Source organism: Leucoraja erinacea, chromosome 1 (genome assembly GCF_028641065.1).
Source record: "Leucoraja erinacea ecotype New England chromosome 1, Leri_hhj_1, whole genome shotgun sequence".
Lineage (NCBI taxonomy): Eukaryota > Metazoa > Chordata > Chondrichthyes > Rajiformes > Rajidae > Leucoraja > Leucoraja erinaceus.
Genome location: NC_073377.1, coordinates 74,117,498 through 74,261,676, shown reverse-complemented (window position 1 = coordinate 74,261,676; position 144,179 = coordinate 74,117,498). Strand labels below are relative to the sequence as shown.

The window sequence follows — 144,179 nt, the reverse complement described above, 5'->3', positions numbered from 1 at the left end:
GTTGATGCGGCCCAGTATAGATGTAACCTTCCTTTTATCCACTGTGATTGATGAACTGCTGGTGAGGGTCCAGTCATTCTGGGGGTGTGTCCTGTCAAACCTGCTGTAATAGATGTTGAGTTGCTCAGCAAAGGTGGCAGGGTCAGAGCATTGGATCAGGGCCGGTTTCTGGGCTCTGCCCATCATGGTGTTAAGTCCCTGCCATGCCTCCCTTGCATTGCCAGTGGTGAATTTTTCCTCCACTTTGTTTTTGTAGTGGAGTTTGGCCAGCCTGGTCTTCCTTCTCAGCTCACTATTATACTGTTTTACTCTGTGTTCGTCTCCCTGTAGGAATGCCACTTTTTTGTTGTTAAGACACTGCTTCAGGTCCTTGGTAACCCATTTTATGGTGCCTTTAATTTGGTCAATATTAACAGGGGAATCAAGAACTAGAGAGCATAAGTTTTAGATGAGATGGGAAACATTTAATCGAAACCTGATGGGACAAATTCCTCATATAGAGGATGGTGGACAAATGAAACGAGCTGCCAGATAAAATAGATGAGGTAGGAAGAATAACAACATTTAAAAGATATTTGGTCAAGTACATGGATATGAAAGATTTACGGGGATATGGGCCAGGCTTGAGCAATTGGTACCAGCTTTGATGGGGCATCTTGGAAGGCATGGACAAGTGGGTTGACGGGCCTGTTTCCATGCTATATGACTCTGAGCAGGTGAAAGGGAATGAGTAACTGCTGATTTGAACCTTACCTTTCAAAAGGTGGCACTTTTCTGGATAGAGACGACTCAATAAATCAAATTAGTACAGATCTACAAGGACAAGGACGAACAGACTAAAAAACAGTTTTTACCCCACTGCTATAAAAGCACTAAATGTAGCCGCCAAGTAAAAGAGGGGCCAGACATACTAAGGGAATGTGGTACACTGTGAAATCGACAGAAGGATGGAGGGTTGGGTGTTTATGCGTGCTATTTTCGTGATATTTATTTTAGTTGTTTATCTTTTAATATTTTATCTTGTATGTATCGTTAGCTTTTAGAAATGTTTGAATGGTGCACTGACTGGCTGACATTTTTAAATTTCGTTGTACATGGTTCGTGTTACAATGACAATAAAGAAACTATTCTATTCTATTCTATTCTAGTGTTCATCACTTTTGGAATAATTACAAGCAGTGGACCTGAAATAATTAAATGAATCTGACAGTAAACTTTCATTTATCGCCTTAATTTTATTCTACGTCTCAAAACTATGTATCCTCAACCAAAATATTACCTTTGAATAGGGTAATTAAACTAATCAACATTCATTGTTTACAATACCAATCGTAAACTTATCAAGGTTTATCACATGCTTTGACATAATGAATGCAATTTATAACAGATAACAGCAGATGATATCTGAGAAATGGAATTTGAACTCTTTAAATACTAATGGCAGAACCTTTATCTTTACCACTTACATAGAATTGATAATCAAGTTATTGTGCCAATTACATATTTCCCTACAAGTGTTTAAGAGTATTGTATTGCCATGAAACTATGTGCTAAAATGGAATGATTCATTTTTCTGGTGATCGCTGTGAAATATTAACAGTTTCCCTCATGTCAGATGTTGCCTGGTCTGCTGCTATCTCTAAGCAGGTATCCCAGGAGCAGACTATGTAGTCCTTTGTGGTGCTCTGCAATTTGCCCTATCATGTTTGATCACCTCAGCTCTATTTTCTTACTCTAATTCTAACTTGATTCTCTTAATATGCAACTTCCTTTTTCCACCTTTTTAAAATTTCAGCCAAATGCTGTGGACTCTCTGTTAGTGATTAAACTGCATGATGCAACCAATAGGTACTTATTCTGAGAGGTACTTATACAGGCTTATTTCATAGTGATTTACTCTGTAGTATAGTTTCACTTAGTTTAGTTTAGATATACAGCATGGAAACCAGTCCTTCAGCCCACCGAGTCCATGCTGACCATCAGTTACTCGTACACCAGTTCCTATGTTATCCCAGTTTCGTATCCTACACACTAGAGCACTTTACGGAAGCCAATTAACCTACAAACCTGCACATCTTTGAAATGTGGGAGGAAACTGGGGCACCCATAGAAAAGCCACACGGTCACAAGTAGAATGTCCAAACTCTGTACAGAAAGCACTCACAGTCAGGATTCAACGCAGGTCTCTGGCACTGTAAGGCAGCAGCTCTACCATAGCAGCACAGTGCCACTGTGCCAGTAATTTTAAATTACTGAGTTCAACTCTTGATATTTTTCTAATTTCTAAAATACGTATATGCCCTTAAATCCACATTAATTTCTAAACTTTGCTGACAGGGTGCAAAGATTCTCCTCTCAAATTTGCCAATATTAAGCCCTAAATAACATGCACCAGGCGTCATCATATTTATCAGGAAATTCTAAATCTGGTGGCTATTTATAATGAATCATTAAGATTTTAGAGAGCATGGCACACAAATATAGGAAAATGTAAACATTTGTTTCAAGTGCGCTGTTTTGCTGCATTTGACAAATAAGAAACTAAATGGAAGCTCCGCTTTCATCAAAGAAGCAAACAATTTCTTATAATTTACAGTAAAAACAAAGAAAGCTAGAAATACTCAACACGTCAAGCAGCATTCTTGAAGTGAAAAACTGTTTCAGATCAATGATGTTTCATCAGAACTGGAAAATGGTAGAAATTGAATATGTTTTAGTCTGTAGCCGAAGGGTTGGGGAGCATAAAAGGAAAGTGATGGGGTAATGACGAAGAAAGATTGTATGACACAGGTGATGTTGGTGAGTGCTAGCAAATTATTTTTTTAATTTCAGATTTCTGATACACGGTTTTCTTTCTCATTTCTCCTGAGCTGTACTGTTCTATGTTTTATTTTCTTTGGCATCTCTGCTCAGGGTAAAATCAGCTAGGTGTAACCTTGTACACCTTTATTACTGTTTATACTTCACTTATATAAACATTAGATCCATTATGTAGAATGGAACTACTGTGGATAATGCTTGGCAACTTGTTATCTATGAAAAATGTTTGCACCTGGTTTATACAGTCATTGCTAAACTCATTTGAAGTATTTCTGTAGACACAGGGAACTGCAGATCTTGAGGAGAACACAAAATGCTGGAAGAATTCAGGAGGTTTGGCGTCGTGTGGATAAATGTGAGGTTATCCATTTTGGTGGCAAAAACAGGAAAGCAGACTATTATCTAAATGGTGGCAGACTAGGAAAAGGGGAGATGCAGCGAGACCTGGGTGTCATGGTACACCAGTCATTGAAAGTAGGCATGCAGGTGCAGCAGGCAGTGAAGAAAACGAATGGTATGTTAGCTTTCATAGCAAAAGGATTTGAGTATAGGAGCAGGGAGGTTCTACTGCAGTTGTACAGGGTCTTGGTGAGACCACACCTGGAGTATTGCGTACAGTTTTGGTCTCCAAATCTGAGGAAGGACATTATTGCCATAGAGGGAGTGCAGAGAAGTTTCACCAGACTGATTCCTGGGATGTCAGGACTGTCTTATGAAGAAAGACTGGATAGACTTGGTTTATACTCTCTAGAATTTAGGAGATTGAGAGGGGATCTTATAGAAACTTACAAAATTCTTAAGGGTTTGGACAGGCTAGATGCAGGAAGATTGTTCCCAATGTTGGGGAAGTCCAGGACAAGGGGTCACAGCTTAAGGATAAGGGGGAAATCCTTTAAAACCGAGATGAGAAGAACTTTTTTCACACAGAGAGTGGTGAATCTCTGGAACTCTCTGCCGCAGAGGGTAGTCGAGGCCAGTTCATTGGCTATATTTAAGAGGGAGTAAGATGTGGCCCTTGTGGCTAAGGGGATCAGAGGGTATGGAGAGAAGGCAGGTATAGGATACTGAGTTGGATGATCAGCCATGATCATATTGAATGGCGGTGCAGGCTCGAAGGGCCGAATGGCCTACTCCTGCACCTAATTTCTATGTTTCTATGTTTGTTAAAGGAATGGACAGACAACGTTTCACATTGGGACCCTTCTTCAGTCTGATTATTGTAGGGGGGAGAACTAGAACAGAGATGTTGGAGCAGGACAAAGCATGCATGTGATGGATGTTGCAAGTGATATAATTGTGGGAGCTTGATTGCCAGGTGGGTGGAGTAAGCGACAAAGGCTTGAGGTGAAAATGTGTCTGACCCTTTGTGTCAGGTAAGAAGAGAAAATGAGTGATAATGTATAGCCTGAGGGAGAGTAATAGGTAAATTAAGGTCCTTGGATGGAGGCGAGGGAGGAGATGCAGGGATAGGTGTTATTTCTCCTGCAGTTGCAGAGGAAGGTATCTGGAGAATGGGATGTTTGGGTGGAAAGGGATGTGAACCAAGCAGTTTCAACGGCAGTGGTCTCAGTGGAAAATGGAAAGGGGTGTGAATGGGATGGTGACTGGTGTTTGCATCATGTTGAAGGTGGCGGAAATGTCGGGGAAAGATGTGTTGGATGCGGAGACAGGTGGGGTGAAAGGTGGGGACAAGTCTCTATCACTGTTCTATTAGAGGGAGTGGGTACAAAAGTAAAACTGAGGACACAGAGCAGGTGCAGGTGAACAATCCATCCACAGCAGTAGTGTGCAAGTCACGTTTACTGAAGAAAAAGGACATCGCCTATACCCTGGAGTGCAAAGTCTCATCTTGGGACCTGATGCCGAGGAGATAAAGAAATTGAGAGGAAGGTTTGGCAAACTTGCAAATAGTTATAGGTACGATGACATTCTAAATATGCAACATATTTGTGTGTTTATTTAACATAAAGATTTACCATTATTTATCATTGTTCATATGATTATGTTATACTAGCTATAGTTGGTAACAACATAAAGTTTCCAACATGCTTTGCAATGTTGATGCAGGAGCATCATTTAATTATTATTTTTCTTCATAGAAAGTCCCTCAAGTTTATTTTAGTCAAGCTGAGTCTAGTTTAGTTTAGTTTAGTGTAGTTTAGTTTAGTTTAGTGTAGTTTAGTTTAGTTTAGTTTAGTTTAGTTTAGTTTAGTTTAGTTTAGTTTAGTTTAGTTTAGTTTAGTTTAGTTTAGTTTAGTTTATTTTAGAGATGCAGCATGATAACAAGCACTTTGGCTCACCGAGTCCACGCTGACCATCACCTTTACATTAGATTTATGTTATCCCACTTTTGCAATCCACACACTAGGGGAAATTTACCAAAGCTAATTAACCTACAAACCTCCATGTCTTTGGGGTGTGGGAGGAAACTGGAGCAACCGGAGAAAACCCAAGTGGTCACTGGGAGAACGTACAAAATCCACACAGACAGCGGCCGTAGTCAGGATTGAACCCAGGTCTCTGATGCTGTGAGGTAGCAGTTCTATTACTGCACCACTCTGCCGCACTAAGCTAGAATAGCTTATTTCCACCCCCGTTTCATGGTGTCTGTCTGCAGAGGCTGATGAGGCCAATGTGGGAGCCGTGGATTCGTCCACAGATGGGGCAGTGTGTATCTGATGGGGGAGAGGTGAGTGCTGAGTGAGATGGTGCAATTTTCAGCCACTTGCTCTGGCTTTCTTTGTGCTCCTAGTGCACCACTTGAAGTTAATACCCTCCCAAAATATTCCAACTGCACTTTGAAATATTCCCTGGATTTCCAGGAAAGCTAGACAATTTAGAAAGACCGGCCAAGCCCAATGATTCCAAGCTCCTTTTGTGCAAGGGAGGAGAAAAATATTACCCGAGTGAAACCTGATCTCCCATTCATTCCAACAAACAAAGCCAATTATCCTGTAACAATTTTTCAAAAAATTTCCATTAAGTAGAATTAAGTGGAATTACATGGAATTGTACCACACAACACTAGGGAATCCAACCCAACAGGTTTGTGCTAAATGAAACTGCTTCCAGTTACTTCATTGCATCCTATAAACATAACTTTCTATTCAGCTCTTTTATGTCCCGTCCTTCAATGCCTCTCTGAGTAAAATTTTACCCCAGTTCCTCTATTGGATTTATCTGTTACTCTCTTATGGCTCCATGCCCATCACACCTTTTCGACCTTTATCAGGACATGGATTGTACCTGCACCTCATCATACCAGTGCATACGACAATGAACACAACTTGACTTCGGGAGGGAAATGGAGTGCAGGGGAGAGACAAGAACTTTGCCTTCCATCACAGTGAGGAGGAGAGCCACTGTGATGGATGTTTATGTGAATAGTGTTGGTGTGTGTTTTGGTTCTGGTTCTTTTATTGTATTGTATGGCTGCAGAAACTACATTTCGTTTGAACCTCATGTGAGGTTCAAATGACAAATAAAGGTATTGTATTGTATTGTATTGTATTGTATTGTATTGTATTGACTATATGAACTGTGTAAGACCCTGGAGTCAAAATAAAACTCTGAATTCCTCCAAATGTTTAGTTAAATTTAATTTACTAAGACCTAAGTGTGACTGTACTAGTCCTGATCACATAAATGTCACAGATATTGATGGGGGGTTTTTGCATTTACAAATTGGGGTAATTTTCAATGGAATAGCAGAGGTTCAAGATTCAAGATTCAAGATTCAAGATAGATTTAATTGTCACGTGTGCCTGATGGCACAGTGAAATGAATTTCCATACAGCCATACATTAAAAATCAACAGGACACAACACACTATAGGGTTTGACACAAAACATCCCCACACAGCAGAATCAAAGTTTCCCACTGTGTGGGAAGGCACCAAAGTCAGTCTTCTTCCTCCACTATTCCCCGTGGTCAGGGCCTCCCCAAGCCCTCCTCAGTTACCGCTACAGGCGGCCCGATGTTCAGGACCGCACGCCGGGATGTTGTTAGTCCGACGTCGGGGCTGCGGGACGTCCTCAGCGGCGTGAACACAGAGTCGGCCCGCTCCTACCGGAGTCTGCGGCTTCCAAAGTCCGCAGGCCGCGCCGGGTGGAGACTGCTGCTGGAGACCCTCTGCAAGGCGCCCCAGGACTCCACGATGCCGTTCAGCGCCGCCCGCGTTGGAAGCTCTCCACACCAGAGTTAAAGGGGAATCAAAGATATGACAGAACGTGACAGGATAAACAGCAAATTATATAACCACCGGTTTGGTTCATTGAGAACCAATTATGAACTGAGGAATAATCTAAAATAAAAAGGGATTTGTTTCCACCCATGGGGCTATTAGTGGAAGAAACCACGGGCAGCTGTTGAAACACATCCTGTAACAATATTTATTACTTAACTGAATTAATATTTGAAAAGGAAGACTACAAAAGGAATTGGGAATGGGTAGGCAGCTCCAGGTGAAGACCAAACATTGTCACAGTAGTGATGACCATGTAGTCTCCAATAAGGCAACGTATTACACTTGCCTATAAAATAAGTCTTTGCTTGGACTGTGTGCAAAAACGTTTTTCACTCAGAGGGTGATGGGTATATGGAACAAGCTGCCAGAGGAGATGGTTGCTGCAAGTACTATAACAACATTTGAAAGGCACTTGGACAAGTACATGGATAGGAAAGATTTGTAGGGATACAGGCTAACTGCAAGCAAATGGTACTAACTTAGATGGGGGCATCTTGGTTGGGATGAGTTGGGCTGAAGGGCCTGTTTCCATGCTGCTTCCATTGCTCTATGACTCTAAAACAGCCATTCTAATTTCCCTGTGTTCCAGTGGCGGTTAAAGCATCTAATGCAATAAAATGTAAAATTATTATGAATGCAAGAGTCAGGATTCTTCTTACCAGAGGCTTGCCTCCAATATTACCTGTTTATTTCATGTATATGTATATGTGGTATATACAAGTTAGTTCCTCACACAATGAATTTGGTGCAAGGTTGAGGTCTTAATGTGATGGCACATTGAAGGTGGTGGTGAATCTTGTCATAGATGCCTCAACATTTGGGTTGCCACATAGTATCTAAGCTCAACAACAGACTAGCAAAGCAGGTTCTCTGTTCCAAGCTCTGCCAAAGGAAGAGATGATCAGGCAGGCAGAGGATGCATTCAAAGCCTTCTTGTAGAATGTAGCATCACTGCATCCTAGGATTCTCGGACCTGAGATGGTTGAAAATGGAGAAAAAGCATTCCGGGCAGCATTAAGAACCTGGAAGCCAAGCTTCCAAGCAGTCAGGAGACCTCCGTAAACAGCAGAAGGAGAGCACCGCCTCACAAACTAACTGCCCACTCACCACCCAGCACCAGAAAAACTGTGGAAGAATCTGCAGAGGATTTAGCCTCAGAACCCAAAATCAGAAATCAGTAAGTTATCTCCAATCCCAAGGGATTGTCAAAGAGAAATAAGGTAATTTCCCCACGCCTCGAGTTTGTACGTTCTCCCTATCATCAAGTGGGTTTCCTACAGGCGTTCCAGTTTTCTCCCACCTCCCAAAGACGTGCAGGTTTACAGGTTAATTGGCCTTTATGAATTGCCCCCTAGTGTGTAAGTAGTGGATGAGGAAGTGGGATAACATAGAACTAATATGAATGGTTGATCAGTGGTCGGCATGGACTCAGTGGGCTGAAGGGTCTGTTTCCGTACTGTATCTCTAAACTAAACTAAACTAATCAGGGTACGATACAGGTTTGTCAGGAGTGGATGCTTATTAGCCATCTGCTGTCCACTGAGAACCCTTCAGTCACTTTAAGGGCATCTCTCTTTAAACTGAAGAGTCCACTAAATTACTGTCCCAACTGTATGACTGTTAGAACTGGGATCTTGACATTGCCAGAAATGATAAGTATCTGAATCATATTTTTTAACAATCGCATTTTGCACATGGATGTGAAATCCCTGCTAGTTTTCTGTTGGTCACACATTAGATTTTGAACAGAACTGGAGAGAAATGCATCTGATCTCCTGATCTCCACATATTTAATGAACACTGATTTAACCTTCTGTCCAGACTTTGCAAGTACACGCACACTTTTCAACTATTGCACCTAGACCAGGAAGCAAAAAAAGGTTGCTGATCTGAAGGTGATAGGTGCACAATGGAATTAATTTAAATTCCTTTGTATATTCCAAGAAACCAGGCTGCGTGACATGGTGCCAACTGAATAGAAACATAGATAAGGCCAATGAAGTTTCCTTCCAGGTTGTATTTTTATTATCATCATATCTTTAGTTCCACAATGCAGCTCATTCTCCAACGAACAAGATACTAAATTCACTCAGGTAGACAAAAGAGAACATATTTAATTCCTACAGGGTAAACCTTGCAAAGTTTTAACACTTTGTAAAAGAAAGTAACAGCTTTTCTGAACTGTAAACTTTGCACTTTGAAATGCCGTAGCAAGTTTCAACTCAGCTGGGACAGTTTAGCTAGAGGGTGTTATCGTAGTTAAACATTGTTAAGAGCAGGTGCAGTGCAGAGGGTGGAGGGCAGGGCATGGGGGAGTGTAAAGCAGAAAATAAGTATCCAACAGAAAGTAACAGACGCTGCTAATCAAAACTAGAACAGGGAAAAATCATAGATCAAATTATGACTGGTTTTCTGAAATAAATGCCAATAAACAGCACAGTGGTAGAGTTGCTGCCAAAGTCCTGGGTCTGATCCTGACTACTGTACGAGGTGCTGTCTGTGTGGAGTTTGTACGCTCTTCCCATGACCTGCATGGGTGTTCTCCGGGAAGCTCCGGTTTCCTCCCACATTCCAGACGTAGAGGTTTGTAGGTTAATTGGCTTAATATAAATGGAAATTTTCCCCAATGACCTGCATGGGGATGCTGGTTGGCGTCTCGGTGGGCTCCGGTTCCGTTCTGTCCTTTAAACACTCCAGGACGCTTTTCCCACTGAGAGTTTTCAAACAAGTAGGTTAATGAAGTTTAGGCTAACATGAGGGGGAACTTCTTTACTGGAAGTGGTTTTGAGCCCAGTGAATTCGTTTATCATTTAAAAATATAGTGTTAATGTACGGGGATCGCTGGTTGGCGTGGACTCGGTGGGCTGAAAAGCCTGTTTCCGTTCTGTATCTTTAAACTAAATTAAATTAAGCAGAATCTGCCTTACACCATTGAACAGCAAAACATAAGCGCATTTACCATTTCTATTCATTCTGTAATAGTCACTAGGTGAGTTTACAACTGATTTAATACAGACAAAATCAATCTAAAACATCAATTTATGTGCAAACATGTAGATTTACAAAAGAGGTTAAAACCAGGGTTGGGTATATTTAGTACTGAGTGCCCCATGTTGCAATTGGTATTATACTGCCAAATACTATAATTACTGATATGCACAATTATTTCTGAAATGCATCTGCACTCCAGATATTATCCAAAACAAACAGGGCATTATTAGAATGGGGAATTGGCTGAAATTATTGTCAAAATAATACATTGAACTTCAATTTGCATAACTAGATAATAATTTAAGTCAGATTGAACACTAGAACCTGGGTTGGGCATTTGAGGTAAGTTTCATGTTGGTGAAGTGTTTGCTTTTATTCAGCTATCATGCAAATTAGCAAGCTAAAGAAAGAGGATTTGCAGAAGAAGATGAGATTAAAAGCTCTCAAAGGATACACTATCCACTATGCTCTGGATTCTCTTCTTAAACGATTTCACCTCACCATCTCATCATCAGGGCTTTCTAAAGCCCTTGCTTGTTTACCCTGATGGAGGTAACCTATCACCTCTCCAAACTCAAGTTCTGTTCCAGTTATTCATTGCCAGAAAGGACTCACCCACAACTGTACTTCGCTCCTTGGAAACCAAAAGCTACACAAGGCTCAACTCTATAGTAACCTGCCTCCTTGTCACTGCTACCTTCCACTCCCACCAAATGTGAATGGATCAAAACTTTCAGCATGACTATGATTGAGAAGATTGGGGGAATTTACAGTTGCCAATTAACCTTTAGATTCATATGTCTTTGGAATATGGGAAGAAATGTAAGCACTTGGAGGAAACCTACATAACAAAAAGAAAAACGTGAAAACTCCACATTGTCAGCGTTGGAGGTCAAGTAGAATCCAGGTTTCTGGAGCGGTGAAGCAGTGGCATCACTTACCTCTGCCACTGTGCTGTGGCTGCCATCTCCCCAACCTCCCTCATACACTCCAAGAAATAAAAGCTGTCATAGGGTCCTAGGGCATGGAAACAGGGCCTTCGGCTCAATTGGCCCAATGCCAATCAAGATGCCCACCTACACTAGTCCCACCTGCCCACATTTGGCCCATACCTCTCTAAACCTTTCCTATCCATATACCTGTCCAAATATTCTGCACTCATGTTATTTTTCTCTTTGCATTATGTGTTTCATGTGTGCATGGCTTGGTTGTACTCATATCTGGCATGATTTGACTGGACAGCATGCAGAACATAGTTTTTCAAAGGTTTAAAGGTGCTTTTATTGTCACATGTGCAAACGCAAAGTGAAATTATTTTCTGACATACAGTCCATAACGTATTGCAATACCTAAGCACATCACCAATTAGCGAAGTGCACAGAAATAGTCTTCTGAGCCGCAGGCAAGAGACGCTAGGTTTTGGCTCCATTTGCAAAGTCCAGACCGTGCTCTAGGTCTGATATAACCATATAACCATATAACCATATAACCATATAACAATTACAGCACGGAAACAGGCCATCTCGGCCCTACAAGTCCATGCCGAACAAATTTTTTTCCCCTTAGTCCCAACTGCCTGCACTCATACCATAACGCTCCATTCCCTTCTCATCCATATGCCTATCCATCTGATCAGCTGACCTAACATCTGATCAGCGTTGACCGGTCCAGGCAATCTCCAGGCTGCTGCGGCCCACCAGCCATCGCCTTCCTTGGACATGCGGATCGACCAGCAAACCATCCCTGCATCGCATTGCATGTGACAATAATAAAGAACCACCAATACATCTGATTCTCTACTTTCAATTGTGAGGTATCATAACATCACTTTTGTATTAGAGGCACCACATCAGTGTTCTGGACAAGGAGGATTTTTGTCCCCGAGATACTGTTTGAAGTTTGCACTTTATGCAACATCCACTGTGCCACAATATCTGTGTCACAGACATCACCTGTTTCAGGTGGAGGAGTGCACACCTGTCCCAGAATCCCATTTGCCAGTCGGTGAGGCAAAAAAAGAGACCTGGTCGACCCTGACCTCATCTGTGTGGAGTTTGCATCTTTTCCCTATGACAATGTGCGTTTCCTCATGGTGCTCCATTTTCCTCCCACATCCCAAAGACTTTTGGATTTGTAAGTTAATTGATCTCTATAAATTACCCCTAGTGTGTCGGGAGTGGATGAGAAAGTGAGGGATAGCACTTATAACTAATGTGAAGGGGTATCAGTGGTGTCAACTCGATGGGGCAAAGGGCCTGTTTCCATGATGTATCTACAAAAAAAAACATCCGTAGACCACTTCCATATCCATAATCTCAGTTACTGAGAACACAACTGTAACCCTATGCCAGCTAACTGAACACAGAATGTGGGACCTTTATGGCTTGTATAATAAACTTAGAAACATAGAAACATAGAAACATAGGTGCAGGAGGAGGCCATTCGGCCCTTCGAGCCTGCACCGCAATTCAATATCATCATGGCTGATCATCCAACTCAGTATCCTGTACCTGCTTTCTCTCCATACCCCCTGATCCCTTTAGCCACAAGGGCCACATCTAACTCCCTCTTAAATATAGCCAATGAACTGGCCTCAACTACATTCTGTGGCAGAGAATTCCAGAGATTCACCACTCTCTGTGTAAAAAATGTTTTTCTCATCTCAGTCCTAAAAGATTTCCCCTTTATCCTTAAACTGGGACCCCTTGTTCTGGACTTCCCCAACATTGGGAACAATCTTCCTGCATCTAGCCTGTCCAACCCCTTAAGAATTTTGTAAGTTTCTATAAGATCCCCCCTCAAGTTTCTATAAGACCCTCAATGTCCATGGCAAACATTGTTAAACTGCAAGTGATTCGTACCTCTCCATTCCCAGCATGTGCTTTTCAAAAAGTTGTCTTAAATGGCACTCTAGTATCGGCTTCCACCACCCCCCCTGGCAATACATTTCAATTGTATGCACATCAATATCTCATCAGTGACAAAAGGTTGTGGGATCAAGTCCTGTGCCAGGATTCTTAAGCATTAAAGTCTAAGCTAAAGTTTGAGTGTTTTATGGATGGAGATTGACCTTTAAGAGGTGCTGTTTCAGAGGTACCAGTTGACATGCTGACTTTGCATGAGACATTGCGTGGAGGCCCCAATTATTTCATTAAAATGCTCGCATGGCATCAGTCGGGGAAGACCTACTCCTGGTGTCCTAGCCAATTCCTGTTCTTAATCACTATCATAAAAGCAGACCAATTTCACATTGCTGGATAAGTGAGCTTGCTGCACAGATATTGGCTTCAAAATTTCCTTCTGTACAAAAACAAATTAACTTTGAAATGTCCTAAATGATTGCACAAAAACAAAACACTCTTAAATGCTGGATATCTGAAATAACAATAGAAGGCGCCAAAATACTCAGCAGGTCAGACTGCTCCTGTGGAGAGGGGAACTGATGTTAGGTTTAATTGGCCGTAAATCAATTTTGCAAGCAATAACAACGAGCATCTCAAGCCCGTGAAAGGAAGTTCAGGCTTCAGCTTGGTTTGATGCATACAATTAGAAATATAGTTAAAGATGAACAGGTGAATTTGTACGTTAAACGATGGGGTTTTTTCATGCAAGGCGTGGAGTAGAACCTAGCTCTGATCTTTCAACGGCTGCAAAAGTCCAAACCGATTAGAGTTGGGACAACCTGAATTCAGTTTCCACGTGGGAATGTATTCATAGCAATTTTCAGGTGCAGTCTCAAGTTGTTCAGTTGGAATTGATGGAGAAATTAAAACAATAGTATATAAGTTTGAGTCTGAAGAAGGGTTCACATCAGAAACGTCACCCATTCTTTTCCCCCAGTGATGCTACCTGACCCGCTGAGATACTTCAGCATTTGTGTCTATCCTCATTATTAACCAGCATCTGCAGTTCCTTCCTACACAGTATATATGTTTAGTCATGCTTACAGCATTAGAAAATGGCAGGGAAAATCCCGTGGCATAGAGATTTGTCAGCAGGAGCTGGGAAGTGGAGACCCTCAGCACATTAATAATAAAGCCTTATGATATTCTTCTTCTTTTTTCTGGTTGCTGGCAAACTCTCACAGAGCCCTATTGTATGCATAGTTGGGGACTCAGATCAATAAGAGGTGAGAGGAAGGAGAGAGCAAGAGTTCAGAGTTTAGATGGGGTATGAGGTGGAGGACAGCATATGTGATTGCCAGTGGATAAGAGGCTTCCTCAAGGCCTGGGCCAAGGGAGATCACTGCTGCTCTTTTTTTGCTAACAGGAGTGTTGCAAAGGGCATTAGCCTTCCTGAGCTAACAGTTCTTACCTCTGCATTGCTGCAAGTTTTTGAAGCCTGGCCCATGGTGGTGGGGGCATTCGGTTTTGAGGATGATTGCAGGGCTGGTACCTGATCTGGAAATTCTGGGTCTGTCTGAAGAAAGTTCCCGACCCAAAGCTTCACCCATCCCTTTTCTCCAGAGATGCTGCCTGACCAGCTGAGTTACTCCAGCACTGTGTGTCTTTCTTCTGGAAATTCTTACGTCGGATGCTTGAAATGGTTAATGTATTTATATTCCATGTTTACATACCAGAGGCGACATTCTTTGGAAGAATTAGGACCAACATGACAAAAAAAGTTATCAAACGTGAGCTGATCAAGCCCATTCTCAGCAAGGTGTGGCTGGGAAAATCTGTCTCACCCAGAGCCACCTTTGGGCAAAATGGAAAGAGACTGGAAATGTAGAAATTTCCAAATCCAATAGTAGTTCAGTAAATTTAGATTTAGTTCAGTAAATTACTGTCTACAGTATGAGATTAAGAACAGGGCAGGGCCAAAGCACGAATGGAAATTGGGTAAGTAAAATAATGACTCACATAGGACTCATGCAGGGACTAGGGGAAATATAAATGGAGCAATCGTTCAATTATGAAATAGAAACCTTTTCATATGTCATCAACAATATTTTGATTTTCTGCAAAAGCTGCCAATGAAGGTGACATTGATTCTTTATAATACTCAGATTATAGATTGTCACAGAACAATCTTGTGCATTGCTTTGTTTGCACTACACCAAGGTTTTAATAATATCCACAGGACTTTGGAATTAATTTGATTAATTCCCCATAATGTATAAAATTTTGCAATGCCCATTCAATTCAATGATCGTGGCACAATAAATCTAAGGTGTCTCTCACTATATACACTGTGATATTGAACTCTTACAGATCAGCAGAGACCCAATTTTATGAGTTTATTTTTACTTTAGAGATACAGCACAGAAACAGGCCCTTCGGCCCACTAAGCCCCCGCCGACCAGCGATTACCCCTTACACTTAAAGACACCCTGTTGCCCCTTAGGCAGAAGATGAGCAGTAATTGCAACTAAAGGTGAACTGGTAGACAATTAATAATGGTTTGGAATAGGAAACAGCAGAATCTACAATCATTGCAACTGAAGGTATTAGTGCAGAAGGTGGCGATGAGAACTCAACACAAACTCATATATACGCACATCCACATACACACATGCTCACATACATGCATACACACACATATGCATTCATGGACACACGCACGGATGCGACATGTGCATGCATACACACGCGCGCACACGCACACGCACACACACATAGTGAACGTAAATTGCAGGAATCAAGGTTTAGTTTAGTTTAGACACGAGTTACTTCAGCTTTTTGTGTCTATCTTCAGTTTAAACCAGCATCTGCAGTTCGTCCTTACACATTTAGTTTAGTTGAGTTTATTGTCACATGTACCAAGGTACAGTGAAAAGCTTTTGTTGTGTGCTAACCAGTCAGCGGAAAGACTATACATGATTACGTATTGCTCATTGCAGCAGAGACAATTGAATGCAACTCTATCCTAATTCCATATCTCAATCACGCAACATTCCATCCTTTCCTATTCTGATGGAGAGAGATTGTGGGCGAGGGTGGGGAGATGGGGTGACCATGGATGAGGCAACAGACAGAGGAATGACAATGACAATTAAAATTGAATCTGAATCTGAACAGTGCAAAGCTGAACTAGGGAAGAATATCATAGAGCGATCAATGGGATTTTGATTGGCATCAGGCTAAAGGCCAAAATTCAGGTTTGCATTGATGTGTGGAGATGAGGTCAAGGTGTGTGAGAGGGGCTTGTGCTCTGGGTCAGGGTTACACTGCACCTTGCTAACGTGGCAACGTACCTCAGTGGGAATCACAGCAACATAACAGATTTGCAATCAGATGGCATTTACCTGCAGATGGTTCCACTCCCAGCACCAGACTCCTCAAGCTGAGGCTTGCTCAGGCAAGTCCCCTTCAAGCAGAAGCAAGCACATCACATTGCTTTAGCACCGAGGGCAACACAGTCAACACTAACCTCACCCATAACGCCTCCCCTTGTTTGCACCAGATGAGCACAGAGGGCTCGCAAGTAATTTAACAGGCTTTAAAATACAGTGAGTACCCAATTACATTCAGCCATTGAATAAAATTTAACCAAACAGCACATACATGTTGCAATATGTAGTAGCATTGTCACTCAATTTAGTATTCACCGGTGACATCAGTTTAGTTTAGTTTAGTTTTGTTTTGTTTAGTTTAGTTTAGTTTAGTTTAGTTTAGAGACACAGTTAAACAGTTTAGTTAATTGTCACACGTATCGATGTACGGTGAAAAGCTTTTGTTGCGTCTATCTAGTCAGCAGATACAACACATGATTACAATCGAGCCATTTACAGCTTATAGATACATGACAAGGGAATAACATTTAGTGCAAGGTAAAGCCAGCAAAGTCCAATCAAGAATAGTCCGAGGGGGGCAGAGTGTGGAAACAGACCATTCGGCCCACCGAGTCTGCGCCGACCAATGATCACCCCATACACTAGTTCTATCCTAGATATCCACACGTGACAATTTACAAAAGCCAATAAACCTACAAATCTGCATGTCTTTAGAATGTGGGAGTAAACCGGAGCACCCAGAGAAAACCCATGCAGTCACGGGGAGAATGTACAAACTCTGTACAGACAGCACATAGAAAAATATAGGAACATAGAAAATAGGTACAGGAGTACGCCATTCAATATGATCATGACTGATCATCCTAAATCAGTACCCCATTCTGGCTTTCCCCCCCCATATCCCTTGATTCCCTTAGCTAGTTTGTGGCAGAGAATTCCACTGATTCGCAACTCTCTGGGTGAAAACCAGTCCTAAATGGCCTACCCCTTATTCTTAAACTGTGACCCCTGGTTCTGGACTCCACCAACATTGGGAACATTTTTCCTGCATCTACCCTATCCAATCCTAAGAATTTTATATGTTTATATGTTATATAATTTTATATGTTATAGTCAGGATCAAACCCCGGGTCTCTGGTGCTGTAAGGCAGCAACTCTACTCCTGTGCCATTGTGCCACACAGTGATACAGCCCAGACTGTAAATAAATAGCATGGGCCAGGATGAAGCAATTCACTGTGTACAGAGCCGAGGGAAGGGCAGCTTGTTCTAAGCTTCCCCAGTCTAGTTTCAGTCAATAAAATACTGAGTCACGCACTCGCACATCTAAACTTTATTTTGGACAAACACAATAACAGTTCCTCTAACTATACCTAACCACCGCGGGTTTGATCCTTGCATCTGCCTGGCCAAGCCCTTCTAGCCTCGTGCAAGCAGAGACACTCCAAACGGCCACGCAGTCCCAAGCGTTCTTCCAGAAGATCGACACAGGACCTCGTGGGAGCTACATTTTATAGGTCCCTGAACCTTGAGGGGTCGAACCATATGGGTCTCTATACAGTCCAATAACAGATATCGATTAACACAGTACATGATAGACATTTCCTTAACCCAATAATACAGTAACTAATACATTCTATTCAAAAGGAGGTTCTGGAAGTAAGCAAACATAGCAACATTTTCCCAGATATTCAAAAAACCCAGACAAAGCTCAACACTTAACCCAATCAACATCTAGCAAAGTAAAGCTTTGCAATGTTATATACAATGTGTATGTCTGGTTTGCATCCACCTAATCCATTTCATGCAATTTACACCTAATTGTAAGAAACTGCAGATGTCCCATCTTTTCCCTGCAACTCTTATCTGGGCTCCAGACAAGCTGGCACCATTCTGCAGCGTGTCCCATTTCTGCAGAAGGCACATTTAAATTGATCAAATGGCCCAGCAGCCCAGAAGCCTTTACTCAGTGTCCTGGCCTCTACAATTTGACCAGAATTAACATTCCTTCCTTTTATCATATATGATAAACCATCATTTATGATAACCAAGTAATCAGACAATCAGATAACCAGATATACATATTCCGTTTGGGGAGTCCGCATCCTGGGGGTATGAACATCGAATTCTCCCAATTTTGTTAGTCCTTGCTGTCTCCTCCCCTTCCTCAGTCCCCCTGCTGTCTCCTCCCATCCCCCAGCCTTCGGGCTCCTCCTCCTTTTTCCTTTCTTGTCCCCGTCCACCCCCGCCCCCGATCAGTCTGAAGAAGGGTTTCGGCCCGAAACGTTGCCTATTTCCTTCGCTCCATAGATGTTGCTGCACCCGCTGAGTTTCTCCAGCTTTTTTGTGTAACCAGATATACATATGTGTGTTTATTACATTCTCCATCTATTAACAACAACGAGACAATGACGTTTCTTCCCAGAATCTTATAAAGCTTCCCGAGTTTTCGTGGGCGCGAATTCCCTCCATCCATGTTGTTGACCATTCTTCCATCCCTTTCCATAGTCGAACCTATAACCTATAATTACTGAAAAACTTGGGACAAAGCAAGTTGCCATTCATGTACTAATGCTTTCCCATACATTCAATGTAATTCTGTTGTCAATACTATCCCTTTTCCATTTCACCATAACTCAAGATTCAAGATAGATTTAATTGTCACGTGTGCCTGATGGCACAGTGAAATGAATTTCCATACAGCCATACAATAAAAATCAACAGGACACAACACACTATAGGGTTTGACATAAAACATCCCCACACAGCAGAATCAAAGTCCCCCACTGTGTGGGAAGGCACCAAAGTCAGTCTCTTCCTCCACTATTCCCCGTGGTCAGGGCCTCGCCAAGCCCTCCGCAGTTGCCTCTATGGGCGGCCCGATGTTCAGGACCGCACGCCGGGGTGTTAAAAGTCCGACGTCGGGGCTGCGGGACGTCCTCAGCGGCGTGGACACAGAGTCGGCCCCCTCCTACCGGAGTCTGCGGCTCCCAAAGTCCGCAGGCCGCGCCGGATGGAGACTGCTGCTGGGGACCCTCTGCAAGGCGCCCCAGGACTCCACGATGTCGTTCAGCGCCGCCCGTGTTGGAAGCTCTCCACACCAGAGCTCCACGATGTTGGAGCAACGGCTCAACACTCCGGAGCTCCAATGGCGACCCAGGTAGGTATCGCCCGCTCCGTGGTGACTCCAGCGCTGCGCCGCCGCTTTAGCAGCCCCGGTCCAGTTCCCGGTCCCCGGCAGGAAAGGTCCAGCTGGTAGGCCGCGAGGTGGGGGGCGAGGACGCGACTCGGAGAAATAGTCACGTCCCCGCCAAGAAGAGACTGGGAGACGGTTTCCCCCTTACCCTGCCCCCCTCCCCCACATAGAAAAGTTAAAGTTTTCCCCAACACAAGACTTTGGACTAACTAAAAACAATTTTAAAAAAAGACAGAAATAACAGACAGGCTGTAGGCAGAGGCTGCTGCCAGTGCAGCGCCCCAGCACCACTATTCTACTCTATCACTGTTTGCTATCCTAGGATCAACACTTATCAGCCCTCTCTGTATTCACACTATGTTCCTTAATGTATATTCAGTTGGGTTCAGTCCAGAATTCCCTACAGGCGTGACTCTTATTTAAAGCAAACCATGAAGAATGTTTCAATTCAACCAAATTCAGTCTCAGCCTTCACTTTAATATTTTAAGTTTCAGGGTCCGTTTCACTCTTCCCATTCCAGCTTGTGGTCGATAACACAATTCCATCCAATTCCTGTGCAATTCCCTTCTGTTCAAATTTAATCATTCAAGTTCTATATGCTGCCAATTTTATCATAGCCAATCAAGAATTCCAAATCTAAGGACAATTTCTTTCCATCTTGATAACAGAAGCCGCTTTACTATCAAGGATTAAATAATTTAGATCCACCGGTCAAATACATCGACTCTGATATCTCATCGGGTCGATGGTTGAAAGGGTCAAGAGCTTCAAATTCCTGGGCGAGCACATCTCTGAAGATCTTTCCTGGTCCAAGAACACTGATGCAATTATCAAGAAAGCACATCAGCGCCTCTACTTTCTGAGAAGATTACGGAGAGTCGGTTTGTCAAGGAGGACTCTCTCTAACTTCTACAGGTGCACAGTAGAGACCATGCTGACCGGTTGCATCGTGGCTTGGTTTGGCAACTTGAGCGCCCTGGAGAGAAAGAGACTATAAAAAGTAGTAAACACTGCCCAGTCCATCATCGGCTCTGACCTTCCTTCCATCGAGGGGATTTATCGAAGTCGCTGCCTCAAAAAGGCTGACAGCATCATCAAAGACCCACACCATCCTGGCCACACACTCATCTCCCTGCTACCTTCAGTAGAAGGTACAGGAGCCTGAAGACTGCAACGACCAGTTCAGGAATAGCTACTTCCCCACAACCATCAGGCTATTAAACCTGGCTCGGACAAAACTCTGAACATTAATAACCCATTATCTGTTATTTGCACTTTATCAGTTTATTTATTCATGTGTTTTGTAGTCAATGCCTACTATGTTCTGTTGTGCTGAAGGAAAGCAAGAATTTCATTGTCCTGTCTGGGACACATGACAATAAACTCAATTGAACTTGACCTCATCACTCATTTCCTTATTCCTAATTCTATAAACCTCTCCTCCAGTGCTTCTTCCTTAGTATGTTGGCTCGGCTCTCAGTCCATAACAGGTTCTTCCTCATAACTAATTTCCTTTTACCTCTAAGTAACTCTTTCTGGATGGTTAGTATTGACATTCCGAGGGGATCTCATTATCTAAATTTTCAGTCTACCTCATCATTTTATACTACCACCTTATGTTTCCAGGGTATGTCTTAATTCCTGATATCCGCTAGGGTCTGTCCCTTTCTTGATAGCAACTAAATAGTCCCGTCTCATCTTCGATTATCCTCCTATAGGTGAGACAAGAGAAGAATGCCAAGTCAGCAATCAATTCTCAAATAATTTTTTAAGACTATATCCCATAAGCCCTTTCTCAAATCAATTTATTTTTATAACTAAATTTAAGCGCAAAGTGAGTATTTTGCCCCAAACCACAGAGGAGTGTCTATTTTCAAATTCAAATTCAATTCTTCAAATTAGAACTTTCTTTAGAAAATGTTAGATGTTGTTATTTTCCTTTTCCCTCCACTGGTGTCAAAAGCTAGATGATGTTAAAGTTGAGCACTGGGGTAGGTATCTTCTTCTTCCTTGATGTTAATTTCAAAGGAGTAGGCATACTGAGGCGCAGCCTTCTCTATTTGCTAGCCTTCCCAGATGTCTTAAAGGGCCAGGACAGTATCATTTCTTCCTTGCTGTTGGTCTTTGTTTCAGGGGAGCTATCTTACCTGAGCTGTGTCTTCTGCCCATTCTCAAGGGTCCACATACTCTTTACCTCACTCCCCAGATAGTAGTGTGTTGTAGATTATACTGTCCTGCAGGCACAATAACTTAGTAACAAGTTAGTGCAATAGCTCCTTTCCCTACTCCCATACCTCCTGCACAATAAGTTTGTTTCTTCTCTCCCTAGTGACAGTTTAGTTTTCTTTAGTTCTTATTTTTTCTGACACTAGCTACTGGGTTCCTTTTCTTACTTTCTTTATTGCCCCTTGATTTCTCTTCTGTTCTGCTATATTCTGTCTTCTCATTGGGCACTCCTTACCTAATTGTGTACAGTTGTAACAAGTTCCTTGATTTACAATGTTCTTTGCTCTAAGGGTTTTTTTGGGTAGGTATAAGATTGTTTACAATTTTCTTTTATGTGATCTTCAGTTTTTACTACGATAGTACATCCAATTAGTTTATTCAGGTAAATTTCTTGAGGGGGTTCTAGAGTAGGGGTCATGTCTCCATGTCCACAATTCCTTGACGGGTTGGTAAATCCGGACTGAGAGAATGGGTTTGAGTGAACGGTGTGTGAGTTCTTGGTTCCTGACATTCGGGGCCAGCTCTCTCTCTGTTCTCTCGGGTCCCAGTAGTCTCTTGAATTGAAGGACCTCCTATAATTCCTGGGATCTCAGATATTTCTATATCCTCTAGGATCTCTAATTTCTTCATAATCCTGGAAATCCTTTCTTTGACCCCTCTCTCTCACTCGCTCCCTTGTTGGACAGGCTCGACTCCAGTGTCCCATTCCCCCACAAGTGTAATATTGATTAGGTAGTATAGTTGGCTTTGTTTTACCCCTTGGTTCCATTGGAATGGGTTCTAGATTGGGAATATAATTGTAATAATAATCTGAGTAGTCCGGAACTCTAATTTTTCCCATTCCGTTCCTCGCTAACATTTGGGGACTGCATGGTCCTGAGCTTGGTTCTTCCTTCTTGTCTGTACGTTCAGCTTCTCTTCCAGTTACAGGATAATTTTCCTGTTTCCTACCATCCATCCAATAGTGCCTCACAGCTCTGGCCATTTGACTGGTGCGGTTCTCAGACCAGTCCCTGTTATCAGTCTTAATTGAGTCCACTACGTTAGTGGGGAGACAATTCAATAAGATAGCACAATACTGTGGGGAACTTGCTCCATTCTGATAGTCTAAGTCACCTGATTGGTCCGTATATAATTTTGAAAATCGATCTAAAAATTCACCTGCTCCTTCACCCTTTTCTGGTTTTATTTCCAGAATTCGTGTTAAATCACTTGGCTTTTGAAACAAGGGCCATTAAAACAGCCTCCTCTCTTGCACTGTCATCCACTAATATGCTTGCTAAGGCTTCATATGTTGGGTTTCCTAGGGCTACTATTTGGTATTTTCAGCTGTTGTAATTATCTGTTGTATGGTATCCCATAAATCCCGGGAATCTGCATGATATACATGCATTGTGGTTCTCAAATAATCTATAAAAGCAGCAGGTGACTTCTTTCTACCAGGGATTCTGTTTAGTACAGCCATTATTTCATGGGGCTTCCACAGGGTATGGACGCCTGTGGCACGGGGATTATTCATACTTACTGCGCTGGTCGAATCAACTGTACCCAGCCCTTCCCTCACTGGGAATTGCCTGTGGGAAATCTGTTCAATTTGTAAACTTTCTGTTACATCAAAATTTATCTCGGTATCTTCAATCACTGTCTCACCCTCAGATTAATCTTCCCGTTTGCTAGGGGGTTCCCGATACTGTCCAAATAAATCGTTCCTCTTTCTCACTACTCGTATAATCCATTTAGGTTGTGGCTCACATTGTGTACCTTCGATTTTCCGGCATCTGCAGTTCCTTCCTAAACACGGCTCACAGAAATACTCTGGCTGTTGCACCATATTTATCATACCTTCCTTTTCTTTAAGCACCGGAGCTAACCTTTTCGTTCTACTCCGGGTGCGATAAGCTACTGGAAGATCTGTTAATGGTGGAGTGGATAGGATCGAAGAATCTGGCACCCCAGTATCTGCTATTGGTAGAATCTGTTCAGATGTAGAATCTGCAGGAGTTGTTAAAGATTCTGCAGACCTAAAATATTTATTACGGACACGTCATACAAGGTGCGCGTGAAGCCTGGGAAACGCAAGAGGAACATGGTGGGAGCTGCAAACTACTAACATTAACATTTGTCCATTTTTCCAAATATTCATCTCCTTCCCCCTCGAAGTCAGCACTAACCATCGGATCCCTAAACTTTAAATATACAGGGTCTAGTTTCCTTCCAGGAGATCTGCCTTTTCCCTGTTCCATGTGTTTTTCTTCATCTCCCTTCCTGTCCTTCCTACTGCCTGGAGGTCGATCTACTTCACCATCTCTCAGTTCTATTTTAGCGATCGCTTTTTCCCAACTACCCATCCCTTTAACCTCTTTATTCGCCTTCTGTTCCTCATAATATTTTCCCCATATTAATTCCTATTACACTCTCATTACCCTATTACCCTATTAATTCTTTTGCACTCTCATTATTACAATGCTGCCAAATAATTTGTTCTATGTATTTTATCTGTTTTACTGTTCTAATGCCCCACAGCAACCATAGCTTGTTTCCTAATTTCTTATTTAACGCTCCTGACAAATCCCTTAATTTCTCTGTCTTGTGAGGGAACTCATTACACATTACTTGCAATGGGCTCCTTTCTTCTTCTGTCATATCACGATCTATGATGTTCCCCATGCCTCCGAACAGCCAAAACAGAATTCCTAAGTCCTTCACTCTTTCCTTTTCATCCCTAAATTTATTAGGCTCGCTCTTGAACAATGACTAATGGCCCCCAAGCATCCACAGCCTCGCACTTCTTTACTCCTGAGCTCCACCAATTCTAATCTCTTATTCAAATTCTTCTCCTATTTCCCACAAGTCCACACATTCTTTCAACCTTACAATTTCCACAATCCTCAGTCATTCAGAGATCAGAATACTCCAGGGAACAATCAAACACATTCGAGCACAATCAAACACCTTCTCGTAGCTCGTTTAACCCTCAATCTAAACACATGAAAATGAACTCCAAACACGCAAGTAACATTGTACACAGACAATAAACCACACCGTTTATTATTATCAGGCACAACCACAGTCCTACATAAATCACATTCATTCATTTATTATGAATCATAGTTTAATAAATCCTCCTCGTGGCGTACACGGTCAACGGAACGACTCCTCCCCCGACACAGCGATTGAAAGAATACGAACCCTGATTGAACCACCCCAAAATCTGATTCGAACAATGCTACAATCCCGATTTAAACAAATACAAATATTCAAATCAAATGCACTTTTACTTCAATTATCTAACACCCAAAAATCTTTAAGCACTCACACAGACAATGCAAGTAGCGGTCCGCGATCTTAACACACTCTAAATCTTAACACACTCTTAACACACTCTAAATCTTTTACTCTATACACAAAGTATTTTACAATTCGGATCCGATAAAGACGCTAAAAAAGACGATGCTGGATTTTTACAATTTACAATAATAATTGAACATGCTAGCGCGCAGTGTACAAACACTCAATCTCAATGCCACGTCGCGCTGTTATCAATCAGTGAACCACTTCCTCTGATACAGAAGATTTTCCCCTTCCTAGGGTGTTCTTTGCTGAGGGGTACTATTTCTTAAATTGACTACTTTTCCTCCTAAATGTTACTTTCCCCTGCTAAGTGGACTTCTATAGGGGGACCTCTATCCCTCCTCTCTAAGTTCTAGAGAATTAGGGGTCCCTCTCACATCCGGGTACTTTTCACCAAGTAAACCAGGTTCCCGTCTCTCAGTTACTACTAATCAACAATCGATCACAAGGTTACTATTCACTATTGAAACATTAAAAACACGCATTGGGACATACTAAAAAAAACAAAAAACTAGAAAAAACGAACATGTTGCTGGCAGGGCAGCCGGCTCGCAGCGCCTCAATATTATCCCACGTTCTCATCCATTCAATTTTAGGGCAATTTTACAGAGGTTAAATAGCCTAAAAGCCCGCACATCTTTAATAGACACAAGTGCAGGAGCACCTCAACGGGTCAGGCAGCATCTCTGGAGAAAAGAATAGGTCATGTTTCAGGTCGGAACCATTCTTGAGACTGGGGTTCTATCAGACTTCTATCTTCGGTATAAACCAGCATCTGCAGTTCCTTCCTCCACACATCTTTGAGATGTGGGAGGAAACCGAAGTTCCCATAGGAAACCTATGCAATTATAGGGAAAAGGTACAGACTCCGCACAGACAGTATTCAAGGTCAGGATCGATGCCGGATCCCCGGCACAGTGAAGCAGCAGCTCCACCAGCTGCACCACTGTGTCGCCTTTATTGTACTCCTCTTGTCCTACGCTCATTCTCGTCGTATCGTATCCATACATTTGCACGATCATACGTTTCATCAATCTAATTATTTTTCATTGCATCGGATTGAAAGTTCCCTGTTTCCTCTCTCACCTATTTTCTCGAACAACAGTGTAATGTCTTGTACCTTCCAATTCACTTGGATTATTCCAGAATATCATGAATTCTGGTAAGTTAACTATTGATGAATCCAGTATCTCTACACCCACCTAGTCATAGAACCGGTATTTCAGACCCACTCATCCATGCCCAACAAAATGCCCCAATTAATCCAGTCACATTTGCTCACGTTTGGCCATTTCCCGCAACACCTTCCTTATTCGTGTATCTGTCCAAGTGTTTTTTTACTGTTATTATTACATCTGTCTCAATGACCTTCAGTGACAGCTCATTCCATATACCTATCATCTCCTGAGAAAAATGTTGCCCCTGAGCTTCCTATGAAATCTTTCCCCTCTCACCTTAAACCTACAGTATGTCCTCTAATTCTTGATTTTGTGAGCTTGGGTTAAAGACTCTGTGCATTCATCCGATCAATTCCTCTCATGATAAGATCACCTTTTAGTTTCCTGTTCTTCTGGTCCTAGCTTGCTCAATCTCTCCTCCTTAGGCACGCAAGTCCTGACAACATCCTCGTAAATCTTATCAGCACAATTTGCAGCTTAATGACATCCTTCCTATAGCCAGGTGCCCAAAACTGAACACAATACTATAAATGTGGTCTCACCAACATGTTGTGCAACTGTAACGTAATGACCCAAGCTCTACTCAATACCCTGACTGATAAAGGCCAATATACCAAAATCCTTCTTCACCACCCTATCTATGTACCTGTGATGCCACTTTCAGGGAACTATGTACCTCTACCCCTAGATCCCTCTGCTCTGCAACACTCTGCAGGTTCCCACATTTCACTTTGAAGTTCCTGCCCAGGATAGAAATCCCAAAATGCAACAAGGTTCAAGGTTCACATTTCAAGGTTGAAGGTTCATATTTATTTGTCACATGCCCGAGGGGAACCAATATCCTGGCGGGGAGATTTGCAAACGCTACTGGGGAGACTTTAAACTAGAACGGTTGGGGGGAGGGACTCAAATAGAGAAAACTAGTAGACAGCAAAGATCTTAGAGCAGAGCAAGATGGGTTACTCTCACACAAACGTGTGGTACGCTCATGGGCGGATTCATGGGTGATTATAGGACCCATTTTAGCGACCAGTCCCCGCCATCTTGTTCCGCCATCTTGTTCCGCCATCTTGCTTCCGGCCAAAGATTGGATCTTTGTTTCCGCAGCGAGGAGAGGGGGTGCATGGCCTGGGGCAGCGGGGAGAGGGGGTGCGCAGCCCGGGGAGAGGGAGTGAGTGGCCCGGAGCAGCGGGGAGAGGGAGCGTGGGGCCCGGGGAGAGGGAGTGTGCGGCCCGGGGCAGCGGTGAGAGGGGCATAGGAGGGGGGGGGGGACATTGTAGTGTGGGGGGCAGGCAAGGGGGTGCCGGGGGGGGGGGGGGGGGGGGGGGGGGGGGGAGTTGATGGGGTGGGGATAAGGCCGAGTGTGTGAAGTTGCGGGGAGGTTTACAATGTTTCTTATTTAATGTCCCTTGTCTAGTCTGAAATAAAGTTCATCATTTGATCAGAAGAAATATAATTGTGTGTGTTATATGATTATATACATTTATATCACATTCATGTATGTTTGTTTATAAACATTTTATTCTTTAACAAGAATTAACAGAATTATGAACTAACAGAATGATGAATCTAACCCTATATCACACACAAAAACTTCCCCCGCAATGTCAATTACCCTGCGAGTCGGGTCGGTTCCGGTTACTACAAAATCAACTCAAACACTGCTTGTGAGCCATTTAAAAAGAAATGATTTAAAAAACATTAAAAAAGACAATTACCAGAGTCATATTTTTATTCTTGACAAGAAGTATGAACTGACAGAATTATGAATCTAACCCTAAATCACACACACAAACTGTTGCCCCGCAACATTGATTACACTGCGAGTCGGGTCGGGTCAGGTAGGCTCTGGTTACTAAAATGGGCGGGGAAAAATGCCCAGGATCCCCTCCGTAGCATACTACACGTCAGCCCATTGTATTTCACATGAGTAGGCCATCTTGCTCTGCTCTAAGATCTTTGGTAGACAGTGTGTGAGGCAGGAGGCAGGAGGCAGAGAAGGGAAGCACTCAGACCCAACATGTAGGGGATAAAGAAGAAAAAAATAATAAACAGAGAATAAGAGGTGGTGGGTTTCTTAAATGTGTATATTTTAACGCTAGGAGCATTGTAAGAAAGGTGGATGAGCTTAGAGCCTGGATTGACACCTGGAAGTATGATGTAGTGGCGATCAGTGAAACATGGTTGCAGGATGGTTGTGATTGGAAATTAAATATTCCAGGATTTCGTTGCTTCAGGTGTGATAGAATTGGAGGGGCAAGTGGTGGAGGTGTTGCATTGCTTGTCTGGGAAGATATTACAGCAGTGCTTTGGAAGGATAGATTAGACTCTAGTCTAGATTCCCAACCTGGGGCCACATGGCAAATTTCAGGGGGGGCACAGAAAAATGTGGGGATTTAGGTTCAATGAAGGGTGCCACCTTTTTTCCGCTAATAATGTCAGGGGGGGGGCACAAAAAAATTAAAGAGCCCAAGGGGGCCATGTGCTAAAAAAGGTTGGGAACCACTGGAGAGGGCTCGTCTAGGGAGGCTATTTTGGGTGGAACTGAGAGATGGGAAAGATGTAGCAACACTTATAGGGGTTTATTATAGACCGTCTAATGGGGAGCAAGAATTAGAAGAGCAAATATGTAAGGAGGTAGCAGATATTAGTAGTAAGCACAAGGTAGTGATTGTGGGAGATTTCAATTTTCCACACATAGACTGGGAAACACATTCTGTAAATGGGCTGGATGGTTTGGAGTGTGTAAAATGTGTGCAGGATAGTTTTTTGCAGCAATACATAGAGGTACCCACTAGAGAAGGGACAGTGCTGGACCTCCTGTTAGGAAATGAGACAGGTCAGTTGACGGAGGTATGTATCGAGGAACAGTTCGGGTCCAGTGATCACAATACCATTAGTTTCGATATAATTATGGAGAAGGTCAGAACTGGACCAAGGGTTGAGATTTTTGATTGGAGAAAGGCTAACTTTGAGGAGATGGGAAAGGAAATAAAAGGAGTGAATTGGGACATTTTGTTTTATGGGAAGAATGTAGTAGAGAAATGGAGGACATTTAAAGGTGACATTTTAATAGTACAGAATCTTTATGTCCCTCTTCGGTTGAAAGGAAAGGGAAATAATTGGAAAGAGACATGGTTTTCAAGGGAAATTGGACACGGTTCGGAAAGAGAGAGAAATCTACAATAATTATAGGCAGCATGGAATAAATGAGGTGCTTGAGGAGTATAAAGAATGTAAAAATAATCTTAAGAAAGAAATGAGAAAAGCTAAAAGAAGATGAGGTTGCTTTGACAAGTAAGGTGAAAGTAAATCCAAAGGGTTTCTACAGCTATATTAATAGCAAAAGGATAACGAGGGATAAAATTGGTCCATTAGAGAGTCAGATTGGACAGCTATCTGCAAAGCCAAAAGAGATGGGGGAAGATAATGAACAATTTATTTTCTTCGATATTCACCAAGGAGAAGGATATTGAATTATGTGAGGTAAGGGAAACAAGTAGAGTAGCTATGGAAACCATGAGGATCAAAGAAGAGGAAGTACTGACACTTTTGAAAAATATAAAAATATAAAAGTGGATAAGTCTCCAGGTCCTGACAGGATATTCCCTAGGACATTGAGGGAAGTTAGTGTAGAAATAGCAGGGGCTATGACAGAAATATTTCAAATGTCATTAGAAACGGGAATGGTGCCGGAGGATTGGCGTCCTGCGCATGTTGTTCCATTGTTTAAAAAGGGTTCTAAGAGTAAACCTAGCAATTATAGACCTGTTAGTTTGACGTCAGTGGTGGGCAAATTAATGGAATGGATACTTAGAGATAATATATATAATCATCTGGATAAACAGGGTCTGATTAGGAACAGTCAACATGGATTTGAGCTTGGAAGGTCATGTTTGACTAATCTTCTTGAATTTTTTGAAGAGGTTACTAGGAAAATTGATGAGGGTAAAGCGGTGGATGTTGTCTATATGGACTTCAGTAAGGCTTTTGACAAGGTTCCACATGGAAGGTTGGTTAAGAAGGTTCAATTGTTGGCTATTAATAGTGGAGTAGCAAGATGGATTCAACAGTGGTTGAATGGGAGATAACAGAGAGTAATGGTGGATGGCTGTTTGTCAGGTTGGAGGCCAGTGACTAGTGGGGTGCCACAGGGATCTGTGTTGGGTCCACTGTTGTTTGTCATATACATCAATGATCTGGATGATGGTGTGGTAAATTGGATTAGTAAATGTGCAGATGATACTAAGATAGGTGATGCTGTGGAAAATGAAATAGGTTTTCAAAGTCTACAGAGAGATTTAGGCCATGTGGAAGAATTCGAATTTGAATTTGAATTTGATTCCTTTATTGTCATTCAGACCTTTCGGTCTGAACAAAATTACGTTGCCTGCAGTCATACACAGTAACAATAAATAACAAAACATACAATAAACACAAATTAACATCCACCACAGTGAGTTCACCAAGCACTTCCTCACTGTGATGGAGGCAAAAGTCTTAGTCTCTGTCTCTTCCCTCCTTGTTCTCCCTCTGCGCTGAGGCGATCGATCCAGGCCGAAGATGCCGCTCTCCAGTCCAGCGGACCTCCGTGGTGATATCGCCGCTGCCGAAAGCCGGAACGCCGTCTCCGCTCCGAGTCGGCCCACCACAGCCTCAGCTCCGAGTCCCGCTGCCTCAGCTCCGAGTCCCGCTGCATCAGCTCCGGGTCCCGCAGCCACAGCTCCAAGTCCCGCAGCCTCAGCTCCGAGTCCCGCTGCAACAGCCTCCCCGCAGCCTCAGCTCCGAGCCCCGCTGCATCAGCTCCGAGTCCCGCTGCATCTGCTCCGAGTCCCACTGCATCAGCTCCGAGTCCCGCTGCCCCAGCTCCGAGTCCCGCAGCCCAAGCTCCGGGCCGCTGCATCAGCTCCGAGTCCCACTGCAACAGCTCCGAGTCCTGCAGTCTCAGCTCCGGGCCGCTGCCGAAAGCTGGAACACCGCATCAGCAAGTCGGGCCACTGCTGCCTCGGCCCCGAAGAAGGCCAGCCTCGCGTTGGTAAGTCCTCGCTGGCTCTGTCTCAGGAGCCTCGAGGTCGGTCGCAGGTTGGAGGCCGCCAGCTCCTCAATTAGGCCTCAGCGCAGACGGAGGCAGAGAAGTGGTATACGACAAAAAAAGTTGCATTCCCCCGAAGGGAGACAAAAAAACATGTTTCACCCCCCCCCCCCCCCCTTAACACAACCTTATAAACTAAAACTTAGCCAAAACAAGACAAAAAAAAATTCAACAAAATAGAAAAGACAGACGGACTGCAGGCGAGCCGCAGCTGTTAACAGCGCCACCACTTCCAATGGGCTGAAAGATGGCAGATGGAGTTTAATGCTGATAAGTGTGAGGTGCTACATCTTGGCAGGCCAAATCAAAATAGGACGTACATGGTAAATGGTAGCGAATTGTGGAATGCAGTTGAACAGACGGATCCAGGAATAACTGTGCACAGTTCCCTGAAGGTGGAATCTCATGTGGATAGGGTGGTAAAGAAAGCTTTTGGGGTGCTGGCCTTTATAAATCAGAGCATTGAGTATAGAAGTTGGGATGTAATGTTAAAATTGTACAAGGCATTGGTGAGGCCAATTCTGGAGTATGGTGTACAATTCTGGTTGCCAAATTATAGGAAATATGTCAACAAAATAGAGAGAGTACAGAGGAGATTTACTAGAATGTTGCCTGGGTTTCAGCACCTAAGTTACAGAGAAAGGTTGAACAAGATAAGGTCTCTATTCTTTGGAGCACAGAAGGTTAAGGGGGGACTTGATAGAGGTATTGGAGAGGGATAGACAGAGTTGACGTGGTTAAGCTTTTTCCATTGAGAGTAGGGAAGATTCAAACAAGAGGACATGATTTGAGAATTGAGGGACAAAAGTTTAGGGGCAACATGAGGGGAAACTTCTTTACTCAGAGAGTGGTAGCTGTATGGAATGAGCTTCCATTGGAAGTGGTGAAGAGGTTTGTTTTTATCATCTAAAAATAAATTGGATAGTTATATGGACGGGAAAGGAATGGAGGGTAATGGTCTGAGTGCAGGTAGATGGGAATAGGTGAGAGTAAGTGTTCGACCTGTTTCCGTGCTGTAATTGTTATATGGTTATATGGTTATATGCCCCAATTAGTAGTCCCCTCTCGGTCATGACTGACCATGGGCGATGCATCCTGGTCGGATGCAAGCCTGGGCGATGTTATATGGAGGACAGGCTGTTGCCCATGCAGCACGTCCCCCCTCTCCACGTCGCTGATCGATCCAAAGGAACAACAGGGCCGTTACAATTAATCACCAGCGCCATCTCAGGAGCTGCCAGAGCGAGGTTGTAGACAACGACAAACTGCCTTAGGGGCTCCGACTCCGGATTTTCTTGAGGTTTACTCCTGGAGCCATTTCCATGACTGGATATGGCCACAAGGCAGTGGAGGTTTTAAATCAGAGTTTCCCTCTCCTGGATGGACTGCCTTCCCAGGCTGGCGAGCCCCATCTGCCCAAGACTCGTGGGGGCGGGAGCGTCTCCCTTCACATGCAGGTCTATAGCACCTGCCCATGCACTAATTAAGGTATAGTGAAATGAGTTACCATGCAGCCATATAATTAAAAAGAACGCAACACACAATAGAATTTAACATAAACATCCACCATAGCATTCTTCACTGTGATGGAAGGCAATAAACACCTCTCCCTTATCTGCAATAAACATCATAGATAAACACAAATGCTGGAGTAACTCTACAGATCAGGCACCTGGTGAAAAGGTGACATTTCAGGTCAGAGCCTTTCGCTTCATGGCGTCATAGCCTTTCTTTAGCCCGCCTGCCCAGCTCAACAATATGCAGCTGTAAGTTTTGAGAACATCTCCCAGAGCTGAGCTTTGATCAAACCAACTGTACAAATGTGCGTGTCATTCCCTGGTGTTTGCTTCTTTTGCAACCAGGAATCCAGAGAGACATTGGGTGAAGTGAACTCAGTATTTGGGGCTCAGCGGCAGACGTTCGTTTTCAATAAATATTTTATTTAATCGGTGGAATGCGACTGAATGTTAAATTGAAATTCAAGTGGAAAGTGTGTTGGTGAAGCACAGCCCTACATTACCTCTGCATGACCATCCAAGCATTACATTGCAAAGTGACACTTTAGTTTGGAGGTCCTGCCTGATTTCATGCTGGCAGCAACCCAGATTGCTGCCCCAAGCAGCCCAACTGAAAATTCCTGACAACCAAACTGACGTGTTTAAGAAGGAACTGCAGATGCTGGAAAATCGAAGATAGACAAAAGTGCTGGAGAAACTCTGCGGGTGCAACAAAAGTGCTGGAGAAGGGTTTCGGCCCGAAACGTTGCCTGTTTCCTTCGCTCCATAGATGCTGCTGCACCCGCTGAGTTTCTCCAGCACTTTTGTCAACCAAACTGAGGTAGCAAGAGCCTGCCTCTCAAACCAAGTGGGACTTTTATTCCTCTCATTATGGGCCAGGGAACTGGAATGCTTACAGAGAAAGCATCGTCCAGCCCTCAACCACACTCGGCTCTCCCCTCCTCCTGCAACACTCCTCCCAACCTTAGTCCCCATTTCCATCATCGCCACCCCGCTCCCCCTGCCCCACAGGCCTCTTGAAATGGCAGGCAAGTATGAGTCAACGCCAACTACTGATCGCCCATTCACACTCGTTCCATGTAATTCAACTATTGCATGAACTTCCTACACACTGGGGGCAGGTTTTGCAGAGGCCAATTAACCAACAAACCCGCACATCTTTGGGATGTGTGAGTAAACCACATGGTCGCTGGGAGAATCAACAAATTACACACACACAAGTATTCAGCCAGAAATGCACTGCCACCATTAACCTACAAACCTGTACGTCTTGGGAGTGTGGGAGGAAACGGGAGGACCCGGAGAAAACCCATATGGTCATAGGGAGGACATATAGCCGCCTGTCCGGGTGTCTGGTGCTGTAAGGCAGCAGCTCTACCACTACACCACCATGCCACCATGTTTCACAACAACCAATCCTACCACGATGATTCGGCCCACCTGCACCTCTGCCTTGGTCCATCTATTAATGCAACTCTTATTTACGATTCTATCAAGATTATTCCATCAATTCCTGGATGATTTCCTTCCTTTAACTTAACATGCAATGCTCTTCTGCTAGAACCTGGCTGGAATTAAATGCTGCTTTTGCATTACCCCTGGCTTCCGTTGGTTCCCAACCTTCCAATGCTTCTAGATTAATAGCATAAGTAGATCCCATGGCCCCTCCAGCTGGCCCTGCCATTCAATACAATCATGGCTGATCTGCCTCAGGCACTAACTCCTCCTCTGGGCCAGTTCCCTGATCATTCAGAAATGCGAAAACACGAGAATAGATTTCAAGTCTGACATTTCTGGATGGTGTACCCACACCTGCCCAGTCTTGCGAGTCTGATGTCTAGTAGGATGACCCTTTTAAAATCAGCCCATGCCTTTCCTTGTCATCACAGCTTCAGGTTGGGACAAATAGCAAAGGCATCCCCTCATAAATCATCCATCAGGCTTCACGTGACAGAGGGAAATGTGGGTCAAAACACAGCAACAAGACCTGAAAGATGAAAATATTAGAACCCATTACATTCCTCCTTGAATTATTAAATTCATTGTTTGCCTTTTCTATATTTTAATCCTTGAAACGCTCCCTGCTTCCAGCCTTTGCATTTTGAAGGGATTATGTATAAACACTGCTGTAATTTCTACATGGTGAAACCCAAATGTATAAAAATCGCCTTTATTAAAATCTGACAAAGTACACTTTAACCACATGTGATTTTTTTCTATTACAAATCTCAAATTGTGGAGTACAGAGGCAAATAAATAAATGATGGGTCTTTGACCCAAATATTATGGATGGCACTGTATGTCAGTCCCGCCATCCTGGGAATTAACCTGGTGAGCCTACGCTACACTCTCTCAATAGCAATAATGTCCTTCCTCAAATTAGTAGACCAAAATTGCACACAATACTTCAGATGTGGTCTCACCAGGGCCCTGTACAACTGCAGTAGGACTTCCTTGCTCCTAAACTGAAATCCTCTTGCAGGAAGGCCAACACGCCATTAGCTTTCTTCACTGCCTGCTGGACCTGCATGCTTAATTTCAGTGACTGATGTACAAGCACACACAGGCATCGTTGCACCTCTCCTTTTCCTAATTTGACACTATTCAGATAATAATCTGCCTTCCTGGTCTTGCCAGCAAAGTGGATAACCTCATATTTATCCACATTATACTGCATCTGTCATGCTTCTGCCTACTCACCCAACCTATCCGAGTCACCCAGCAGCCTCATAGCATCCTCCTCGCAGCTCACACTGCCACCCAACTTTGTGTCATCTGTAAACTTAGAGATGTTACATTTAATCCTCTCGTCTAAATCGTTAATATATATCGTTAATATATATACTGGGGTCCCAATACCGGGCCTTGCGGCACCCCACTAATCACTATCCTTCACTTCCCTTGCCAACCACGGTTGAGCCGCATTCCCAGTTTTATTTTTTCACCAGACAGGGATGAACAATTTCTGGATTTCATCCACATGATCTTCAAAATCTTTGCCATTGCATCTATACTGTCAACCCTTTAAGCATAACTAGACTAAGTGGGACCCGTTGGGTCCCATGTTCACACGTGAGGGCTGGTCCCCCGACGCAATATTCCACCTCTCCACCAATTCCAATATTGGTGGCCAGTGGGGGGGCTTTCTGGAGCGCTGGTATGGGTTCCATTTCAAGCAGGGTGCAAGGCCACCAAATTCAAGTGCAGTTTCCAACCACTTCAAGCAGGATGCAAAGTCACCGAATTCAAGTGCAGTTTCATACCACTTCAAGCAGGGTGTAAGGCCACCAAATTCAAGTGCAGCTTCATACAATTTCAAGCAGGGTGCTTGCCTTCATGGCGTGATTGACAGGTGAGAGATTCTCAACATTTTTTAAACACTAATAACACTTTTATTTTTCATTGATGGGAAGAATCCTCTGCACCTGCTGAGTAAGATGGCCAAAAATCACAGCCGTAAGTGGTAGCATTTTATCTAAAATCAATATATAGAGTGCAAACAGGAAGTTACCCAAAGCACCCAAACCACCATTTGCAGTAGTGCCTTTTAACTTCAAGCCAAAGTACCCAAACCACCATTTGCAGTAGTGCCTTTTAACTTCAAGCCAAAGAACCGAAACCACCATTTGCAGTAGTGCCTTCCGGGTTTTATAGTCCCTCCCCTCTCCCACCAGCAGGGGCAGCAGAGAGAATGGCAAATTTAAAAAAAACATTAATATCTCTCTGATTTTTCATCGATGGGAAAAATCCCCCGGTCCCGGAAGGCAGAGGGGGGCTCTGCGCGAGGTGGCCAAAAATGACGGCCGTAGGTGGCGGCATTCTCTCGGAAATTACAGCACAGTGAGCCAAAAGCGGTCAAGATCAGACTTTTAGAAATATAGATTTGCAAGTCTATCCTTGCCAATTCCCGTCTCATACCTTCAAACTCTCCTTTATTCAAGTTCAGGACCCTAGTCCCTGAATTAACCGTGTCGCTCTCCATCCTAATGCAGAATTTCACCATACAGGTGCACAACCTTTTATCCGGTGTTCCAGAAACCGAAAAGCTCCGAAAACCGGCCATTTTTTCCAGATGTCGTCTGCGCACCAAAGCTCGCGTTTGGCGCCAAACTTGACCCAAAACGACCCACGGTCAACCCAGGTCTGTACTACTGTAGCGGCTGCCTCCTCCCTGGAGACCGGGAGACGCTTAAACATCTGTAAATCATTGCTTAAATGTTAGTCAGTTAGTTTGGAGGGCTTTTATGTGAAGGGGGTGAAGGGGTAAACTTTAATTCTTAGTCCCCTACCTGGTCGGAGAGGCGGGGAGCGGTCAATGCCTTACCGGGTCGCTGTGCAGTAAGCTCCGCAGCGCTGTGGCCGGTGGGGCAGCGGGCGACGCCCGTTGTAGCTCCGACCCCGGCAACTCTACCCCTGGCTGCGTGGCGCTCCAAATCCAGCGCGGCCCGCGGCCCGCGGCCGGACGCCCCAGCTCCGCGAATGTCGGGAGTCGGCGGCGTCGCGCTGGGATACCAGCGGGGTGCGGGCAATGCCTTACCGGGTCGCCGTGCGGCAAGCTCCGGAGCGCTGTGGCCGCCGACACACAACATCGCGGAGCGTCGCTGGATTTGGAGCCGCGCAGTCAGGGGTAGAGTTGCCGGGGTTGGAGCTCCAACCGGCGCCGCCCGCGGCCGGACGGAGCCCCCAACTCCGCGGCTCCAAATCAAGCGACGCTCCGCGATGTTGTGTGTCGGCGGCCACAGCGCTCCAGAGCTTGCCGCAATCCCAGCGCTGCGACGCCGCCGACTCCCGACATTCCCGGAGCTGGGACGTCCGACCGCGGGCCGCGCTGGATTTGGAGCGCCGCGCAGCCAGGGGTAGAGTTGCCGGGGTCGGAGCTACAACCGGCGCCGCCCGCGGCCGGACGGAGCCCCCAGCTCCGCGAGGTTGGGAGTCGCCGACCAGGTAGGGGACTAAGAATTAAAGTTTCCCCCTTCACCCCGACTCCACCACCACCACATAAAATCCCTCCAAACTAACTGACTAACATTTATGCAATGATTCTCCCGGTCACCGGGGAGGAGGCAGCAGCTCCAGACTTTTCAAGCCGCCCGCGCTACCTACCTAATCTACGCTGAAAATCTTCCATTCTGAAATCCGAAAATGTCCGAAATCCGACAAGTGTCTGGTCCCAAGGCTTTCGGATAAAAGGTTGTGCACCTGTATTATGGTCACTGTTGCCCAAAGGGCCTTGCACAACAAGATCGATAACTAATCCTTCCTCATTACACAATACCCAGTCTAGGATGCCTCTATATCAGTTCCTCTATATTTTGGTTTAAAAACCCATCCTGTATACATTCCAGGAAATCCTCCTCCCCAACATCGTTACCAATTTGGTTGGCCCAGTCTATATGTAGACGTTTGCTGCACACATCCCTAACTTCCTGCTTGATGCTATCCCCAACCTCCCTGCTTTGATTCAGGATGGGAGTTCTAACTCTGCCATGCCTTCTCACTTCTGGGGGATCACTGGGCTGTAGCCATTTCTGATGGAGCCACTCTGTATGGAATATCTTTGGCAGGCTCTTGGACATGCTGAGTAGCCCAGGCCACTGAACTCTTACTACTCTGAACTGGGAGTTGCTTGTCGTAGACTTGGGTGTCCCAGCTTCTATTATTGTCTTCAAGTAGCAATGTTACAAGATTTTGAGATTTTAAAAATCTCAGTCTGTAATTTATCCCATCCGGTAAAGCAAACAAAGAAGTTTAATTTGATGCCTAATTCATTTTCATATCTTCAGTATTAAAAAAGTTATGGCCATTTTCATACTCGGAAATAAGCATCTTGTTCCCTGTTGCTTTTTCATTGACTGAATACAAAAGCTGTGATCGAGGACAGTCAAAAGCCTATAACTTTATTAAAAATTAAGAGAACTGAAATAAATTTTCAATTATTATAGATTGAAGCATTCTGAAACAAATATGAAACAATCTTACTTAGATGACTTGACATTAAAGCATATAATTAGTAAGTTACCTAATTGTAGCTAATTACAAAATTCAATTACTAGATCTAAACATCTATAAATTGGCCAAATAACATTGACACAAGAATTCACAATATTACATGTTTTTTAAATGTAATTGTCATGGATTTATAGGCCAAATGGAAGGAATTTAATGTTTAATACCTGTAAATTAATGGCCATTTAAATCAATGCGAGTGGGTTTTACTGGAACGGGACCATTTGGAATGTTGAGGTTGTGGTGATTTATACCCCCATATCGGCATGCCGGTTCGTGTGGGGACTAAATCGCCATTTCGCAACATAAAATGTGAACTAAAGGCATCATAAGAAGCACTTTTATACATAAAAATAAACAACTTTCTTTTACCTGTCACCTACATGAAATCCGTCCCTGTTGTCAGCGTTTACGGCTTCAGAAGCTGATTTTAAAATGACCAGCATTGAAATTGTCGGGCGATTTAAAGAAAAAAGATACAGAACGGCCGTCGGAACGATTCTTCAGCAAACGCTTGGACTCCGTAAGAGAAAATCACGTTTCCCCGACCACCCCTCAAACGCGCCAAAATTGCGCACACAGCCAGTGGCAGAACTGCAGTGCTGCTGAAGGTAAGTATTGTAACATACCTACTTCAAGGTCAGGAGAGCTCCCTGCTCGGCACAGCTCATCGTCCTATTGATGGATGTTCACAGCAGCAACTGGTGTGGCAGCTTTAATCTATGACATGGTCTCCAGAGAGAACAATCCATCCTATGAACATTGAATTCTCCAATTTTATGTAACAACCCTCTGTCCCCCCCCCATTTCGTCCCCCCCCCCCCCCCCCTACCCTATGACTCATTTGGATTTGCACCTATTTCTCCCCCCGCCTATATTCCTTCCTCAGTCCACTGTTTCAGCCCCAACCTGATACATCACCTATCAATGTTCTCCAGGGACTCTGCACGACCTGCTGAGTTACTTCAGTACTTTGTGTTTTTTATTTGTAAACCATCATCTGCAGTTCTTTGTTTCTGCAATCCATCCTTCACAGTTGAATCTGTTCCCGTTGCTCCTTGCTTGAGATTCCGCTCAAGCAAAACAAATCATTGTGGAATTTCACACCAATAAGTAGAGAATGGAGGGATATGAATCACGAGCAGGCACATGAGATGAGTTTACCTTGGCATCATGTACAGCACGGACATTGTGGGCTGAATGGCCTGACCTGGGCTGTACTGTTCTTCGTTGTATGGAATGTGGAGATCCAGGGAAATTGAAGAGCTCATGTGTCCCCGAAACATATGCACTCAAAGGATGGTGTCTGGGAATGGACAGTTTTGCCATCAGATCAACACAAATGGTGTCAACGCACACGTGGGTGCCCCTCCTGTTGTGCTTGTGTACTCCACAAAATGTCCCACATGCCCATAAAGGCATTGCCTGAAATGCCACACCTATTCCTTCCATGCAAATACAAGGTTTTTAGGTTTAGGTTTAAGCTCAGGTTTATGTTTATTATTGCCATGTGTGCCAAGGTACAGTGAAAAGCTTAATGTTATACATAAATACAATCAAGTTAAACTCAGGTACAATCAGTAGAGCAATGGTGAAGACACAGAGGGCAGAATATAGTTCTCAGCTTTGTAGAGCATCAGTTCCATGGACTAAGTCCAATGTCCGTAATGGGTAGGGGTGAATCAGACTGTATCCTAGCTTGTGGAAAGACCATTCAGATGCCCAATAACAGAGAGGAAGAAGTTGTTCATGAGCCTGATGGTGCTGGCTTTTAAGCGTTGGTTCTTTCTGCCGGATGGGAGCAGGCAGAAGAAGAAATGATTGAGGTGGGATGTGTATTTCTAAGGCACCATGAAGTCATTGGTGGAGAGTCTGGTCTGTGTGATGGACTGTGCTACGTCCACCAAATTCTCTGCAATTTCTTACAGTCTCGGCAAAGCTGCTTCAAACCAAGCTGTGATGCAATCCAACAGTATGCTTTCTATGGTGTATCGGTGGAATGTTGTACGAGTCTTTGGAGACATGTTGAATTTCCTCGGCCTCCAAAGGAGGCATCGATGCACCATCTTGGCTGCCAATTAAATATTCTCTCATGCATGCTCCTTACTCTTTTCATAGAGCACTTAGCCAGTCATCAATGGTCTTTCTGGCAAGCCTCAGTGAGAGACACTCAAAGCTAAAAAGGGCTTAACAGCACCATTAAGCTGTAAATTCGTGGGGAGGCTGCAAACCTAATAGAAAACAATTAATGGAGACACAAGGAACTGCAGTTGCTGGAATCATGAGCAAAGCACAATGTGCTGGAGTAATTCAGTGGGTCAGGCAGCATCCGTGAAGGGAATGGGTAGATGGTGCCTCCTTCAGCAATTCATTCCCTTTTATGTTAGATTTTTGGCATTGCATATTTTCCAGAGTATGTTGAGCAAGTGGAAGACAGTCATTGCCAGAGAGAAGCCACTGTATCAAAATAACCTGAAAATAGAAACGAGCAAGAGAGTTCAAATCCTTCAAATGATTAGAAGGAACCACTCGCTTACTCATATTGAATAGCTTTTACACAAGGCTTTTTACACAACATAAATAGAAAGTGTAATGATCAAATTTACTCATCATAGATGCATCTAAATGTGTGCACATGAACGCGGACATGAAAACTGGTTCCTGAAGATAATGACATGGTTCAAACATGTTCCTTCACTGTTTTCAGAGTGTATCTGCAGGACAGGAGCCACTTGACTCACTTTTGTGCAACACCTCTTTGAAAATTCAGTTCAGTTACTCCCATTCCAGTGTAGAAAGGAACTGCAGATACAGGGGTTATACTAAAGGACACAAAGTGCTGCAGTAACTCAGCGGGTCAGGCAGCAACTCTGGAGAAAAAGGACATTTTGGGTCGGAACTCTTCTTCAGACTAAGTCACCAATTCTTTTTCCCCAGAGGTGTTGCCTGACCCGCTGAGTTACTCCAGACCTTGTGGCAGTCTGAAGAAGGGTTCTGACCAGAAACCCAAGAGAGGCTAGAAATATAGAGGGGTAAGGTGTGAAAATGACAGAGCAAAGCTAACAATGAACCATTCTACATTTCCTTTTTATCGTCTGCTTTGATCTGTAATTTTCACACCTTGCCCTTCCATATCTCTCGACTCCCTCTCCCCTGAATCTCATTCTGAAGAAGGGTCTCACCCATACCTTTTCTCCAGAGATGCTACCTGCACTTGGGTTACTCCAGCATTTAGTGGCTATCTTTGGATCTGAAAGGGGACAGGAGCCAGAGTGTGCTGGTCAAGATTGCGTCTTTGTGATTAGATATGTGCCACCTTGGTTAGACCACAACTGGAAGGCCATGCACAGTTCTGATCACCTAATGATGGGAAAGATCTGATTGCCCTTGAGGAGAGTGCAGAAGAAATTCACTAGGATGTTACATGAGATGGAGTATTTCAGCAAAGAGGAGAGACTGAATAGCCTGGGTTTGTTTGCAAAAGGCTGAGGAGTGATCTGATTGAGATATACAACATTCTGAGGGGAAAAGGTAGGACCATATAGTATAGGGCATAGCTAGCGCCATATAATAGGAAACCTTTCCATTAGGTAGTTTTCCACAACCAAAGGCTGTGGGGAAAAGGTTTAATGGTGATGTGTGGATGGGTTTTTTCATTCGGAAGGTAGATGAAACCTCAAACGCATTGTCAGAGAGGGTTGTGGAGGCAGAACCTCTCACATTTGAGTCACATTTAGATCCTGAACTGCCAAGGCATGGAGAACAATGGGCCGAGTGCCAGGAAATGGGATTAGCAGAGGTGTGGATACGAGGGCCAACTCAGACACGATGGGATAAAATCCCTGTCCTTGAGATGGGACCAGATCAAGATGCTCCACACGCTGACCGCCCTTGCTATTCTCAAGGCTGCGGATGTTTATTGTGGCTCCTCGTGTCTGAGCGATCTCCAGGTTCCACTGTAGAGACCATCACACAGAGGAGAGTGGACTGTGAGCTGTGAGTAGCCCCCAAGTGAAGGATCCTGAGGCACCATCCCAAATCACCCTGATGGCCTGTTCAGTCTGAAGAAGGGTCTCAACCCGAAACGTCACCCATTCCTTCTCTCCAGAGCTGTTGCCTGACCCATTGAGTTACTATAGCTTTTTACATCCATCTTCAGTTTAAACCAGCATCTGCAGTTCATTCCTACACTGTTCCAATCAGCTGCATGTACATAGCATTGCAAATCAATAATTACCAAGGCAATCAAAAGTTAAAAACCCATTTCCTTAAATCTGCAGTTTAATTGATAGAAATTAATTAAAAATATTAAGTTAAAAGAACATCTTTCTAATCCAGTTTGTAATTGCATTCACCTACTTTACCCATGGCTTGAGGATAAGGCCAGGTCGGGGGGAAGTTCCCATCGCCACGGGTACCATGCTACCTGCTCCATCGTCGGATAGTCAGCGACTAAACCCCCTGGTTTGCCAGGTGAGGAGGGGGCTGTGGACCCCCAGCAGGACCAAAAACAAGACCTGACAAAGGGTGGATGAGCTCCTAGCGAGCCAACGGCCATCCACACTTCAGTAGAAGTTGAGATCACTGTCGTACATAACATTGTAAGGCACCGAGCCCGTTGATGTTTTCAACGTTGATTATGGTGATGATTGAGGATAACAGTGGAGCCTGATGTGAAATGCATCCCATGCTGAATCTACCACTGATCAAGAAAATACACCTCCCTCCCCCCCCCCCCCCCCCCCCCCCCCCCCCCCCCCCCCCCCCCCCCCCACTTGGCCTCTATCAGTCTGACGGGTTCTGACCCAAAACATCACCTATTAATTCTCTCCGGAGATGCTGCCAGTACTGCTGAGTTACTCCAGCATTTTGTGTCTATGTTCGATATATACCAGCACCTGCAGTTCCTTCCACCACTGATCAAGAAGGTTCATGTCATATGGTTTAACCTCCAGCTCATGCTTGCCTTGCCTGCTGCAATGCACAAGTACAGAAATCAGGAGACACAAGGGTGCACAGATGATGGAATCTGTGGCCAAAAACGAGCTGCTGCAGGAACTGAGCGAGTCAGGCAGCATCTGTGGAGGTAGAGAAAGGGACGGGTGACGTTTTGTGTCGAGGCCCTTCAGCAGAACCGAAAAAGTTCTTCCAGAAACTCGTTTTTGTTTTGCGACAGAATTAAGCAATGGGCTGATCCACGCAAATCCCCTTGGAATGGTTGGCAGTGAGAAGCGGGATCCCACCCTTTCTATCTTGGTTGCTAAACATTCTATGCTCTGGGCTGACCTGTGTTCAGCCTGTAATGTTCATTCTTCACTGTTTGCTTTGTTGGCAATCTTCTAGTCAGGCTTTGCACAAAAAAAAAATCTTGGCAGATCTCCATCAACAGCTCCAGTCTTTTAAAACAGCATTTCAGCAAAACCTCAATAGCCTCTCACTGAACCTGCTGGCTTAATGCTTCTTTGCACTTTCTGGCTGCAAGATTTAAAAGCACAAAGGGGAGTCTACTGACCACTTTCATTGCTCTCCACTTCCTTAAGACACAGTTTTGTGCTAAGAAAACACTTTCTGCTTCCACAGATACACTTAAGGCATTCTCTGCTGCAGAGCACTGCAGCTTTCAATTTTATTCGGCGTGAATTGGCAGTGTGGGACACCAAGTTAATCCATCCAGTTCTTGGTATGAAGTGTCAGTTGTTTTACTATTAGGGATATGTGTCACACGAGATTGTGAGCCATGGTAAAGAGTAAAGTCCAGAGTTTTTTTTCTTAACTCCACCCTTCCCAACCTAGGCCCGCCCTAGATATGGGTGATCATGTGATTGGAGTGGGGTATTGGCAGGAGGATTCACATTACATGCACATTCTCAAAGGAGAGAGAAAGAAAGAGAGAGCTGTGTGTGTGAATTAAACCCAAGGACTACAGTGAAAGGAGTTTACTAAGCTGAAACCAGTAAGTTCTCTTTCAATCGTTTGATAGTTAATCTTATTTTTTTTCAGTTGTGTATAAATACTGTGTGCAGTGTGCTAGAAATGTTTTGATGTTACAGTTCAATTTAATGGTGGAGAGGCTACTCAGAAAGTCTTTGCAGAAGTTGTTCCTTATTCCTGCTTTGCTCAGCTGTAACCATGTTTTCTCCCAGCTTGTACTTTTGCCCCTCCTTCCTTTTGCCTCTTTTACACTTGCCCCCCTTTCACAAACTTCAAACTTTTTGCTTTCCTTTGAGTTTTTAAGATGTCCTTAGTTTGGTGATCTGTATTTTGTTGGACTTACAGCACAACGTTTAAAACTCTTCTGTTGTTTACTCATCTGTTGCTGCTGTAAGTCACTTCCTTTCCCTCAGTAATAGTCCTGTCAGCATACATCCAGAAGGAGACAGAAGTAAATTGGACATATTTCATGCAATGGCTCAGAATGTTTTTGCTTCTAGTAACTAAGAGGATCACCAAAGATGACATACCGATTAGCTTCATTGACTCAAAACTATGTTAACTAAACCCTTGTACTGTAAAGACCAACTATTTTGATCCATGCTATTATAAATGTGTGAAATACAGGAAGATTTACAGAAATAAACTTATAACCAGTAATAGTTTTTGCCTGATCACTTGAACAAAGAGGAATAACATCACTCATTGATCATTTATTAATGTTTAGCCAAAAACAAAGTTTGGTTGGTAAAAATGAGGAGGATAAAGCCTAATGTACTATGTGAAATGGGCCCAGGAGATCATTTATATATTCATGCCTTTGATCTGCACTTGTTATAGGATAAAATATGAAATGTAAAATATGTAGTTCGGATTACTCATGTCAAAACTGTGGCTGATCTGAATCTAATAATGAAGTGGTCACAGTCTTTCTCTGTGATGGTCCTTCCAACATGGTCAAAGGTGAAATTGTTTCAGCTTTTGATCGAGTCTGGTTTTGTGACGCAAAGGCGTCTTTTGTACAAAGGTCCCACCTAAATACGTCACAAAAGAGCCTTTTTTTTTCAAAACTAGACTCATGGAAATGGAAATACCCCAGGATGACGCTGAGATGGCTCAGGTGTGATCAGAGATGTTGTCAGTGTTGTATAGTTTTGTTCTATGGAGAAACATCACGGGAGCTACGTTTCATTGTTTCTAACAACATATCTGTGCCACCATTATCAATCCACAGAATTCTGTCCGGTGAACACATGTACAACATGTACAGCTGTACCACATTTTTATTACAATGGTACAGTGGTATATGTCTATGGCTTAACAACATTCCGTAAAGGGACGCTACAATTGTGCAAGATATACAAGATCACTTTTCTGATCTCGGCATTCAACCTTTCTGAACAGGAATTTGCCAGACATAATTTATGCAGTCCTGCCCGTTTAATGCAGATTTTATGAATTTACTTAAAAAAGTCTAACAAAGGATTATTAAAATATGACTTTTCAAATGTTTATTGGCTAAAGGATTTATTTTGTTCTTTTAATGTATTAACCTAATTTTGCCAGCAATTTATTTTATTGATGGCCCAAGTTCGGAATCCTCCCATGGTCACTGCGTGCTAGATTTAAATTCGGCACCTAGTTTGGTCAAATAAACGGACTGCAGTAAATTATATTTCTTGGAATACTTCATTGCCTTAGTCTATGCTTATAATGCCTTAGTCTATGCTTATAAACCACGGTCAGGCTGAGGGTTTAAAAAGCTGAAATTGAAAATCACTTTCATTGACTCCATGACAAGACACGGCTATGGGTTGTGTTGGCATCATACCTGGACAAAGTGGTTGTTGAGAGGCATCGATCAGCCTCACTGTGTCTGACGTGGGAAGGAAATGGGAATCAACCAAAGCTCCCTTCCTGAATAGCATCTGAACTCCTTGCTGTAAGGAAAACAATTGACATTGTGGCTGCACTGTGTGTTAACTCTGTCTGCTTTGACCGCCCATATTCTATTAAATCCAGACACAAAATGCTGGAGTAACTCAGGGGGAAGGCAGCATCTCTGGAAAGAAGGAATGGGTGACGTTTCAGGTCGAGACCCTTCTTCAGGCTATTAAATCCATGCTGTTAGGAGGTGCAGGCCTTCGCAAAAGTAGGGAGGTATCATTTTATCAGTGAGTTACATACGCCAAATGGCTCTGGGCCACAAAAATATTTAACAGAGCTGTGGAAAGGAGTGGTGGTTGGCAGGGTGGGGCAAAGAGGGTAAGGATACTAATTATGGACAGTGTAGCAACAGTCTGTCGTGCTTTTTTGGAATGAGGAATAATCCCACTCTGCTTGACAAATTTAAAGATTGTTTCTCATTTTTATGTTAGGCCCTTTTCTTTATGTTTGTGGATTGCATGGCCTGGTAAAAGATTCCCATGCATCACATATTTTAACATATTTTGCCCACTTAAATCTGACAAGTGAAGGAAGATCAGGTATTAAGTCCTCACTGCGGTGATTATATTTGCTGATTAATTTTTCCCAACATTGCCCCTTCATTCCCGTTTTCACTCGGCCGTTCTGCTCGATTTGCTGCAAAGTTGTTTGCTGCAAAGTTGTTGCCGGGGGCAGGGATTCAGATTTTTGGATCATTGGGATCTCTTCTGGGGCAGAGATGGCCTGTACAAGGGGGTTAGGTTGCACCTGAACTGGAGGGGAAAACAATATCCTGGTAGGAAGGTTTGCAAGTGCTAACATGGGTGAGTTTAAGCAAGGTTGGCAGGGGAGGTGTGATCCAAGGCAGGTGAGAGGCAGGAATTTGGGATGGAAGGTGATGAAAGTTCAGTGGACTGGATAGACAGGGGCACAGCAAGGAGTGAGGAAGGACTGTTTGATTGAATTATATTAATTTAATGTGAGAGGCCTGACAGGTAAAGCGGGTGAACTCTGGACACAGATAGATACGTGACTAGTACATTGTAGCCGTTACAGAAACCTGGCTAAGAGAGGGACATGACTGGTAACTTAATGTTTAAGGTGCTACATACGAGCTAAAGGTGGGGGTAATTGGAGAAGGGTTGTTGCTTTATTGATTAAGGAGAACGTCACGGCAATAGTCCGAGATGACATTACTGACCATTGTCCAATGAGGCTATATAGGTGGAGTTGATGAATAAAAATAGGATGATCATCTTGTTGGGAGTGTACTGCAGGCTCCCAAATAGTCAACAGGAATTAGAACAACAAATTTGCCAGGCGATTGCTGGCAGCTGTAAGACTAATAAGATCGCCTTAGTAGGGGATTTAAACTTCCCCAATATAAACTGCGACTATCATAGTTTCAAGGGCTCAAACGAGGCTGAATTTGTCAAATGCATCCAGGAATGTTTTCTTGGGCAATATGTAGAGGGCCCTACAATGAAGGGAAGGGGGGGGGGGGGGGGGGCTTGATCTACTCTTAGGGAATCGTCAAAGGCAAGTAACTGAAGTGTCCCTGGGTGGGCCTTTAATGACCAGCAACCACTGTTCAATTAGCTTTAAAGTAGCTTTGGATGAAGAAGGGCAGGTCCACTGGTTAAAATTTCTGAAATAGGTCAAGGCCAACTTTTATGGTATTAGATGGAAACTTCAGATTCAGATTCAGATTCAATCTTTATTGTCATTGTGCAGTGTACCTGAACTGGAGGACTTACTACCTGCTCTTCCTTCACCTGACAGATTTAAGTGGGCAAAATATGTTAAAACTTGCTCAAAGAGTAGTTTGTTTGAGGGCAAAGGGACGTCCAGAAGGTGGGATACTATTAAAAGTGTGATGACAAGAATCCTGGGCATGCATATTCCCGTTAGAGTGAAGGACAAGGCAGGTGGGAGTAAGGAAGCTCGAATCATGAGAGAAATGAAGGCTCTGGTCAGGAAAAAGAAGGAGGGATGGAACAGGTATCGGCAGCTGCCATCGAGTGTATCAATGGAGGAGTTTCAGGAACTGAGGAACATACTTGAGAATGAAATCAAGAGGGTAAGAAAAGGGCAGGAAATTGCTCTGGTGGATAATATTAAGGAAAATCCAAAGAGATTTTATGCACATTATCGGAAAGGGAGTAAATAGATAGAGAATAGTGCCTGTTGGAAACCAAAGTGATTGTGTCTGTGTGGAGCTGCAGGAGATGGGCAAGAGTATTTGCCCTCTGCTTTTATCGTGTAGAAAGGCGAGAAGACTGGGGAACTTGGGATAGTTAATGGGGATGTTTTGAGGACATTCTGTATTGTGGTTAAGGAGGTGCTGGACATCCTGAGGCATAGAAGGTGGATAAATCACGGGCCTGATCAGATATATTTCAATGTCTCATTAATCTGATTGTGTTTTTGAAGAGGTAAACAAAAAGGTTGACGAGGGCAAAGCCATAGGCATTGTTTATATGGACTTCAGCAAGGCATTTGATAAGGTTCTGTATGGTAAGCTGCTCTGGAAGGTTAGATGGCATGGTATCCAAGGTGAGCTAGCCGACTGGATAGAGAATAGGCTTCATGGAAGGATGCAGAGGTGAAAAGGTTGTTTTTCAGACTGGAGGCCTATGAGTAGTGATGTGCTTCAGGGTTCGGTGCTGGGCCCATTGCTGTTTGAGGTTTATATCAACGATATAGATGAGAATGTGCAAAGAATGATTAGTAAGTTTGCAGATGCCACTAAAGTGGGTGGTATTGTAGATAACGGAGATGGTTATCGAAAATTACAGCAGGATCTTAATCAGTTGGGAAAGTGGTCTGAGAAATAGTTAATGGGGTTTAATGCAGATAAGTGCAAGGTGTTGCATTTTGGGAAGTCAAACCAGGGCAGGATCTTCACAATGAAGGGCAGGACCCTGGACAGTGTTGTAGAGCAGAGGGATCTAGGAGTGCAGATACATAGTACCCTGAAAATCATGTCATTTTCAGGGTACTATGAAGGCTTTTGGAACATTGGCTTTCATCAGTCAGGGTATTGAATAGAGAAGTGAGATGTATTGTTACATTGGTGAGACCTCATTTGGAGTATTATGTTCAGTTTTGGAGAGAGAGCAGAGAAGATTCAACTGGAGAGAGAGCAGAGAAGATTTATGAGGATTTTGTCAGGATTTCATGACCCGAGTTATAACTAGAGGTTGGGCAGGCTAGGAAGCCATGGAGTGCAGAAGGCCGAGTGATGATCTTGGGGAGGTGAATAAGACCATGAGATGCATAGATAGGGTGAATACACTCTTTTCCCAGGAGTAGGATAAAGATTTAACAGGAATCTGAGGGGCTTTTTCACACAGAGGGTGGTGGGTATATGGAACGGTCTGCTGGAGGAATGTTGAGGCAGGTCTATAACATTTAAATTTGGATAGGTACATGGATAGGACAGATTTAGAGAGATATACAGGCCAAATAGTGGCAGCTTGGACAAGCATAGATGGGACTTCTTGGTGGGCATGGATAAATTGGGCTGAAGGGCCTGTTTCCGTGCTGTATGACTATGACTGCATGGCTGCAGGCAAGAACGAGCGGAGGTTAAACCATAGTTCATGAATCACGGAACCACAGAGCTGGTTTACAAAAGAAGACACAGAGTGCTGGAGTAACTCGGGGGGTCTGGCAGCATCTCCGGAGGACATGAATGGATGATGGGCCATCCTTTCCTGCTCCCCAGCTGCCCACGAGCCGGGTCCACTGACGGCACCGATCCTCACTCCTCTGTCAGCCACCGACAGACCAGGCTCACGGACTCGGCTGAATTCCAGGTGGGGGCGCCAAAGCTGTCTGCTCCAAATGCTTCCCCTTCAAAACCCACCCCCACCACTTTTCCACTCCCCTTCCCCCACTATAATCACTGAATAAGTGTCTCAAACCATTAGGTCGCCTTTCCTTGCCTGCCTGACCTGCTGAGTTACTCCATCACTTTGTGGTTTTGTTTTGTGTGACAAACAAGGGTGAGCATCTAGGTATGAGCCCAAATGGTGTAAGAAGAGGTCCCATTTAACACACATTTCTCTCACCCGTTACTACCCCCAGGCTTTCCCCTTTGCCTTGACATGCACGTGAAGAGTAGCATCAGTTAATGCACAGGTCTGAATGCTGATATCCAGGTCAGTGAATGGTCTGACCACCAGAGTGAGACTGCTGAAAGTATGAAATGAGGGGTAACACATAAAGTGCTGGAGTAACTCAGTGCATCAGGCAGCATCTATGGGAGGAATGGATAGGCGTGTTTCAGGTCAGGACCCTTCCACAGATGCTGCCTGACCCGCTGCGTTACTCCAGCACTTCGTGTTTTATGCAAGATTCCAGCATCTGCAATTCCCAATGTTTTTATTAAAAAATAGACACTGGCTCAGTAAACCAGATCTTGACCATTCGATAAAAGTGTTACATCATCAGTATCCACGTCCTTGCATCTATCTTAGGACCCTTTGGTATATCACTACATTGATGGAATATTTCTACTGGAGTTCAGCAATAGCAAACAACATCTTTTTCATTAAAAATGCACTGATACTGAGAATGAGTTGCTCAATGGAAATCATACCTGAGGAACAATTCATTTTTGACGGATGGGAATAGTCAAAGCTGAGTGTGGCATGTCTTTCTGAAGGAATCTGTTGAATAATGCTGAGCTGTCACTAAAATAAAAATCATTGAATATAATTTTATGTAGGTTTGTGTGGTTTCAAGAAAACTATGTAATTTACTTTATTTCAGTTTGTTCCAAAATTAGATATAATCTCACATAATATTTCTTTTTTTAACATGCTGATGATACATTGTAAATCTTAGTACAGGTATCATTTTGATCTTGGTTTATGGTTTAATTGATAATTAGCTCTTTAGAAGGCAGTAATAAAAAGGTGACTTCAGGACTTGATCAGTTGCCAGAAAGGTGCGCCTGAATCCTTCACTGACAAAGAATTCTGTGTTACAAATGAAAATAAATTTATTTTGCACATCAGTTTAATTGTTTCACCACTCCGAGGTGTTCAGAGTTCAAGATCCCTCCCTAACCTAATTTACTCCATACCTATCTCTTGTCCTTTAAGAAATTTCCAAAAACTGGACATAATATCCCATTCTCATAATAACTGAACATAAAATCACCAATTCCTTCTCTCCAGAGATGCTGCCTGTCCCACTGAGTTACTCCAGCATTTTGTGTCTACCTTCGATTTAAACCAGTATCTGCAGTTCTTTCTTACATGCAATATCCTCTGTGTGGTATGATGGCAAATTTGTGCTCCTCCATTTATTATGTTATGGATGCTATATGTATGCAAAGCATGTTCTTGTTACTACATTGTAGATCGGAGTAAATCCAGCGTTTTCAATATGTGAAACTCAAAGTTGCATTGCCTACTAATATAATATTGTTCTTGTATCCACAATGTTTACTGGGAATCATGCTTGAAAGTTGAGTGATTCCTGATTTGTAGATTTTACAGGTGCAAACACGTGCTCTGATGTGTGTTCTGGGAATTATAAGGTTAATAACATGGGAGTCAGTAAGACTGGATTGTTGGCAAATGTTGTTCAACACAGCACGGCACCAGAAGAAAGTGCAATCAATACAAGGACAGATTAATGCCTGCTTGATACTTTTTTTGCTGAGTGGCACAGTTTAAATTTTGAGCACAAGCATTTTCAAACATGTCTGCCTTCAATAAATCAAAATGACGCTGGAAAAAAGCACAAGACTAAAAGACTGGACTAAAAATCACACAGAAAGTGCACTGTGGGGTGCAGAACCTCCAAATCCCACAGCAGCTTGGGCCTGAGGCTGGTAAGAATGTAATGTTGCTACTCTTCATATAAGTGAAAGACTGGAAATATTTCTCACATTATTATTCATTTTGGGGAGGGAAGGTGTGGTTGGGCACTCATTAATTTTTCTCATGTTAGCATTATAGACAGCAGACGGCAGATTTTTAGTCCACCTTGAAGGTGCCCAGAAAAGCCTAGAGGTACAGTTACATTGATCCAGTTTAGAATTAGTTTCAGCCCTGTGTAAAACTTCATGCATGTGAGTGGGAAAGGGATGGGGTGAGAAAGTGTTTGTTTGATCCAGTGTTTTTTACAGCCAGACCTAAACTTTGAAAGAAGAGTCCAAAGGCTAATTCATTCTTTCCTGCATGAAAATATCAGAGATGTGTGCCAAATGGAGAAGGGGTGGGATAGATCAGCTTGAACGTTAGCACAGCCTTGATCTTTCACCCCTGAATGCAGCAATGGGCACTTTTCCTCTCAGCTGAGCAGTGACCCAGATATACTGCTTGCCGCGCCACAAATCCAAAAGTCCTTGGTTCTCTTAATAAATTTCTCCTGCAGCTGGTTATGAGTAAAACCACATAGGATATGTGTTATGCAACAGGAGACAACCTTTTACACAAGGTGATCTAACAAATTTTTAAATTTTCTAATAAAGGCCAGTTTGGAGGACATTTGATAGTACTGTGCTTAATGTATTTAAATAAATATAGTGGGAAAGCAGTTTTAAGTGTACAACTGTTATCACGCTGTAATTTTTAAAGATCAGGTTACAGCGTTAAATGTCAGCCAGTTACAACATTAAGAGCTAGCTAGGTCCCCCCAACTGTACTAGCTACTAACATTGTGCAAGGAACATACCCTGTACAAAGCAACCTTGTCTTAAACACTAAAAACAAACCTGCCCTGCAAATGTATATGACCACACCCAAAAAATAAAAATATCGTAATACATTGCCTGCCCTGACATTTTAATGTACACTCTTAACCTCTGCATAGAAATATCTGGATGGGAAGAATTTCAAATACCAATGTTTTGGAGATATTTGAAAAAGTAGATACTAAATGCCCCTCATTCCAAAAAGAAATCCAAATAAAATCGTAAACAGAAAACAACTCAGAAACCCATAGTCATAGAGTGATGCAGTATGGAAACAGGCCCTTTGGCCCAACTTGCCCACACTAACCAACATGTCCCATCTACACCAGTCCCACTTGTCTGCGTTTGGCCCATATCCCAACCTGCCCTATCCTGTCTAATTGCTTCCAGTGACGATAATGCATTGAAAAGTAATAGCTTAAAGAACAAATGGGAAAGGAAAGAAATGTATTGATTAAGTTGGTAGGTAATGCTAGGCGACCCACTGAAAACTTTGATGTGCATCAGCTAGGGATACTGCTTCAGTAGAGCAATCTGTATTGTAGGACTTGTATTCCTGCCATTTGTTCCTTGTTTACAAACTTGGTGGGCATCATACATTTTAAAAGTTACTCCTAAATTGACAAAAAAAAGTCGTATTTACATCGACTAGTTCCCTCTAGAGGTCAAATTCGAAACAAGCGTGAAGGCAACCACGGATAAACACTAAAGCTACAACTTCATTCAGATCAATCCTGAGCAGAATGAGCATTTGCACCCTCCAAGAACATTTCATCCATTTCATTTACTGGTCCAATTTGAACTGATTTATGTTGAAGATATGGCATTGATTTAAAGAGAGAAAACACTAGGTTGATACATGTTGGTTGTGTTAGCTTGCCTGCGCTGAGTTTCAAGCATATCGTTATTGGAGTGTGTGTTAGATATTTTATTGCTGTTACCAGCAATAAGGGCGTGACTGGGCAGACTGGCAGTAGGCTGAGGGATGTGGCTAGACGCTATGAAGTTGATCTGGTGGAGGCTGTGCCTGCATTCCCTGGCAGTCCAGGTAAGCTATTTGTTCTACTTCTATTTCTGGCATTGTTAATGGATCATATCAAATTCAGGTGGTCCAAACCCAAAAATTAATTTAAAAGTTACATAAACCATACGTTGACTCTTCGCACTTTCCATTGATCTGTTGTAAGTGTTAACTTTGTACCTGTTATGAATTACTGCAGTAAATCTTGCGGCAAAGGAGGGGGCCAGTTCACAATTGTCAGTGTTAATGTCAAAGGATCTAATGTGATGGAGTGCTGTCCATATGGATTATCTGCATTTAACTAATTCTCTCATATTTGTGTTTTGGTGAATTTCCTGCACAGATCAGTAACCACACAGATTCAGATTAATTTTTGTCATGTACACCAGGGTGAAATACAATTCCATGTTCACATGAAACACAGGGAGTAAGTACACATACAGTAATGATAAATATAGCAATAAATACAACAATGAATGCAAAACAGCAGAATGGAATTATGGTGCAAGATTGTAAGGTAACCCAAAATAGTGCAAGAAAAAAATTAAGTACAATGATGGAATAACTGAGGTGATGCTAAGAGTAATTGGCAGCACATCTGGGAAGGGGGTGTGAGATTGCAGAGAGAAAAAAGCTGCTCGTCCGGGCTTAAGCTCCTGCATCTTCTCTCAGGAGGTTGAAGAGAAAAAGGGAATGGTTAGGGTGACAGGCATCCTTGACCACACTTTCAGCCTCCCCAATGCAATGCAATGCACCAGGGTGATGGGGGGCAAGATTTAATAGGGAATATGCCAGAGGATGTCGAAATAGAGATCTGCTGGTCTGAAAAAGGACCTCAACCCGAAATATCAACTATCCATGTTCTCCAGAGAACTGCCTGACCTGCTGAACTACTCCAGCAATGAATAGCCTCCTCTTGAATATCAAAAAAACTAAGGAGTTGATCGTGGACTTTAGGAGGGCACATCATCCGAGGACGTACACACCATTGAGGATCAATGGGGATATTGTGGATATTGTGGATATTGTGGAGCTGTTTTAAATATCTGGGAGTCCACATCGCTGAGGATATGACATGGACATCACACGCCGCAGCACTCGTGAGTAAGGCAAGGCAGCGCCTTTACCACCTCAGGCAATTGAGGAAATTCAGAGTGTCTCCGAGGATCCTCCAGTGCTTCTACTCAGCGGCTGTGGAAAGCATCTTGTCCGGAAATATTACAATCTGGTTTGGGAATTGCTCTGCCCAGGACAAGAAGGCTCTGCAGAGAGTAGTGCGTTCGGCTGAACGCACTATGGGAACTTCACTCACCCCGCTGCAGGAACTATACATCAGGAGGTGCAACTCCAGAGCCAATAAAATCATGGGAGACCCCTTCCACCCCTGCAACGGACTGTTCCAACTGCTACGGTCAGGCAAACGCCTCCGTTGCCATGCTGTGAGAACGGAGAGGTTGAGAAGGAGTTTCTTCCCAGAGGCCATTAGAACTGTAAACTCCTATCTCACCAGGGACTAACTTTTACTGCACCACTCTACTGCTTTTTTTTAAATTGCTGTTTTTTTCCCTTTTTCCTTCCGCCCACAATATTTAATATGTAAAAGAATATGTGATTCTGTTCCATTCTGTTTGTAGTTTGTTAGGTTGTTTGTTTGTTTGTCTTTTTGCACAAAGTCCGCGAGCATTGCCACTTTTCATTTCATTGCACATCTCGTATAAGTATGTGACGAATAAACTTGACTTGACGAGTTATTTTGCGCCAAATGGGGCAGGAAAATAACAGCATTTAAAAGACACTTGCACAGGTACATGGTTAGGAAAGATTTAGAGGGATATGGGCCAAATGTGGGCAAATTAGACTAGCTTAGACCTTGGGCTGCATGGATGAGTGGGCTGAAGGACCTGTTTCTGTGCTCTGGTATGATTCTATGACCATGAAAATGGAATGGATGGAAGGAAGTGACAAGCCTGTGATGGAGAAGGATGTGCTCACTACTTTATTTTCAAGCGGCTAAAGGCAACGCATTTCAGCAAAATTTCATTGGCTATGTAGTGCATGGGGATGTCATGAAAAGGGGATAAAGAGTGTTATACAAAGGCAGGTTCTCCTCAAAAAAGTCTGATTTACTTCACAGTGTAGAAGCGGAGGAATCAGATATTTGCCAACACATCGGAAGAACTTTTGACTTTAAATATCCGTAGCCCAAAGACTTTAACTGACATCTCTGTAGAAAAGAGAAGCTGAATACTGGGAATTTCATAGCTCTTATAAATAATTTCAATAAATACCTGATTGTTTTCTGCATCTCTAAATTAATGCCAGAGCTGCTTACTGGCACCAGAAAGCAAAATATGTTTTACCTCATGAAAAAAGGGATTCATTCACTCCCTGGAACCATAGACAAGGTTTAACTGAAATGAATCAACTTAAGGAAATTTTGTTTTCCTGAATAGATGTATTTTCCCATTAGGTATCATGTGCGCAAACAGCAGCAAACTCAAGAAACAGGTTATAGCTGAATTTATAATTTTAAAGAATCGTTCTTCCCTATAAAGCGCACTCGTCGATGTCAGTCAGTGTGCAAATGGCAAACAGCCACGATCATTTCCTCAAAACTCCGTGACCCAGCCTGGCCCAGCTGCCCATGTAAATAAGACTGTTTAGAATGTATAAAAGCCTCTCCCTGGTTTCACTCCACCTCAGCCAGCCAGAGCAGTTTCCTGCTCTTTGTTTCAAGGCTGAGCTTTGCGTCATGCATTCCAAGTGCTATTTCAATGTTCTTTCCTGTTTAGGTTGTTTTCTACTAGAGGAGCTGCAGCCCTGTCCCAGCCCTAACCCAGCCCAAGGCTCCTCCCTTCCCCCCAGAACCATTATCTGTTGACACATCGTGTACTGATGGCCACTGCTCCCTGCTTGTCTCCGGTCAGGAAAATTTGAAGCCACTTGCCAGATAACAGTCTGAAAATTGATTTGAACTAGTTGATCGAGCAGCACTTTGGAATTCCTTTCTTTCTGACTGGGAGTTGAAACGAATAAATTGATGTAAGTTAGTCTTGTGCCTGTGAAAAATTGGTGGAGTGGGATAGATATATTTTACATTTTAAGTAACTATTTCTGTTGTTTTACAATTAAAATTGTAACAATTTCTTGCTTCTTTCTTTTGACAGGTAGAAACTTCTGACTGAGAAGGGAAGAACGTTATTTGGGTGTGGACACAAAGTAAGTGCTTGGTTGTGATTTCATCCTTCTTAATTACACCGTGAGGATTGTGTTGATTCGAAAGTAACGTGCAAGGGCCGATAAGCTACTCTTGTGCAATAAGTGAGGATAAGTTGCAGCTCCTGCTTTTATGCTTTGAGCATATAAGTGCAGAATGCCTTCAACCAAGGAGGAAAAGTGCTTCAATTTATAGTGTAGGAAGGAACTGCAGATGCTGGTTTAAACCGAAGATAGACACAAATAGCTGGAGTAACTCAGTGGGACGGGCAGCATCTCCAGGGAGAAGGAATGGGTGACGCTTCTGAGGAAGGGTCTTGACCCGAAGCGTCACCCATTCCTTCTCTCTGGAGATGCTGCCTGTCCCGCTGAATTACTCCAGCATTCTGTGTAGATTTATAAAGTTTCAGGCTCAGCCTTTCACTGATTTGACTCCTCAATATGTCTGTGTTGCCGTCAGATGGGGCCTGACATGGGAATTAACCTTTCATTGGTGCAAAGCTGTAATCTTTATAACAGTATAAAAGCATTAATATATCAGTACTCTTCATATATCATGGCATTCTACTTGCCCTGCTTTATGTTTGTTGAACTTAAATGTACTCTGAAATCAAGTTTTACTTCTTACGGTGAGCCTACATTATAAATAACAGTGATATGATCTTACTATTTGCGAAAACCTTGGCTTCTGAATTTTTCTGTACTTTGCACTCCGAACCATATCTATGGGCTGGGATGAATGACATTGCTGCAATGTTCCATGTATGTTACTGAAGTTAAATGGAAAACAAATTGAAGGGTGGAAATAGGAATAGATTAATCTTTTTTTAACCAAGTTCCAACATTTTATCAGAACTAGTTCTTGAGCTTAGACAAGGTTTCCCTGCCCAAAAAATATTACCTGTATTTTTCTCTCTTAAAATGAACGTGAGGCTGTACAGTGTTTCCAAGGTTTGTGAGCCTTTATGCTGTAGCTAAATGTTAATGTAGACATTCTGTATTGGCAATCTCTATGATTTTCATACTTCACGCAATTAATTAACAGATAGAGGATCATATTTGTGCATCTGTGCTTGATGGTTCATCGGATAACTGAGAATTGAGGGTATATGTTCTTTTCCATGTCATTCTGACGGAATAATACTGCAATTGTTAATGATCAGTTAATAATAAAGCTGCACATTAATGTTAGTTCAATAGGTCTAGTTTAATTTCATTCCCCAATCAAATAATCATACAATAATTTGGATCACAGTTTTGGTGCAAACAACTTGGCTGGAAGCAAATCGATTATTCCAACAGAGGTCAACACACTCATTCCTAAACAATTTAATCTATTGGGATTGCCAGTAAATTGTTTTGGCAGATGTACTTTCACATTGTATGAGGCTTATGTAATATATGGACCATGTTCTACGATGCTGCTCAATGATCTATGCGTGAAAATATTACAGTCCATGAACTCCAGGAGTAGTTACAGTCAAACAGAAACATGTTTTGCAACTATATGCACAGAGACTCTGTTTAGCAAGCTTTCTGGTGAGATGTGTGCCTGTTCCAAGCAGAAGTGCAGGTTTAAGACAGGAAACAGACAGCAGTCTGTCCTGATAAGGGAGGGTATTGTCTGAGGGAGCTGGCTCATGTGCACTCCCCAGAGATTTTTGGTTGGGAAGGGATGGCTGACAGGATACCACATGTAATGCTGCGTAATATTCTTCTCCAGAGCTGGCTGCTTTTACATTAGTGAGTAATGGAAAAGGCGTGCAATGTTTTTTTTTCATTTTCACTTGCAGTTTTTATATCTTTTTAAAATAATGTTGTCACTGCAAAGTTTGAAGCAAATTATATAATGTGTTGCATTCATTAGAAGAGAAAAGAAATATGATCCACATTGCATGAGAACAAGCATTGTGAAGAGGACATTTGTGATGCACATGAAAGTATTTGAAGGTATTTGATGAAATAGATGTGGTTCCAGTAGCATAGTGGTTATATTATTGAACAAATCGTGCTGAAATTGGGTTAATGATACAGAACTGCAAGATCAGATCCTACCACAACTATTGGATGAATCTAAATAAATGAAGTTCACTTCACGAATGGTGACAATGAATGTATATAGATGTATGATCAAAGTCCACCTGGTGCACTGGAATGAAATCTGATGTCCTTCCTGTCGGCACTTGACTCTTAATTGCCCTCTGATATGGTCTAACAAAGCTGGTGTTTGTGCCAAAATGGTTATGATGATCAGTAGTAAGAATGAGATTGGATTCAGCCCATCCCGAGTTGGCTGTCCACAACTAGCCCAGTCAGTCAAGCAAAATCCTCCTCAGAATCATTTCATGCCCTGAGCTTAAATTGGGAGCACGGTCTCAGACAGTGCAGACAAGTGCTGACATATTTACACCTGGGAACTTTCTGAGTTCAAGCTAGAAACTCTCCTAACTTATGAAAATTACTGCGGCTTCAGGAACAGAAGATGGCGGCACAGTAGCACATGTGAGTGACACGGTGGCGCTGTGGTAAAGATTCAGATTAAATTCAATTAATTGTCATTGTCAGTGTACAGTACAGAGACAACGAAATGCATTACAGCATTGCTGCCTTACAGCACCAGAGACCCGGATTTCAAGTTCAAGTTTACATTTATCCTGACTACGGATGCTATCTGTACAGAGTTTGTACATTCTCCCTGTGACCACATGGGTTTTCTCAGGGCACTCGGGTTTCCTCCCGCACTGCAAGGTCGTACAGGTTTGTAGGTTAATTGGCTTTAGTCAATTGTAAAATTGGTCTCTTGGCTGAACTAGTGATGTACTCCACAGTCTGTTGCCACACGGTTTGGATATCCATCGCTCTACCATTATCATCAATCCATCAGAATAAGTCTGGCTCGATGACAAGAGGTGAGAACCATATCAGGATCACAACCAAGCATTCCCTGAAAACAATGTACAGGCCTGGTGAAATCACATTGATAAACAGCAGAATCAAAATGCTACAGACAGAGCTAAATGATCTTTCAGTAATAGGAGATCGACTCTCCATGTTGATCGCTGTGCTCATTGATGGTACAGCACAATATGCCAATGCAGAAGACCATGCTGAACTATTTGTAACTACCTTCAGCAAGATGTACCGTATGGATCTGAAGAAGGGTTTCGGCCCGAAACGTTGCCTATTTCCTTCGCTCCATAGATGCTGCTGCACCCGCTGAGTTTCTCCAGCATTTTTGTGTACCTTGTATCAAATGGATGATCCACCATCTTACAAAGGGAGAGCACAGTGTAAATGACAAGACACTTCTGAATGTTTCAACACATTTGCTGATACAAAGTAATTTGCATGAATGGTCTAAAACCTTCTGATTTCCCAGTGTTTTGTTGCCAGGACCTACTAGAATTGTCAGCGGCTTGGAGAAATTGAAACGTTTTGATAGAATTAACTGTCAAATCAAAGGTGAGGTGCTGCCATTTCTTGAAGCGTTTCAAACAAACTTTGTGGGCAAGGCTTGTGACTAAGTTATGCCACTGCAGGCCCCAGCACCAATCAGTGCCTCACTGGGAACTTCGGGAGCATCTGGACCATCGGATTGTCCTTCCAGACTCATCGGGGAACATGGATGGCAAGTCCAGGCAGTGAACCCCACTCAGAAGCATCTAAGCCAGTGACCTCTGCATGAGCTCCCTGATCTAAGAGGTGAGGGTGGGGAGAGGGGTTCAAGGGTTCAAGGCAAAACTAGATTGAATAACGAGTATCCTCACCTCTAGAAGAACAGTGAAGGTGTGTGTTCTTTAAGCAAGTTTTAGAATTGACGTTTTCTTATGACTAGTTAATTCACCTTAAGATGGTCTTCTTTCCAAATTAGAAGGGTCCTGGCCCAAAACACCCGCTACCCATTCCTCCACAGTTGTTGCCTGTCCTACTGAGTTACTCCAGCAATTTGTGCAAAATAATTGGTTAAGTGGTTATTTTCATTTTCATGACTTCTATGATTATTCCAAATGTTTGGGAAAAAAATTACTTGTGCTAGGAGCTTTGCGTGATGGAACAAGTTGGTATGAATCTATGCTACCAATATGGCAATTGTATGTTGCAATTGGATAAAGTCTAGGAACAAATTATTGTTGCAATGGGATAGCTGGAATTGGAAATTCCAGCTTAGTTCAATGTGTTCTTTGGACAAAGGCTATGCTCGTTGAAATTTGATCTTGGAGAATTGGAGGCAAAGTGTATTTTGTAATGGATATCTTCAGCAGCAAATGGCCTTATTTTTCTTATCGTTTTCATGAATTTGTTGGGAAAATACTAAAAATATTTTGAGTCTGAGTGTCTCAAGAAGGGTCTCGACCCGAAAAGTCACCCATTCCTTCTCTCCAGAAATGCTGCCTGTCCCGCTGAGTTACTCCAGCATTTCGTATCTACCTTCGATTTAAACCAGCATCTGCAGTTCTTTCTTACACTAAAAATAAATTATTGCTTTCTTTGTGTAGGTTACTGGTTTTGGAGTGTATCTAGTTTCAGAAAAGTAGGCTTAAACTCTGTGTATAATCCATTCAATTAAATTATTCAAAAGCTTCTTAAAATCACTTTGGAGAGATTCTCCTCAAAATATGCTTTTGTTGTGCTAATTGTTACTAAACTGTTGTGAATGGACTCATTAGAAATGTTCCCCTTTTAAAAAAAATATTCACATATCTATATAACTAAAACTCATCTTGTATGTATATATATTTGTTTGTATGTATGTATGTTCCCATATGCTTGAAATAGTCAAAACGGTACACGACATCGCTACAATTTTAGGGGCGCCTTACTCACCATTCCCCTGGGGTGTGCAGCAGCAAGTTTTGTTCCATTTGACAAAGTAATTCCCTTAATAAACTTTCTCTATACCATTAACTGCGCTCCCACTTGCCGGCCCGATCAGGCGCGCCAGCGCAATTGGGGGAGGGTTGCCAGGGCTGCTATCCGCCCGTGCGCAGTTTGGGGAGGGTTGCTGGGCCAGGTTCGCCATTTTGACTGAGCATTGCCTCGTGTATAGGTGAGTGGTAGAATATTGCATTGGGGGAGGGGGACCCAACAGGTCCACGCTTGGCCTAGAATATACTATTAAACCTTCTTTGTAGTTTTAATCTTGTTTTGATTAGGAAATAGGATTTTAGATGTAGGCAGTATGACTTGTAAAGCCAAACTCATTTATTTACTTACTTGTTTATTTACTTGAGGCAGGGTAAGCTGTGTAAAAAATGTGTGACTCAAATGGTTAATGTCTTGTGACAATCATTTACATTTCATTGGCTTCATCTCTTCATTTATTTCACTTGCATACTGAAACACTGGCTTGGTTTCATTATGTGGGAATGGGTGTGTTACCATCCCAAATTTCTGTCTTGTTTGGGCACGTTAAACTGCCCAAACAAAGAACCATAGGGCTGGGCGTGGAAACTCTGGAATGTAAAGTGCCACAGAAACATTTATTAACAGAAGAAAAGGTGGATTGTTTGCTTGCATTCATCGCACCAAGCACTTTGCATTGAGAGTAGTTATATTGCTGAACTAGCTATATCGCAGGGCAAATAATAAGCAGTCGAGGCATAGATCAATAATCTGAGTTATGACTTCTGACCCCACAATGATACCTGGAAAATATATAGTCAATCGAGTAAATTAATCTTGATTTATTGTTAATATCAATAATAGTGGCCACAGTAGTCCATTCTGTTGTAAATATATATTTGCTCATTTATGTCCTTCAGGGAAGAAAATCTGTTAGATTTATACAGTCTGGTGTATAAATGACAGCAGACTCACACGATGATTGATTCAAAACTGCCCTCTGAAGTGGTAAAACAACCTGTTCTGTGGCAGTAAATTGCTCCAGAAACAATAATGAGAATAACACTGGAAGGGCTGTGAGGCATCAATCAAGGCACCAAACATGTCAACGGTACCTGAAGCTCTGACTCAAAGTGTCTACTGTAAAGTTGGGTGAGCTGTTCTACAGACTAGTAAACACCAGGCTCACATGGCCATACTCTGAGACACACGTCTCTCTGGCAATATCACAGGCTCCTCTGTCCCCTGGTTCTGTGAAGAGTGTTCAATTGTCATATGGCCTGGGTATAAAACAATGACATTTTTATTTTGTTGCAGCTTTACAGATCCATTAATGCAGTGACACAACAAATAAATGTACAATAATTGATGTAAATTATTGGTAAAATTAGGGAATCATATCATAATGGTGTAAACCGCAGGACACAGTGCAAAACAAAGTCCATAGTAGATCGTTGCTGAGGTAAGGGTGTGTTCGGGGTTTTGTTGTGTGATTCAAGGGCCCAATGGTTGCAAGAAAGAAGCTGTTCTTACATGTGAAAATCACAGTTCTCAGGCTCCTGTACCTTCTTCCAAATGGTAGCAGCGAGATGAGAGCATGGGCAAGGTGGAGTGGGTCTTTGATATTAGCTGCCTATTTGAAATTCCTTTTTGTAGATCTTTGATGGTGAAGTCAATACATGTGATAGACCAGACACTGTCCACCATTTTCTGCAGCCTCTTTCCACTCCTACCAGTGGCAAGTGGCACTGCAGTATACAGTTAAGACGGAGTGGCCCTGGGAGCTTTCAACATTGGCAACTGGCTGCTGAGGTCTCACAGCATCAGATCAAGCATGAGCACCTCGTGCCGATAGCAGTCATGGTAAGAAGCACCGAAAGGACACGAAACATACATTGTATAGGAGACTTCAGTGCTCATCGCTAGGAATAGATGGGCAGGGCAGTGTATATTGACTGAGCTGTCTGAGCCCCAAAGTATATACAAACCACACTTTTGCTTTTGTCCTCTGGCTCCTGCCCTTCCCCAAGCAACAAATATTTCCAAACTTACTTTTTAAATACAGAGGACTTACAAAGAGATCAAATAGTCAAGAAATAAACCCCTTTCTCACGGGGCGACTTGACGCAAGAGTTAACCAGAGTTGAACATCGTGGGAACCTCTTGCGATAACCGTATGGCATTCGTGGACCACCGTGGCGCTAACGGCAGGTACTCGTGTAACTTGGTGACTCAGGAGAAAATTCAAACAAGCTTGTATTTATGAAAATATGAAACTATCCAGCAATATGCGATTAGTTTATTCTAACCAATTCAAATATATAGTGACCTTTTAATGAGCAGCAAATGGGGAAAGAATCCTTCCAAATAATCACTTTAACTACTTCTGGTTGTTCAACATAGTTTTATAATAATGTGAAAAAAAGTGCTGACGTAACTCAGCAGGGCAGGCAGCATCTCTGGAGTATGTGTGTTGCATGGTAACTCAAATTTCACTGCACCAATTGGTGTATGTGACAATAAATGTCCTTTGTCCTTTTGTCCTTTGACTTTGACTATATGGTTAGGTGAAGTTTTGGGACTGCAGTTCATTGTGCTACCACGTTATAAAAATGTGATTTGATTTAAATGCTGTATTAACAGCAATAGAAATATCTCTTATTCAGTGTTTTTGAAGTGTAAACTTTGTATAAACTTTTGAAATGGTCCAGACTCTTGAAACGGTCACACTTCAATGAAGTCCTGACACCTCACCACTCCTGTGCATTTGAACAGCTTGATGGTAGGGCTGTGTATTTTCCGTTCCTGTTTAGTTATGATCCGGTATTGATCTGTGCAGCAGTACAAAATGCAATATATTAGTTGTACATTTATCGTTAACACTCAATTTAAAACAGACTTGTAAGTCGGCAGTCAGATCCATGATTGTAGACACCGGGTTTCGCCCCTGCAGCAAGCAAACACGAGAAAGAGGGAAATACACCAGCAATTTTTTATGTCAATAATTTAAAATGTAACTCAGCAGGTCAGGCAGCATCTCCGGAGAAAAAGGATGTATGACATTTCGGCTCGGGACCCTTCTTCAGACTGAAAGTAGGTCGGGAGGGGGGTGGGGGGAGGTGAGGTGAAGAACTGCAGGTGAGAAAAGACCAGAACTAATCAGGGCCAGCCACAAATAACAGGGTGTTGCCTGGTACACCCATCTTCCCGGGCCAACAATGGACCCTCACATCAGTCTGAAGAAGGGTCTCGACCCGAAACGTTGCCTATTTCCTTCACTCCATAGATGCTGCCTCACCCGTTACGTTTCTCCAGCATTTTTGTCTACCTTCCATTTTCCAGCATCTGCAGTTCCTTCTTAAACATGGACCTGCATGCGGTCATTTGTGGCTGATCCTGATTGGTCCTGGTCTTTAGGTGCCTCCTCCCCCCCCCTTACTTTCAGTCTGAAGAAGAGTCCTGAACCAAAGCATCACCCATCCTTTTCCTCCAGAAACGCTGCCAGTCCTGCTGAGTTACTCCAGCACTTTGTGTCTCTGTACTGTACACTGACAATGACAATTAAAATTGAATCTGAATCTATCTTTGGCATTAATCAGCATCTGCAGTTCTTTGTTTCAACATTTTAAATGATGTTGGCTTTGCTTCTTGGAAATCTTGAAGCAGTCTTGAAGCTACGTGTAAGTATTCATTATTTTTTTTTCTCCCAATGGTGAGGTAGACAAGGATGTAAGTACCTTTGGAGTCATTTAAAATATAGTCATATGCACTTGTGCAGTTGTGTTTGCAAATCGAAGGATTATGTCAACAGGGAGTGGTTACTTTGGAAAGTTAATGTTGCCTTAATCCTCACTTGCCACACCCATCTACTCACACCCCACCCAACAACCACACCTCCACAATCCTACACAACCAAAACACCAAACATAACATGACAAAAGCCAAACCAGATTTGCAACGTTTAAAATGCCACAAGATATATGCAGATTGCTCTCTGATTTCCAGCCAATACTATTAAAGGTATGCAAAGCTTTAGGTGCTTTTCACTGGCACAGACTTCAACAGGGCTCAAAATGATCCCGCAGTAAAGAAAATCTGAAGCAACAAACAATCTGCTGGAGGAGCAGAGCAGCTCAAGCAACATCTGTGGAGGGAAAGGGTCCTAATGCTGGGTTTCGACCCACCATGCTCCACCAGCAGATTGCGTGTTGCTCCTCTAGCTTGTATGATTTGTGTTCCCATTAATCCATCCCCCCTCCCCCCCAACAGTCCTGTACTGACATCACTCTTTCTGAAGAAGGGTTTCGGCCCGAAGCGTTACCTATTTCCTTCTCTCCATCGATGCTGCCTCACCCGCTGAGTTTCTCCAGCACTTTTGTCTACGGTTACACTTTCTAAACATGGTTATCAGACTCCTAAAGGATGGGATTGTTGAGGCCCTGACAGAGATTCCTAAATCATTGCTGGCCACAAGTGAGGTACCTGATAACCGCTGGATAGCAGCTGTGATCATGTTTATTCAAGACAAGCAGCAAGGATAAGCCAAATAATTACAGGCTTGTGAGACTAACGTCAGTAGTGAAAAAGTTATTGGAAAAACCTCTGAAGGACAGGAGTGATCTACACTTAAACAGGAAGGGGTTGGATAGAGATAGCGAACATGGGTTTATTCTTGGAGATAGGGCTAACTAAAGTCATGCAGAACAGAAACAAGCCCTTCAGCCCAACTTGTCCATTTCGACCAAGATGACCAATCTACCTTGCTCCCACCTGCCTGCATTTGGCACTTATCCTAAATCCATGTACTTATCTAAAGGTATTGTACTGATTAATTTGATTGTGTTTTATGAAGAAATAACAAAATGTATTGATGAGGGCAATGTGAATGATGGACTCAGTATGGCCTTTGACAAGGATCCATGTAGAAGATGGGGCCAAAGCTTTAGAGTCCATGAGATTCAAAGCAAGTTGGAAACTTGTGTCCAAGTTGGAATGGGAAAGTAATGGGAAGTAGAAGATGATGGTGAATTGGAAGCCTGTGGTGACTGCTGCACCCCCGGGATGAGTACTGGCATCTTTCCAGTTTGCCATTTGCATTAATGCTTCGGATAAGGATGTAGGAGGTCTGATCAGTACGTTCACAGAAGACACAAAAATGTATGGTGTTGTTGATAATGAAAATAGCCTTAGCTATATGACAATATTAATCACTTGTTAAAATGACCAGAGCAATGGCAGATGCACTTTGGGATATATAATAACCTTGAATTATAGCACCCCAGTAAGTATTGAGATACCGACACTTTGGTATACAAGTCCATTGATTCCTAAAGTTCTAGAACATACTGTCTAAGACGGTAATAGAGGCAGAGGCACTATCACAATATTTAGAATATTTAGAATACAGTACAGCACAGGAACAGGTCTTTCGGCCCACAATGTCTGTGCTGAACATGTCAAGATAAATGAATCTCATCATCATGTGATTTAATCCCCTGCATATCCAAGTGCCGATCCAGAAGACTATCATAAACAACACTATCATGTCTGCCTCTGCGACCATTCCTTGCAGCATATTCCAGGCACCCACCATCCACTTCTTTTTTAAATTGCACCGCACATCTTCTTTAAACTTTGACTCTTTTCAGATTCAGATTCAATTTAATTGTCATTGTCAGTGTACAGTACAGAGACAACAAAATGCATTAGAGACAACAAAAACTCTTTTATCTCAAAGCTATGCTCTCTAATCTTTATAAGATATCTAGACCAACACTTGAATCACCAAACTATAGAAGAATCTGGACTAGGTGATGATGGTAAATAGGAATAGTATAGGTGGCACTTGATAGAGAGTATGGACATGGTGGCACAAAGGGCCTATTTCTTGGCTGTTTGACTGCGGTTATAATATAATAGCTAAGTTTTGTGCTCTGTGTGTCTAAGCATGTTCATCGATTGACAATAGGTGCTGGAGTAGGCCATTCGGCCCTTCGAGCCGGCAGCGCCATTCAATGTGATCATGGCTGATCATCCCCAATCATTACCCCGCTCTTGCCTTCTCCCCATATCCCCTGCGCTATCTTTTAGAGCTCTCCCTTGAAAGTGTCCAGAGAACCAGCCTCCACCGCCCTCTGAGGCAGAGAATCCACTGACTCACAACTCTCCCAAGAGCTGAAATATTACTGTGACAACAATGTAACTGCATTGCAGATCTGAAATGAGAGGATGGAGTATAGAATGGTCGTATTCGGTGTGTGACTTTTAAATGGGATTGTAGATGCAGGAAAGGACTTTGTCATCTTATTTTATATGGTGTGCACAGCCTAAAGTTGTAGGTCAACTTGTTCTATTTGATCTTGTTTGTGCACGTCAGGTTGATTGCCTTAGTCGAAACAGGGTGGACCACGTGAAGGTTGCAATCTCCCACCCCAAGAAAGGACTAAAGTTGAAAAAAAGACTATTTTCATTTGTAGAGAATCCAACGCACACACACCTCAGATAACATCAACTTAATTTACACTTGTGTGAGAAACAAGAAACTGCATATGCTGGTTTACACAAAATATATAAAGTGACTCGGCAGGTCAGGCAGTATCTCGGGAGAACTTGGGGCCCCTCTGGATGTGAAGAAGGGGCACGACGCAAAAAGTCATCTAACCATGTTCTCCAGAGATGCTGCCTGAGCCGCTGAGTTACTCCAGCACTTTGTCCTTTTACACTTATGTGAACTTGCTCCCCTGCATTCCATGACATTTGAAAATACTTTTGGAGAAGATTAGGTTGTGTTCAATAAAAGAGGTCATCCCACTTTCTCTGTTTTGCAACCTCTTATTTTCAAGCTAATTCATAATAAACCGGAAAATATTGTTCCCAACAGTATAGAAAGTATGCTTGACCTATAGCTCCAGTTTCAATTGGCACAACATGTTGCTGCATTTCTATGGGCAGCCAGGAGCAGAGTTCAGGTCATGACATTGCTGGACTTGACATCAAATGCTCAGCTTGACATCCAGATTGTCACCATGGGAATCCCAATTACAGCAGAGTTTCTTCACTCAAGTTGCATGTATTCCAGTGTAGGAAAACACAACTCAGTTGCTCTTTATTTTAAATTTAAAATATTCTCCACAGGTGAAGAACCAGGTCAAGAATCAAGAGTCAAGACTCTAGAGTCATAGTCATAGAGTGATACAACGTGGAAACAGGCCCTTCGGCCCAACTCGCCCACTAACGTGCTCCAGTCAACTTGAACGAGACCTTCTCTCAAACCCTCGAAGTTAGCCTTACCCCAGTTAAGCATTTTAGCACATGGACCCTCTCCGTCCCTATCCATAACTATCTTAAACCTAATTGAACTGTGGTCACTGGTCCCAAAAGGCTCGTCCACAAACACTTCATTAACTTGCCCTCCCCAATTTCCCAATACTAGATCCAGTGTTTCCCTCTCACATGTGGGGGCCTCCACATGCTGCTTAAGAAAACTCTCCTGAACACTTTTGAGGAATTTCACCCCATTTAAACCCTTCACACTATGGTTTTCCCAATCTATATTGGGAATGTTAAAATCCCCTAAAACAACCTTATTTGACCTGCGTCTGTCTGCAATCTCCCGGCACATTTGTTCTTCTAATTTCCATTGACTATTCGGGGGTCTGTAGTACACCCCCAACAAGGTGATCATCCCTTTTTTGTTCCTCAGCTCCACCCATATAGCCTCGCTAGTCGAACTGTCTGTAATGTCACCTCTGATCACAGACCTGTCATCCTCCTTAACCAACAACCAATGCAACCCCCCCCCCCCCCCCCCCCCCCCCCCCCCCCCCCCCCCCCTCAACCCTGTCTCTCCTGTACCCCGGAACATTGAGCTGCCAGTCCTGCCCCTCCCTTACCCAGGTTTCAGTCATGGCTACAACGCTCCTGTCGCCCGTACTCTACTTTTAAGAGTCAAGATAAAGAGAGTCAAGAGTGTTTTGTTGTCTTATCTCCCAGACAAAACAATGAAATAATGAAGTTCTTACTTGCAACAGCAAAACAGAAACATGGTAAACTATATAATAAATGAAAAAAGAACAGTATATATATACACACACTGCGAAAAGACAAAACCAATGCCCCAAGTCTTATGTAGTTCAGAGCTTATTTGGAGGTTATGAGAATATAGGTTTAAATCTGTCTAGTAACCGAATTGGTAATGCTTGCAAACTTGCACCTGTACGAATCATGATCATAACTAAATGAACAATTGACCAATTCACGTTGTAATTAGTGACTCAACAGCACTGAAATGTTTCCAACCAATTATGTTCGTAATTGAATATTCTAACAATTAATAAACAATGAAATGAATCATTGTCCTTTAAACATCTTAAAAAAGTGTGTGCAATCCTGTTTAAACGTGTCTTTGTCCTTGGGATGCTATCCTATCCTGTGTCGTCGTCCCCCCGCCCTCCCCCCTTTGGTAAACTATAGTTCATGCAAAGCTCTGCTCCCAAACACTTCACTAGCATTTAGCTTAATGCCTTTCACAGGCTCATGCCCAGCAATGTCTCAGCTTTAATCAACGTCCGTGTTTTAAAATTCTTCCGTGGCTTTACACCACTCTATCAAAACAATCTCCTCCAGCGCCGCAGGTCACAGAGTTCCTTTGGCTCGAGTGCTTCATGATCCCCATTACACTTCCAATAGCAGCCAAGACCAGCTGCCCTCAACTCTGGAATCCCTCCGCTCACTGCACTGTCTCACCTTCTTCTCTCTTTCCTGTGTAAGTCACTCCTTTAAAATTATAACTCTTTTATCAACCGTTCAGGCTGTTTACCTTCACATCACTATAAACATCTTGGTGCCACATATGTACACATGAGGTTCTTTGGAAGAGTTTTTATGACTTTATTGGCACTATATACAGCGCCCTCCATAATGTTTGGACAAAAACCCATCATTTATTTATTTAACTCTGTACTCCACAATTTGAGATTTGGATTAGAAAAAAAATCACGTGGTTAAAGTGCACATTGTCAGATTTTAATAAAGGCCATTTTTATACATTTTAGTTTCACCATGTAGAAATTACAGCTGTGTTTATACATAGTCCCCCCATTTCAGGGCACCGTAATATTTGGGACACAGCAATGTCATGTAAATGAGAGTAGTCACATTTAGTATTGTGTTGCATATCCTTTGCACGAAGTCCACACTCCACACTACTCCATGCGCCCAATCGCGCGCTACCGACACGCTACCCACACGCTAGCAGGTTGTGTAAATGGCGCACGAATGATGGCCAAGCGGGACAGGCCCTGTATGCTTTGGATCTTGGGCAGTTACTTCTCTCCTCCATACTTTGCTCTTGCCATCACTGTGATCTAAGTTAATTTTTGTCTCATCTGTCCACAAGACCTTTTTCCAGAACTGTGGTTGGTCTTTTAAGTACTTCTTGGCAAACTGTAACCTGGCCATCCTATTTTTGTGGGTAACCAGTGGTTTGCATCTTGCAGTGTAGCCTCTGTATTACTGTTCATGAAGTGTTCTGCAGACAGTGGTCATTGACAAATCCACCTCTGACTCCTGAAGAGTGTTTCTGATCTGTCGGACAAGTGTTTGGGGATTTTTCTTTATTAAAGAGAGAATTCTTCTGTCATCAGCTGTGAAGGTCTTCATTGGTCTGCCAGTCCCTTTGTGATTAGTAAGCTCACCAGTGCTCTCTTTCTTCCTAATGATGTTCCAAACAGTTGATTTTGGTAAGCCTAAGGTTTGGCTGATGTCTCTAACAGTTTTATTCTTGTTTCTCAGTCTCATAACGGCTTCTTTGACATTCATTGCCACAACTTTGGTCCTCGTGTTGATAAACAGCAATAAAAGTTTCCAAATGTGATGGAAAGACTGGAGGAAAGACTAGGTGCTGAAAGCTCTCTTATACCTGCACTAAGGAGGCATTTAAACACACCTGAACAATTACAGATGCCTGTGAAGCCATGTGTCCCAAACATTATGGTGCCCTGAAATGGGGGGACTATGTATAAACACGGCTGTAATGTCTACATGGTGAAACCAAAATGTGTAAAAATACCCTTTAATAAAATCTGACAATGTGCACTTTAACCGCATGTGATTTTTTTTCTATTACAAATCTCAAATTGTGGAGTACAGAGGCAAATAAATAAATGATAGGTCTTTGTCCCAAATATTATGGAGGGCACTATCTATAGTGGTGACAAGTTAAAGGTGTAATATTAAATAACTTACTATATTATATGTTTTCATCACACATACTTCGCAGTATCCTTAATTCATTGGCTCAGTCAGTGAAACAAACACAGGCTGGATATGGCTGTCTGGTTCATGCAGAGGGTGGTGGGTGTAAGGAACAAGCTGCCAGGGGAAGTATTTGAGGCCGGGACTATCCCAACATTTAAGAAACAGTTAGACAGGTACATGGATAGGACTGGTTTGGGGGGATATGGACCAAGCGCAGGCAGTTGGAACTAGCCTAGCTGGGACATGTTGGCCAGTGTGGGCAAGTTGGGCTGAAGGGCCCATTTTCACACTGTGTCACTCTATGACTCTATGGCTCTAAGTTCCCAATGGAATCATCAAGATCTAGTTGTGTAAACAACAACATGTCCCATGCCGAATGCCAAATCCATTAGGTTTGTCTGCCGACACAAAGAACTGTAGATGCTGGTGTACAATAAAAACACCCTAAGTGCAGGAGTAACTCAGCAGGTCAGGCAGCATCTCTGGAGATCTAGATAGATGACATTTCAAATCTTGGACCCTTCTTCTGCCTCTGGGCTACATGCAATCAACACTGGATTCTACATGTAGTCCAGAAGGGGAGCTTACTGAAATGACCCACCAGGGCTGGAGATTAAGTGGCAAAGGGGTAAGGTGACCTTAACCAATCTAATTTGTAGTTGTACAAACAAGGAACTGCAGATGCTGGTTTAGACAAAAGGACACAAAGTGCTGGAGTAACTCAGCAGGTCAGGCAGCATCTCTAAAGAACATGGATAGGTGCTGTTTCAGGTCGGGACCCTTCTTCAGTCTGAAGAGAACGTGCAAACTCCACACAGACAGCACCCGAGGCTGGAATTGAACCGGGTCTCTGGCACAGGTTCTGCTTCAAGGGCACAATATCAACCCAAATGTTACTTTTGTTGAATAGAAGTACTGCTGACACTGTCAGAATGTGTTAAACAAGTCCTGCCCCACCACCAGCGAACTGCTCCATTTATGACAATTGGAATTACATAAACATCCCACCTCCTGCTCCTTCCAGGGTGTTCCAGGATATATCAGGCGTGTATTTACCAAGAAGTAATCTGGGTTTGTACTGTCCATTTACAAAGACTCATTCTCTTCAAATAACGTTGGCAACTTATACATTTTCAACGGTTTTGTACAATGCCAGCATAGAACTGAACCTATCCACCAAGGGACCAAAACTGATATCTCCATCACCTCCAATCTACACTACATTGCCAGCCTACAGTACAACTTTGTGTAAAGCTTTGTACCTGAAGTGAAAACCTTGTAAAACCCAACAGTCATACCACTGGGTTGTAAGCTGCCCAACCGGTCTGAAGAAGGGTTTGGAGTTTGTACGTTCTCCCCGTGACCTGCATGGATTTTCTCCGGAATCTCCAGTTTCCTCCCACACTTCAAAGATGTCCAGGTTTGTAGGCTGATTGTCTTGGTAAAATTGTAAATTGCCTCTGGTGCGTGTAGGATAGTGTTGGTGTGCAGGGATCACTGGTTGGCGCAGAGTCAGTGGGCCGAAGGGCCTGTTTGTTTCTGCACTGTGTCTCTAAAGTAAAAACTAAACTAAACAGTATAAAACTTACTATCTTGAAAAGCCTTCAGTACTTAAGTGCACTGCTGATATCGATGGGCAAATCTTTCACGGCCCTTGTATCTCTGTAACATACGCCTCATAAACACCATAAAAAAAGAGTGGATGAGTGGTTCATGAGCTGAGCGACATACAGGATGGAAATGTCAAATACTAAAGGGCGTAGGTTAAAGGTGAGAGGGGCAAAGTTTAAAGAGATGTGCAGGCCGTTTTTTCAGTTTGGAGAAGGGTCTCAACCTGAAACATTGCTTATTCCTTTCCTCCAGGGATGCTGCCTGACCCGCTGAGTTACTCCAGCATTTTGTGTCTATCTTCACTGAAATCTATCCCAGATTACACGAATGCACAGACACTTCAAACACCTCTGCTTCGGTTGCTAATGGTCTGCACTATTTTTAAGTTTAGAATTAGAGGGGGTTGCAGTCCCAAGCAATGATGCTGCTTCACATTAAACCTGTCGTGCGCTCCACTGATTGATTGTTCCCTCTTGCCAGCCGGAAAGAAGTAAGTTTGTGGCTTAAAAGAAAAGTGTTGGGCTGGATATGTTAGCTAAATAATGACACCATTCTTCTGAAGTTCAGGATCTGACACAATGAGTAAGTGTGTACTGAGCTGTGCACCACACCTATATTGACATTTGTCACTGAAGACAAAGGTATTATTTTGCTGTTGAGTAAGATGTGCCATGAGCAAATATCATCACAACACATCGACACATGGGGTGAGCTGAGGTATTGCGATGTACAGTGGCAAGTTATGATTTACGCCTCAATTCCTGTTGTGTCAGTTCTTGGAAGGAGCTGGGGAAGGTGCACAAGATGTGTTGCAGAGAGGCTGAACGAGCTGTTGGCACCATTTGGCAGCAAAGACAAAGTTGGAATGTTTGACACCTCAGGCCAGGACTCTGCCCTGCCCTGTAGGCTGAGGAATAACAAAACAGCACTTGCTGGAGATAATAGAATGTAAATATCAAACCAAACAACGCCAGAAGCAAAGGCGGTATATTAGAAAATGCATGAAGGATTTCTACCTTCTAAGTAATGTACATGTCTATATACGAATGATTTGAAACACAATTTGGAAAGCTAGTTTGGATTTATCAAGCAGATTGACAGGAAAACAGATTCTACGCCATAAATAATTAACAGCAATTTGTCATTTAGCTATTGGATCAGTAGTAGATAAGAAGAGTCTGTAAATGTTGTTTTACAGAGATAAAATGAGAGATTAGAAGTAATTTATTATTACAATAAATCTTCTAATTTTGTGAAGGATTTTGTGAGACATGGATTTGCTCAGGATTTCTGATTTGGCTCGTCACCATCAAAAGGTTAATTTATTTCAAATCTCATTATAAGTTTAAAAAAAAAGTGAGTTTCCAATTTATTAGATCTATTCAGGACCTATAATCTATGCCTTGGCTGCTGGGCTAATGACCACATGGAGGCACCGATTACTTCATGAGAGAGAGAGCGAGAGAGAGAGAGAGAGAGAGTCTTGATATTGGGATAGCGTTGAAGAAGGGTCCCAACCCGAAATGTCACCTATCCATGCCCTCCAGAGATGCTGCCTGACCTGCTGAGTTACTTCAGCACTTTGTGTATTTTTTTTGTAAAGCAGCATCTGCAACTCCTGTGCCTTCTTGTGAGTAAAAAGTATATGTGCGAGGCACCCTGGAAGTAGCAGGATCTGTGAAAATTCCTGTCATTCTAATTGTCATAAACAGACCATAAGTGGATTGTTTGATACAAAGCTCATGATGAAGGTAGCAGAGATGTTCACGATTTGCTGGGATTGGGGCTGCCATTGCTTGCATGATTCATTGTAAGGGTATATATATAAGTAGGACACAAAAACCTGGAATGACTAGAGTGAAGAAGGGTCTTGGCCCGAAAAGTCACCCATTCCTTCTCTCCAGAGATTTTGCCTGTCCCTCTGTTACTTCAGCTTTTTGTGGCTATCTTGGGTTTAAACTGACATCTGCAGTGCCTTCCTAAAAGTAGGGATGCCAACAAGCATATTGAGGATGGGTGCTCCCACTTATATAGTCTCCTGATTCCCCTCAACAAGACAAGTTGCGTCTTTTTGTTTTGCTCCCGTTTCCTCATAAGGACGTGCGGAGTGATAGGTTATTCAATCATTACAAGTTATCCCTAGTGTGTAGAAAATGGGGGGAGTTGATGAAAATCTGGAGAATGAGTAACCGGGAAAATTAGACTGGAGTGGGTTTGCGCTGAGAGTTGATGGACTCGATGGACCAAATGCAAGCTTGGTAACCATTGCTGAATGGAGAGTGGTGTGTCAATGGGGAAAGCTCCCCCTTGTCAGAAGATGATTGCAGAATAGGTTCAATGGTCCCCATGTTTTATTTCTGGGAAGGGAGGATGAAATGAAGTAAAATGAAGCACAGCAGTCGATAATTAATAAATATGATGTGGGCAATTCAAAAGTTCCTCAGAATTAGTTTTTAAGAATTAAACTTCTAATTAGTAAGAATTAGAGAGCAGAACAGCAGAGGAACTGGACCTTTGGCTAACGATGTTCACGCTGAACTTGATGTCAAGGCCAACTCTTATCTGCCTGCACATCATCCATATGCTTCCATTCCGTCCACATCCCTGAGCTTATCCTAAAGTATCTTAAATGCCACTATTGTATCTGCCTTCATTACCACCACTGGCATTGTATTCCAAGCACACTCAACCCTCTGTGTAAAAAAACAAGCTTGCCTGCACATCTCTATAAACCTTGCCACTCTCACCTTAAACCTATGCCCTCTAGTATTTGACATTTCCATCCTGTATGTCGCTCAGCTCATCGACTACTCATCCACTCTTTTTTTAAGTGTTGAGAACGACTTTTTGATTGGTGTTTATGAGGTGTATGTTACAGAGATTGCAAGGGGCAGTGAAAGATTTGCCCAGCAATTTCAGCAGTGCACTTAAGTACTGAAGGCTTTTCATGATAGTAAGGTTTATACTGTTTAGTTTTTAGTGTAGAGATACAGCGGGGAAACTGTCCCACCGTGTCCATGCCAACCAGTGATCTCTGCGCACTAACACCATTCCACACACACTAGAGACAATTTACAATTTTACAAAGCCAGTTAGCTTACAAAATCCATGCAGGTCACTAGGAGAACGTACAAACTCCATACAGACAGCAGCCGTAGTCAGGATTGAACCCAGTTCTCTGGCAATGTAAGACAGAAACTCTACCGCTGCGCCATGTTGAAATCATTGAGTAATGTGTATCCATTGGCAGTGCAGTTTTTTCACACTACTGATGGAACTGTCAAGGATTGTGAGAAATTTCAACCCCAGTGTCAACTCTGGAAAACAATGCTCTCCAGTTAGCCAGCCACGAGTGTTTGCTTTGAAACGAGTCATTTCAGAAAGTAGAAAGACAGTCCCCCTTGTCCATCCCACCAGTGTCACATACAACATATAATCCTCCAGCATTTTCATCACCTCCAACGGGATCCCACCACTGGCCACATCGTCCCATCTCCTCCCCTTTCTGCTTTCCGCAGAGACTGTACCCTACGTAACTGCCTGATCAATTCGTCCCTTCCCACCCTAACCAGCCCCGACCCTGGCACTTTCCTTTGCAACTGCAGGAAATGCTACACTTGTCGCTTTACCTCCCCCCTCGACTCCATCCAAGGACCCAAGCAGTTTTTCCAGGTGAGGCAGAGGTTCACTTGCATCTCCTCCAACCTCATCTATTGCATCCGCTGTTCCAGGTGTCAACTGCTCTACATCGGTGAGACGAAGCGCAGGCTTAGCGATCCTTTCGCCCAACACCTCCGCTCAGTTCGCAATAACCAACCTGATCTCCCGATGGCTCAGCACCTCAGCTGCCCCTCCCATTCCGAATCCGACCGCTCAGTCCGGGGCCTCCTCCGTGGCCAGAGTGAGTCCCACGGCAAATTGGAGGAACAGCACCTCATATTTTGCTTGGGTAGTTTATACCCCAGCAGTATGGACATTGACCTCTCCAATTTCAAGTAGTCCTGGCTTTCTCCCTCCTTCCCCTCCCCTTCCCAGCTCTCCCACAGCCCTCCTGTCTTTCACCATTTCACTTTACCAACATTTTAACTCGCATTACCAAAATATTAGTCAATGGAAAGTAAAATAGTGTTAACACCTCAGACTGGAAAGGTGTCCTTTCAATGGGTCTCCAACCTGGGACCTGTGGAGTGTTTCCAACCATTTTTTGTTATTATTTCAGGTTTTTAACATCTGCAGATTTCATTGAATTTTCATGTGCACATTTATATTTATATAGTGTCATTTTGTCTGCCTGATTCTTAAATGTATAGTTAAAAATAGCAATACAAAGTGAATGTAAATAACATCCAATTCACTTAAAGCAGCATATAATGTGTGGGTTAATAGACCTGCTAGAGGTTCCCATGGGCAGCTCTGCCAACACTACAAGGGAGTGACAGCAACAAACATCTAGTTGAGCAAATGACAAAGGGGTCTGCAAATAATTGGCCATGCTGTTGACAGTTCTAGATTCTGAGAGGACACACTGTAGATGGTTTGATCAGATGGATATAAAAATAGCAAATAGAATTTAATCCAGAAAAATATGAAGCAATGCAGAGGGGAGATGCGGAAATAAAAGGAATGTACATTAAATGGTGTGAAGAAACGAGAGGGATTGTGGAGTGGATGTCCAAAGATAGTAGTGCTAAGTCAGTAAGGTGGTTAAAAAACATCTGACATGCTATTCTTAAGTCGTAGTAGTTCTGATCAGGAAGGTAATGCTGCAGCTATATTTAAATCCACAGTTTGTGTTCTATATATTTCTGAGTACCAAGTCACAGGAAAGACGTATTGCACTGGTGAGGGTGCAATGGAGATTGGCAAAGATTTTGTTAGGACTGAAAAGAATTGAAGTCATGTGAAAAGATTGGATAAGCTGGAGTTATTTCCTTTGAAACAGACGAGACTGAGAGAAGACTTAATTGAGGAGTGTAAAATAAAGGAGTGCCTAGATAGAATGAATTGGAAGCCAGTCTGAAGAAGGGTCTCGACCCGAAACATCGCCCATTCTTTCTATACAGAGAAGCTGCCTTTCCCGCTGACTTTTTGTGTCTATCTTTGGTGTAAACCAGCACCTGCAGTTCCTTCCTGCACATGAATTGGAAGGATCTGTTTCACCCAGCAGAAGTATCAAAAACAATGAGCAGATGTTTTAAAGTAATGCGAAACAAGGAAAATAATTTCATCCAGAAAGTGGTAGGGATTGAAACTTGCTGCCTGATAAGGTGGCAGGGGCAGAAACCTGCATCACCTTTTTCAGCAGTGCATTGAGGAGTCGTGGTCTGTAACCTCTGGAGCACTCGTTCACAACTAGCACAGACATAGTGGGCTGAATGGTCTCCGGATGTAAATATACCATGATAGCATGGCGGCTGTGAGTTCAAAACCGTAGCAGCAAATGCAGCAGACTTCAACTTGTGGGCAAGAGCACCACCAAAAGATTCTGTTTTACAAGCCCATTGGAAAATTGTCAAGGTTTACTGGCAACTGCTGTGCCAACTGAATGAAGAAAAGGTCCCTCATAATGAGAATAGAAATCGGGGTATAATCAGACCAAAATTTGTTTTTACGTGTATGGTCTAACAATTTTTGTAAGCATGGGAATAAAGACTGGCACAATACAGATCAGAAATATGAGCAGTGTGCAGGCAAACAAGCTCTCAATCCTGCCTTTGTCTCTCCAGCAGGAACCAGAATAATGAATAATGGCAATTTCACCGTCATAAAATGAATCCTCCTCCGTCGCTTTGTGAAAGTGAGTATATACAGTGCATCATTCATCGACTCAGGTAAAAGAAACAGATAATACCTGAAATTTGAAGTAGAGAGAATGCTGAAAGTGAACAATTCCATCAGTGTGAGAAAGCACAGATGAGTGATTGAGCAGGGAGACCTCAGCATCATTAACCACTTCTGGAGGGGAGTTGTACCTGAATTATTTATTTTATATAGGAAGGGACTGCAGTTCCTGGTTCAAATCGAAGATAGAAACAAAATGCTGGAGTAACTCAGTGGGACAGACAGCATCTCTGGAGAGAAGGAATGGGTGACGTTTCAGGTCGAGGCCTTTCTTCAGTTTATAACTTTGTGTCTAACTTTCTTTTCTGTTGTGGATTTGCCGCCTTGTATTTCCAGCTTCTTCTGTTTTTGTGTCCAAATAATCCTGTGGATTTGCATTGATTTTGGAACCATAACACTTTGGTTTTGCTCGGAATCATTTTGATTATTTGCACGTGACCCACCTTCTTGCCTTTAATACATTGTACTTTTTTTATTCTGGGGATATTGTCTCACTTTTATCTGCATTCACCTTTGACCCATGCAGATAATTCTTCAAATGCAAAACTTCTCCACCTTAAGCAAATAACACGGCAGGTCACATTTTAAAAACTCCTTATGTTCAGGGACATTAGTGCGTCATTTCTATGTAAGTCTGTCAGGCAGTGTTTATCAGGGATTAGTGTCATGAGCTAATACTGAAACTTATAGTTTAGAAAGATTAATATTTATTGCCCCTTTAATCATAGAAGGGCAGGTGATGGCATTTAAAGGTAAACTGGCAGGTCAAGGGTCATCTGAGGAGCAGGGGTGGGGTGGGAGGGAAGGCTGGGTCAGTGAGGGAGGGGAGTTAGTGACCGAGCCCTCAAGGATGTGGTCGGAGAATCAGCAGTGGATAACAATGGTGGCATCATGATCAGATTAGATGAATGTGAAGAAGTGGGTGCTTAGTGGCAGGGGGTCATTGAGGTTTGGTGAGGTGAGGAGTAATTCTTTAGTTGGAGTGGACCTTCGAGAAGTTCGCTCCTTCTGGCTAGGCCGTGCTTGGGCAGGCCTATTCTATGCGTGCTATATCAGATGCGTGCTATAGAACGCTTCTTTGTAAGTGACCCGTACCAACCGCAAGGCACATAGAGCAAGATGGAAGTCACAGGAGGACAAGGTATCCATTGTGCAGGTCTGGGCATCTCTGCATGAATGATGCAGGAAGGCATTAAAGGAAAATTACATGCATCACAATCCATGCATCAGTCCATATTTAATTCAATGGTAAATTTGCCTTTGGGACTTAATCTCATTGTGCATTCCAAATGTGTAGAGAAACAAGGAACCGCAGATGGTGGTTAATACATAAAAGTACCCAATGTGCTGGAGTAACTCAGCAGGTCAGGCAGCATTTCTGGAAAACATGGATTAGTCACCTTTCGGGTTGAGCCAAAAAATACCCATCCTCTGTGTTCTCCAGAGATGCTGCCTGACCCACTGAGTTACTCCAGCACACCGTCCTTTTTTTCCACACCTATGGCTTTGATGTCGGTCATTAGTCTTAGCTTTTTCCTAGTGGTTCTCAGACAGAAGGTGTGGATTCAAGAGTATAAAATCTAGCCTGGCTCTGCATGCAAGTTCTGAGGATATGCATCTCTGTCAATGGTGCTGCTTTTGTTAAACCTAGGCCTTGTTAAAGTAGGATACCCAAAAGAGAAGTAATGAAGTTGTTTTTGTCAATACTTATTCCTCAACTGACTTTTAAAACACTTCAGATAACTTATTTCATTGTTTTATGGGTGCTTGCTGTGCACTTATTGACAGCTTCAGTTCCTACATTGCAACAACAATTGCACTCCAAGAGTAAGAAAGAACTGCAGATGCTGGTTTAAACCGAAGATAGACACAAAAAGCTGGAGTAACTCAGCGAGACAGGCAAGTTCAAGTTCAAGTGAGTTTATTGTCATGTGTCCCTGTATAGGACAATGAAATTCTTGCTTTGCTAAAGCACACAGAAAATAGTAGGCATTTACTACAAAACAGATAAATGTGTCCATGTACCATGATATAAATATACACACACATGAATAAATAAACTGGTAAAGTGCAAATAACAGAAAGTGGTTATTAATAATCAGAGTTTTGTCCGAGCCAGGTTTAATAGCCTGATGGCTGTGGGGAGGTAGCTATTCCTGAACCTGGTTGTTGCAGTCTTCAGGCTCCTGTACCTTCTAACTGAAGGTAGCAGGGAGATGAGTGTGTGGCCGGGATGGTGTGGGTCTTTGATGATACTGCAAGCCTTTTTGAGGCAGCGACTGCGATAAATCCCCTCGATGGAAGGAAGGTCAGAGCCGATGATGGACTGGGCAGTGTTTACTACTTTTTGTAGTCCCTTCCTCTCCAGGGTGCTCAAATTGCCGAACCAAGCCACAATGCAACCGGTCAGCATGCTCTCTACTGTGCACCTGTAGAAGTTAGAGAGAGTCTTCCGAGACAATCCGACTCTCCGTAATCTTCTCAGGAAGTAGAGACGCTGATGAGCTTTTTTGATAATTGCGTTAGTGTTCTCGGACCAGGAAAGATCTTCAGAGATGTGCACGCCCAGGAATTTGAAGTTCTTGACCCTTTCAACCATTGATATAAATGGGGCTGTGGGTCCCCCTCCTACTCCTTCCAAAGTCCACAATCAGTTCCTTGGTTTTGCTGGTGTTGAGGGCCAGGTTATTGCGCTGGCACCATATGAACAGTTGCTCGATCTCTCTTCTATACTCCGACTCATCCCCATCAGTGATACGTCCCACAACAGTGGTGTCGTCAGCGAACTTGATGATGGAGTTCGCACTGTGGTTCGCTAGGCAGTCATGGGTATAGAGTGAGTACAGCAGGGGGCTGAGCACGCAGCCTTGAGGTGCTCCCGTGCTGATTGTTATCGAGGCTGATACATTTCCACCAATACGAACAGACTGTGGTCTGTGGATGAGGAAGTCGAGGATCCAGTTGCAGAGGGATGCGCAGAGACCCAGTTCTGCGAGTTTGGTAACCAGTTTGGAGGGGATGATTGTGTTAAATGCCGAGCTGTAATCAATGAATAACAGCCTGACATATGGGTTTTTGTTGTCCAAGTGGTCCAGAGCGGAGTGGATGGCCAGCGAGATCGCATCCACCGTTGATCTGTTGTGACGGTACGCGAATTGCAGTGGGTCCAGGTTTTTGTCGAGGTAGGAGTTGATTTGCTCCATGATCAACTTCTCAAAGCACTTCATCACCACCGGCGTTAGTGCCACTAGTCGATAGTCATTGAGGCACGTCACCTTACTCTTCTTGGGCACCGGTATGATTGATGCTCTTTTAAAACAGGTGGGGACCTCAGACCTCAGAAGTGAGAGGTTGAAAATGTCCGTAAAAACTCCCGCCAGTTGGTCCGCACAGGTTTTTAGAACACGACCGGGTATACCATCAGGACCAGGTGCTTTTCGGGGGTTCGGGCGAATCTCAAAGTTCATCCAAGGTTTCTGATTGGGAAACACTCGGAAGGTTTTTGTAGGGATGCAGTCCTCCACACATTTATTTATGAAGTCTGTAACGACTGTGGCGTATTCGTTCAAGTCCGTTGCCGAGTCCTTGAACATTGCCCAGTCTACAGACTCCAAACAGTCCTGGAGTTGTTCTTCTTTGACCTTTTCTTTGTCGGGTCTCCGTTGTCGTTGGGGCTGCAATGAGGAGCGGCCTCCAACAGGAGAAGACCGGGGACTCTGGTGCCGACGACTTACCTCACCGTCGCGGAGCTGGCCGAGTCCAGAGCGGGTGGAGCGGTGGTGGAGCGCTGCTGCTGCTGCGGCCCGACCTCCGGAGATTCGGAGGCTGCAACTGCGGGTCTGGCGGACGGTGGCACCGGGAGCCCGCGGGTCCCTGGAGGGAGACCGCTTTTCAGGGCTCCCGCAACGGCGACTTCTCCCGCCCGAGTTGCGGGGTTGAAGAGCACCTGGAGAGGGGCCTTACAGCACTGCCCCGCGCGGCTTGGAATGGCCGCGGGACTCTGCGAGCGCACGTCGGGGGCTCTAACATCAAGAACCCGGTGTGCGACCTTGCACCGCCCGGCGTGGCTTTAATGGCCGCGGGACAATCGCCATCGCCAGCCGGGGGCTTTGACTTTGACTCTGACATGGGGGGGGGGGGGAGAGTGCAATGGAGAGATAAGTTTTTTTGGCCTTCCATCACAGCGATGTGATGGATGTTTATGTAAATTATGTTGTGTCTTGGGTCTATTTGTTTGTAATGTATGGCTGCAGAAACGGCATTTTGTTTGGACCTCAAGGGGTCCAAATGACAATTAAATTGAATCTTGAATCTTGAATCTTATCCAGTGACGCTGCCAGACCCGCTGAGTTACACCAGCACTTTGTGTCCATTACTGAATCTTCTTCTTGCATATGGTGTGCACAGCCTAAAGTTGTAGATCAAGGGTAGACGTTCAGGCCAGGACAGCATCTGGGTGGATGGCTTTGATGCCCCCAGGGAAAATCCTCAGTGGGCAGTCATTCACGATGTGTGGGATGGTCTGGTCTGGATGTCCACAGTCGCACGCAGGGCTATCTGACATCCCCCCACTTATGCAGGTGATGTTCTTGCATGGAGGGTGCGGATTCTGTTCAGGGTTAGCCATTGCTTGCGATGGAGGTCAAACCCCGGTGGTTTCACTGTGGAGTCTGTGATGACATCTTCGTTGTTGGTGTTGGCATCTTTCCAGGCTCTGCGCCACTCTGTCTTCCAGGGATCTGGCTGAAGACCAGAAGGATTTGCGGGGCTTCAGGCACATGTTGGGCGGATTGTTCGTGTCAGCATGGATAGGAAGGAAGGTCACGGTTAGCCTCGATGGTGCACCAAGCTTTCATCCTCTCCCATCTGTGTATGCTGGGAGGAGCTATATGGGAGAGGACAGAGAGCCACTGCAAAGGTGTTGACTTAAGTGTCCCTGTGATGACCCGCATTGCAGGGTTAAGGACAGTGTCAACTTGTTTGGTGTGGCAGCTATTAGCCCAAGGTGTTGAGCAAAACTTGGCTTAGACTAGGGCTAAACTTGCAGTAAGGAGGGTGTGTGCATTGGATCCCCAGCTGTTGCCTGCAAGTTTCCTGATGATGTTGACCCTTGCTTTCAGTTTATCAGCCACTCTCTTCAGGTGTTCACAATAGGTGAGGGTATGATCCAAGGTGAGGGTGCGATACAGGGTGACTCCAAGGTACTTGGGGAATTCTTCATTCTTGACCGGCTTACCACAAAAGGACACTCGGAACTTTGCATTGGCGAGCCGATTGCTGAGGTGAAAGGCAGTGACATACAACCTGTCCATTGTGATATGTAACCTGTCAATTCCTGATATGTAAAACAATTTTGGAAATTTGATACCTATGCAAATATTTGCTAACTGTTTAAATTGGATTATAGGGAGATTTTATCTTCAGCCTGATGTTTGCAGTTATCAATTTATTTTAGTGCCACACTTTGAATAAGAGCATTTCAAAGCTACTTGGTTATATGGCAGAGAGGAGTCATAGCCACAGAGCACAGAAACAGGCCCTTCCATTTCACACTGGTCTTAAGAACCTGTCCCACTTGCCGATTTTTTTTCGGCGACTGCCCGGCATCATTGACTGACGTATCATGTCACTGAAAACCGTGTGGCTTGATGATGTATGACACGGTGTGATGACGTATGATGCGGCGTGATGGCGTGTGACGCGCGGTGTTTTTTCATGTGCCGCAACCACTTTTTTTGTCTCCGCTGGATTTTGAAATGTTCAAAATCTTTTGGCGACACTGATATGATGCCGGCAAAATCGTCAAGGGGACAGGCCCTTTAGACTAATCTCAATTTATTCTCATCTCATTCCTAAAACCTCCCCATTAACCTACCAATTAACCTACTAATCTACACGGCTTTTTATGATTTTGAGTTTTTTTTAGTGGTTGGTCTTGAGGCTTCCTACTGATTATCACATATACTATCCGAACTTCAGATACTTTACATACATTTCATTCTGTGATGTGGACCTCAGAACATGGGACGCAACACCAGAAAAGGATCTTGCGAACAATATTCGAGCAAAGCAATTTTATACGTGGCTGCACAAGACGGATCAGTCCGTCATTCCTACAATTCCTGATTGTAAAATATATCTAATTAGCTTCATTACCCCTGCATCATTCCCCACGGATCTTCAAGTTTATTCCCTTAAAGTAGTTGACCAACCTGACTTGTTCCCAGGTCTTAGCGCCATCTTATACATTTATGCTTGTTTGTGAATAGTGAACCAAACGTTTAGCTTGCTGACGATGTCAAGATGAAGTCCACCCTGGGATGCACCAGGTGCAAAAAAAGGGGATTCATTAAAGGAACCATGGGATGTTTTAGAAAATATTGACAGATTTCTGTTATGGCCGTTGATTTATAGTGCCGGTTTTGTGCCAAGAGTTGCGCGTTGGGGTGAATTTGACTTCCTAATGGTGTCGGAGATGTGACTGCTTCTCAGACACGGTGTCAGGCATCAGTGATAACCATCCATATTCCCTGTAGCAGGATTTATATCAGCGCCACTTTTGTGGGATTGGTGATGAGCTCTTTGTTGCCAGAATTATTTTTGTCCCAGCAACCCTTTGTTCAAACACTTGTCTAGCGTTGGTCAATTGATAGCATTGGATTGGGTGGATCCTACTGGGTCTTCCGTGATTTGAGTTAAAATTGTAAAGAGTTATTGAATGTTTTGTGATTTTGAAGGTCAATATTTGTGCTAATCCTTTCTATTGTTTAGGCTGCCTGCGGTTGTCTGTGGCCCTGAGGAGGTGTGTTTCAATAAAGCATAGGTGGGCAATAGTTTGGTAATTAAATCGTTAACAGTCAGATCAGAATACAGATATTTCTTATCGCTTTCATTGATTCTTTAATGATTGTATGATTTCTCAATCAAAATCATTGCAAACATATCCAATCTATACCGCCCACATGTTAATAGGTATGTTCTGTATGTCCTTGCTCTTTAAAGCAAGAATGTCACTGCTCTTTTCTTCCTTTTTGCAGCCGTGACACAAGGGCCTAAAGTTTAAGGATACATGATTTATCACACGGCTCCCTTTCTATAAAGGACACTTGGTAGAGTGTCACAAATGAATAGGGCACTTTGCACCATAATGTTAACTGGCTGTGAAGTGGAAGTAAAACAATAATTCTACCGCTCCTGGATGACAACAGATTTCAAGACATTCTATTACAGACATTCTATGAGCCAGGAAGGAGAAACAGGGTGCAGTTTTGTTAATTAGTGGGCTGTGTAATTCGAGTTCCTGGAATTAATGGGTGTAAAGGAAAGGGAGCAGCATCTTATCTCAATCCAAGTGGCCTAAAAATTCCCATCAAAAACAGGACTTTAGTGTTCAAAGTAACATTTTCTTTTAGTTTCTACATCCTCTCTGGAAAAAAAAGTCTACTTTGGAGGCTGCAACTGGAGAATTTGCACATACCTTCTAGTCATGGTCTATAATGGAGGAGTACTGGGTTATTATCTGTGAAAGGTACTTTATATCTTGCATTGTGGAAGTGCCCATTGCTTTCTCCTTTGATCCATGTGTGGGAAAGTTACCCTATTGTGTGCAGTCGGTGGATCTATCTGGCTAGGCAGTCTGAGATAAGAAATCTTAGCTGTTATTGGAGCCTTTGGAGATTTAAATTGTTTTGTAAGAAAGATCAATATATCCGTTTGCTGTTAATTTAGTAAAATAGTGTTAGCCATCTCTTTTATGCTGGCTAATTATTTTGTTGAAAAACAGAATAGAGAAATTTTCAGCATGCAAAAACATTTCTTATCTTTTGTTAAAAGTTCACCTCAACGTTAATCCCTTTGTTTTAGATTTATCAAAGGAATGGTTTTACCTAAATTATGATAATACGTAGAAGGTCTATGGTGTGTGTGCATGTGTGCGCATTTGCATATATGTGTCTGTGTGCGTGTACATGTATTTTTGTATGTCTGTAAATACATTTGTGTGCATGTGCGCTTGCAATTATCCATGTCTGTAAATATATTTGGTTGGCTGTGTGTGCGTGCGTGTGTGTGTGTGTGTGCGCGCATGTATGTTTGCTTGGCTTTGCGTGTGTGAGCGTTATGCGCGCATGTATTTGTGTTTGGCTGTCAACGTATGCGTGTGTGTGTGGGTGTATCCTACTCTCCTGTTTTACTAACATCTCTTTGTTTTTCCACCCTAATCTTCTCAACACCATATTTGATCAGTTCAAGGTCCCTCTGGTTTTTGCCGTGTGCCTGTATATTTTGCTCCACTTGTTTACAGAGCTACTTTAGCAGAAGTGGTTCTTGACCTCCTGGTGCTGGGGAACTGACCCTGTTTTCATCATCTGGCACAAGTCACTACAATCGCTACTTTCAGTTCCGCACACAGACCTGGTCATGACCACAGCATTGTGCGAGATGTCTGCACAGTCTGCTCTGTGCCGCTGCAATACAAAGGCTGCCCAGTTAATATCCACCTATTAATTTTTAACTTAATCGTTGAGAACAGATAAGCTTGTGAGAAGCTACTACTCCAGCTGAGGTGAATCTGCTTCTACTGCATTGCCTGAAGTCAGGTTAAGGAGGTGCTATAATGATGTGAGTAGTCAACGGAATCCCGCACCCTACACTGACCCTCATCTGTGCTTCGGGTCAGGCACCATTTAACCCCAGCCTTCCTGCCTTAGTTTCCTACCGACCTCTCACTGGGTCAGGAGGTCAGTGGAAAATGTCTGTCCATGAACTTTCTTCAGGGTTGCGGTTGGTCTTCCCCCAAATTAGCAGGTGGGGCATTTAGGAACCTGTGGAGAATTCTGCCTTAAAATGCACAATGACTGCACCTGGAGAAGATTATACACTGTGCTTGGAGACCTTGGACCTCAACTTAACTGCCCACTCCATCGTCACTGCTGCTCCCATTCCATCCCCATATAAGTAGAGTGTGTCACTATATTTGTTCTTGGGTTGTACAGAGTAATTACAGATTCATAAAGTACAGATAAAGCACCAAAAAAAGCCTGTCGACCCACCAGGTGCATTTCAGCCATCTCCCCATATCACAGCATAATGTCTATCCTACAATCAACATATCAGTAGGTCTGGCCATTGTCACATTGCTAGTTTGGGGGACTTGATGTGGTCTTATACACAGTGGAAACAGGCCCTTCAGCCCAACATGCCCACTCTGACCAACATGTCCAATCTACGCTAGTCATAGCTGCCTGGGTTTGGCCCATATCCCTCTAAACCTATCCATGTACCTATCTAATTGCTTCTTAAATGTTGCGATAGTCCCTGCCTCAACTACCTCCTCCACCAGCTCATTCTATACACCCACCACCTGATTTATCTTTCTAGAAAATCCTATAATTTAAAATAAAACATTACCAGAACAATGAGGGTGTAAGAAGTTAGACACAAAATGCTGGAGTAAATCAGCATCTCTGGAGAGAAGGAATGTGTGTAACGAGTACTTCTCAGGAAACACTGTCAGTCCAGTTCTGCCACAAGATTATTAATGCTGGTTTTCTCTTTGGGATGCACGATTATTACAGTTGCTTTGTTGCGGCCCTTAGAAAGGACTGTGAGCATCTAGGTTGAAGAACGCAGTCCTTCCCAGGAGCTTGTGTAGGTGAGAGCTCTGGCATACCATGTGTCCCAGGAGACACTCTTCTTCGAACAAAGGCCAGCACACCCTTCCTTCTGTGTTTGATGTGACAGGTTCTTCTCAGCTCTTGTTTGAACTGTCTCTCCTCATCCGCTGAAAGAGTGATGTGATCCACCCTTTGGTGGATTCACTTGTGTAAAATAACACCTCCTGGTAAATAAGGTATTGGCAGCTTTCTCCGGACCCACTGTTGTTGTTACAGACAAAGGCAGCAGGGTCTGCCTGTCACATGACTGGGGAATCATTTGCAAACCAGGATAGCGCTAAATGAAGGGAGTAGAAAAGGCACTGCCACAATAGAACCTACTTCTTTAAATTAGTCCAGTCCGAAGAAGGGTCTCAACCTGAAATGCCACCAATACCTTCTCTCCAGAGATGCTGTCTGTCCCGCTGAGTTATTCCAGATTTTTGTATCTATGACTTTAAAATCTATGATTTTTATTTGGCCTGGATTTTGTCAAACTGAAAATCATTATCTTGTAATCTTAGACAGACATAAAAAGTTGGAGTAACTCAGCGGGTCAGGCAGTATCTCTGGAGAAAGGTCAAGACTTTCTCGACCCATTCCTTTTTGCGTATTCCTTTTTGCCAGAGATGCTGCCTGACCCGCTGAGTTACTCCAGCTTTTTGTGTCTGTCTTTAGTTTAAACCAGCATCTGCAGTTCCTCCCTACAAATCATGTAATCTTTGTGAGATAACTACTTGAATGGTTAAAATGTTATTACTGGACCCATGGTTTTAACTGGGGCACCCAGGAAATGACTGGGACTGGACCACCCCAACCATTCTCATGTGAGATTTCACTGAGACATCCACCTTATTCAATGGTATTAAAAAGCTAGTGACTGGACGCGTTTATTTAAGGAAGGATTACCTTTGCAAAGTGACAGGAGAGTCGTTTTTAAGAGCTAAATCTTAAGACTTGAAAACATCCAGTGAATTGGCCTCCACTGCCTTCTGTGGCAGAGAATTCCACAGATTCACAACTCTCTGTTGGCTGCAAGTTCACCACCTGCATTATAATATCCCTAGTGAATGCATTAATGTGAACATAAGGTAACTTCCGAAATTTCAGCAAGGGGGAAAAGTCTTTTAGAATTGCATTAGACATAAAGAAGACATGCATTGTCAGCAGTTTTAGACAAAAGGAGAAGGTTCTTTAAATGGGTCCTATTTTTACGATTAACAAGTATATTTAAACGTGAAAGTCCATAAGGGTTAGCAAAATATATTTACAATGGCAGCTTTCACACTGTGTATATTTGATTGATTGCTTAAAGGATACTACATGGGAATAGGCCTTTTGACCCACCGAGACCCACAGAGTCTCTTGCCCAGAGTAGGTGAATCAAGGATCAAAGAACATGGGTTTAAGCTGAAGGGGAAAAGATTTAATAGGAATCTGAGGAGAAACTTTGTCACACAAAGGGTGGTGCATGTATGAAACAAGCTGCCAGAGGACTCTCCCAACATTAAAAGCCCTGTCCCACGGTATGAGTTCATTCCAAGAGCTCTCCCGAGTTTGCCCTGATTCAAACTCGGAGATTTAATGTAATGGCCACTCGTCGGTACTCGCGGCTCGCATGGGCATTTTTCAACATGTTGAAAAATCGTTACGAGTCTTCCCGTGCTTACGTTAGCGAGTCTTCCCGAGTACCTGTCGTTAGCGGTACGAGCCGCTAAGAGACGTCCCCGTGCTCCGATGTATCCGCTACGTTCATTCTCCGGGCTTACCACGAGTTTGATTTTTTTTTAAACTCGGGAGAGCTCTTGGAATGAACTCGTACCGTGGGACAGGGCTATTAAGAAACAATTAGACAGGGACATGGATAGGACAGGTTTGGAGGGATATGGACCAAATGAAGGTAGACAAAAGTGCTGGAGAAACTCAGCGGGTGCAGCAGCATCTATGGAGCGAAGGAAATAGGCAACATTTCAGGCCGAAACCCTACTTCAGACTGATGTCAGGTCGGACTAGTGTAGCTGGGACATGTTGGCCAGTTTGGGCAAGTTGGTCCGAAGGGCCTGTTTCCACACTATTATTACTCTATGACTTTATGAGACCTAGACCACTGTGACCATTCTTTCTGTACTGTGTTATCCCACTTTCTCACCCACTCCCACATGTTTGAGGCAATTTATGGAGGCAAATTAAGCCACATACCCACACGTTGTTGGGATGGGGGATCGAATCATCCGGTGGAAACTTACACAATCAATCTCCACACAGACAGCACCTGAGGTCAGGATCAAACCCGTGTTTCTACCACTGTGACACAGCAGCTCTACCAGACACATCATTGTGGCTACCCGGTCGCATATTCATTTTATGTATTTGTAAACGTTGAAGTATTTCAGATACAATTTATGCAGGAAGATGATTTTCCTTTACATAATCCTCCCAACCTGTGCAAGATCTCGCAAAGTAAATGCCCTGACCATCAAAAGGTATTGAGAATGTATTGGTGTTGAAAGCTACTGAATAACGGGTTTCTTTTATATATTAATAAATTATGAATCTTAAAGTTCAAATCAGTTTAAATAATGAAAGGCCACATATTTGCCTTGTTTTAACTTTTTTGCACTGTTTGTGTTTTTAAATCGAGATACATAAAATAGCATTTGTAATTATTCTAATATAATGAATACATTTGCATTGATACTTTTAATAATTTTGCATTTTTGTGAAAATGCAAAGTAAAAAACGAACAGGTCTCTGTGGAAGCTTAGAGTACATTTTATGATGCACTTTATTGATTAACATACATTGTTATACATGCATAAATTAATTGGACATTGCATGCTTGCATAAAAGCTACAATTACAAAACATAGCACAGGACCTTAGAGTTATGGACACAGTAACAAAATGGAGTTTATACAAACTATTATAAATAATATACATTGCCAGTACCTTTTGATGATCAGGGCATTCACTTTTTGAGGTCTTGCACAGGTTGGGAGGATTCCCTTGCTGGAGACATTACACTAAAGTAAAGGGCATTCCCTACATCAAGGCAAGGGTAATTAATCTTTGGAGATTTATTCCTATGTTGAGGAATAGCTCAGCTGAGGAGTTAACCTATCCATTCTTTTAGGTGCTGTAATGAATGGATTACTTTCTCTGTAGAGTTGGAGGCCAATATTCATGTTCAATTACTGGCATCAACACAAGCCCTCCTCTGCAGAGGTGGGCACATTTATGATCGACTGCAATGAGATGATCCTATTTTATACCCCCCTGTGGGTTGTATTTCCCCAATATTGCGTGGAGGGGATGTAGATCTTGCTTCAACTGGGATGCTTCTCACAGGTGCTTAATTCACTTGGGTTGTGCTTTCTTGTGGAGGCACAGAGTGAGTCCACTGATCATATTCAAGATCTTTCTCTTTCTTAACAGGTGGAAGAGACAACTTTTTCTCAGACTGGAGCTCACTCAAAATGCTCATGTTTGACTGTTTGCCTGGAAAACAAGACCCAATGGAGCCAATTTCAATGGTGAGCATGATTTTTTTATTCTTAAGCTATTAGTAGATTCATAGAGTTTTCGTCCCTTTGGCTCAACTCATCCATGAAGATCAGATTGCCTAACCCAGCTAATTCTACATGCCAGTGCCTAGACCATATCCTTTCAAAGCTTTCCTGTCCAAATGTCTTAATTGTGCCTGCTTCAACTTCCCCTGGCAGCTTTTTCCATATACGCAACACCTTCCATGTGAAAAGGTTGTGCCTCTGGTCCCTTTTAAATCAGATAGCATAGCGGCATTTAAAATACTTTTAGATGGGCACATGGATATGCAGGGAATGGAGAGATAGGAATCATGTGCAGGGCAAAATGGATTTGTTCAATTTGGCATCATCATTGATACAGACATCATACTCAAAATCTGACCTTATGTCTTCAATAATATAATAAGATGCCCCAAATCCTGTACTCAATGTACTGACTGATGATGGTAAGGATGCCCAGCGACTTCTTCACCCAGTCTATCTTTTGTCATCCACTTTCATGGAACTATGTACCTGCACCCCTCGATCTCTCTGTTCTCCAACACTTCTCAGGGTCCAACCATTTAAGTCATGCCCTGCTTTGTCTAACCAAAAGACAATATCTTGCATTTATCTGAATTAAACTCCGACTGCCATTCCTCGGCCCATTGGCCCTGTCGATCAAGATCCCAATTTAAATTGTAGATAACTTTCCTCACTGTTCAACATATCACCCATTTTTATGCCACTCACAAACTTGGCCACCCACCTACACTCACGTTCAAATCGTTGTTATAATTGTTAATGTCATTAATATAAATAATGAACAACAGTGGACCCAACATTGATCTCCGCGGCACAAAACATGTTACTGACCTCCAATCTGAACAACAACCCTTCACCACCACTTTCTGTCTCCTACTTTCAAGCCAAGTTTGTATCGAACTGGCTCACTCACCATCGAGGAAGCTAATTTATTAAATGGCAAAACATAAAGAGGACAGAGATCATCCGTCTCATGGATGTTAATGTTAGAATGTCTCCAATTGAGTGCACTGGCGCCTGTAGAGAATATTATAGATTATTGAAAATGTTTCACATCTGTTGTAGAGTGATAATCTTTCCGATTATACAATATGTGCAATAAAAGTGTATGGGACTGCCTCCAGCAGCAAGCACCAAATGCACTTTATAAAGGAGCAGCTGCACATTGTGTTCGATTTCCAAAACCTGCTTCCATTAAGTCGGTGGAACCACATTTCAAAAGTAGAGTACCACACCCAATTGTTACTGCATTGTTCATTGAGCACAAACGACCACGGTCAAATTTCTCCTTACCTTTAAAGACGGTGCTTAAATTCAGTTGTTGATTGGGATTAGCTGGCAGCGCAGCTTTTCAAAACCAGGGACAACAATAAAGCCTCATTTTACCCAGGCCATGTTGACTCCAACTAAAACAAGGTTCGACAGATGTAGGGTTGATCATTTCCAATATGTTTAGCTTGCATGGGTAACAATGCGAATGCGATCTGTACTACATGCCTGTTGAGTGATCAAAGCAACAGACTTCTTAGAGTGATTTTGAGTGTGTTTCAGCTAATTCTTGGAGCTGCAAAATTCTAAATAATCTTATCATTGACCAATTTAATTCCAAAAAAACCTCTCTCCTCTTGACATCAGTTTTGCACATACTACAGAGAAGGTGGTTTACTGCGCACCAATATTAATCCTTATAGTAAACAAGTGTTGAATTGCAAAGTTGTCACGGCATGTGCTACTCAGCTTTTGAACATTTAAGACCATGTAAATGCAGACTCTGTGAAACTCAGTTTCGGCAGGTTATTATGATATGAGGCCATTGTAGTCTTAAGGGTTCAAGGGTACAAATGAGGCATCATATTCAACAGCAACCTTTGACTACATTGGGAAGGGATAAGGATAAAATACTGAGCAGGTGGAATCTGGCAGCTGATGGGTTCATTAACACACTTCTGTGCCAATTCAACAAAGTTTAGAAGAAGGCTGCATTTAACATTGAAACAATATTAAATCCTTGTTTCAACTGTTTATTTAGATGTTATATTATAATTGTTGACGTTAATATTATATTATAATTGTTGATGGGAGGCAGAATGCCACAGTTTTGCAGTACTAATTCATTCTTCAGTCGTAACTTTCAGCATATCTTAGATAAGAATAATGGAAAAGATACCAATTCAATCAAACAAACGAAAGAAATAGGCCACTGTTAGAATATCTAATATCCCTCACTCGATTCTTTCACCAAAACGCTATGAATCTTTGGCACAAATTTTACAATCTTGATAGAGAGGAAATTGTTGTTGAGATTCTGTGATGGATATTTATACATAGCCTGACTAAACACTCTATCTTTAACACTCTCAGCACATGTGCTTTGCAAATGGAGCCGACACTGGTATTAATGCTGTTTCTATATTTTGAGAAAGAAAGGGAGTATTTTGTTTTTCTTTTATTTTTTGGACCCCCCCCCCCCCCCAGCACCATTCATTTCCTAAAGGAGCGGCTGATGGCCAACTCCCAAGTCGCTGTCAATGTCATGATTAACACGGTTATAAGAAGGTTCCGTAAAGATAGGCCATGTATTAGAAACATAGAAAATAGGTGCAGGAGGAGGCCATTCGGTCCTTCGAGCCAGCACCGCCATTCATTGTGATCATGGCTGATCGGCCCCAATCAATAACCCGTGCCTGCCTTCTAACCATATCCCTTGATTCCACTAACCCCTAGAGCTCTATCTAACTCTCTCTTAAATCCATCCAGTGATTTGGCCTCCACTGCCCTCTGTGGCAGGGAATTCCACAAATTCACAACTCTCTGGGTGAAAAAGTTTTTTCTCACCTCAGTCTTAAATGGCCTTCCCTTTATTCAAAGACTGTGGCCCCTGGTTCTGGATTCGCCCAAGATTGGGAACATTTTTCCTGCATCTAGCTTGTCCAGTCCTTTTATAATTTTAGATGTTTCTATAAGTTGTGTCCCACATCTTGAGCATACCTTATAGTAAGAGATGTCAGGCGATAAGGATTGTGTCTCTCCCAGGATTGGGAAGTAACTAGCCAGGGCTCCATTATTCACCTCAGTAGTGCTCTGCACAGGCTTTGCGATTTTAACAATAGAGTAAGTTCCCACTCAGAGAAATCAAATAAAAAAACAGCATTATAAGTAAACAGAAGACAAATATAAATCAAATGGCTAGATGCAGGAAGATTGTTCCCGATGTTGGGGAAGTCCAGAACAAGGGGTCACAGTTTAAGGACAAGGGGGAAATCTTTTAGGACTGAGATGAGAAAACCATTTTTCACACAGAGAGTGGTGAATCTCTGGAATTCTCTGCCACAGAATGTAGTTGAGGCCAGTTCATTGGCTATATTTAAGAGGGAGTTAGATGTGGCCCTTGTGGCTAAAGGGATCAGGGGGTATGGAGAGAAGGTAGGTACAGGATACTGAGTTGGATGATCAGCCATGATCATGTTGAATGGCGGTGCAGGCTCGAAGGGCCGAATGGCCTACTCCTGCACCTATTTTCTATGTTTCTATGTAAATTGAATTGATCAGCACACTATGCTAATTGATACCAGCTGCTGATAGAGTCTGACAAATTCTGACTGCAAATTTAGCAACTTGAGACGGGCAGATTCTATTCCACAAAGAAAAGAAAAGAAAGACCTATTTTCGTATCACACTTTTCATAATTACACCCAAAGATGCTCTACAACCAATACAATGTGGCCATTATCATGGTGAATAAAGCAAGCAAAAGTCATTGAAACTTTTTGACCTTTTCTCATGATTTATCAGTTGGGTGGAGTATATGCAAGAATAAAACAAACGGGACAACACCCCTAGGACAGGCGTCGAGTTTGTTTTCTGGCCCATCTTATTCAAGATATTATTCTTTAAAACCATTAAATCCATTTATCACGTTCTATATTTCTGTTATTGTCTTATCAATCTCTTCACATTTACGAATCATTGCATATATCAATAGTAAATGAGCTATTAAATCTGGCAATCCACCAGTCAGTTTTTTCACATTCTCAGAGGATCAATTTCACATTCATTGGGATGAGAGAATATGTGCGACAGACTTGTCATTCTCAACCTGTTGACACAGGTATCAATTACATTATATTGCAGCGGGCCAATGATACATTTCAATGGGAATTATAATATTCAGCTATATTTGCTGACCATCAAACATATCCAGTAATTCTGCCTTTTGCTTCGCTCCAAGAATACTTCTTTTCTTTTGTGATTAACTAGAACCGCACTGATTCCATTCATTTGGATGCGTGGCAAGTGAAGGAACATTTTAGATATTCTACTGCAAAAAGTGCAAAAAGCACTGTCCTGGCCATTTCCCACATCGGGTATAGTGCGTTTACCTACCACCTACCTCATGCCCACCTACCTCATGCGGGATTTCTCTCCATTTTAGTGTAGAAACCAAATAATTTAATAATAACCGAATATAAACAGAGGATAGTTTGGGAAGCGGTAGAGACGAGGGACGTAAAGCGGTGGTCCGACCAGTCAGAGGTCATGCTGCAAGATGCACTGAATAATGTCGACTGGAATATGTTCGAAGCAAGTTCCAGTGACATCAGTGAGTTCGCGGAAGCAGTCACAGACTTCATCGCAACAGTAACCGACAACATCGTCCCCACGGTAAGGGTAAGCACCTTTCCGAACCAAAAACCCTGGGTAGACAGGTCTGTTCGTGTGGCCCTGAATGCTCGCACCGCTGCCTACAACTCGGGCCTGGCATCAGGAAACATGGACGTCTACAAGGCAGAGTCCTACCGACTGCGAAGGGCGGTGAAGGACGCAAAGAGAAGGTACAGAGACAAGATGGAGTTACAGATGGAGCAGCAGGACACCAGAAGCCTGTGGCAGGGGCTACGGATTGTAACCAACTACCGGAGCACCGCTCCCTTATCCGCAAGTGCCGGCACCTCCCTAGCTGACGACCTGAACTCCTTTTACGCTCGTTTCGAGAGGGGCAACACCACTCCAGGTCTGCCGACTATCGACAATACCACCGGTGGCTACCGAAGCTGAAGGGAGAAATGTGCACACATTCTCGCTGTCCGAGCACGACGTGAGGAGGGCACTGACACGGGTGAACACAAGAAAAGCTGCAGGCCCCAATGGCATCTCGGGGCGAGTACTCAAGTCCTGTGCTACGCAGTTAGCTCCAGTGCTCACTACATTATTCAACCTCTCCCTGGACAAGTCCGTGGTCCCTGCCTGCTTCAAAAAATCCATCATTGTACCGGTACCAAAAAATGCCTCCCCTGCCTGTCTGAATGACTACCGTCCGGTGGCCCTTACCTCGGTAGTCATGAAATGCTTTGAGAGGCTGGTGAAGAAACACATCTGCGCCTTCCTCCCTCGGAACATGGACCCGTTGCAGTTTGCATACCGTCCGAACAGGTCCACGGACGATGCGGTCTCCCAGGTCTTGCACACCGCTCTCTCCCATCTGGACAGCCAGAAGGGGGGCTACGTGAGGATGCTGTTCATAGACTACAGTTCAGCCTTCAACACGATAGTCCCCACCAGACTGGCCGGGAAGCTAATGGAATTGGGGCTCAACACATCCCTGTGTGCCTGGGTCCTGGACTTTCTCACCGCCAGGCCCCAGGTAGTCAAGATGGGAGGGAATACATCGAAGTCCCTCACCCTGAGCACAGGATCGCCCCAGGGTTGCGTCCTCAGCCCCCTATTGTACTCCCTGTACACACATGACTGTGTGGCTAGGTTCAGCTCCAACTCAATAATTAAGTTTGCTGATGACACTGTGGTGGTGGGCCTGATCTCAGACAACGATGAGAAGGCCTACCGGTAGGAGGTGGCTGATCTAGCACTCTCGTGCCAGGATAACAGCCACCTCTTGAACATCAAAAAAACGAAGGAGCTGATCATGGACTTTAGGAGGGCACATCATCCGAGGACGTACACTCCATTGAGGATAAATGGGGATCCTGTGCATAGGGTGAACTGTTTTAAATATCTGGGAGTCCACATCTCCGAGGATATGACATGGGCATCACACGCCTCAGCACTCGTGAGTAAGGCAAGGCAGCGCCTTTACCACCTCAGGCAATTGAGGAAATTCAGAGTGTCTCCGAGGATCCTCCAGTGCTTCTACATAGCGGCGGTGGAAAGCATCTTGTCCGGGAACATTACCATCTGGTTTGGGAATTGCTCTGCCGAGGACAAGAAGGCTCTGCAGAGAGTAGTGCGTTCAGCCGAACGCACTATGGGAACTTCACTTGCCCCCCTGCAGGAACTATACATCAGGAGGTGCAACTCCAGAGCCAACAATATCATGAGAGACCCCTTCCACCCCTGCAACGGACTGTTCCAGCTGCTACGGTCAGGCAAACGCCTCAGTTGCCATGCGGTGGGAACGGAGAGGTTGAGAAGGAGTTTCTTCCCAGATGCCATTCGGACTGTAAACGCCTATCTCACCAGGGACTAACTCTACTGAACGTTTTTCCTTCCATTATTTATTATGTAAAAGAATATGTGTGTTATGATTGTGTTTATAGTTTGTTTGGTTGTTTTGTTGTTTGTCTTTTGCACAAAGGTCCGCGAGCATTGCCACTTTCATTTCACTGCACATCTCGTATGTGTATGTGACAAATAAACTTGACTTGACTTGAGGGCATTTCCTCAGGCCCTATGAATTCCCAAAACAATATAACCAACAGCACAGTATGTAGGCTAATTGATTTATGAGAGGAAATATTGTTCATATCATTGTTAGCCCAATTATAAACATAATTGCATTTTTACACACATTAAGCAGTTGTTGATAGACACAAGATACTGGAGTAACTCAATGGGACAGGCAGCATCTCTGGAGAGAAGGAATCGGTGACGTTTTGGGTTGAGACCCTTCTTCAGTCTCGACCCGAAACATCACCCATTCCTTCTCTCCAGAAATGCTGCCTGTCCCGCTGAGTTATCAATAGCATTTTGTATCTATTTTCAGTTTAAACCAGCATCTACAGTTCCTTCCCACACATGAAGCAGCTGTTGGTTCAAGGGCGTTTTTACCTCAGGAAGAATTTGCTTAAACATAAGAAATAAGCAAATGTAACATCTCAACTGCTGATTTAACTTTCAATGCTGAAATGAAGAGATATATTGTTTCCTTATATATTGTTTACAGATTTTTTTTCATTTTTAGTTTGTTGCTGTGCACAGGTGTATAAATGTATTTTAATTTTATAACATTAATTTTATAACAAGTTTATTTGATAACATCAGCCTTTCAATTATGAGATGGTTTTCAGCAGGCGTGGTGGTATGAGCTGGTAAAGCATCTATTACACCAGAGGCAATTAAAAAAAATAATAATAATAATTCAGCTGGCCAAATCCATTTATTCCTGCCAGGATGGTGGTGTATCTCCTTGTAGAAATCCTGCAGTTGGAAGGGAAGGGTGAATTGCTTGGGAGAGGTCCCAATAATATCTTTCTTTATGGCCCTTGGTGGAACATTCCTGCCCCTCATCAGCTCATCTGACCTCCCTCAGGCCCAACCTCTCTTGCTCGGTGATGGCCAAACAGGAAGCCCACCACCCTTTTCCTTTCAGACTTAACATTGCATTTGGTCCCCTCTGATATTTGGTGTCTGTACTTTTAGGTGCCTGTCAGGATCTGTCAGCCTCTGTTGCCTCCTGCGAAGGTTAGATGATTTTAATTGCCCACTCCTCTGGCTTCCACCAGGCAGATAAGGTTAACATTGTCTCTAAGATAGATAGAAAAAGCTGGAGTAGTAACTCAGTGGGACAGGAAGCAGCTCTGGAGAGAAGGAATGGATGATGTTTTGGTTTGAAACCCTTCTGCCTATCCTGCCGAGTTACTCCAGCTTTTTATGTCTATCTTCGGTTTAAACCAGCAAAACTGCAGTTCCTTCCTACACTTAATATTGTCCCTGTTATCCCTGAAATTATGTGAAGTACAAATTCCCCTGGAAAACATCAAATGTTACCAATCTCAATGGCCTTGAATGGGAGACTTAAATAAATAGCACTGAAATATGTTTTTTTTTTATTGACACCATTGAATGCTACTGGCAATGCTTAATGATCTCATTCTTTTCCCTACAATAATAAAATAATTAATACGTTTAAAAATAAAGGTTTAAACCTGTAATAATTATAGTGGAGATACGTTTTATGATTGATGGATTAAGCTTTTGAACTTTGCATAGCAACAGCGTCAATTGCAAGATCTGAACTTTTACAATTTGTGGAAGTTAGATTCAGTTCTTAACAACTTAAAGCAGAAGTAACTTTGTGTTTCAAAAATCATTTTCCGTTTAAAGAGATGCTGAGGCCAAATATAGCAACCAAGTTGCTGGCATAACTGAGATCATTCAAATCACATGAACCCGGGAATAAGTATCTATACTTTCAACAATGTTCTGCAGTTAATGACAATGCCATCAAAGTTGTTAAACATTTGATCCCGGTATGTATTTCACAATCGTGCATGACAATAATTCATCATTGTGAAATCCAGACACTCCACCTTTCCACAACCGCTTCATTGGTTATCAGATAACTACGGTCTAGATTGAGAGAGGACATGACTGCTAGCATTGCTGTGGCCTTATGAATATTGGATGAAAGATGGGCTCCTCTCCAACGTTCTCTTCAGTTGACCTAATGAACACTGCTAGGCACACAATGGAGGAGCACTTTTTGTAAGGTGCCTGAGGGGCCAACCAACATCTATTTGAAGTTTGGGCAGATAGATCCCAGAATGTTGCACTTTATTTCTTAATTAAAAATATAAATGTTGAATTTCACTGTTTTCAGTCTTGTTTACTATGGACAAGGATGCATGTAGTAATCACATATTTATATGTTTTATGTAGATGAGAACCACCAAACTAATAATCAGGTGTTACTGCTGCACCTTAAAGTTACATAAAGGCGACAAGTGTTATAAATAGGAGGATGGGCAGAATCTGTTTACAGCTCGCCGAGTATGTGTAGTTTGTTGGTTGCAGCAACTTTAAATATTTTTTGGAAATTATACATGAATATCTTTTATAGTCACATGCAGTTTTCACAATATCCATATTTGATCTTAAAGTAATTATATAGTTAATTAAGACAGAAGTGTGGAATGTTACTTTGGACTTTTCTGTCCAACAGACTTTGCCTGTCTCTTCAAGCCTCAAACCATGATACATTCCTTTATATGTAAATGTAATAAGACCCTCAGCCTGCCCATTGCACTTCCATCGTAAGTCAATGGGAAATGCAGTGGACAAACTGGGGAACAAAATCAGCTCCCAGCCCACTGAGGGAGTTGTCAAGTAGTTTTCTCCAAGAGCAGTGGTGTGGAATGGATGACGTTGGAGATATGAATTCTCCACATTATATTTATGCAGGTTGCCATTTGAGTCATTTCAAAACTGTTTTGATTGTAGCTAATTATTTTCCTTGCAGCCATTCCAACAAGGGTATATGGCCAGATTAAAGCATGATTTCAAACCCGAGAACAATCACAGCATCATTTACTCAACGCACCCTATCTCCCACGCTGGACTTTTTCAATCACTCGAGGCTAATGGAGGTCAAATCGAGCCAGTAGATCTTTCACTGAACAAGAGACATTCTCCGCGTACGTCAAGTTCCCCTTCCTCGCCTTACTCATTGACTGTGCTGTCTTCCACATCTCCTACAATGAGTACATCTCGCTCCAGCTCGCCTAACAAGAGGTCACCTCAGCCTCCTATCAGCATGTCATTAAGCAACTCCACAGTGCTGACAAGCCACCTCTTATCGCGGTCAACCATCCCAGCCTCAGCATTGTATCCAGTGATTCACCCGGTGGTGGTTCAGCCGGTCGTATATACTCAGCCTTATACTCAGTCTATAATGGTTTCTACAATGTTGAAAGATGACATGAGGAATAATCAGCCAGGTGAGTGCACTTAATTGCAATGCATAGAACTACAGTGCCATCCATAATGTTTGGGACAACCACATGTTTAACCACATGTGATTTATTTATATTACAAATCTCAAATTGTGGAGTACAGAGGCAAATAAATAAATGATGGGTCTTTGTCCCAAACATTATGGAGGCCACTGTATGTTATTCGACTGTGATGTTATACTGGGCAAGTGCCCATTGTTCTGTCCCAGTGTTGGTATGTGCGGTGCTGATAACATTGCAACTTTAAAGTTGATGTCAACATGTTTATTTAGAATTAATCTTTCATTTTTGTTAGGATAGTCCAAAGCATTTCTGCCCCCGAGCCCCCCTTCGTAACCAGTGAGATCACTGTCTGTAAGCAAGAAGAGCAGGAAATTTGCATACACCAATATCCTTCAATACACCAATTGGCCAGTGAATTTGATTTGTTGGGGTTTGTTGAAGAATAACTATCAGGCAGGAATTTAGTAAGCCCCATCACCCGGAGGAGGATAGGATGAGTGGCAGGGCGAGCACACACATAATCGGAATGAACTTTGACCACCGGATAAATCATGTGATCTGACCTGATTTACTGGGAAACCCAGACATCCAGAAACATTCCTAAACTATGTAAAATATAATCAAAAAATGTCCTAAGTTATTGGTATTTAGAAAAGATGGAAAAATTTAAATGTGCAAAACAACACGAAAATTGTTTTTTTTAAACATTGCCTTGCAACCATTCTCAAAGCAAAATTGCATTCTAAGTGGTGAAGAATTGCAACAATGTTGAGACCAGCACTGGAGCCCAGTCCTTGGCAGCAAATTTGACGCCTCCACATTCTCGCACACCAGCACTGGAGCCCTGAATGTTCTGACATGTGCAGGGAAATGCTTCCAAATGCAACTGTCAGCATTTTGCACAAAATTCAACCCATCGACATTGATACAAAAAATCTGATATGTGCTTCGCTTTGTTTGTGTGGTTTCTCATTTTCTAATTCATGTTCCTTCAATAGGTCTTCCTTTGCAATGTGCAATCTCTGGTCCCCGAAATCTCCCCCGGCAGCAACATCCGCAGTTTTATAACCAGTCCAGAGGAGGTAAATAAGCATCGCTTGCAAGGGCACAAGTTGCAACATTCCGTTAGTGAACCTGTTAGGTCTTAAACCATCCGCCAGCTTCATGGAGACACAAGAGACTACAGATGCTGGGTTGAAACATAGAAAATAAGTGCAGGAGTAGGCCATTCAGCCCTTTGAGCCAGGACTGCCATTCAATATGATCATGGCTGATCACCCATATCCATCTCCCCATATCCCTTGATTCCCTTAGCCCTCAGAGCTAGATCTAACTCTCTTGAAAACATCCAGTGAATCGGCCTCCACTGCTTTCAGTGGCAGAGAATTCCACAGATTCTCTGGAGAGAAAATGTTTTTCCTCATCTCAGCCCTATATGGCCTACCCCTTATTCTTAAACTGTGGCCTCTGGTCCTGTACTCCACCAACATCGGGAACATTTTGCCTGCATCTACCCTGTCTAATCCCTTAAGAATGTTATATGTTTTTATAAGATCCCTCTTCATTCTTCCAAAGGATCTTGAGCAAGAATCTTGAGAAAAACACAATGTGCTGGTTGATCTCAGCAGGTCAGTCAGCATCTGGAGACGGAATGGATAGGCAATGTTTCTGATTGGAGTCAGTCTGAAGAAGGGTCTTGAGCCGAGACATTTCCTGTCTATTTCCCTCCACAGATGCTGCCTGACCCGTTAAGTTCCTCCACTGTTTTGGTCAACTAGCCTCATGGTTAGTTTTCCCAAAAGCAGCATTTAATTTCCCTGTTTTTTTCCACCAACTAAATCCAAATTATCAGGAACCTGATGTGCAAGCCCACATCCTGTTGCTTATTTACGTAGGGCATTGGACCACAAATGTGGTGCACTGTCACGTTTCTTTCAATGTTTGTTATGCCTCTGTTAAAGTTGTTTTTGAAGATAAATATCACCAGGGTGGGGGTGTGGCTGATTAAATATTTTCAACAGTTACCTTGCATCATCTTATCTCAAACTGCTTATTCCAGCTGCCTGGTATTAAAAGCCAGGGAGATCTTTCTTGTACATTTGACATTCCTGTATGTTGCGTACACAGATTTATTTTCCCTTTGATCTTTTCTTGTCCCCATTCCTTCTTTAGATTTACGTTTAGATTTATTATTGTCACATGTACCTGGGTACAGTGAAAAGCTTTGATTTGCATTCTATCCATTCAGATCAGATAGTACCATAAATAAGTCAAGTCAAACTGAAGTACAATAAATAGAGCAAGGGGGAAGATGCATTGGGCAGTTCCAGAGTCATAATCCAATGTCCACAACGGGATAGAGATAAATCAGACAGTACCTTAGCTTAGGGTTCCCCTGATAGCAGAAGGGGGGGGGGGGGGGGGGGGGGGGGGGGGGGGGGGGAGCTGCCCCTGAGTCATCTCGTACGTGCTTTCAAGCTTCTGTACTTTTGCCTGATTGGAGCGGGGAGAGGAAGGAATGACCAAGATGGACCAAGTTCTTGATTATGTTAACTGGTTTACCGAGGCAGCACGAAGTGTAGATGGAGTCGATGGTGGACGGACAGTGTTAACTCCTTGCTGGAATTCAATCCCATGCATTGCCTGTGACAGTCAACATTTTGTCTGTCGGCTTTGACAGTGAGTGGCAGCGATCTATCTCAAGCCCAGCTTCATCCAGTGTGTGGAAATGCTCGCGAGTATACATGCCTAAATGTATGAGCATGAGATCTCTTTTCTCAGAGACTCTGGGAACAGTTGTAGTTCTTTGTACTGTCACTCTCTGATCAGAGGTTCAGTCATGCTGCTACCTCACATCCCCAGTGACGTGGGTTGTATCCTCACCTCAGCATGGAGTTTGCCTCGGCCGTGTAGCACTGAACTACATCTAGTTTATATATCAAAATTTATGAGCCACACATATAAAATCGGTGAAATTGAAAAATATGTGTTGTTATTCGGATTTCATTTTTTTCTTAATGATCTAAAGATCTTTAAGGTTTTTGGACTTTGCACTATAAAAAAGTAGAAACTAAAATAACAGTAGACTAAGTGGGATTAGGTGAGATGTTACCTGATGCCAAATGATGATTTAGCATGATTTTCGTAGGCTGTAATCAAGTTTTTGACGAGGTTGGTTTTTTCTGTCGCTTAGTTCCGCTTCGTACCTCCGATGATCAAAGTCACATGGTGATGAAGGTGATAAAGTGCAAGCAGGAGTACGACCTGTTGGATAACTGCATCAACGAGGTGTCTTCTTCGGTCCTCAGTCCCATGCAGCCGGTTGCATCGCACGAGTAAGTCTGCACCTCTGCTTCGCCAATTTTTAAGCTGCATTAAAATGCAAAAAAAACTCCAGCAATTGAACTGCATGGGCTATGTTTGGGAGGGGAAGCAGAAGCTGTCCGAGGGGGAACTCCCCTCCCCGCGACTCCTGATTATGTTATTCCCAGGTAAAGTATCACCTCACTGAGCCACCTGACGTGGATGTACCTAATGTACATCGTTCATGCATGAAGGTATGTCTGCAGCAAGGGCAACTAAATTTCTCAAAAGTGCCAAAGTCCGGGAAACAGACAGACATCTTTTACATAAATGCAGTAGAGACCAGGCATTTTGGATCAAAGATTATCATGAAAAGAGTCCTAAGATTTTAACCAGTTAAAGGAAAGGCTTACATTTATAGAGATCTGCAACAAGGACATTTGGGAGATCAGGAAAACATCCTTGGCTAATGAGAGGTCCGTTCAGCAGTCTGAAAACAAATGAGAGGAAGCTATTCTTTAATCTGGTGGTTTGCACTTTGAAGCTTTTTTAGTTTCTGTCCCAACGAGAGAGAGGAGAAGAGGAAATGACCGGGCTGTGAATGGTCCTTGATTATGTTGGCTGCTTTCCTCAGGCCACATGGTGTCAATAACGTCAATGGGGTTGGGTCAGGGAGGCCGGTTTGTGGGATGGACTGGGATGAACTCACAACTCTCTGCAATTTTGTTGCAGTCTTGGGAAGGGCAGTGGTCAAACTAAGCCATGATGCATCCCCATAGGATGCTTGCTCTGTTGCATCTGTGGAAATTGGTAAGAGTCATTGGACACATGCCAAATTGCCTTAGTCTTCTAATGAAGTCGAGGCAATGGTGCATCTACGCGCTAGGACCAAGAGAAATTATTTGTGATTTACAAATAATATGTAACCCGAAAACCTGAAGCTCTTGACCATCGTCATTTATGCTAATGAGGGCATACACACCATTCACCTCCTGACGGTAAGATGGGTTTCTTCATTTTGCTGACATTGAGGGAGAGGCTGCTGTCTTGATACCAAGTTACTCAGCTCTCTACCTCTTTCCTGTACTCAATCTAATCATTATTTGAGATCTGGCCCACTACTGGTGGTGTCACCTTCAAATCTTCCAAATCTGGCCGAACAGTCGTGAGTGTACAGGGAGCACGGTAATGGGCAGAGAACACAGCGTTATGGGCTAAAACTGTTGAGAAATATCGTGGAGGATGTTTTGTCACCTACCTTACTGATTTCAGAATCTGTGTCAAGAAATCAAGGACCCAGTTGCAGAAGGAGGTGACGAGTCCTAGGTCCACGTGTTTAGAAATGCATTTGGTTGGAATTATGGTGGGAAAGTAGGAGCAATACTCAATAAATAGGAGTCTGACATAGGTGTTCTTGTTTTCCAGATATTCCAGAGATGAATGTGGGGCCAGGGAGATGACGTCTGACATGGAGCTGTTCCGGAGGTAGGCAAACTGCAGTGGACCAAGGTTGGCTGGGAGACTGGAGTTGATGTGTGCCATGTCCAACCTCTCAAAGCATAACATGATGGTGGATGTCAGAGCCAGATGATGGTTGTTGTTAACCCACACAATGATGTTTTATTCTTTACTGGTATGAGAGTGGTCTTCTTAATGCAGGTTGGAAGCTCAAATTAGAGTTGGGTGGCGAGGGGCTTAAAGATGTCTGCAAAGCACCACTGGTATTCTTCCCCATCTCTTCCCTTATCTTTTCTGCTACATTTGTGACTACACAATGCAGCATTCAAACTAAATTCATCAAAATTGTTCAGGAGAGTTTTCTTAAGCAGTATGTGGAGGCCCCCACACGTGAGAGGGCAACGCTGGATCTAGTATTGGTAAATTGGGAAGGGCAAGTTAATGAAGTGTGTGTGGAGGAGCCTTTTGGGACCAGTGACCACACTTCGATTACGTTTAAGATAGTTATGGATAGGGACGGAGAGAATCCACAGGTTAAAATGCTCAACTGGGGTAAGGCCAACGTTGAGGGTATGAGAGATGGTCTCGCTCAAGTTGACTGGAGCAGGATATTAGAGGGGTAAGAAACATCGGCCAAGTGGGATGGTTTTAAAAGTGTACTGAAGAAAGCTCAGGATATGTACGTCCCCGTCAGAGTGAAGGGCAAAGCAGACAAATGTAAGGAAGCTTGGCTGATGAGGGAAATTGAGACGTTAGTCAAAAACAAGAAGGATGCATGGGACAGGTTTGGGCAGCTGGGATCAAGTACATCCCTGGAGGAGTTTCGGGACCTAAGGAGTAAACTAAAAAAAGGAAATCAGAAGGACAAAATGGGGCCAGGAGATAGCTCTGGCAGGTAGCATTAAGGACAATCCAAAAGCTTTTATGTATACACATAAGAGGGAAAAGGGTAACCAGAGAGAGAGATTGGGACCTCTCAGGAATCAAAGCGGTCACCTCTGTGTGGAGCCACAGGAGATGGGCAAGGTCCTAAATGTGTGTTTTTCCTCTATATTTACCGAGGAAAAAGACAGTAGGACGTAGGAAATTGGAGTAGTCTCTGAAAGTGGCTTGAGAGCAGTCAGTGTTACCATCGACGAAGTACTGAAGGTACTGTCGTGTTTGAAGGGAGACAAATTTCCAGGGCTTGATATATATCCGAGGACATTGCGGGAAACTAGAGAGGAAATTGCAGGGAACCCTGGTTGAAATTTACGAGTCGTCCTTAAATATAGTAGAGGTGTCGGAAGACTGGAGGGTGGCAAATGTTGTGCCTCTTTTCAAGAAGGGCTGCAGGGAAAATGCTGGGAACTATAGGCCAGTGAGCTTAACATCTGTAGTTGGTAAGTTACTGGAGAGTAAGCTGAGGGATAGGATGTACAAGCATTTCGATGGACAAGCGCTGATTAAGGATAGTCAGCATGTTTTGTATCTGGGAGTTCGAGTCTCACAAATCTGATAAATTTGTTTGAAGAGGTGACAAAAAAGGTTGATGAGGGCAGTGCTGTTGTGTACATGGACTTCAGTAAGGCATTCAACGAAGTTCCGCATGGAAGGCTGCTCTGGATGGTTGGATCGCATGGGATCCAAGGAGAGATACCTGAATGAATAGCAAATTGGCTCCATGGAAGAAAGCTGAGGATAATAGTGGAAGGTTGCTTCTTAGACTGGATGCTGTGACTAGTGGTGTGCCTCAAGGTTTGGTGCTGGACCCATTACTGTTTGTCATCTACATCAATGACTTGGATGAGAACATACAGGGCAAGATTAGCAAGTTTGCTGATGATACAAAAGTTAGTGGTTTTGCAGATAGTGAAGATGGTTGTGAACGATTGTAGCAGGATCTGGATCGATTGGCCTGGTGGGTGGAGGAATGGTTGATGGAATATAATGCACAGAAGTGTGAGGTGTTGCATTTTGGGACGTCGAACAAGGGCAGGACCTACACAGTAAATGGTAGGCCTCTGGGTAGTGTTGTAGAGCAGAGGGATCTAGCAGTACAGGTGCATGGTTCCTTGAAAATCGAATCACAGGTAGATAAGGTGGTCAAAAAGGCTTTTGGTACTTTGGCCTTCATCAGTCAGAGAATTTAGTATAGAAGTTGGGAGGTCATGTTGCACTTGTATAAGACGTTGATGAGACCGCATTTAGAATATTGAGTTCAGTCCTGGGCACCATGTTAAGGAAAGATATTGTCAAGCTTGAAAGGGTTCAGAAAAGATTTACGAGGATGTTGCCAGAACTAGAGGGTGTGAGCTCTAGGGAGAGGTTGAGTAGGATGGGTCTCTATTCCATGGAGCACAGGAGGATGAAAGGAGATCTTATAGAGGTATACAAAATCATGAGAGGAATAGATTGGGTTGATGCACAGAGTCTTTTACCCGGAGTAGGGGAACAGAGGACATAGGTTTAAGGTGAAGTGGAAAAGATTTAATAGGAATCCGAGGGGTAACTTTTTCACACAAAGGGTGGTGGGTGTATGGAATAAGCTGCCAGAGGAGGTAGTTGAGGCTGGGACTATCCCATTGTTTAAACAGTTAGACAGGTACAGTACATGGATAGGACAGGTTTGGAGGGTTATGGACCAATTGCAAGCTGGGACATGATAGGCCGGTGTGGTGCGAGTTGGGCCGAAGGGCCTGTTTCCATACTATCACTCTATTCACTATGACTCACCCGTATCACCAATTCAGGAAATAAAAAGGTGACGTGTTAACTTTGGGAGATACGTTACAAGTGAATCCATCGAGATTCTACAAGTATATTAACGGAAAAAGAATAAATTGAGAGAGAAGAGGGCCACTTAAATATCAACCGGGTTGTCTATGTATGGAGTCACAGGAGATGGATCAGGAGTTAAATGAGTATTTCGCGCCTGTATTCACCATGGGGAAAGACATAGTTTGCTAAGGAATTTAGGGACAGTGATATTTTGAAGAGATATTGCTGTATCATCGATTGTTCTGGAAGGTGCTGGCAGACTGGAGATGGCTAACATTGTGACTTTATATTACAAAAACTGCAGGGAAAGCCTGGAAACTTATCAATTGGTGAGCCTTACGTCAGAGGTTGGGAAACTATTTGAAAGGATTGTGAGATAGGATCATCATGCATTGGAAATGCAAGTTCAGATTAGGAATTGTCAGCATGGTTTTGTGTGTAAGAAATCGCATCTCACCTATTTGATTGATTTTTTTGAAGAGGTGACCAAGAAGATTATTTACAGGCAGTGTGGTAGATGTTGTCAATATGAATTGTAGCAAAGCCTTTGACAAGGATCATTTCATCTAGACGGTTTGATTATATGGGATCCAAGGCAGGCTAGCCAACTGCATTTAAAATAGATGGAAATTAGAGGGTGGTGGTAAAAGATTATTTTTCAGACTGGAGGTGTATTACAAGTGATTTATCACAGGGATCGGTGTTGAGACCAATGCTAGTTATTTACTTTAAAGATTTGTATTTGAATATAGTGGTAGTATGTTTGTGGAAGACATTAAAAACTATGGTATAGTGGACAGTGAAAAAAGTTATCTAAATATTCAAAGGGATCAAGATCAACTAGGCCAATGGGCCGAGGACTATTCAGATTAACCATTCAGATAAAAAGAGATGATATATTTTGGTGGGCCAAGCCATGGCTGGATTTGCACAGTAAATGGTTGGGCCCTGGGGAGGGTTGTGGAAGAGAATGACTCAGGAGTGCAGACACATAGTTCCAGGAAAGTGGCCATGCAGGTTGACAGTGTGATGTAGAAGGCATTTGACATGCTTGGCTCATTATTTAAGGCATTTGGGTACAAGCATTCAAATCGTACATTACATCTGTACTAGACATTGTTAAGGCCACATAGAGCATAGAACAGTACAGCTTATGAATAGGCCCTTTGGCCCACAATGTGTGTGCCGGACATGATGCCAAGACCAACTCTTATCTGCATGCACGCACCTTTAAATGCCACTATGGTATCTGCCTCAACCACCACTGTCGGCAGCACGTTCCAGGCACTCAACACCCTCCATTTAAAAAAACAGTTGCCCCGCACATCTTCTTTAAACTTAGTAATTCTCACCTTAAAGCTATGCCCTTCAGTCGTGGTCAGGAGTAGAACTAGGCCATTCGGCCCTTCAAGTCTACTCTGCCATTCAATCATGGCTGATCTATCACTCCCTCCTAACCCCATTCTCCTTCCTTCTCCCCATAACCTCTGATGCCTTTTGTATTTGAGTATTAAGTATTTGATATTTCCATCCTGAGAAAAAGATTCTGACGGTCCACCCAATTTACCCCTCTCATAATTTAATATTCTTCAATCAAGTCTCCCTGCAACCTCGAGCATTCCGGAGAAAACAATCCAAGTCTGTCCAACCACCTAATTCAGGCATCATTCTGGTAAACCTCTACTGCATCCTTTCCAAAGCATCCACATCCTTTCTGTAATGGGATGACCAGAACTGCACGCAATACTCCTAATTTAGTGTTATGTACAGTTCTGGTCGTCCTGCTACAGGAAGGATATCATTAAATTGGAAAGGATGCAAAAAGGATTTACAGGGATATTACCAAGGTTTGGTGAGTTTGAGCTTTGAGAGAATGGATAGGAATATTTTTTTTTCTCCTGGTGCATAGGAGGCTGAGAGTTGACTCGGAGGTTTATAAAATCATGAGGGGCATAGATAAGGTTAACAACCTTAAGAACCTGAAGAAGGGTCTAACCTGTCTGAAGAAGGGTCTCAACCCGAAACGTTCCTTCGCTCCATAGATGCTGCCTCACCTGCTGAGTTTCTCCAGCATTTTTGTCTACCTTCGATTTTCCAGCATCTGCAGTTCCTTCTTAAACAGGTTAACAACCACAGTATTTTTCCCAGTGTAGTGGGAACTAAAACTAGAGGGCATCATTTAAAGAGGGTGAAAATTTAAAAGGGTCCTGAGGGGCAACCTTTTCATACCGAGGGTGTTGCGAACAAGGAACAAGCTGCCAGAGCATGTGGTAGCGATGGGAACAATTATGACATTTATAGGGCACTTACACATGTCACAGGTACATAAACTGGAACGGTTTGCAGAGTTATGAACGGCCACAGGCGTTTAGTTTAGTTTAAAGATACAGCGCGGAAACAGTCCCTTCGGCTCACTGAGTCCACACCGACCAGCGATACCTGCACGTTAACACTACCCCACACACTAGGGACAATTTACATTTACATCAAGCCAATTAACCTACAGGCCTGTACGTTTTTGGAGTGTGAGAGGAAATCAAAGATCTTGGAGAAAACCCACACAGGTCACGTGGAGAATGTACAAACTACGTACAGACAAGCACCCATGGTTAGGATCGAACCCGGGTCTCTGGCGCTGTAAGGCTGTAGATCAGCATGGGCAAGTTGAGTCAAAGGGCCTGTTTCCATGCTGATTCTAATCTGTTTTAAATGCATATTCAGGTTTTAAAATTAGGACAGCACAGTATCGCAGCTTTTGGAGCTGCTGCCTCACAGTGCCAGAGAACCGGGTTTGATCCTGACCTTGGGTGCAGTCTGTGTGGGGTTTGCATGTTCTCACTGTGACCCCATAGGTTTCAGCCAGGTGCTCCGGTTTCCTCCCACATTCCAAATTAACAAACCAGGTTTGTAGTTTAATTGAACGCTGCAAAATTGTCCCTAATGTGTAGGGAGTGGATATGAAAGTTAGATAACATAGAACTGGTGTAAACAGGTGACCAATATTCGACATGCACTCAATGGGCCAAAGGATCTATTTCTATGCTGTATCTCTAAAAGAAAATTGGCCTGGTCAAGTTTCTCTACTGTGAATTAGGCATTTAGAGCACTAGATCTGCTTTATAAACACTATGCTGAGATCCATATGCCAGTCAAAATTTGAAAAAGGCTAAAACCATACCCTAGTTATAGGAAGTGAAATTTCAGACAGACACCATGGGATTTCCTATGTTACTTCCCACCAGCAGTTTCAGAACTGCTTTTCTTATTGTTTATTTTTGATGGGTCTAAAGTAAGGGATCTGTTGAAATGTTTTTATTTACCACAATAATGTACCTGTTTGCAGTCTTTTCTCACTCTTTGACATTCAGGGGACTTTTGAAAGATCAAAACATACCCCAAATTATACCTCAAATTATAAAAGCACATCCACCTATTTTGATTACGTACTATTTTCTGCATTTGTCGGATTATGAATGTTTTCTACCAAGAGCTTGCTGGCAACGGATGCTGTGCAGTTTTGTCAGAAGCAAACAGAAACACAATAGAAAAAAGTGGGAGGAACAAATCTTCCTGGCACTAACCGCACCGTCACCCACCAGGTTCCTCCTGCCCTGTCTCTGTCCAATTCAGATGTGGATCCCACATCAGCCCCGTCAGTAGGCAATAGAAGTGAAGCTATCCTTAACCCTGAGGGGGTCTGCTGCAGAGAGAGAATGTCAAGTCATTGAAACCTCGACCCTGTAACTGTAAACGCGTGAATCAGACACTTCTTTGTGAATTCTGACGGCTATGGGAGATCGGATTTTGGTTTCACTATTTAATGTGGTGTGCCACGATTTAATGGCAAATCACAGACTATGTGACTGCTATGTTTGTGCTTTGCATTTGCCACTGGCCTTTTGTCGTATGGATAAATATTGAGAATTGTTCCACCACTCTATTCTGTGGAGTAATAGATAGTAGCTCACAACCTTCAATTCAGAAGAAAATTACAAACATACTAAAATATGTTATTTTCTGTTGGCATCAGCCATACTCTTTTTTTCAAAGATATTAATGACATTTTGATCTACATTTTAACTAATGTGTTCTCCTCTATTGCTGAGTGGTCAGTTTTCATTCATGAGACTGGTATGTGTTATAAAGGATGTAGTTGTGGGTGTTTTCACTGAGCTTGACACTTGGGCATTATTAACATGTGGGCATTCACTTCTTCTTCTTGCGTATCGCGTGCACAGCCTAAAGTTGTAGGACAACTTGTTCTATTTGATCTTATTTGACTGTGCACACCGGGTTGATTGCATTTGTCGAAACAGGGCGGACCATGTGAAGGTTGCAATCTCCCACCCCAGGGCATTCACTAAATAACAATTGCAAGGCCACCCACCCAGCCCAGAATCATGATATTGGTTAATTGTATTTCCTAGCCACTGCCTTGAGTTCGTTTAGGAAATTCAGTGCAAACAAGCTTCTACCCTGAGCACATTATGAATATTACTGGACACCAACTCATTGTGTATCATGGGAATTTAACAAAGTATGTCTGTATTCATCAAAACAATGCACATAAGTTTCTTAAAGGTATGTTACAAGGTAATATTAGCTGCATTGGAATTTTAAATATGATTACATCCACTAACATTGCCCAATGTTTACACTTTGTTCAGATGTTAAATAACCTTTAAAACATATTCAGAAATGTTTATGGTGGAAGATATCTCCCAACACACACATAATGTTGTCCAAAGAGATAACTTGATACTGGACTTACAAGCCAAAAATCCTGAGTATGAATCCTAGGTTAGCAAGTTACTAACTTTGATTTGATAAGACTGGTAATCTATATTTGGATGAAATCTGCTCAGCAGTTCTGAAAACCCTGTAGTTTAATAATGTCCTTAACTGAAGTGAACTATGACTGCTGCCTGTCTATTAAACTTAAGATTGACGCAAAAAGATGGAGTAACTCAGCGGGACAGGCAGCATCTCTGAAGAGAAGGAATGGGTGAGGTTTCAGTGTTGAGACCCTTTTTCAGACTCTATTAAACTTATAGCTTTAGTCCCTCGCAATGCTGTAGACTTGTGACTTTCTCCCCCACTACAATCAGTTTTACATTTCACTCCTCTCCATAACTGGCATCCTTTTGTCTCCTTTTCATCTCCAGCCTTTGTCCACACATCTGCCAATCAGACCTCCCTCACTAAAAACCACCTATTACTTGCCAGGCTTTGGCCCATCCCCACTTCTTTTCCAGCTATGTCTCTCTATGAGGACAGCAGAGTGACATTGTTGCTGCCTTGCCGTGCCAGAGACCCAGGTTCGATCCTGACTACGGGTGCTGTCTGTATGGAGTTTGTATATTATTCCTGTGACCACGTGGGTTTTCTCCGGGTGCTCCAGCTTCCTCCCACTCTCCAAAGTAGTACAGTTAATTGGCTTCGGTAAAATTGTACATTTTCCCCCATGAAAGTGCTAGTTTATGGGGTGATCACAGGTTGACGTGGACTCAGTGGGCCTGTTTCCATGATGTATCTCTAAAGTCTAGTACAATCAGGTTGAAAAAGGGTCCTGACCCGAAACATCTCCTATCTATGTTCTTGAGATGGAGAAACAGGGAATTGCAGATGCTGGTTTACAAATAAAGACACAAAGTGCTGGAGTAACGCAGCAGGTAAGGCAGCATCTCTGGAGAACATGGATAGGTGGCGTTTTGGATCGGGACCATTCTTCAGACTGCTGGAAGATATAGATATAGATATGCCATTTATTGTCACTATACATGTACAGTGAAACTGAAAGCTGCTCGTACTCTATATTTCGGGCCTATCTATATCTATCTATATAGGTGAGGGGAGTTAGTAGGCAGATGGTTGGACAAAGGCCAGAGCTGAAAAGATAACAAATATGAGATAAGGATAGAGGAGTGTGAATTGTGAAGCCAGGAGAAAGAATATAGGTAGAAGGGGAAGATAAAGAGAAACAATTGGTGCGAGTCCATGTGGGGCACAGATAAAATAGTGTGGGGAAGGGGAGGGGAGATAGGGGTTTGTAGGTTGGTTATCCCATTAGGTTGTCAGCTACCCAAGAGGAATATGAGGTGCTGTTTCTCCATGTTGCAGTGACCTCACTCTGGCAATGGAGGAGGCCCAGGAGAGAAATATCAGGGAATGGGAAGGGGAGTTAAAATGGTTAGCAACCTGTTAGCAAAGAGTGTGCAGGCCTTGGCTGACTGAGTGCAAATGTACGGCAAAACGGTTGCCAAGTCTACACTTGTTCCAATGTAAAGGAGTCCATATCGGGAAAAACCAGATGCAGTAGATGAGGTTAAAGGAGGTACACATGAACCTCTCTCTCTCCCTCTCTCTCTCTCACCTGTAAGGGCAGCTGGGGACCCTGAACCCTGGTGAGGAAGGAGGTGCAGGGACATCTCAAGATGCTGCCTGACCTGCTGAGTTACTCCAGCACTTTTTTAAACTTGTGATGGACAATTAAAATACCTTACCAACGTTGCTCATATTTTATGGACTTTTTTTAATATAAGGCGTCTTGGATATTTTAGGTGTACCATCATTCTTTGAAGACACAGCCAACAATGAAGGAATGATTCATTGGAGACAAGTAAATGGCCTGTCCCACAAGCATGCGCATGCATGCGGCAAGCGCGACCTAACGTGGTCGCTTGAGCAGTATGGCCTCGCGAGGCCGGTCCCACTTCGAACACCGGAGCCGTATGGAGTTGTGCGGAGCTGGTCCCGACATCGCGCGGGGCTCCGGAAAACTGACAGTGTTCAAAAATTCCGTGCGGCAACTGCCTACCAGCCCGCAGCCGCCTCGACGCTGTATGCACCGCCTCGACGGGCATACGCAGCCTCTTGACGCCGTACGCAGCGTCATGACGCCGTACGCCACGCACAAACTTCCCACGGACTTCGCTCGAACTTCACGTCACTCGCGCGGTCCCCGCTTCTGATTTGGTCGCGTTCGTCACATGCAGTTGCATGCTGGTGGGATCGGCCCTGTACGGGGATCACTCGACGTTCGCGTGGCCCCCGCTACCGGTTTGGTCGCGCTTGCCGCATGCTGTCGCATGCTCGTGGGACATGCCCTTTAGTCTGCTGACTTGAAGGAACAAAGAGTTATTGTAAAGAAAGAGTTTACAGAGTCATGGGAGAAAGACCAGAGTGGGATTTGACAAAACAAGAATAAAAAATGTCAAACTGCAGTTTGGTACTTTACTGGCTATTTTTAAGGGAACAGTGCAGACTAAAATCCAAGCCCTCCATCAACAAACTAGTCAATGATGATCTTCTTTGAACATTAATATATTAAAACAGGATTAGTCTAAACAAAGGTCAGAATAATCAGCTGCTTAATGGGTTAATCAATGGTAAAAAGATGCTGACAATTAGTTCTGCCAGAGGTCATATTTAAAAATGTGATTTCTTTCCAAGCTAATTTTAGCAGCATGATCATTTTTGATATAAAGCACATCCCCCAAATCACACCAACCTTTTCAGCAGATAAACTAATTACAAATCAACTTGTATTGAAACACTTTATGCTTCAGAGGCTGGACAAACAAAAGAGCCTTTGGAAATCTACTTCTGAGGCGGTGCCTCCACAGCGGACATCCTGTGGGTGGGGCTCACAGTTAAATCTACTTTTAGGTGTTGACATCAATGTTTGAGAGAAGCAACACCCTATGGGCTGTATCAAAACAACAGGAAATATTTAATAGCACATTGAAGAAGTGGCTCCAACAGTAAAAATCCAGAGGTCTGAACTTTTTACTGACTGCAAAGGAAATGGAGGAGCAGTTTGTAGAATCAGAAAAAAAAGGCCATTGCCCTGCCAATATCTAAACATGATGGACATATATTTATACAGAGGGAGATCAGTTTTACATAGTGGAAGTCTTGAAAGAGGAATGTGCCAGAAATGTTGTCCCGCAGTGTTAACATTGGTCCCTGGAGGTGTTTATTTTAGTAAAATACTGCTGAAAATAAATTTAACATGGACCTGCTATATTTATTTCATTCAAAAAAAAACATTTTGAATCAGGTTTAATTTTAAGTTTTTGATGTAGTAAAATAATTATTAAAATTATCTTTAGATTCAAGCTGGTCCTTTAATCTTGCTATAACCGTTAGGGTGTAACATTGAGCATAATTACAGCAACCCCTCATTTATCAACAGTTGTGAAAACAGTTTTGGGGATAAGAGACTGATGTCATGGGTATAAACTTTTCACTTCGCTATCAAAGTCAAATTTATTCGTCACATGCACCAACAAAGGTACAGTGAAATGAATTTGCCATGCAGCGATACACTTAAAAAAACAACACACAAAGCACAATAGAATTCAACATAAACATCCACCACAGCATTCTTCACTGTGGTGGAAGGCAACAAAGTTCAGCCAGTCCTCCTCCTTTGTTCATCCATGGTCGGGGCCATAAGCCGCTACGGACGGCCATATGTACAGGCCCCCTCGTCGGGATGATCGAAACTTCGACGTCAGGACGGTCAAACACACTCCGCGGCTTGGAGTGCCCGAATCGGCACTTTCCTACCGGAGACCGCGGTTTCAGGATGTTGTAGGCCGCAGGCCGGCGCTCGGAGCGCTTGTCCAGTTGACACTTACAATAATTAGATAATTACACAGCATCTTTGATGAAACTATATGAAAATATGTCAATGCAAACCCAAATAAAAATCTGCAATTGGGGCAAGTCTGAAATAAAAACAGACCTGCTGGAAGTATTCAGCAGACCAGGCAGCATCTGTGAAAAGAGCAACAGTTAACCTTTCAGGTCAATAACATTTCAGCAGAACCATCATCAAACTGTGAATTAAAGCACAAAGAGCAGAAGTAAATAAGCAGGTTCAGTCTGAAGGTCCCGATACAAAATATTGCCTGTCCATTCCCTCCAGATATGCTGCCTGACCCACTGTTACTTGTTTCTTCATCAAAATATTAATTCAAGTTCTCACTTCGTAAATGTTTCCCAGCTCACTGAGTATTTCTAGCATTTCGTGTTCTATCTGAGAAATTGTCAGCATTCAATTTTTATACATTATAATCCAGAACGATATATCAGTTCATTGCATGGGTTCTACTTGTCTGAGTAACCTTCAATAAACAATAAACAATAGGTGCAGGAGTAGGCCATTTGGCCCTTCGAGCCAGCACCGCCATTCAATGTGATCCAGGCTGATCATCCCCAATCAGTACCCCGTTCCTGTCTTCTCCCCATATCCCCTGACTGCTATTTTTAAGAACCCTATCTAGCTCTCTATTGAAAGCATCCAGAGAACCTGCCTCCACCGCCCTCTGAGGCAGAGAATTCCACAGACTCACCACTCCCTGTGAGAAAAAGTGTTTCCTCGTCTCCATTCTAAATGGCTTACTCCTTATTCTTAAACTGTGGCCCCGGTTCTGGACTCCCCCAACATCGGGAACATGTTTCCTGCCTCTAGCGTGTCCAAGCCCTTAACAATCATATGTTTCAATGAGATTCCCTCTCATCCTTCTAAACTCCAGAGTGTACAAGCCCAGCTGCTCCATTCTCTCAGCATATGACAGTCCCGCCATCCCGGGAATTAACATTGTAAATGATAGAATGATTGAATGGCGGTCGAATTATATCCAACCTGTTGTTTAAAACATTGAGCCTATTTCTGCCACGAGATGAAGAACCCTCTCCACATCTACCCAGTCAGGACCCCAGAGAATATTTAAGAGAATAACTGATGCCCATGGACGACTTCGTAAAAATCCACATCTTGTTTAAACTTGCTTGCCTTGAAAACTTCAGTGTAACTCCAGCCCGGCGTGAGGGCCTGAACATCGGGCCACCCGGGGCGGCGACTGCGGGTGCTTGGAAGGCCCCGTCCACGGATGAACACGGAGGGGAGGCTGGCTGGACTATGGTGCCGTCCTCACCTGGGTGCCATTTATGTTATGTTGTGTCGTGGACTTCTGTATTGTGCTTTTTTTTTTTTTAATTTTAATTCAATTTCAATTTTATTTTTAATATGTTTTATTATTTATTTATTATTTATTTTTATAATTTCTTTGTGATTTTTTTAATGATACTGCCTGTAAGGAAAATTCATTTCGTTGTCTCAAATTGAGACAATGACAATAAATTGAATACAATACAATACAATACAATAATGGCAGAATATTTTTAACTTATTGGTAGAAGGCTAATTTGCCCAGATATCCAGGCCACTGTGCTGCGTTATGTGTTAAAGGAAATTGCTGTCATTTAATTTCCAATCACTTTAAGACGTGTACAAAACTCAAAGGTAATAAACAAGAGTCCTCAATGATGATGCTCTTGTTTGCTGAATTCATTCGTGAGAATTAAAAGTAAAAACAATCATTTTGCTGTTGATACTGCATCATTCAATATAATAAGAAAAAGGCCTTGGTAGTAAATAATTGAAACCTGTAGAAGATTGAGAGCAACAGAAATAAGCTATGATTATAATTATAGCTTTCTCAACCTCACACAATCAGTCATACAATTATAAACTGAAATGCAGTTATACGTGCAATATATAATTAGCAGTCTAATGTGAAATGTACAATTTCTGAAAAATTATACTAGTTTTTATTCAGCATTGCCATTCAAAATCAACTTTACCAGGAATGAATTACATTAGCAATCATTTCTAGGTGAAACTGGGACTTTTGTTAAATTGGATCGGGAACTTCCAGCAGAACTCACACAAACGTGTGTAATCTTTTCCAGCTTCGGACGCACCTGTACCTCACTTCTTGCTCCCTTCTGACTGAAACTGGGTTTCTCATGAAAGGGGAACTGGTGCTACCTGACATTGGTTTTAAAAAAGCACAATTCACCAAAATGCCCCAGGAGACACAATTTTACTTCGGAGTCACGTAAGTGACTACGTGAAGAACCCCGCCAGGACGCATGCGTGTCATATCGCTTTCGCGCTTGCAAAACGACAGGCGGGGTGGAGCGTTCCCCTGCAGCGGTAAGTTTGAAACCGCGACCTGCAGGTAAGTGACTTACTCTGCGGTAGTTTTTTGTCCCCGCGCTGTTTTTACACAGGGGGGGGAAGCTGGACAAAATAGTGTCCACAAGTGATGCGAGTGAAGCTGGCTGGGGAGGACCGCGAAGTTGCGGGAGCCAGCAGCAGCTGAAGGCACAAGCCCCATAAGTGGGATCAGCTGTGCCGAATTTTGGTCCCACGCCGGCCAGAACACCACGGCCGGGCGGGAGACTATTCAGAATGGGGCCGTCGACTTTGACAAGTCGAAACGGCAGGAGGCGGGGTGGAACGACGTTCCCCCGTAGCGACAGTTTAAACCTGGACCTGCAGGTAAGTGAAGCTGCGGTCTTTATTCTCCCCATACTGTTTCAAAGGTGGGGAAACATGGAGAGCTGTGCAAACAACGGCAGGCGGCACAGGAATCACCCGTAAGGGAACAGCTGTGCCCGACTTCGCTCCCGCACCGGCCAGATTAAACACCATGGCTGGGCGGGGGACTATACAGAATCGAGCCGTTGGCTTTGACAAGTCAAAACGGCAGGAGGAGGGGTGGAAGGAGGTTCCCCCATAACGGCAAGTTTTAAGCCTGGACCTGCAGGTAAATGATACTGCGGTCTTTATTGTTCCCATACTGTTCTACAGGTGGGGGAAACATGCACAAGGCAAAGAAGTCGACCAGAGCTGCGACAAAGCTGGCGGGGGAAGACCGCAGAGTTGCGGACGCCAGCAGCGGCCGGCGGCACAGGAATTACCCGTAAGGGAACAGCTGTGCTCGACTTCGCCCCTGCACCGGCCAGATTAAACACTGCGTCTGGGCGGGAAGGCAAGAAGAAAACCAAAAGAGACGTTGACTGATGAGTCCGACTTTGAGCAGCCGCGAGCGGCCAGCGACTTTGAGCGCTGGAGCCGGTTGGAGCGGCTTATGGAGCAGAGCTCCAACATGACAGAGTCCGGGAGATGGAGTCTAGTCACCGTGGGGATATAAAAAACACCCACAGCAGCACCTTACGTAGGGCTGCACAGTGCATCTCCCTCGTCAGAGGGGAGTACTGGGGGGTCAATTCTGAGCTGACCCTAAAGAGGGGTTTTGACGAACAAAACTACAAGTGTGCAGGGGGTGCAGGAAGGCAAAATCTACTGGTCATGGTGTCCAAATGCTTACAGTCAGACCACGATGGACACCACTGCAAAAATACTTGGGACCAGGAAACTACGTATCCCTGAATGTTCCAGTCGTGGAAATAGCATCTGGAAACATGTCGGAGCAGGACTTAGGAAAGCCCTGGGGCTCATAAAGGCGACAACATTAAGGATCTCCTACAGCCAAAGACAGCACCCTTATGCACCCACCAGCAGAACAAAAGAAGCTGGTGAAAGCTCAAAGGCCGGGCATACAGGACAGCGGTCTTTTAGACCATAGCCCAGACCGGCCTTGCTGGAAGATGCGCAAACCACCAACCCAAAAACAAACCTAGACACCGGCGCCTCAACCTCCACGAAGACCACACAGAAGAAGCAAACTTCCACTGGGAACAATGGAGGTAGGTGGGTCTGGTCCCTTACAAATTATAGGAAGAGTGGATAATACACACATTGGTGGGAGATTACACTCTTTTGGGTACATGGTGTATATCAACTACAGACACTTATATCCTAAGCAGTATCCAGGGATATACCATTGAATTGTGCAAAAGGGGTAATGGGTAAACCCAACACGATTGGCTGGAATTTGTGTCTTATATCTTTACCAAAAACAAAATAGATGGTGACATCATCATCAAATTGACCAAATTAAATACATTGTACTATATATTCAGTACAAAATGGGAACTGGTAACTGCTAAAGAACTGATTTCCAAAGGCTACTCCATGGCTAGCATCGACCTAAAAGATGCTTACTATTCAGTGCCTACACGGACTGATCACAAACGTTATTTTAAAAAATTGAACTGGATGGGACAGCTCTGGCAGTATAGAGCTCTACCAAATACATAATCATATGATCATACTAATTGTGGGCATAACTTTGGAGTTGGCCTAACTAGCTGTAACAGCCACCATACAATTGGGTGAAAACTGGGGTTAACACCCATCCAGTTAAATCTAAACTAACGCCTACCAACATAATGGATTATTTGGGGTTCACTATTGACAGCTCACATGTCGGTGACTTTACCAAAGGACAAGGCTACAGTCTTAACTGAGGCCTGCAACCGCCCCACTAACATCAGTGAACCGTCTTATCAGATTGGTAGTAATATTCTTTGCATTTTGGTATCAGAAGCCGCTTGTACGTCAGTGACATCTGTTCTTCATGATTTTTGTCCACCAATATAAACTTTTAATCAGGTGATGTACAAAGGAACAAACTTTGGCAGAAGGTGCTCCTATCCATGGAGGGAAAATGATTATTTGAGCAATACTGTTGGTTTTGCCAGTTTGGCCAATATGTACCATTAATGTATGAACACAATTTATTTCCATAATCTCTTGTGAATGAATTGTGAATTAACATAAAATGCTGAGGATGTTCATTCGTGATCCTCCATAAAGAAGTGGATTAATGTCAAACACCTGGGAATTCAGAGATTAATGGGCTTGTTTTCTGTGAACAGGACACATTCACAAAAAATGTGTCACAGTTGGGCAGATGGTAGAGCCGCCGTCTGCCCAGAGACCCAGGTTCAATCCTGACCTCGGGTGCTGTCTGTGTGGAATTTGCATGTTCTCACTGTGACCGTGTGGGTTTCCTCCAGATGCCCTTGCTTCCTGTTTGTAAGTTAGTTGACCTCTATAAATTGACCCCCGTGTGTAGGGAGCGGACGAGAAAGTGGAATAACATAGAACTAATATGATCGGGCGATCGATGGTCAGCGTGGACTTGTGGTCCAAAGAGCCTGTTTCCATGCTGTATCTCTAAACCAAACATTCCTAACTGAATGAATAATTGACCACTCTTGGCTTTTAAACTATCTTTACGAGGAACAATTACAGTTGAGTACATTTATGCAAAGTGCATGTTCAATGCTGAGTCTGTGTAAAATGTGTTGTTTTTATGTTTTGTGAGCTCAAAATGCAGATGGATTATTGGTCTTGTCAATATATGTATTGATGGTGGTTAGTTGAGCTCTGATGTATTACCTCCCTTCTTTCAGGAGTCATACCCCTTCAGTTATCGTTCATACAGCTGGAAGACCACATCCTATTGAATCGCCCGATACCCAGAGGAAGCGTCGCATACACAGATGTGACTTTGAAGGATGCAACAAAGTGTACACAAAGAGTTCACACCTCAAGGCACATAGGCGCACACACACAGGTAAGAAGGATGACTATCGTAACTGAGATATTGGTGTGCTTTGCGTCGATGTTTCAAAAACAAGCCCACATTTTAAATATACAAAAACCCTTCAGGTCCTGATCACTTTAATCAAGTTGTCCCCTTGATAGATAAACATTTGAAGAATACAACCTTGAATTTCTGGCAGGGTTTTACTAGTTTCTGCGGAACGTCCTGAAGAGGCAATGCTAAACATTGTTTGAACTTGAGTTAATTGTTTCTCTGGGAAAATTCCAAGCAATGTTTAGTTTGTGATTGTGATTTGTGCATCAACTTTGCCTGTCAGTTCAAACAATTGCAGTTTTACTATTTTGCTGCTCTTCCTGTATTTATTAGATTTAAAGTAATGCATATTCTGTTGAACAATAGACAATAGGTGCAGGAATGGGCAATTTGGCCCCTTCGAGCCAGCACCGTCATTCAATGTGATCATGGCTGATCATCCACAATCAGTACCCCGTTCCTGTCTTCACCCCATATCCTTTGACTCTGCTATCTTTAAGAGCTCGATCTAACTCTCTCTTGAAAGCATCCAGAAAATCGGCCTTTACTGCCCTCTGAGGCAGAGAATTCCACAGACTCACAACTCTCTGTGTGAAATAGTCTTTCCTCATCTCCGTTCGAAATGGCTTACCCCTTATTCTTAAACTGTGGCCCCTGTTTCTGGACTCCCCCAACATCGGGAACATGTTTTCTGCCTCTAACGTGTCTAAACCCTTAATAATCTTATATGTTTCAATAAGATCACCTCTCATCCTTCTAAATTCCATAGAATACAAGCCCAGCCGCTTCATTCTATCAACATATGACAATCCCGCCATCCTGGGAATTAACCTGGTGAACCTATGCTGCACTCCCTCAATAGCAAGAATGGCCTTCCTCAAATTTGGAGACCAAAACTGCACACAATACTCCCGGTGTGGTCTCACTAGGGCTCTGTACAACGGCAGTGAACACTTGTGCTATTTTCTTCCAAACCTTTAACACTAATATGTTTGCATATCTATATTTAATATGGTAGTTCTTGTTTTTCCTGCAATATACTGACAATAGTATAGATCAATTTCATTTCAATGAACAGAATATCAAATGCTACATTCATACACCCCAGTGGAAGGATATATTATGTAATAAATCTTAACAAATCAATATACTATCACTTAATTCATGAAGCACCTGCAGGCAGGCTATAAGTATGTACCATTCATTCTTGTTTATATAACCCAGAATTTCAAGGGGTATTTGTAATGGTTAAAACTTTACTGACTTCATGGGGCTTTGCGTAATGAATCAACAGTTGACATAGTAAATAATCTTTAAACCAAATTAATCCAAGGTTAAAATCTATCATGAGTTACATTTGCTTTTTTTTGTAAATCTGGGGTTTCCTCCATTATTGATTATAGAACATTGAACAGGATATCAAAGGAACGGGCCTTTGGCCCATAATGTCAGGTGCCAAACATAATGCCAATATCAACTCTTACCTCCCTGCACATAATCCGTATCCTTCCATTCTCTACATATCCAAAAGTCACTTAAGTACTACTATCATATCTGCCTCCACCACCACACCCAACAACGAGTTCCAGGCATTCACTACACATACATAACATACACATTCACATTCACATATATAAAACTTGGTCCACACATCACCTTTAAACCCTCTCACTTTAAGGCTATGTGCACTGTTTAAGTACTGCAATGACTACTAAGTCTGTGTTATGTCTGAACTTACATTTTTCCTTGTTCCCGAAGGTGAGAAGCCATACAAGTGTACTTGGGAAGGTTGCACGTGGAAGTTTGCCCGTTCGGATGAGTTGACCAGGCATTACCGGAAACACACCGGCATCAAACCCTTCCAGTGCCCGGACTGCGACCGCAGCTTCTCTCGCTCGGACCACCTTGCCCTGCACAGAAAGCGTCACATGCTGGTCTGAGTGTGTCATTGCTCACAATGTAATCCAGACCAGATGCAAACTATTCACATAGTTTTCTTAACCAAGATTCAGCTGGGCCGAATCGTTCAACAGATGAACACTTTTCAGTACCAGAAACACAAACAAAACTTGTTTGTTAAGTGCAGGAGCCGTGGTTCACAACAAGGGTGCCTTTACATTAGTGCATTCCCCACTTCGTTGTCTCATTTGTCCATTGAAATTGCCAGAATTTCCTTTGATCATCAGCCTTTTACGTTCTTGCCAGAGAGATTCCCTCTTCGCTGTAGACTGCTGTTCTTCGCCTCGTACTTCACTGAAACTACACCTCATCTAAAATTGATTTTTTTTTTGTCAAAACAATATCAAAAGTGTGTCTTAATTGTGCAGACTGGTTTATACATAGGATTGTAATATTTTTGTTGTAAGGGTGGCGGATGTCAGGAAAATCATTCCAAACAACTGTGAAAGAAGGAAAGGCTTCAAGACGAGACTGGAGGAATCCTGCACACCATCACTCTCATCGGCAACTTTCCAACTGTCCTGTGACAGTTCTTCAGTATTTTCCATTGAAGATCAACTCCCTACTGCTAGCTTCAGTAGTTACATTTGTATTTCAAAGTCAATGCATGTGAACTAATGAAGTTAAGCACCCCAAGATTCACCAACAATGGCTTTTCTTCATATTGGTTCACACTCAAAAGCCGACAGGACTTGTAACTTCCAGCAATTTCATCAATCAAAAAGCAGTGTTTCCATTCACTTGAGTTGAAGTTTCACACCTTCAAGCCCGGTAAAGGAAAAAGAAGAAATGAAAATATGGTACCCCTGAGTTTATGAGCATGTGGTTTGGTGACATAGTCTTTGTCCTGCATTGCATTGCCTATCATTTCATCATTGACCAGTTGAGATATTCTTACTTTTAGGTCATGTTAATCAACATAAGAAAGTGGGCAAGGACACATGTCAGGGGTGTTGAGATCAAATGGTTTTAATAAGAAAGAAAAATCTTAAGTGTTCAATATTTACTTGCAACACGCAAAATTGTCAGTAAATTTAGAATATAACATTTTTGCCAAACAGCTAGTTATGCACTAATTTGCCAATTTTTTCTTCCTTATAACCACAGGTAATTAATAAAAAAAGACTTACACAACATTTAATAAGCCTGGCAATCGTGAATTAAATTTAACATTCTTGATCTTCCTTTGTGGACAATAGATAAACATAATTCAACTACAAGTACTTTTGATCTACTGAGTGAAAAAGGAATTTGTTTCAAATATTTCAGTTCCTATCATCAATTATGCAAACAACACATTTGTAATTATATGGATATTCTTGACATATTTCTTTGACCAGGAGGATGCAGTGTTGGTTTCATGATGCATGAACCAAATGGAGTAATTGTGTTCCAATAAGTTCAATCCCAGAACATTGTGGAAGAACTAGGTGCAATCAGTGGGAATTAAAAATTGGGGAAATTAGTGTAAGAAAATATAATCTGCCAAATAGGGCATTTCAGGCCACATTCGTAATATCTTACTTTAAAATTATTTTGGGGATAATAATATTAAGCTGCTTAAAGAACATCTTTCATGTTGACTCTTGCTTCAATGTTTTCACTGTTGGTTCATTGCTTGCATTTGTTAAGATTGTGTAAGCACTCATTGTAGCCATTCAACATGTTGAACACTCTATCAGTTTAAATGGCAGAACATTTTTTTGTGTATACCACTGGGTAGGTGTCAATGCTGGTTTGTGTAACATTACTGTTATTGCCACGAAAAAGATTGGAAAAAGTAGCACATCAATATCCAAGTTTTTTTGTTAGTTCCATATTTACAGAAATAAAATTTAACCGATTTGAAATTATTTTTCAAATTAATTCACAACACACTTTTCCAGTAGTTTTTTATGGCAGTTTTCATTCATGCTTTTAAATGAGCAGTAATGCAAAATGATGGACTAAGAAGCAATTGGACTATCATTAATTTAAATTCAATCAAATGAAAAATATGTTTGCAAATCACATACTACTAACATGTTCAGACATAAATCACAGTGTTTAAAATACACATCCTCCAATTGTTTCCCCATATTTTCGGACTGACTATGTATAATCACCATCACATTAGTTTTCAATCTACCTTTTTGTTTTGGGAAAATATTTGCCATAATATTGTGACCACTGAACCTATTTGAATTTTAAATGAAATCAATAATCGCTTTAATGCAACTAACTTTATTATATTCCATAAATTATATTCTAGCATTTTGAGATACAGCATTTCTTTTTACTGATCAACAATGTTGTTAAAAACACTGACCAGTTTGAGACTGAGCCACGAAAAGTAAGATGGTAATAAAGTCAGTCCCCAATTTGTAGTAAATTAGTTAATTCCATCCCTGACATCCCCGGTAACACTGGAGTTCTACGATCAGTGCCTGGGGAAGAATGAAAGCAATAGGAATTTCCATTTATAACTAAGATCCAATGTCTTGCTACTGCAAAGCATTTGCATGCATGGCTGTCAGGGAAGGATATGGCTCTAAAGTCATCAATGGTTACATGGGCCACCACTATCCAATAACTGCAAGTGAAGAGTACCTACTTATTAAGCAAACTCAGGGAGAGTGGGGATCAAGTTATCTAGATCTGTAAACTGCAGCCCAACAGTAGACCAAGCTTTACAGGGACACAATTGGAGGTAGATTAGCATTCTCTTTCAATTCACTTTGGTTGAAAACTTGGGTTTATAATTTATCATGATAGCCTCTGAAGTAAGTTTTCTACATTGATAAGAATTTCACCACCAAGCAAGTTAGATCTAGGAGGAACAAAACTCAATGGCGCCAGAGGATTAGAATCTGGATCCGTGCAAGTGAGCAAAGGTGAATCAACCCAATTCTTCAAAGCAACAGTTTGTGTGTAGAACATTGCTAATAGGAATACCTGTCCAGACTTGAACTAGGGGTGATGCTTGGCATCAGGGGCACGTGATGTTACATTCTGTGCAATAGAGCAAGAGCGGTAGATACCAGTAGTTTCACGTACAAACTGGTAAAATGTTGCTGCACATAGAAATATGCAAACACAGCAATTCATGGCAGCTGGCCTGCCTCGTAGACAAGTCATTCTTCTGTCTTTCATATCAAAGAGCGACTTATTTCCTGTAAGGAAGCAGAGTGGGTGATCCGTCGCAGAATTTAAATTAAAATGCACTTGAAAATGGGTGCAATCAGGTAATGTTCACATCATGAATAATAAATGCGGGGATAATTTTTTTTAAGAGGCAGCTGTAAGAGTAATGCCTCTCTGCTTTAAAAGATAAACAAAGCAGCAATAGTTTAAAAAGACCATGAAACGCCCCTCTATGTGCTGTGTCATATACAGAGGTGGGAAGGGGGATTTGGATGGCATGCACATTTTGAATCTATTCTTCTCAGCTTAGATACCTGAAATGTGAATTATTTTTTTAGGGTAACATACATTTTGGTTTGGAATGTTGGTTTGGGGATAATAGCTAGAGAAGCTTATTTTGACACTTAATAAAATAAAAGATGCTGAATAGATGAAATAAAAGGTCATGCTGTTAATAAAATTGGATTTTCTTTAAATTTTCATAATAGCATATACAACAACTATTATAAAAAGTGCTTTCGACCAATCCTGGTAAACATGCCTGAGGTGATCAGTCATGCTGTCCATGGGAATGATATTTATTAGGAAGTGTATGCAGATCTCAATCCCATTCTTTAAAAACATATATTTATAAGTTTATAAATTCATAAGTGATAGGAGAAGAATTGGGCCATTCAATCCACCACGTCTACTGCGCCATTCAATCATGGCTCATCCATCTTTCCCTCTCAACCCCACTCTCCTGCCTTCTCCCCATAACCCCCGACACGCATCCTAATCAAGAATCTATCTCTCCCTTAAAAATATCCATTCTTTGGAAATATATTAATATGTAAAGCTATTAACATATGCACACCTACATTGGTTTTAATGCACAGAAATCAATGCAGTATTCTGCTTAGTTGACTAGAAAGTAAATTAATGCCTTAATTAATTAATTAATGGCTCCACTAATTGATACATTTGACAAGTTTTTTGGGGACATGGGGAATGCCACGGGGAAAAAATATATTTTTTGCTGAAACAAATTCATATGCTCCCATCTGTAAAAGTGACTTTTTTTCACACTGTTCAAAAGGATGCTGTTGAAAATGAATTATTACCAAAGTCATTCACATGTTTGAATGATCAATTCCAAACCTACTAACAAACCATCCATCTCACGAGGCATTAGAATGGTAGGAAAAAGAGAATCAATTTGGCATTGCAGCAATGATACAACCCGGTCCAGTTGCCCTCTTCCCCTCAAACCCCCCCAACACCTCTCCAGCCTTTCCAGATTTTCTGAGCAGTACCAGATATGTTCTGATGGGACCACTGCACCAGGGAGAAACAAAAACTAACTAACTGATTAAAAAGCCTTTTAATTTTCAAAAATGTATGTTGAATTAATACTGAAAATGCTGGAAACACTTAGCATCTGGCAAAGGGCCTTTGACCTGAAACATTAACTTTGTTCACCCACTCTTCATGCAGGCTCATGACCCAAAACATCAACTACCCCATGCGCTCCACAGCTACTGCCTGATCCGCAGAGTTCCTCCAGCAGCTGGTTTTTGCACCAGATTCTGTTTTTTTTTCTGCTCCAGATTTCAGCATTCGCAGTCTCTTGTGGTTCCTTTAATTCTGTTCCTCTTTCTGGAGATGCCGCATGACCTGCTGAGTGCTTCCAGTATTTTCATTTTTTATCTCAGATCTCCAGCATCTGCTCGAAATTTTATTTTTAATTCTTGAGAAAATTGTAGAAATTTCACTGAAAATAATGATGTTATATTATCCCATTTGTGAAAATAATTCTCTGCTGTCCCCACCATTGTGTACTTTTGCCTGTAGGTTTATAGCATTCCAATGTTACATGACAGAGATTATTTCATCTGCTCAGCATCGCTGCAAGCCTGCTTTTGAATACTCCAGCAGATTATTGCTAGTACTTGTGCTGGAAAATATAGAACAACACAGGATTATATTTCAAGAGTAATTCGGGGTTTATATTAAGTCTTGTTAACTTTATTTAAATCATTTAATAGTGTCTGCAGTCAGTATAATTAAAGATGTGAAATTTTAAAGATATTTTTACTATTTCTTCAACATTTCTGATTGTCCCATGGGAGTTTAGTAATGACATTTTGTCATATCAAACTGTGAACACAAATTTGTACTGTACAGTCTTCTTATTCTGTATTCAATATATATGTATTGTACATCTGTCAATAAAACTCTATATACACAAAGAAACCCATACTTTTGTTTTAATACTATCAGCATGTTCCACCGAATCACGCACCAAGTCTTGGACTCTCATCATATGAAAGTTTGTAAGTACAAATCAGAGCAGAGATAATATAATAAAAGACGAGATTCTTAGCAAAGAGCAATAAATATTCCACAACAATCAATATGGGTTGCACAGTGGCGTAGGGATAGAACTACTGCCTTACAGCACTAGAGACCCAGGTTCAATCCTGACTACGGATGCTTGTCTGTACGGAGTTTGTACATATTCCCCTTGACCTGCATGGGGTTTCTCCAAGATCTTTGGTTCCCTCCCACACTCCAAAGACATACAGGTTTATAAGTTAAGTGGCTTGGTGTAAATGTAAAATTGTCCCTATTTTGTGTAGGGTTGTATTAAAGTCCGGGGATCGCTGGTCAGTGGGCCAAAAACTAAATACATACACCTTTGCGGCAAGTTAACCTAGTTCCATAGGCGGCCATTCCAAAACACACTGGGATTTGGGGGAAATTTGGCACCACTGAACCTTGTCCAAGTGCATTCTAGCCCTCACTTGCAGCATAATACACAGTGCAGCCTTCCATTTGTGGGTGGCACGGTGGTGCAGCAGGAGAGTTGCCTCCTTATTGCGCCGGAGTCACGGGTTCAATCCTGATTACAGATGCTGTCTGTATGGAGTTGGCACATTCCCCCTGTGGCCACGTGGGTTTTCTTCAGGTACACGGGTATCCTCCCACACTCCAAAGACGTACAAATTTGTAGGTTAATTGGCTTTGGTAAAAATTGTAAATTGTCTCTAGTGTGTCGGATAGTGCTAGTTCAGAGCGGATCTCCTATCTCACTCCCACTGGGATGGGAAACACTGCAATTGTAAATAAGGAAGCATAAGTATTTTTGTGGCATATATGTTGAGGAAATCTATGTAATTGTGTTACTTCAGTACCTAGGCCACATCCAGACTCATGTCTTACATATTGAGCCAGACACATTGTGACTCATCCACATTTTGTGGCTCTGTCCACCTGCTGTCCCACACAGGCATAAAATTACAGGCAGATGCTCAGAAGTAGAGGCAACTGTAGTCAGCTTGGCTTGAGTGACAAATTATAGAGTTGGGATAATTACAGTGGAGCGTCACAAACCTTTAAAAATATACCTTTAAAACCTTTAAAAATATACAAATAACCATCGGAAGCAGTACGCAAAAGATTGATAAAGAAACAAGGAACTGCAGATGCTGGTATCCAAAAAATGACACTAAGTGCTGGAGTAACCCAGCGGGTTAGGCGTCATCCCTGGAGAACATGGATAGGTGATGTTTCAGGTCAAGACTGTTGTTCAGACAGATCAAAAATTGATTACTGACAAATAAAAGTGAGGGGAAAGCAACAGTCAAGGCCCAAGGCAGAGCCTCAGTAGCTGCACATAATAATATCCAATGTGGATGAGCCCTGTGGTTTGGATCTCTGACACTGATCTTGTGAAGGTATTCTCTCACAGTTAAAATGTGCAAGTGGGGTCTAGGCAAAGCATTGTGGAACTCTGCTCCTAATTGTCTTCAAAACTGCACCAATATATCTTTCAGCAAAAGAAAATTTGCCAGACACACAGGAGGAGAAAAACCAAATGTGAGAAAAATAAATATGTGTTCCCAAAACCACTGGACAAAGGATAGGGTGAGGTATAACCTTGTAATGCAGTGATCAGTTATGATCGGAAGCTTGCTGTCTGCAAGGAGATGGAAAGGGAGTCAGTCATCGCTATCAAAGGTTAGTTGGATAGGTACCGTATACAATATAAGCAACATTAATTTGAACACTAGAGAAAGAGTGAGAATGAGACTGCACCGATTGCTCTATAAGGAGTCGGCACGAATTTGAACATGAATAAGAACATCGGAGAAAACCCACGCAGATCACGGGGGGAAGGTACAAACTCCATACAGACAGCACCCATAGTCAGGATCAAACCCGGCTCTCCAGTGCTGGGAGGCAGCAACTCTGCCACTTTCATCACCGTGCCGCAGAGAGTAAAACAATAAAAAGACCAGTTAAGAAAATTGAGGATTAACTTTTAACTTGGCAGACGTGCCAGGGAGGGATAAACTGAATTTGGTTGCATAGGTAAACAGTTCGTAGAATAATGAGTCACAGGCTGCCTCAATTTCCATTATATCCTCTTGAGTGGCTAGAATTTTTTATTGGGTATTTTAATATATGTAACTGGATGCACATGATTCACTTTGGCACTGAGCCCTGCAATGCAAATTCAAAGCCTGACCAGTGACAAATATTTGGCATAGCTGAAAGTGATTGAGGTTAACACTTCCAGCACAGTGGTGCAGCTGGTAGGGCTGTTTCCTCATAGTACCAGAGACCTGGGTTCGATCCTGACCTCGGATGCTGTTCGTGTGGAGTTTGCATGTTCTCCCTGTGACGGTGTGGATTCCCTCCGCATGCTCCGATTTCCTCCCACATCCCAAAGGCGTGCATGTTTGTAGGTTAATCGGCCCCAGTAAAATTGCTGTGAGTGTGTGTGGTGGGGATGAGAAAGCGGGATAACATCGAACTGGTGTGAACGGGTGATCGATTGTTGCCGTGCACTCGGTGGGTCAAAGGGTCTGTTTCCAGTCAATCTGTCAGTCAATTTAGTCAATAATCCAGCTTTACTAAAACTGATGTATTAATGTCTGCAGTTAAAGTGCATGGGATAGCATTGTGAATGGCCAGCAATCCTACCTGCTTCATGTTGGACAAGTACAATGAGGGGAAGAAATGGAAAAGCTGCATGGAGGTGGAAATTGAAACTAGACATTTGGGCGAAGCAGCAATAAGGAAGGGGCAGCACCTATGTGAAGTACATTTCTGCTTAAAAATGAGTAAACAGCGGGCAGTAAAACTGTGGGCAGAAAATGAGTAATACTGAGACATCAAGAAACTGCAGATGCTGGAATCTTGCCCAGCGGGGCGGATGTTGTGGATGAAGCCCTCATCTGTGTACCTCCATTTCCCACAGCTCTGCTCTCACTCCCCTTTCCCCACATGGAACAAGGATAGTTTCCCTGGTTCTCATCTTCCACTCCACCATCCTCCGCATCCAGCAGATTATTCTCCGCCACCTTTAAAGTGATGGCACCACCAGTCACATCTCCCATCCCCACTCCTTTCTATTTTCCAGAAAGACCACAATTCCTTGGTTTGCTCAAACCTTCCCACTCAAACGGCCGCCTCTCCAGGCCCTTTCCTCTGCAGCCACAGGAGATGTAACACCTGTCCTTACACCTCCTATCTCACTTCCATCCAAGGACACAGCAGCACTTCCAGATGAGGCAGGGGTACATGTGCACCTCATCCAACCTTGTTTATTGCTTTCAGTGCTCCCAATGTGGCCTCCTTAACATTGGCAAGACCAAGTTTAGACTTGGCGACCGTTTTGACAAACTTGATCTCTGTCCACCAAAGCCTGCTGGAGCTTCTGGTTGCCAAGCACTTTAACTCCCCTTCTCATTTCCATACCAACCTTTGTGACCCTGGCCTCCTCCATTGCCATTGTGAGGCCACAAACAAACTGGAGAAACAGCGGCATATGTTCTACTTGGATAGCTTATAATCCAATACTATGTACATTGAATTCTCCAATTTCATGTAATATGCACCCATGCCCCTTCTCTTTCCCCTGCCCCATCCACCCAGCTGTGCAAGTATTTCTCCCACCACCTCCCGTCAGGCCAATCACCCTGCGCCTTTCCCCTTCTTCATACTCACATCCCCCAGTCCCACGTTAGACATGGGTGAGGTGCCAGATGACTCGAGGATGGCCAATATTGAACCTCCACTTAAGAAGGGCTGCAAGGAAAGGCCTGGGAACTAGATCAGTGAGCCTCACATCTGCGGTAGGTACGTTACTGCACAGGATTCTGCAGGAAAAGATAGACATTTGGATAGAGAGGGGCTGATTAGGGACTGTCCGCATGGTTTTGTACATGGGAGGTTGTATTTTACAGATTAGGTTGAGTTTTTGAATAAGTAACCAAAATGATTGATGAGGGCAAGGCTATCGACGTTGTGTAATATGGACTTTAGCAAGACCTTTGATAATGTTCCGCATGGTACACTGCCTGGAAAGTTAGATCGCATGGGATCCAGCTAGTTAATTGGATACAGAATTGACTTCATAGAAGGTATATCTCAGGGATCAGTGCTGGGCGCATTAATGCATTCAAATCCAATGATTTGGACAAGACTGTACAAGGATGATTTGTAAGTTTGCAGATGACAGTAAAGTAGGTGGTATCGTAGACACTAAAGATTGTTATCAAAAATAACCTCAGCAAGATCTTGATGAGCTGGGCAAATGGGCTAAGAAAGGTGTAGGAAAGAACTGCAGATGCTGGTTTAACAGTAGACACAAAATGCTGGAGTAACTCAGTGGGACAGGCAGCATCTCTGGAGAGAAGGAATGGGCGATGTTTCGGGTCGAGACCCGTCTTCAGAAGAACGGTCTGAAGAAGGGTCTCGACCCAAAACATAACCCATTCCTTCTCTCCAGAGATGCTGCCTGTTCCGCTGAGTTACTCCAGCATTTTGTGTCTACCTTTGGGCTAAGAAATGGCTAATGGAGTTTAATGCATCTGCTCCTAACAATTAGGAGCAGAGTTCCACAAGTGCGAGGCATTGCATTTTGGGAGGATAAACCAGGGCATGACCTTCACAATGAATGGTAGGGCCCCAGGATGTGTTGTGGTGCAGAGGGCCCCAGGAGTGCAGGTACATCATTCCCTAAAAATTGTGTCACGGAGAGATAGGGTGGTAAAGAGGGCATTTGGTATACTGTATTAATCAAGATCTTAAGAATTGAAGTTGGGACGTTGTGTTACATAAGGCTGAGGGGTTATTTTACAGAGATGCATAAAATCATGAGGGGGATAGATAGAATTAATGTCTTTTACCTGTGGTAGGGGAATCAAAGGCTTTTAGTGGACATAGGTTTAAGGCAAGAGACAAGATTTAATAGAAACCTGAGGTACAACTTTTTCACTCACATGGTGGGGTGTATATGGAAGAAGCTGCCAGAAGAGGCAGATGAGGCAGGTACTTAAACGAGACTTGGACAGGTACATGGATAGGAAAGGTTTAGAGGGATATGGGCCAAATGTGGGCAAATAGGGCTAGTTTAGATGGGGCATCTTTGTCGGCATGGACGAGTTGGGCCCGTTTCGTGCTGCTTGACTATGACTCTATTTCTCTTTCAACCCTCCTCTTTCTCCTCTCCCTATCCCCTTCCACCAGCGTCCCTTCCTCTAGCTTCACCTTTCATTATTGCTCTTCTTTCCTAATCTGACATCCTTTCACCTCTTGCCTTTGTCATTTATTCCACACATCTACCAATCATCCCCCCCCCCCCCCCCCCCCCCCCCCCTAGCTTCACCTGTATCCATCTATCAATTGCCAGGCCCCTCCCCGCCACATCGCTCTTTTCCACCTTCTCCCACCTATTCCAATCAGTGGGAAGAAGGGCCCCAACTCGAAACATCGTCCGTCCATTCCCTACCCGGATGTTGCCTGACCCGTTGAGTTCACCCAGCACCGTTTCTTTGTAACATAGAAACATAGAAACATAGAAATTAGGTGCAGGAGTGGGCCATTCGGCCCTTCGAGCCTGCACCGCCATTCAATATGATCATGGCTGATCATCCAACTCAGTATCCCGTACCTGCCTTATCCTCTGATCCCCTTAGCCACAAGGGCCACATCTAACTCCCTCTAAAATATAGCCAATGAACTGGCCTCGACTACCCTCTGCAGCAGAGAGTTCCAGAGACTCACCACTCTCTGTGTGAAAACCTAACCTAACCTAAATTGTAACCTAACATTGCGCCTTGACTGTGAGACCTAGATGCAACTATAAGGTATTCATGCTGTGTTTGATCATTTCTGTGTAGTTTGTAAATTGAGAAAATTACCACTTTAAAGAATGGGAAAGAGATAGATAATTGCATGAACATTGATGAAAGACGGATTTTATGGTCAGTAATATTCAACAAGATTAACTAGTACAGAACGCCCTACCCCCCAAGGTGTAAATCTACAGAAGATCTGTCATTAATTACATTATGATTCATGGCCTTTATAGGACAAGAACAAAAAACAGACCTACTTCCTCCTATAATGAAGCTCAAATTATGACAAGATCTCATTCTATTCATTTTGTTACCTCAGTCAGGTCTTTCAGCAGAGTAAAGGATTAGCAAGTACATTACCACTGACCAAACTTGCACAATTTCAAGGTATAAATTAATCCGTCACCTCCCTGTTCTTTTACTGGATAAAACTCTGTGCCAGGGCTGCAAGAAAACAGTGCAATGGGAGAAATATAACAAAAACATTTTTTTTAACAAGAATGCTGAGCAAAAGAAATGTAAACTGCAACAGCTGCGTCCGCTGGACTGGACGGCGGCAGCTTCGACCACCCTGGGCCGCGGAGCTCGAATCGGCCCGTTCGCGGAGCTCGGTTGAGCCGCGGGACTGACTTCCATCGCCCAATGGGGTAACAACATATCGCCTCAGCGCAGAGGGAGAATGAGGAGGGAAGAGACAGTAACTTTAAGACTTTTGCCTCAAGTGAGGAGGTGCCTGGTGAACTCACTGTGGTGGATGTTAATTTGTGTTTATTGGGTGTTTTGTTGTTTATTATTATATGTATGGCCGCAGGCAATGACATTTCGTTCAGACTGAAAGGTCTGAATGACAAATAAAGGATCTAATCTAATCTAATCTAATCTAATAAATAGTTCACATATAATTAATGACTCAAGTAGCCATTTCCCAAATCCAGATGCTTTACCAACTGATAGGAGGGTAGCAGTTGCCTAGAAACACCATCACCTCACCATGAGAGTCATGCAGCACAGAAACAGGAACTTTGGCCCACTATGCCCATGCTGCCTATGGTAGTTAATCTGTAGCCTTCTATGCCTTGGCGATTCGCGTAGATGCTAATTAAATGATGTCAGATAAGTGAATGACTCCACGACCTCTTCAAACAGCTTGTCCTAGGCTCCAAATACCCTCTTTGCGAAAGGAAGATATATAGGGGGATATCCGATCTAATCCCCACGTAATTTTATGTACCTTAATCAGGTTATTCCTTAACGATTTCTGCTCCAAGAGAAACAAACCCAGTCTCTCATTATAACTGAAATGCTCCAATTTAGGCAATTTACCAGTAGATCTGTTCTTCACACTCATCAGTGCAATCACACCCTTCCCATCCTATTCACACTACATTCTGATGTGCAAATATGTTGTTGCTCCTCTTCATCTCTGAGTTAAAATCAATAAGAAGAAGTCTCACCGGCCCCTCTACTTTCTTAGACGCTTGAAGAATGGGGGATGTCACCGACTATTCAGGCAAAACTGATATGGCAATTTCAACACACCATAATGCAAGAGGCTGCAGAGCATGGTGGATTCAGCCCAGTCAATCACTAGCACAGTCCTCCCCCACCATCAAGAGCATCCAACTGGGCATGCTCTCTTTTTGCTGTTACTATGGGGCAGAAGCTTACAGAAACCTGAAGTCCCACACTATCAGGTTCAGAAACAGTTACTGTACTTTCCTACAACCATCAGGTTCTTGAACGATCCTGCACAACCTTATTCGACTTCAATTCAATTCAATTCAATTCAATTCAATTCAACTTTAATGTCATCGCACAAATACAAGTATGAGTACAACGAAATGCAGTTTTGCGTCAGTCCGTAGTAGTTGTACATAAAGAAAAAAAAAAAAAAAAAAAATAGAAAGAGAGAAGATACAGAATAATCAAGAAATACAGAATAATTAAACAATGGGGACGGAGGGACCAGAGAAATCTATCGGCGGGACTCCGAGTTCAGCAATGTGATTGTATTGTTGTAGAAGCTGTTCCTCATCCTACTAGTACGTGATCTGAGGCTCCTGTACCGCCTCCCTGATGGGAGGAGGGCAAACAGTCCATGGTTGGGGTGTGAGGGGTCTTTGATGATCTTCCCAGCCCGTCTCAGACACCGTTTTCGGTGGAGGGCATCCATGGCAGGGAGCGGGGCACCGATGATGTGCTGCGCGGTTTTCACCACCCGTTGTAGTGCCTTCCTGTCCGCAGCAGTGCAGCTGCTGTACCATACCGTGAAGCAGGTGGTCAGGATACTCTCTATGGTACAGCGGTAAAAGTTGGTCAGGATCCGGGGGGACAGGTGGGCTTTCTTGAGCCTCCTCAGGAAGTAAAGGCGCTGCTGTGCCTTTTTGATCAGCTTGGAGGTGTTGAGGGACCAGGACAAATCCTCCGAGATGTGTACTCCGAGGAATTTATAGCTGGAGACGCGCTCCACCTCAGTCCCGTTTATATGGATGGGGGTATGACTGCCTCCTCTGGTCTGCCTGAAGTCAACAATAATCTCCTTCGTCTTTTTGGAGTTGAGGACGAGGTTATTGTTGGCACACCAGGCTGTCAGGTGCTGGATCTCCTCCCTGTAGGCTGACTCATCGTTGTCGCTGATCAGTCCTACTACCGTGGTATCGTCAGCAAACTTAATAATGGCGTTGGATCCGTACTTTGGGATGCAGTCGTGGGTGAAGAGGGAGTAGAGGAGAGGGCTGAGCACACAGCCCTGTGGCACTCCGGTGTTCAGTGTTATAGTGGAGGAGGTGAGGTTATTGACCCTAACAGACTGTGGTCTGTTGGTGAGGAAGTCCAGTGTCCAGTTGCAGAGGGAGGTGGAGATGCCAAGTCCGCTGAGTTTGGTGATCAAGCTGGCGGGGATGACGGTGTTAAAGGCAGAGCTGAAGTCAATGAACAGCAGCCTGATGTAGGAGTTGTTGTAGTCCAGGTGGGTCAGGGCAGTGTAGAGCCGCCGATATGGCGTCCTCTGTAGACCTGTTGGTCCAGTAGGCAAACTGATGGGGGTCTAGTGTGGGAGGGAGGCAGGCTTTGAGGTGAGCCAAGATCAGCCGCTCAAAGCACTTTGCAATGACAGGGGCGAGTGCCACTTCAGCAACAAAACATTACAGATTGCCTCTTGCACCATCTTGGACTTGTTTTCTTATTGTATTTCACACTAATGCCTTGTTATTTACACAACATTTTTTCTTTTTACTGACTTGTTATATTTATGTGTGATTTATGTATTACCTATGTATATTTCTGTTGCTATCTGAGAAGCTATGTGCTCCTGATGCTGTTGGAAGCAAGATTATTGTGGCACCTGTAACTCGCATCCATGTGCACACGACAATAAACTTGTCTTGACTTGAAATCATGGGAAAACAATGTAAAACGGCCCTTTACCAGAGTTTGCAGTGGTTCAAGAATGCAGACCACTTCCATCTTTTCAAGAGAAATGAGAAGTGGTTAATAAATGATGCCCCTGTCTGCATCGCCCACATATTAAGCAATAAATTATTTATTAAAATAAATTGTAGTGATATTATTGAAGCAGGTTTTTAGAAGTTCCTTACAATACTCCCCAACTGAAGAATAAGTTTTCTCCCTTTGTGACGCACAATAATGACCATTTCCGGGCAAGTTCATCCCAATCTGGTCATGTGACAAGGCGTCTTCAGTCTTGTCACCCTTGTGCCTCAATGCATTTCCCATGTGGGGTCATACAGTGTGATGGTGTTTTCCATGTGATGGTCCTTTGGGGCATTGGGCCAACAACACTGGTCAGTGGATATTCCCAAGCCTGTATTGCGCTGGACTGGTAGGCCAGCCAGTTGTGAATTACTTATTTCCACCCTTCAGGCCTTGCTGCACAGCATCCACTTTTCCATTTTCATTCCTGACACCTCTAACCCCGCCATTACCTGAGTCCAATGCCTAGCTCTGCCACATGCTCCTGACCATCAATCTTGACTATTAAATCTACCAGTCCTGATTCCCTACCCACTCCCCCATATGACAACATCACATGCATCAGCTCTAACCTTTCCTCCCTTTCATACATCGACCCAGCTTCATCATGCTCTTCCCCCACTGCTGCAAGTCCAGTTGATTCTGTACCTGATCCCCAAAGCACAACATCAGTTGCAGGCAAGGTGCACTGCTGCTGTGTCCCTTCTGTCAGCCTGTTTGGATGCACTGAAAATCCTTGGCATGGATGTTTGCTTTCTTGGGACATTTGCTTCCACTAGGAGAAGAGCAAAAGGTATAGGATATCAGCCAGAAATCAAATTAGAAATGCAGTTGGCAATTCTTTGCCCACAACAGGGTGAGGATATGAAACTCACAGACGCAGAGAAAAGTAATATAGATGTGTGAAAGTTGGGGAAACTTGTGAGGGAGTGGGTGGGTGAAATAGAAGATTGTCAAGTTAGAGACACAAGGATCTGCAAATACCGGTGTTCAAAAACAGACAGCAAGTGCTAGAATAGCTCAATCTGGGAATGCTTCAACAGACATTAGCAACTCAGGGTACATCTGGCAATATCGAGGCCAGTATAAGTAGAGAGTATTTCAGACACATTATATCTGTCTAGCAATAAAACAGGTTGTAATCAGTCCAAAAATATGTTTGATTTTTTTAATAAAGGGCCTTCCTAATGTTTATGAAAAAGACAGCCTAATAGAATTTATTAACTGCTGAAACGTTGCTTCCAAGCATAAATTTTTCTTTTTTTTATAAACCACATTTTAACAACCTACATTCCAGTAGTAAATAAAAATCACCACACCCAGACACACCCAGTGTAATGGAGCCAATCCTCCAGGCAACAGCTAGCAGTTCCAAACACAAACCCCAAACCAACACAGGACTCATATTCCTCTGAGACTTGCTAAATAACAGATGGGCCCACATCTGTCGCAATGTTCTGTGCTTGGACTCTGCATGGAGCTCAGCTGCAAAGCCCAGCGTGAGAAAATATAACTCCAACCTGGGAATGGAGGGATATGGATTATGTGCAGGCAGCTGAGGGTCTTGGTACAATATGTGGCATATACTGTACTTGTAGAGCCTGTTCCTTTGCCGTACTTTTCCATGTTCTATAATCATGATTTGTAGGTACACAAAAAAGCTGGAGAAACTCAGCGGGTGCAGCAGCATCTATGGAGCGAAGGAAATAGGTAATGTTTCGGGCCGAAACCCTTCTTCAGACCCTTCAGAAGGGTTTCGGCCCGAAACGTTACCTATTTCCTTCGCTCCATAGATGCTGCTGCACCCGCTGAGTTTCTCCAGCTTTTTTGTGTACCTTCGATTCTCCAGCATCTGCAGTTCCTTCTTAAACATGATTTGTAGGTTGGAGATCCTCTCGATTTCAAAGGGTATTCTCAGCCTACAGATTCGGGTGCAAAATGTAATAATGTATAGTGTATATATAGGTTTTGAATTATATAAAAATTTCATTCTGTAATATTTTATTAGGTTTCGGTATCAAATGTATTAGTTGGTCCAGGTCTCGTAGATTTGATCAAGGAATGCCAATAAACAAGTATAGTTCCTGTCTACTGATATCACCAACAGCAACTCCTCGTCTGAATATTCTTTCTCATTACTACCTTATTTACATGTTCTCATCATACCATCCTT

At 43.0% G+C, this 144,179-nt stretch overlaps 1 protein-coding gene across 7 annotated transcripts; it reads left to right on the top strand.

The window, feature by feature from the left end:
* Positions 1-44,498: 44,498 nt before the first annotated feature.
* On the top strand, positions 44,499-131,373 carry LOC129698531 (Krueppel-like factor 3). Of its 7 annotated transcripts, none has more exons than XM_055637628.1 (10): positions 44,505-44,811; positions 57,619-57,670; positions 80,107-80,174; positions 93,306-93,403; positions 102,912-103,389; positions 104,406-104,489; positions 106,601-106,742; positions 108,136-108,195; positions 125,113-125,276; positions 127,059-131,373. In XM_055637628.1, exons 3-10 carry the CDS (start codon positions 80,147-80,149, stop codon positions 127,238-127,240), a joined length of 1,236 nt encoding a protein of 411 aa, XP_055493603.1. In that variant the 5' UTR covers positions 44,505-44,811; positions 57,619-57,670; positions 80,107-80,146; the 3' UTR covers positions 127,241-131,373. The 7 variants fall into 7 exon arrangements, with proteins under 7 accessions (XP_055493634.1, XP_055493603.1, XP_055493591.1 ...); XM_055637616.1 differs by having other exon boundaries at positions 44,511-44,811; positions 80,104-80,174; XM_055637634.1 differs by lacking the exon at positions 44,505-44,811 and adding an exon at positions 57,304-57,493.
* Positions 131,374-144,179: the final 12,806 nt, after the last annotated feature.

Bases quoted from the DNA above. Each gene is read 5' to 3' on its own strand.
- LOC129698531 (XM_055637628.1), top strand. From the start codon at position 80,147: ATGAATCCTCCTCCGTCGCTTTGTGAAA. The intron at 93,404-102,911 runs GTGAGCATGATT...TTTTCCTTGCAG, and splicing joins CAATGGAGCCAATTTCAATG to CCATTCCAACAAGGGTATAT. The intron at 103,390-104,405 runs GTGAGTGCACTT...TTCCTTCAATAG, and splicing joins CATGAGGAATAATCAGCCAG to GTCTTCCTTTGCAATGTGCA.